We start from the raw sequence: 103,920 nt of genomic DNA, 5'->3' as shown, positions 1-103,920 counted from the left end.
GTTGGCATTCCTGGGAGTCAAGCATCTCTATGTCGGGCCCCAGTTGCAGTGCTGCCGTATCTGATCAAGAAAAGAACTGGTAACCAGGGAGCGAATCGTCATAACATATTCTAGTCTCTAGCTAATACGGAAATCCCTAGAGCAATTGAGGAATGGGGGGATGATTTTGGCGGTGGTTGAACTCAAATCAATCTTTTGGGTGTCGGAAGAGGAGGAGCTGTGGTTTTCATGGTCGGAAGAAGCGTTATGGGCTTCCATGGGTAACCCTGCCTCTTGAGTGACGACCAAGTATTGTAATGAGGAAAATGAAGTAGACATGTTAAAGGAATGGCTTTTTGGAAGGATGGATGAAGGTAAAGATACTGCTCTTGAATCCCACGACAGTAGTTTAAATAGGAAAAAAGCAATCATTCACCTTGATTAGCGAAATGGCGTGTGTTTAAGTAACGTCAGATATCTGCCTGTGAAGCGACGCCGCCGAATGAGCGAAGGCGTGCATTGAATGCAGCCCTGACAAAGTGTCCAATCATGGAGGGAGTCGCGACGTTTCGCTAATTTCCAGCGTGAAATTTGAAGAGGCCGGGCTCTTCCACTTCCCAGTCTCATGTTCATAGAGGGATCGGAAAGTGGGGGACTATCTGTATTGGGTAAAATCCGTACCCGGGCTAGTTTCTTCAACTGGGAGCTCGGAGAGACCGGGGGGATCTCCACAGCTAGCACCCACTTTCACTTACTCGGGTCATATTGACAAATCTCGAACAGTGCGCTGTGGCAAAAAAGCACATGGGGGGACAGTTAGGTCACATCAGCCAACCGTTAGGGTTGAAAAGTCTTGTTTTGGTTTCTATACAGATAGATTATCATGTAAGCTAAGGCACTTCCATCTTATCTCTTGTAACATATCCCTTACTTTTTCTGTCAAGAACAATAAATCCGGGCACATCGACTACTCTTGTGGACATATTTATCTTGTTTGACTTATTATTTTTTATGCTTGGTTCTTTCAATCTAACTCTTGTAATCACGAAAACCTACTCGAAAGGAGAGTTTTCGGGATTGGATATGACCCATTTGTCTTCAAACCCTTGAAATACAAATCACTAACTGATTATCCGTTTTCACGGGAAAACACATCCAACTATATATTAGTATTGCACGTCAAATTTAAGTAAATTGCATTAAACACCCTTGAACTATGACTCATCGATAAATACACTCCCTATATTTAAAAATTAGATACACACAACAACTCGGAGAAGACGGTAGCACAGGCTAAGCATACTATCCTTAGGATTGAAACTGGAAGTTGAGTTTCTCTTAGTGCGCAAGTCATTTTTCATTGAAGTACTCATATTAATTATATGAGTCTCTTTGAAATTTAGCCACTTCTTGATTTTCTGAATTGCACTTTCGTTATTGTTCATCTTGTAACTGTTGATGTATCTCTTTAATGATTTTTAAAAAAAATGTCAGCATAAAAAATGAAGAAAAAATATCAGAAAATTAGGAGGGAGGGAGAAACTTTGGAAGAGAGAAAAAAGAGCAGCAATAAAATTGCATTAATGGGAATAGATCCCTTAGTTAATGGAGAGGGTTACAAACAATTAAATGGTGGTGAGGGGGTGACGTTTGTTGTGAGGTACTATTAGGAGTCAAGCTTTTTTTGGCTACTTTTGAATATTAGGGGTGGGCGTTCGATTCTTCGGTTCGATTCTTCGGTTTTCGATTCTTCAATGATGCATACCAAACACCGAACCGAACTAATTCGGTTTGGTTCGGTTCGGTTTAATTTCTAATTCGGTTCGATTTTTCTAATTCGATTCTTCGGTATCTAATTAAAAAAAAAATATGTTCGTGCTTTAAAAATGCAAATACAGCAGCCTAGCAATTACAAACTTGATTCACTTGAACGACGAAACAAAACAAATCAAACTGAACAAAGACTCAAACTTGATTGTGATTAAAGACTATCTTAATTATCTAATATCACGATTAGAAAGTGACAACGTAGTTGGTAGTAATATTGTTCGAGTAATTTCCCTCGGCAAAGCAACATATATGTGTTATTCATCTTTAAATACTCTGTCATAGCAATTGAAAAATGTGCATATGTGATGCGCAATACAAACATACACAATGGGCACCAATACTTTAGTTTGATGATTAATTGATGAAAATTATTCTGAAATTATTAGTTCTTCTTGTGAATATTAATATATGATGTATCACAAACAATGATTCAATTAATATTTGAGACATAACATAGTGTTTTCGTGAAGTCTAAATTTTAAAATTTTGAACTTTGAGTTTTAATTTAAATGAAAAATTATTATCAGAATTCATATTCTAAAAATAAATGTCTTAACCTTGTACTCCCATCCCTTTTGAGAGGAGTAGAGTGGTAGATCACCTAAAATTCCCTAAATCAAATATCAATGAAATAACTCAGGAAATATTGTACACGGCGACAAACAAGGATAAAAGATAAAAAGTAAAAGGAAATTAAAAATGTAAAGATGGAAAATAGGAGGTGAGTTTTACTATAAAGAGCCCAAAATAGGGTATACGTGACATTCAACTAAGCATTACAAGTTTAGATCTGATTAGGGTACTCCATTTGCATTCAACTTAAGCACTACAACAATTATGTTTAAAGTTCGGTTCTTCGGTAATCCGAAATATTGGAACACAAAAATCGAAAACCGCACCGAATATCGAAATTTTAAAAATTTTAACACCGAAAACCCGAATTAATTCGGTTTCGTTCTGATTTTCAGTTTTTCGATATTTATGCTCACCCCTACTTTTGATATATTAATTGTGGTGCTAAAAATATGTAATGTTTTTAACATGGTATAGTTACGTAAAGTTCTCTTCTATTTACTTAGTACTCAAGTCCTACTAGGCTATTACACATTAGTTTATTGGTGAAGTTACATAAATACAAGTAAATAAGTAAAATATTTCGTAATCCACAACTATTAACTAAATTACATAATCTACAATATATACTCTATATTTAGGGTATATGTATGATTTTATACCATAAATAAAAAAGTGATGCTATGAATAAAAGGCTAATAATAATGAGTTTCCTATATTAGTGATAACCAAATTAAATGCATATCAGAACACATTAATTACTTTTCTAAACAACCCAATATACTCAGCTAGCATTTTAATCCATAAAATAGTATACTACTTACGTATATTTCACTATGATATACTATATATAATATTATTTTTTTATGAATATTAACTAGTATATAAAATAATTTCTTATGTATAGTAAACAAAAAGTAATATACATATACATACATACATATATATATATATGACCACATACATTATTGTATATATTAGGCATATATTTTTTATTAAATTAAATATACACAAATATAAATTTAATTGAGTTAATTTTTCTATTTCATGGAAGAGAGAGAGAAAAAATGAATAATTAATATGTGATGGCAAAAAGCAAGTTAAGTTTTATGGGATGGGGTGTCAATTATAAATTAATATCCTATTTTAGTGGTAATTCATAAGTAATTATATTATTTTTTCTATATATTGTATATTTTATATGTTATTGTAGAGTACAATTGGTTGGCACATAGAGTAATATATGTTATATCCCGTAATTTTGCACATTCGGATAAATTGAAATAAGCGTGACTAATAAGAGACAAGGCAACATTTTGGTCTTACTTAATATTTATGTTGTTATGAAAAATATTGATGCGGAAATATGGAGGAAGGCCAAGGGCAAAATTGAGAATTTGGAAATTGGGTTCATGAATTACAAATATTCACCATAAGTAATTGGGATAGCAAAAATAAAAAAAAATAAAAAAAAAAAAAAAAAAGAAGAAGAAGAAGAAGAAGAAAGAGGCCTAAGGTGTGTGTGTGGCCGGCCATAGAAGGGAAAAAGGGGCCCAAGCCCACGTGCTAAATTTAATTGATCAAATAAATATATAAAGAGGGCCACCATTTGTCTTCATCTAGAATCTTCAAGAGAAACAAGACTTGAGAGCACAAAGAGAAGGGCCATTCGGCCAACACAAGGAAAAAAAAAATTAGCTCATCAATCCTTGATCCAAAAACTATAATTTTCTAGTATTCCTACTAAGCTCAAGACCCTCTTCAACGTGGTATAATTTTTTAGGCAAGAAAGTACTTTTGTTGGCAAGTGGAAATTTTTGAAAAAGATAAAGATTCTACTCTTTTTGTCTTGGAAGAATTATATATATATATATATATATATATATATATATATATATATTGTAGTATATGGAAATGAATGTAAAGTATGAAATTTGTGTGTTGTGGGTGTGTGGGTGTGTGGCCGTGTGTGGGTATAGTGAAGGGGGGACGAATGAAATTTATTTAGTATGTTAAATTATGTTGTTGTGGCCTTCTGATGTAAATGGAAGAATAATAGTTCAAGTTGGCATGAAAATTGGTTGTTAAGTTGTTGTAGGAAATTATGTGATTTTATTATAGTTTTATGTAATTATGGGAATGGAGTTGTTAAGGTGCAAATTGTTGTTGTTGTTGATGAAATTGGAAGATAAAAATGTGTTGTGAATGTTTGTGTCGAAGATTGGAGGTTTCGGGTGAAGTATGATTTTTGGTGGGATTGTTGTATATTTTGTAGAATTGTATGAAATGCTTTTGAATTGTATTTGAATGATCTTGAATTAGTAGTGAATATGTAAGTGTCGATCTTGGCTTGAATGTACGAAGTTAAATTAAATAGTGATGAATTATGTTGAAAGGAAGGTTACTAATGTTAAGAATGTGTTTTGAAATGGTTATTGATGTTATTGGTATGGTTGTTGGTATGGTTGTTGATGAATTTGGCTGAGTTAAATTCTCGGGGATGTTGAATTTACAGGGGAGATGCTGCCGAACTTTCTGTAGGCAAGTACTAGTTAGAATTGAATTTCTAAGTACTTGTAGCTAATATTTGGTAATTGATAATATTATTGTAGATATTGGAGAGCCCGAGACTTGATTCGGGATTTGACTAGCGAGCGATCGAGGTATGTAAAGCTTACCTTTCCTTCTTTTGGCATGATCCCTTTGAAATGGACAAAAAGGTATATGTATGCTTATAAAGAAAATCCCATTCTTAGAGCCACTAGGTTGGCCAACATCTTCGACTTCCATAAGCCATTCTATAATTTTGAAGATCCTAGTCGTTATGTTTCCGAATGTTGTTCGAATGATAATCGGGATGACTAAAGTCTTTGATGAATGCTTCGATATGAAAATATGGTCTTAAAGTCCCCATTTGATTTGATCCATAATGTTATCCGCAAGTTTCCTAATATGAGAATGTGATCCATAATGATGTTTGAAAGTCTTCTAATATGAACGATACTCGAATTTCCAAGTATGACTTATGAAATATTGTCGGAAGGTTCCGTACTACGAAAGTTCGTAACTCTCTCATACTAATTCCGATTGACCCGAAACTGATTTCTGAGCCCTCGGATGTCGTGAATATATTTGTCCATCAAGTCTTGGAATTTATTTATTCAGTTACATGCATATAGTTTTAATACGTATCTATGACTTTTGAAGCTCTATTTGAGATATTTCCGAGTTGTCCACGATTTTTGTTCACATTTGATATGAGTACGCTCGACATAATGGAGCTTATTATATGAATGAATAACAAGATAAGCATAAAAAATTTTGTTCCTAAAGAGTTTCGTAAGTCTGGATATCCCTAACTTCCGTAAGTGATCTCGGATTTGCTTTGAATGTCCGTAAAAGTTCTGTGATAAAAAAAAAAGGAAAGGAATGTCCGTAACTTTCACATACTAACTCCGATGGGTTCAGAACGTGTTTATGATCTTCAAATGTCGGTAAGTGTATGTATCTGTCGAGTCTGGATATGTGTGCATATGGTTTCTCACTGCTCTGTTCGTACAAGCCTCAGTATGTTATTCACTGCGCCCGGGCCAGGTTCTGTTATGTTATCGTGCATCTTCCTCTGCATTGTTCACCGCGTCCCTCTCCCTTGCGGTCGGGTTCTGTTATATGTATGTCTGTATATGATGATATGGGGATGGCGGCCAGGATGGCACATGATGATTCTGTTCACCGCGTTCCGCAATAGAGGGTCGGGATCTGTTATCTGCATATACGGTACATGATTCTGACATGCATTGATTACTCTGTCCACCGCGTCCCTCACTAAAGGGCCGGGATCTGTTATATGCATATATGGTATCCGATTTTGGCATCTGATGACTCTGTCCACCGCGTCCCTTACCAGAGGGCCGGGATCTGTTACATGATTCTATCCACCGCGTTTCTTACCAAGAGGGTCGGGATCTGTTATATGTGTATATACGATATATGATTCTGATATGTTTGGTTTGTGTTCGGAAAGTAAGCATTTTGGCATTCTGTATCCTCTGTACTTCTCCTGACATACGATATCAGCATACATGATCTGTGTCTGGAAAGCAACTATTCTGACGCTCCGGATCCGTACTTTTTCTGACATAAGACCTCGGCATATACGATCCGCGTGTGGAAAACAATCATTCTGATATTCTGAGTCTGCACTTTTCTGACATATGATATCTACATATATGATTTGTGACTAGGTAAAACAGCGCTTTGGTAATCTGGGTAATGTATTCACTCTTGTACTGTTCGTTTCAATTATGCTTCTGTTTTCTGTACTTCATGCTTTACATACTCAGTACATATTCCGTACTGACCCCCTTTCGTCGGGGGTTGTGTTTCATGCCCGCAGGTACAGACACCTATTGTGGTGATCCGCCAGTCTAGGGTGTCGTTCTGCTACTTGGAGTGCTCCTTTGATCCGGAGCCCACACTTTTGGTACAGATCTTTCCGTTGTACATATTTATGTGTATGTGACTAGTCAGGGGTACGGCGGGGCCCTATCCCGTCATATGTTTCTGTTATAGTTTGTAGAGGCCTGTAGACATGTATGTGGGTCGTGGGTCGCATTAGATCTGTGATGTATGTATGGTTTGCGTCCGGTTTTCTTATATACTACAATAACCTGATTTATTTAGGTGTTATAATGTAATCGACGACCTAAGTGATATGTATATGGTTTTGTATGCAAGAAACCCTTAATATGTAAACGCAAGTAAAATCTGGTTATTAGGTATGTACGGGTGTCCATCTCGGGCACCAGTCGCGGCCCACGGGGTTGGGTCGTGACAATATATTCATATATTAGGTATATCTTAATATTATATACTATATACACAAATAATATTATTATATTATATACTATATATAATATACAAACTTAATTATACTAATTTCTACGATTATATTCACAAATATTTTGTTAGCATCTTTTCAGTTAAATATACCAATTTGAATATACCATATACTTTTTAAGGTATATTTTCATGTACATTTCTTATACCACATCTTTTCATGTACTTTTCTTAATATTAATATATTCGAATAATTTCTTTTAGTCACAAAAAATAATTGAATCATCATCAAGTGAAATTAAAAAAAAAAAAAAAAAAAAAAGGAGGAAACGAAAGAAAAAAAGTCTTTTTAAAACGATAGATGGAATATGGGATTTGAAGTTGATTTTGTTATGTTTATTTGGAAAATTACATTCTAATGATTTTGAAAGAAAGAGAAAGTAAAAAATGGACATGCATTAATGATAGTAACTCCTAAAATTGAGTATTATTAATATTTTAGGAATGTAAAAAAGTTGTATTTTTGTAATTAAGAAGTTAAAATTTTGAATAAGTTGTATTTATGTAAAAATTTTAAAGTAGTTATAATCTTTTTAATTACCATTTGAAAAAGTTGTATTTGTGTGACTTTTCCTAGTTTATTATCGGCCCATGAATGGACACATAAAGAAACTAAAACTTACTTGGCATAGCTTACATTATTACCTATTTATGGAACATAACTAAACTTTACAATAATTGTATTTAGTAGCTAAAATATAACATATTTACTTCGTATAGCCACCACTTTTTTACCACTCATCTGATAACTTCCCACACCCCCAAATTTACGCGAAAAAAAAAACGTTCCTCTCTCCTATCCTCCTAAATACACGCCATTATGCCCAATATCCCTTAATTTCCTCCAATTTCAACTCAGTTTTACAATAGTTCAACTTTCTTGTTTATCTCTAATTAACTACTCATTAATTTCACTCATAATTCAAATCTAATTCCCAAAAAAGGTAAGATTATATACTGATTTTTACGTTTCACCGTGTATTTAACCTATATTTTCGGGGGGTTTTTTGTTTTTTTCGTTTGAATCAGCAATGCAACTCTAAATAATTAATTATCACTGTTTGTTCTTGATTGTTGTTTGTTAGATTCAAGTGAAATGGCTAAGAAAGCTTCTACTCCAATGAGGACTAGAGGTATAGAACCCGAATTTTTAATTCCTAATTTTTCTTTGGGAATTTCTCAACATGAAACTGCCATTGCAGGCTCTTATGCTGAGAATCGTTCAAAAAAAATTAACGATCCTAGGCGTTCTGCTGATTATGTTGATTGGAAGAGTAAACAGCAAGAAAAAGTGAAAAAGGTTTCTCAAATGGAGAAACAAAAGAAGAGAAAGGCTGGTAACAATGTTGCTAATGTTAAGGGCAAACAAATTGCTAAAACCAAACATAATGTCGATGAGGATGATGATAGAGAGGTATATCTATGTTGTATTTTAAGTATATTTAGTTCGTTTGTATTTTTTAGTTCAGTTATTACAGATCTGTGACTTAACCAGATCTATATTTTATGCGCATTTTAAGTATATTTTGTATTGTTATTTTTTTCACATGTTTCTTCAGTTAATTCGTGTTTATTGTTCTTCACCATAACTGTAATTTTTCAAATTTTCAAGTATATTTGTGTATATTTTGTTGACAGTTATTACAGATCTGTAATTTACATATTTAGTCAATATATGTCATTATATTTTCAGTATATTCATATATATTTATTGTTGAATTACATTATATTTTTTCATTGTCAATCACTGTTTTGTTGTATATTTGTATATATTTTTTGCTGATCCCTTTTTTACCTGATTGTGTTCACTGTTTTTTGTCAATCATATGTGTTTTTTGGCATGTTGTTTCAGGTATCTAAATTTTTGGTTACCAAGCACCCTGCTGTAACACCATCTATGTGTAGATACACGAATGTTAATGTAATGCAAGATATTAGAGGCAAACTAATAGACGCACAGATGGATATGTTCATGAATACTTGTTTTGGTAAATATCTCAGAATGTAGCAATTGGATGTACAAGCACAAATTTTCCGGTGCTTTATGGTCAAAGAACTCAGGGGTAGCACATATAGGTGTTTTACAATTGAAATAAATGGTAAAGTTCTGCATTTCAGCCTTAGAGAATTTGCACTGATCACTGGGTTAGATTGTGTCTCTGATGAAAGAGATTTTGTATATGATAACTCACAACCGAATAGGCTTATAGTTGAATATTTTGGTAGAAAAAATGAGAATCAACTGGCAGTTAAAAGACACGAGCTTATTGAGTGTTTCAATAAGATAGTTTGGGATGATAAAAGGGAGGACGCAGTCAAGAACTCAAGATGGTACTATTGTATTTCATAAATACGTGGGTACATTGTGGTGAGCCAAACTCAACAAACATACCAAGGATCCATTTTGATGTTGTAGAGGACGGGAGATATAATGAGTATCCTTGGGGTAAAGAGTCGTTCAGAGAGTTGGTTGTAAGCATCGGGCAGAATATGCAGATTTTAAGAGATATTATAGGATTCATCGGTTGCCACTTGCTATGCAAGTCTGGTTGTATGAATGTTGCTCAAAAGTCTCGTCCACCATTGCAGTTAAGACGGGGAATTTAGTTCCTAGAATTTTGAACTGGCGGACTACGAAAGAAAAACCAGAATTCAAGAAATTGATGGATGGCATGTTCAGAGACGACAAAAACCCGGTAAACCAGATTTTTAATAAACTGAATAGTTATATTTGTTTGTGTCCTTTACTATTTAACTGTTTCCATAAGTTTGTTTTTCATAGTATATTTTGATTATATTTTGACTATATTTATTAAGTAATGCATTTGTGATCAATATATTTTGACTATATTTTCCTCATATTTTAGTATGTTCCCAATGTAGATATATATGGTAATGTAGTTTCTATATTTTGTTGTTCACAGTCTTGTAGATTTGAGGAAGTTGTGCCAACACCCGATGAGTTGGAGACTCTTAATCTGCCTCCTGTTGCACATGATATACCAGACGTCAAACATGGAGTTGATGGTGTACATGGTACTGATTTGGTGGACAACGATTACGATGATTTTAGTACCACACCACTGCATCTGTCCAGTGGCAAACAGCAACAAAGGAGTGCCAATTCTGATTCCCCGTGATGCAAGAAATGGACACAGTTTCCCGTTTTTGTTTCTCCTTCGAGGAAACAACCATCACGGAAGGAATCTCGGATAAAAGGGACAAGGAAACCAGATGCACCTACAGGACCCGAAAAAAATGAGTTTAAACTGATAAGGGAAGAGATTCAGATTTTCAAGAAAGATATAGGCGTTTTGTTTTCAATATGCTTTTGTCACTTCATATTGCTTGTGTCAACTAATTAACAATTCTAATTCTATTTTTGTGTTTCAAAACTGTAGGTGTTTGAGTACATGGATAACAACTTCAAAAAGTTGTTAGATGCAATAAAGGGCAATCAAACACAAGATGAGGTAAAAATCAAAACTAAAAGTTATGTTCAATAAATACATTATAGTCATTAACAAGTCGGTTTCCATTTTTATTAATAAGATATTTTTTTGGAAGGCCGCTGATTGTAAAGCCCTGTCACATCAACATGATGTTGGCATACAACACTCACATGAGAAAAGCCAACGTCATCGTTCTGATAAAGGGACACCAACTGTCAACAACGTAGTTGATGACAATATGGTAAAAATGGAAATTATTAACCTATTAAGTTATTTTGATATATGTATTAGAAGACTTTATATTTTTTTTGGAAAATTTTAAAGGTCGGAGACACAATGTTGCAAGCTGACTTACATACTCATGGTGGGATTTCTCGAGGCAATCAAAGTGACGGTGCAGTAAAGCTTTCAACAGAAGAGAATCAAGGTGGTGGTGCAACTTCCGCGCAGAGGAGTCATCCAGTGGTACTCATATTTTCTTTCACTTTGCTATATTTGCAGTATATTTTCAAAGTACAAATCTTGCAATTATTTGTATTTAGTATTACCTATAGTGTATTTACATATATATTTTCACCTAGTGATTTTTTAGTGTGTCCCATTTGTTGTATCTATTTGTGCTATATTTGTTATGATTGTGTTTATATATAATAGTAGTGCTATATATGTTTTGGATTGATATTTTAATAGTTATTTTTCATATTTATTTTGGCTATATTTTAATTGTATTTTGATTATTATGTTCAATATTACTTATTCTGGTTTCTGTTGACTATATTTCAGATATATTTTTCATATATTTTGACTATATTTAGATGAAACTTTTAACTTTTATAGCAGTGCTATATATGTGTATTTGTTTTACTAATGCCTGTAAATTTATTTGAACCATGTTTTTATTGGTTTAGGTTGAGACAGTTGGGTTGCCAATTAATGATCCGGTTTCTGTTGTTGATGTGGATAAAGAAACGGGAGTTAAAAGTGATGCACAAACAGATGGAGTGCCCATAACACCAATCCCTTAAAATTTTGATGTAAGTACTGAAATTTGGCTTCTAAGTGCCATTCACATATCGTTTTGATAAGCAATAATTGACAAACACCAGTCGTTTTTTGTTTGTTTTTTATTTCAGGAATCTCAGCAATCTGGTGATATGTAGAATGCTAATGCTGAATTTACCGCATCAGAGAAAATGATAGCAGAATTGCTAGTCAACTGTCCTTTAGCATCTGTTATTCCTCTCGGTGCTCCTCCAGTACCACGCGATGATCAAGCCGATTTGTCAAGTTTAAGGACCCCTCAGAATCCGGACGATAACCCGGCAACGATCTCTTAGTGGATGATTCGTGATTCTCAGATACCAACCCAACTTGGAGTACAACCAACAACTGGACAAAGTTCAATTAATGAAACTGAACAACAAGTTGGAGTACAACCGATCGTTGGCTACAGTTCAAGTGATGAAACTGGACAACAAGTTCCTGTACAACCAAATGCGGGTCAAAGCTCAAGTGATGAGACTGTACAACTTTCAAATCCTGAAACACAAATCATTGTCCATCCAGGGGCTGCCCGAGAAAGGAAACCAAGCAAATACAACCTGTCCCCTTACTGTCCCAATTTCAGCTCAGCGGGTTCTTCTGCCAAAAATATCAGTCCTTGCATTTATCAGAAAAATCACTCATTTGTTGAGCACCCTATTAATGCCCCGTTAGATACTTCGTTTCTTCAAGAATATCAAAAGTGGCTTGAGAAGGATATGTTGAAATCGCATGACAAAAGTAATTATTTTCACAACTTATTTTTTTAGTTTTCCAAAAATCAATTCTTTATAAACTTAACGTATGTTCTTTCCATTGTTGATATACAGGAAACCCAAGGAAAATCATTACAGAAAGAACAAGGAAGGATTGGATCCTACTGATGCCGAATTTCGGTTACATTTAGGCGTTACAGTCGTATCCGACAAAAACCGGTTCTACTTGTTATCTATGGATAGGAAAATTTGGACTGATGAGGTTTGATGTCTTTATGCTTGTTATCTAAGTTTTTTATGTTTTATAATAGCATTATAGTGTGATGTATCTAGAGCATATTTTTACTACATTTGATATGTATATAGATCACAATTCTGTACTTACATTATTACTGGATTGTATTTTAAATATATTAATCATTATATTTGCACTATATTTAATATAGAGACATTAATTCATTAGTTGAGTATAGTACTGATTAAGTACATAATTGTATTTTTGCTATATTTAACAGTATATTTCACTATATTTAATATATATATATATATATATATATATATATATATATATATATATATATATATATATATATATATATATATATATATATATATATATATATATATATATAGCAATATTTTTATTGAAGATAGTACAGATTATATTAACTGAATTGATATTTTTACAGCATATTGATGTTATTTTCTACTACCTACGCAAGAAGGGGAAGTATGAGAATAACAACAATTATAGATTTACCACTGTCAGCCGTATATTTCACACTTTAGTTGCTAAAATTTACACATCTTGGGAAAACCCCGATTCATCCAGAAGTGTCACCAGTAAGGAAGATGAACTGTGTGAGTACATTAATGGGCACAGGCTGATGGCAAATGTACCATGGTATACTGTTGACAACGTACTAATTCCTGTCAATGTAAAAGAGGAAAATCACTAGATTTTGGTTGTGATATCATTCACTGACAGGTGTGCTCTCATCCTTTGAAAAAATCATTCATTTTTCTACAAAATTTATATGTTTGTTGTTATCGTATTTTTTCTTTTTACAAACAGGTGCTTGTACGTATACAACTCATACCGAGCTGCAGGGCATGATGCTGTCATTAGAGCCGAAATAAAAAATTTGGCTACTCTTGTGACACTCAGTCTACAAATGACTGATTTCTATGAAAAGAAGGCGGATATAGCTTTTGACACACGTCCTTCTTACAGAAACAGAGAACAGGCTGACAACTTTGACATTGTGAATGTAGACAATCTTCCGCAACAAGCTCCCGCTAGCATGTAAGAATTTCTTCCAACAAAAAACACAATAAATACATCTATTTTTTCTTGGGTTTTGATCAGTAAATTTTTTGATCATTTTTTCAGGGATTGTGGTGTGTATGTGGCAGCCTTTGCTGAATACTTGAGCTCAAGTGAAGTCATCCCAACCGAATTCGATGCAAAGTTACTCCGTATGAGATACGGTGCCCTTTTATGTGACTATGCATGGGATAAGTCACACAAAAATGCATCAAGTGATAACGAGCAGCCTTTAAGACCAATTACACCGACAGTTGATTACGATGCAGTTGATAAAGTAGATCTTAATTAGGCCACCAAGTCTTTTGTGTTTTTGATTTTCATGTGGAACATTAGCATAGTTGGTTGCGACTTTTGTTGCTGTTTTTTCATTTTGGACATATCGTTTCATGTGCAATAATGTTTTTTAGGATCATTAATGTTGAACACCACCTTATGGTTTTTATATGGTTGTTTCTTTCAAGTATGTTATTTTTTCAATGTATAAATTCCATTTTCATTTTCTGTAAAATGTATTCCTTAAACAAAGTAGTATATTTAACCATTTAAATACAGTCGATATATACAGCAAATATAACTTAGATATATTCCATAAGTCCACTTTTAATGTACAGTGTGTTACAGAAGTTAAAATTTCATATAAGTACACTCCAAATATATGTAAATATATATATGAAATATAGTTAACAATAAATCAGAATAAGAAGTATCTAACAGATCAGTCAAAATGCAACTAAAATATAGCAAAAATATATACGAAATACAACTATTAAAACATAAATCCAAAACAAAAGGTCAAATCAGTTTATATAGAGTAGACTTTTCAAATCCCATTAAACCACCAATATAGCATAACATCGAAAAACATGAAATGTTCAACCATGTGAAATACAACCATACTAGAATAATATGAATTCAAGATGAATTCATTTTTTATTTTTAACAAAAAATGAAAGTAGAATTGTCTTAACAAGTAAAATCAAAATGGACTTATTTATCTTCTTATTGAGCGGCGGATTATCACACGAACGCCTGTTATGACCAAGACGTCCACATTTACCACAAGAATTCCTGCGTTTACCAATCATCAACTCCTGTAATGGCTTATCCCTCTTCTTTTTTGGCCTCCCAGGGGGTCTCTTATAGATCGGTGGCATAACAACTTCATCTGATATGCTTTTAGGAACATTCCACTCGGTCTCATCGGGAAGAGGATCAACCGGCACATCATATGTGCTCACAACTGTTTCTAGCTTGAATAATTCCGAACAATATGCATCAGCAGTCAAATTTTTATTTTTCAATACTGCCCATGCATGAGAACGCGGCATCTCGTCTAGTTGGAACATTCTACAGCTGCAAGTTTTCTTCTTCAAATCGATTATGAAACGCCTCAGTCCATCATTCAATGTGTAAACATATTCAGTTGACACTTCAACCTGAGAACCATTTAAACAATAAACAAGCATTAACCTGAGCAGTTTTACCATTTTGGGAAATGTAACATCCCGTAAATCCGAGTTAGGTGTCACTGTGAAATAATTGAGGTTTATATGTCATTTTAACTTTTTGGATCCCTTTGGGATGGATAATGGTGTTAAATAATCTTTTCGGGGTCAAATGAGATAAGGAAGTTCCTTAGAAATCTTTAAATTCGTCAAGTTTGAGACATTTTCCAGTTATGTCCAGTTTTCGGGTATTTTCGTTTGACATTTGGAAAACCTCAAGACATATAAGTTGTAGGGAATTAAAATACCTTTTCAAAAATATATTATGCAGCCCAAACAGACGTGTGAGTAAAAATGTATTACCGATTTACTGAAGCTGTGTAAAATGGAAATCCCAATTCTTGTAGGATTAGGTTTTAAAGCTCAATCCTTTATAATGACCTATATATACAACCCAAAAACGTCCAAGGAGAGGGTTTTTCCACCAGAGCTATATATCATCTCTCTAAGGTGAGTTTTTACTCAAATCCCTAAGTTAATTATCTTAGCTAATCACTAGGTTAACACTGAATCATTATATGAAATCGATAGATTGTGGAAACTTCATTCAAGGTCAAATATGGGATGAAGCTTTGGGATTTCTTCAAAAAGGTAACACCCTCACACTTTTATGGATATATGGAATTATTATTATGTTTTAGACATGGAATAGTTGGTAGAATCATGAAATAGGATTGGTTTAGATGCACTTTATTAAAAACAAAACCCTACTATTTTTGCTGTATAATTTCCTCTGACCAGCCATATTAAATTGACGTTTCATGCTTATCTAACCGTTGGATCGAGCCCAAATTATAACTAAGTGGTCCCAACATATAGGTCTTAAATGTGAACGGTGAAGATCGGATTTCAAGGTCTGTATCTGTGTTTCCAGCTATGAACAGTAGGTGCAAATTTGGTGAATATCTATAGTTTATTGGTCATACAAACCTCAATTAGATGTAGAATGATTCTTTGAAGCACGGAGCTTATGTTTGGGATATTTTAACGGGATTTAAGGTATGTCTCTTTAAAAATAAAATCTTTTTTTTATATAAAGGTAATTTATATGTCTCTTTTGCAAACTCTCTTGAAAGATTGATTCTTTATAAAAGCATGTTTTGAATGATATGATGAATTGGTTTTACACTCTTGAAATTTATTACATGTTTTGATTAATGGTTAACATGCGTGAGGGGACAAGCCCACATTAAACCTTGATTGTATTATCCTCTGTATACGTATATGAAATCATAATCATTTTCTTCTATAAGAGATGATCAGTGATGATGGTTAATTGTTGGTATTGATGATTTTACCAAGGAACTATGACAAAGGAATCTTGTTTAAAGAAGTGGAAACATTTTCAAGATTATCTATGAAATTATGGATTTTCGTAATGGCATAATGAACTTTAATGCTATTTGATGGTGTGACTACTTTGAGACAAATTGTGAATCGGCTTCTATGCTATGAACTTTGTTGTTATGTTTGGCCTAGCTACTCGGGAGGAAGGGTAGCCACTATGGATCCTAGTGTGGTAATTGCCTAGCCATTCCGGAGGAAGAGTGGCCACTACCGGGTTCGCTACCCGGAGTGTGTTCTATTCCTAGCTATTCAGGAGGAAGGATAGCCACCGAGAATTACATATTCTGGTGTGGTGCGCTGTGTTTAGGGAAACTCTACGGCCATCCCTTCGATGTGATTGATTCTTGGGCCTGCATTGGCATGTGTGATATTTTTATTCTCTCATGAGAACTGTTATTGACAATCGTGATCAATTTAAAAGGCATAATTGAAAGTTGTAACTTGACGAAAGGCTTTATAATTGGTTTTGATAATTCTTATTGAGATACACAAGCTGAATACCTGTTTTTATATTGATTAATGGCTTTGTAAATTGTTTAACAAATGATATTAAGAATCATAAAGTGGAATGATTGTTTTTATACTATTTTTTCAGAACTGATTTCTTTATGTATTATTATTTTTTATTTATATATTACTTGTTGTCCCCGAGGCACTCACTGAGTACGAAAGTACTCAGGCATACCATTGTTGTTTTTTATGGTATGTTAGGTAACGGAGAAATACAGGTTCGTGATACTCTCGACGCTTATGAGAACTTGCTGCTGCTGTTGATTTGGTAAGCCCACATCCTTGTTTGTGGGACACTTTCTGTTTCATTTATTATTCTAGATTTTCGGGCTGCATCCCGAAGTTAGATGATTGTTGTGTCTCTTAGAATCTCCATAGATAGTTGTCAGAATTGTGGGTAGATTGTCAAAGTCTCGTACGATTTAATGGGTGTTTTCCACGTTTATGACTATTTACTTATATTAGACTTCCGTTGATCTTATTTCATAATTGTGATCCTGATATATGCAGTTACTTATAACTTTGTTTAATTTAATAAGGAAAGATTATTAAAAAGGAACTTGATGTTACATTTATTTTATAAACTGTTGGAGGCGAATGTTGAACCTGGTGGGTTCAAGAGTTATTATTGTGTCATTTAGATTCTTCAAATGTTGTTCATGACTTCGGATGCCGGTCACGTCTTGAAACGCCCAGAACCATGGCCTGGGCGAAACACGGCACTCGGTGCCTTACTGCATGTGACCGAGCGAACCACATGGCTTGCTAAATCATCATGAGGCATAACATGAGCGGAATATAATGTGAATGCATGATGAGCCTTTACAAAATGCAATAAGTCATAATACTTAATCAAAATACTTGTTTAAACATGAGTGCGGAAATAACATGAATGAGCCAAAATGGCTATACGACTCCGAAAGTGTGACATGACATAACTGACTTGTCTAGTCTATGAAACCTCTAACATAAGTGTGAACATGGAAAACATACTCGCTGGGACAAGGCCCCCAGCATACCTTAGATGCATAGCTAATCACTAAATAAAGGGTTGACTAAACCCCGAATGAGATGGGGCTCACCAATAAGCTGATACGAATGTTGTCCTACTGAGCAGATGTGTCGGCCTGTAAATCAGTGCCTGCATCGTGAAATGCAGGCCCCCGAGCAAATAAAAGGGGACGTCAGCACATTAAATGTACTGGTATGTAAAGCAACTGAATGAAATAACATGGGACATAAAGTAATAAAGATAAGAACTGAACGTGAAACTGAAACCTAGTTATGAGCATGAACATGAATGCATATATCATATAAAGCATGAGTAAAACATGGTAGGTAGGGAGAGCATTTCATAACGATAATATAATATCACCACGTAGGTACGTGAAGTCTGGTACCTCACCGGACCAGCAGAGCCCCCATACTTTGCCAGGGTATAAGGTGGTAAGATGCCTGATGGATCCATTCAGTGTAAAATTAAGGAATCGCCTAACTGGGCGGAGCGATCCTTGTCCTACGGTGGCTACGTAGTTTCAGGCGATCTGAGCCTTCTCGGTAATTCGTGCAATTCCCAAAAACATGAACATGATATAATTGGCTAAGAAGCCCATGATTTTCGTGAATTAACTTGTAAACATGACTAGTAATCATGATTTCACGAAATAACTTGTAAACATGATTTCATGAAATAGCTTGTATTTAGCATGTGTGTATCTTGTATCATGGCATGAAAGTAATTATATAATATAGTTGCATGAAAACTTGTAGACATGTAGGATATTCATGAAATAATCATTCTTAGTTAAAAACATGCATGCAAGAACCCATGGAATACAAGATATTAGTTTTCATGGATTACGGACTGATTCTCAATAATCATAAGGAGTTATTAAGAACACAATGATAAAATAATAACAATTCATACAAAATGTATTCACGGACATGGACCTAGGGTTGTCATGAACATGGTGTAGAAACCCTAGTTTTAGTAGAGAATCATAATTTATGGATTATGAGGCGTGGGGAAGAACAATGATATTCCCACACATAGATAGTAAATATACATACCTGGTAATGCTCCAAACTTGAATTAAAGATTTTAACTTTGAAGAAAATTTTCAAAATCTTGAGTTCTTGAACCTTGAGATGGGTTTTCTTGAAAACACTAGTTTAGGAATGATGATTTCTTTTTTAGATTACAAGGATATGTATTGGAATTGACCTGGAATTATTAGAATAGGCTTACCTTGGTATTCTTGATGATGGGAGAGAATAGAAGGTCGTTCTAGGGCTTGGGGGTGTGAAGAATGAAGTGAAAAAAAGCCTTAAAACGAAGTTTTAAAATTGTTGTCGGACCCATTTTACGCCCTATTTTACGTCCCGTAAAAGTTTTATGAACCTTAGATCCACCGTAAATCAATTAGAGTAATTTGGGCTTTCTGGACCAGTTTTACGGCCCAAATCTGCGGCCCGTATAATTTTTACGGTCCGTAGATTCCACCATAAATCGACAGAACACCAATTTAGTAAAACGGGCATACCTTTTCGTACAGATGTCTGTTTGACCTCCATAATATACCGTTGGAAAGATATTTCAAAGATCTACAACTTGCAAGAAGGAAATTTTCCCAAATTCCTTACAGATATTTCCGTTTACTCATTTTAATTGAGATATGGTGCAAACTCACTTAAAAACACGCTCCGTAGGGTAGCTTCCGAATTTACCTTGCTCAAGGACTCTTCCCATGTCTTGATTGGGTTTCAAACACCATTTATACACTACTAAAATTGGGTTCATTATACCCCCGTCTTACGAGTCACATCGTAGCCTGAATGCACGAGGTGTTACAATATCTCCCCCTTGGGATCATTCGTCCTCGAATGATGGGTCATGGTCAAGAATATGGCTGGACATGGCTTGAATACATGAACATGAAAGAAACATGACATAAAACATAAGAGCTTGACATGGTTACATGGGAACATGGTCGTGGATCATGAGAACTGAATACGTGATTACATGGAAACATGTACATGGGGAACATGAAATTGAGTAGCACCTACATGAATGAGAATCATGAAACATTTGTCCTCGATTTATGACTAGTGGTTAAGAATCGCTATTAACTCTGGAATCTAAAAAATTTATGGCAGGACTTTCTTCATAATTCAAACCCTTACGACATTTCTCAAATGTCTGCCAACTAACTAAAGTACCAACACACAACTCACACGGTATCTTAATACGCATGATGTGACATAACGTGATTACTGAATCTTGAATGTAGCTAACATAAATACTGAGCTGGCTTGAACACACGGATATTAGCTGAATGATTACATGATTAGGATTTGGATACTTAGGGACTTAATTATAGACGTTCATATGTCACCATAGTAATATGAGATAGGAGTATGACTCAGGCTTTGAATGTAAGCGCAACTCAGTGTGAATGCAACAGACTTGAGTCATATAACAAGAATATGATCCTAACATAGGTATTCATAAATCTCTAGCATAGGCATGACATGAATAAGTCAACTCTGAGTAGAATACTCCAGAGATAAGTACCACAGGGTACATGAAAAGATATCTATTTGAATATAGGAATGCACCTTACTTCTGATTATCTTGTTAGCTGTTAATCATGATTATGAATACCTTAGCTCATCTTGCTCATTCTCGTGAGCGAATTACAGAGGACTGAGAGAAAAGGAATTATTGGTACTATCCACATGAGATACTTTGCTTTAGAGAACAGACGTGACGTGGAACATGCGTACATGGGAACATGATTCATATGACATGAAACGTGAATAGCATGACATGGGGCATGGGACCATGAGCAACCTGATACATTATAGATGCATATCGTGGCATCTGACATGATTTCATGAGTATTGAGCTAATAATAAGACATAAGTGTGATTTGCATGGGGTACAATTGTAGGCTCACTCTTAGGTCAGAGACATAAGGCATGGATAAAATATTACCTTTAGAATTTAGATATACCGAAAGAATAGGACATGGTTCAACATAGCATACTCTTATCACAGTGAGTAAACGCCCTTGTTATAAATAAGGCTCATGAAAGAATGGATTATAGGCATGTATAATTCGTTCCTCGAGCATCTAAGACATGGGTATAAAGTCACTTTGAACATAAAAATGGCATAGGTACTTCGGAAAAGATAAGGGCATCCTTTGTGCCAAGCTACAAGATGGTTTAAAACATTAGCCAAAGAAACATAAGCACGAATTACATAGAATCATAGGTAGGACATCCATCTTGGTTCACCTTCATTATTATCTAACAAAATCATTGTTACGATACCGCTATAAGTGGGATGCATAGCGAAATGGATTGGGGCACGAGTATGTGGTAACATGGAGAACATAATCATAGGAGTCAAGATCATCATCAGATTTGAAAAGCACTTAGATGCTAGAACATGAACATGAGTATAAAAGCATGATAGACACGTGAGACATTAATGCGGGGTTTTTTTTTCCAGACATGAGCACACCTGATGTGCGAAACATGAAAGGACATTCCTTTGCATAGCTTACTATCGTATGAAGTCTTAATTCTTGTATCTTAAATGTGGAGTGTAAATCTCTAACATGGGCATGATATGGGTACGAAAGGAACGAGTAGAGTACGTCTGGGCATTAGTACCACATAGTACATGAATTAGTCTGGAATTAAAACTGTTATACCCTTAAAACCTGCTATTCGATCTAAAACTTTATCTCATAACATAATTACCTAGTACTTGATCTCAACGGGCATGAAAAAAATCGCATTCTACATACCTTATCTTGGCTACATGAAATTGTGATCCTCTGACACAATCTCCTTAACACCTATCAACTTACAAAACACATAATCTATATCGGCACCTTATCGCACGATCTCCCCCTTAGTTCAAAAGCTGACGTTTAAAGCCTGTGGATCTCTCGAGTTAGCGATAAGTCATCATCTAATGGTTCTGCTAATTTCCTCTAAAATACTGACGACTCATTTCTTCTGCTTACTTCAAGCAAGTCTTACTTACTGCGAAAACTGGATTACTTACAAATGAACGGGTTTCTAATGTACATAACTAGCATACTAGCTTTGCCAGTCTTGGGGAAAACTCTTTTCTAATAACTCTTAAAGGCTCTTCTTCTGTAGCTTGCTCTCTTACTGCTTAGATGATTTTTTTCTTTCACCAATTTCTATACCTCAAATTTAACTTAAACCCTTTGGGTTTTAATACGCCTTCGGTGTATTCATATAGTTATCCACTTAGTAGTGCTAACTTGACTAAGTAACTCAAATCGTACTTCTACTAACTCTGCTGAAAATTTCTAATTCACTGTATCTATTCAAACTTACTCACTATGCTTCTGTTAACCACTTGCTAGCATCATATTCTCTAATTCTTCTCTGAGTACTAAAGTGAAGCATAAAGTTATTTCTACCTTTTCCTCCTTATCTGACTCTATTTTGGGGTTGTATACTATCTTTCTGAACTATAGACATGGATCGCACTTAGGGAAATTTTATCTGTCTCAAATTCTCAAATGAGAAATTGGAACAACTAATCCCAAACTCCCTATACAAGTTCAAAATTATATTACACTATACATATCGGGGATAAATACTTAATCACATAACCTAAGAGGGAATTGTCATATCTTTTATCTCATAGTAATATCTGCTTCTTGTACTAACTCACTAACATCATACTCTCTAGGGCTGATCTGAATAAGCTTAAATAATTTAAAACTATCCCTAAAAATTCAATATCGTCTACTCGTGGTTTTTCATATCGCACTCAGTCCCTTCTTAGTCATATACATAGTTCATATGGCAAATATATATATATATATATATATATCCTTGAAAAAGTCGAGACTTTCTAGTATTACTGGTGGTTGGCTCTTAGGCTATTTCCTGCTTAAAACTATCGTGGACAATTTATGCCTGCTGCAGTTAACTTCCTAACATGTTACCTTGTTGGGTCTTAAATCTGAACTATCAATTGCACAATAACCACATAAGACATAATAGATCTAGGGCATAATATCTCATATGTGACAAGGTGTTACACCCCGCACTTTCAGAAAATGAGAATGACATGTACATCACCGTAGCAACGAAGTATCGGAGATGTCCCATGATGTTTTGGAAGATACAGGCCATGAGAAGTATGTAACAACAAAATAAAAAGACAAATTACTATCTCGCAAGTCGTAATCGGGAAAGAGTATTTTGAAACACGAGAACATGGCCATTATTAGTATAATAAGTGATAAATATCATGTATGGAGAGTTTCGGAATATTTCGATATCGAGCGAATTGAAGAAAATAAGTTTGACAAAAATTTGAGAAATACTGGAAAGATTTTTAGTCAGATTTGGAGGGGTATATATCCATGTATATTTGGAGTTTTAAGGCGTTTCAAAAGCCTAAAATGAAGTTCATCGAGTCTAGTTTGTAATTCAACAAACCTCTTGTTGATAAGACCTCGGAGTAGAGAATTATAGACGTTACAAACTGAACTGTCGCGCAGAAACAGCACTGCTACAGTACCGCTACAGTAGCAGTACTGTAGCTACAGTACCGCCGACCCAATTATAAAAAGGGGTTAAAACCCCATTTTTCTTCATAAAAACCTTCCAAAATGCTCTGAAAATTTCCAGAAAATTCTACACAAAAAGGGGGCTTAAATCTCTCATAAAATTGAGGATTTTGAGTGAAATTTGAAGCTACAAAGTACTAATCGAAGTCCGGGCAACGCATAGTCACAAATATGATTTCATTTTGGAGTTGGAGTGGCTTGTAAACGAGTAAATTTTGAAGATTTGGCTACTTTCATGAAAAACAAGGTATGAATTGTTGAATCTCTATCTCTATCAATATGAATTAAGAAATAATGGCAAGAATAAGGTGATAGTTTGTTGTATTGATGTTGTTGATTTGTGGGTTGAGATTTGAAGAGAAATTGGATGAAAATACACATATATATATATCTTGTAGGATGTTAGTATTTATTTAAACTTCTTTATGGAATAATTTGATATGGGAAATGATTTTTATTGATGTTGGTATTGTTATTGTTATTCTTATGAAGTTGGAAAGATTTTGGGTGGAATGATATATTAGTGGGCTATTTTGAAAATTGTGTGGATCGTTTAAGGCATTCTTGAATTGATTATTGAAGTTATAGCATGGTTATTGGTTGGGTTGTTGTTGAATTGGGCCGAGCCATATTCTCGGGGGTGGCATATTTACAGGGGAAATGCTGCCGAAATTTCGGCAGACAAAGTGTTACCTTAAAGAATCAACTTCTAAAGGCTCTAATCAAGTTTTGGTAAACATGACCAATTTGTAGATTTTGGCGGATTTGCGACTTGAATTCGGGATAGCATACGGAGCGGCAAGAGGTATGTAAGGCTTCACCCTTCATTCTATGGCATGTCTTAGGCATACTAGGCTGGATACGAGCCTCAAGGACAACTCCATTCTCCGGAATCCGCACCTAAAGTTTCCCCTTTTTCTTTCAGTAGAATTGAACTAAAAAGTGTGCAAATGATGGAAAGACCTCTCAAACCCCTAGAACTTGCATAAGTGGGACCCGATTACCCTAGGACCCTCACAAGTAATGACATGACACGTAATATATGTAAATCATATACGTCACCCCATCCGGCCCGAGGTGGGCCCGCTACTCTCGAATGTTTCCTTACAGTCTTGCTTGACTTACTTGAAGTGAATCCAAAGGGAACCTTTGATCCCGATTTCGTTACCAAATGATAAATACTATGACTCCTCTAACGAGGGCACTTCCATGATGATAATGATAACAATGATGTTAGATAAGAGAATATGCCTATGATACGTACTACCGGAACGACTCTATGACTAAGATGACTAAGCTAAGTATCTTATATAAACATGAAAATGATAAACTAATTTTTGAATCTTATTTATATTTCCTAGCTATGACTTTATTTTCTAAAGGATTTCAAAGTCTATGAACTGTCATCTATGATGCCCCGATTTCATTCTACGTTTACTTTAATATTATTCCCCGTTGGTAGTCTCACCTTAAAATACTCGTTCCTTCAAGGTGAGACAAAGCGATCACGAGTATTCTATAATATAATCGGAGGTCACTGACCATTACGTCACTCCGATGACTACATGATTCTTCTTTGGGCTTTCCTGCGTGCCTATGAGACATATGTATATAGGATACGTAAATGCATATAAGACATGTAAATGTATGTAAGATATGTGTATATATTTTTAAAACATGCACATGACGAAAGAGCTAGAGCGCTATAGACGCTGATACATGCACATGACGAAAGAGCTAGAGCGCTATAGACGCTGATACATGCACATGATACACGTATATGTATATGATAAAAGCACCAGAGCGCTATAGACGCTGATGTACCTACACGACACACGTATATGTATATGATAAAAGAGCTAGAGCGCTATAGACGCTGATATATGTACATGATATATGCATGTGTATACGGGGAAAATGGAGGTAAGGGCAGAGCGTTATGAACGCATATCCACCTGCTCAGTTGGCATTACATGATATGATATCGTCCCGGACGCGGGATGTGTATATTTATGGTTAAATGGATCGGCTACCGACGCCTCGGCAATATGAGATGTCCTATTTTATATGTATATGTATATGAACAAGGAAAGATTTTTAAAGGAAAGCTAAGTACGCATAGCACCTGCCAAGGGTATATATATATACAGGTTATGTTTCTACCTCAGGACATGTGCTATTATTCTCTTATGTCGTTATTTCCGTTTTATACTTTCTATATGCTACTATTTATGCCTTACGTACTCGGTACACTATTCGTACTGACGTCCCTTCTTGTGGACGCTGCGTTTCATGCCGCGCAGGTCAGCAGACAGGCGGATTTGATCCTTAGGAGCCTTACCAGTAGTGTTGACAGCGCTCCAGTTATTTCGGAGTCTCACTTCTGCGGTACTATTTTGTGTATGTATATTCGGGCACGGCAGCACCCGACCCTTTCTATGTATAAGTGTACTATGTCTAGAGGCTCGTAGACAGATATGTACAGTCAGTTAAGTACAGTTAAGTATATGGTGTTTTGGCATGCTAATGTTGATGTATAAGTGATAACGAAGTTTATTAGTCTATGTTCAGAATGACGCCGCTAATGTTAATGTTCAAAAAAAAAAAAAAGGCTCTGTTTACATGGCTTGCTAAGAGGTAAAGGTAAAACGATAGACAAGGGGTGCTCGGTACAAGTATCGGGTACTCGTCACGGCCCCTAGTCGGGTCGTGACACAAGGAGGGAAAATTATTGGCATACCTATGACACATGTGACGGCACATCGGAGTCCGGGCGATCTACCATATCATGATAACGTGTTTGATCCCCACTTAATCCTAATACTTCATCCCTATCAGTGCCTTGGTCTGCTAGTGCCCGAGTACTACGGTCTGTGAACGGTGTTGTTGAATTGGCTATGCCTGGTCTGGGGGAACGAATTGCACCACCACCCTTAGTGTTACTATTGTACTTGACTGAAGGGCATTCTCTTTGCATGTGGCCTTGGAGACCACAATTATTACACACATCCGAACCCATCCTACACACTCCTGCATGTCTTTTTCCACACCTACTGCAAATGGGGTGCGAAAAACCTTTGTTATCCTATTTCACTTGTGGGCAATCTTTCAGATAGTGACCCTGCCGGCCACACCCAAAATATCTATGGGTGTCATAGCGGCACACCCCTTGATGTCTCTTATTACACTTACAGCAAATAGGATTATGAAAACCCCTCTTCCTCACATTGGTCTGAGCTGGGACATTAGTGGTACTTGAAGCAGGTTCTGATGACCTACAGTCGCAGAATTGAAAAATTAGAACTCTCGGAGTCTGAGAGTTCGTCTCTGGGGTCGCATCAATGGTAGCCCTCGGGCCTGAAGTTTCCTTTCTCTTAGTAGATATTTTCTGAAAGAATGCAATGTGCACGAGTCAGAATAACTCCTGATAACTCTATCTGAAAGAAACACATCGATAATGATTAGTTTCACATCTTCCTCATCCACTAAGATGAGGCGTATTTGGTAGAATAGGGAACAACACACGAGTCCGAGTGATTTCTAAGAACATAACTCTATTGCACAATCTAGAGTTGAAATAAGTGAGACAATCTTAGATGTCTTGGTGGTCAACTGTTTATATGTGTGGCGCGCACACACATATAAAAGTGATCCCATTGGACACGGTTTCATAGACTCCCTAAGACACTTGAACCTAGGGCTCTGATACCAAGCTTTGTCACGCCCCGAACCATGGCCTGGGCGAAACACGGCACTCGGTGCCTTACTGCATGTGACCGAGCGAACCACATGGCTTGCTAAATCATCATGAGGCATAACATGAGCGGAATATAATGTGAATGCATGATGAGCCTTTACAAAATGCAATAAGTCATAATACTTAATCAAAATACTTGTTTAAACATGAGTGCGGAAATAACATGAATGAGCCAAAATGGCTATACGACTCCGAAAGTGTGACATGACATAACTGACTTGTCTAGTCTATGAAACCTCTAACATAAGTGTGAACATGGAAAACATACTCGCTGGGACAAGGCCCCCAGCATACCTTAGATGCATAGCTAATCACTAAATAAAGGGTTGACTAAACCCCGAATGAGATGGGGCTCACCAATAAGCTGATACGAATGTTGTCCTACTGAGCAGATGTGTCGGCCTGTAAATCAGTACCTGCATCGTGAAATGCAGGCCCCCGAGCAAATAAAAGGGGACGTCAGCACATTAAATGTACTGGTATGTAAAGCAACTGAATGAAATAACATGGGACATAAAGTAATAAAGATAAGAACTGAACGTGAAACTGAAACCTAGTTATGAGCATGAACATGAATGCATATATCATATAAAGCATGAGTAAAACATGGTAGGTAGGGAGAGCATTTCATAACGATAATATAATATCACCACGTAGGTACGTGAAGTCTGGTACCTCACTGGACCAGCAGAGCCCCCATACTTTGCCAGGGTATAAGGTGGTAAGATGCCTGATGGATCCATTCAGTGTAAAATTAAGGAATCGCCTAACTGGGCGGAGCGATCCTTGTCCTACGGTGGCTACGTAGTTTCAGGCGATCTGAGCCTTCTCGGTAATTCGTGCAATTCCCAAAAACATGAACATGATATAATTGGCTAAGAAGCCCATGATTTTCGTGAATTAACTTGTAAACATGACTTGTAATCATGATTTCACGAAATAACTTGTAAACATGATTTCATGAAATAGCTTGTATTTAGCATGTGTGTATCTTGTATCATGGCATGAAAGTAATTATATAATATAGTTGCATGAAAACTTGTAGACATGTAGGATATTCATGAAATAATCATTCTTAGTTAAAACCATGCATGCAAGAACCCATGGAATACAAGATATTAGTTTTCATGGATTACGGACTGATTCTCAATAATCATATGGAGTTATTAAGAACACAATGATAGAATAATGGCAATTCATACAAAATGTATTCATGGACATGGACCTTGGGTTGTCATGAACATGGTGTAGAAACCCTAGTTTTAGTAGAGAATCATAATTTATGGATTATGAGGCGTGGGGAAGAACAATGATGTTCCTACACGTAGATAGTAAATCTACATACCTGGTAATGCTCCAAACTTGAATTAAAGATTTTAACTTTGAAGAAGATTTTCAAAATCTTGAGTTTTTGAACCTTGAGATGGGTTTTCTTGAAAACCCTAGTTTAGGAATGATGATTTCTTGTTTAGATTACAAGGATATGTATTAGAATTGACCTGGAATGATTAGAATAGGCTTACCTTGGTGTTCTGAATGATGGGAGAGAATAGAAGGTCGTTCTAGGGCTTGGGGGTGTGAAGAATGAAGTGAAAAAGCCTTAAAACGAAGTTTTAAAATTGTTGTCGGACCCATTTTACGCCCTATTTTACGTCCCGTAAAAGTTTTATGAACCTTAGATCCACCGTAAATCAATTACAGTGATTTGGGCTTTCTGGACCAGTTTTACGGCCCAAATCTACGGCCCGTATAATTTTTACGGTCCGTAGATTCCACCGTAAATCGACAGAATACTGTTTTAGTAAAACGGGCATAACTTTTTGTACAGATGTCTGTTTGACCTCCATAATATACCGTTGGAAAGTTATTTCAAAGATCTACAACTTTCAAGAAGGAAATTTTCCCAAATTCCTTACAGATATTTCTGTATACTCATTTTAATTGAGATATGGTGCAAACTCACTTGAAAACACGCTCCGTAGGGTAGCTTCCGACTTTACTTTTCTCAAGGACTCTTCCCATGTCTTGATTGGGTTTCAAACACCAATTTATACACTACTCAAATTGGGTTCATTATACCCCCGTCTTACGAGTCAAATCTTAGCCTGAATGCACGAGGTGTTACACGTCTAGGGTCGGTTTTGGGTCGTGACAATAAATATAGATTAGATATGGTAAAATATAGATTAAAATTTTGTGTTGCAAAACAAACATACCCTCATTCGTATTGATTTGTACTCGTTGATCGACAACATCTCTTGATATCGCCTCATTAGTATTGTGAATGTGTAGGTACCATTTTTTCTATTTGTGCAATTCCATCTACCAAATATCTTCCTCACTTCTTCAAGGAAATCAAAAATATGTAACTCTCTTGCAGGAACCAGTTTTCCATTAATACATTCGGCTATATTCGAAGTCATTGTCCATCCTCTATTAATAGGTGAATAAAGCCTAGACCATTTATCCCTTCCAGCATCTTCTAGGTATCGTTTTACCCGAATATCAACATTCTCAATCTTCTCCATCAATTTATCGAACTCATCTTGGGTGTATGCCTTCGCCAACGAATAAAAAATAGGACTCAACACCTCACTGTTCGATGTGTATTGCGTTGTCACATTTTTCCACTAATGTCATATACAAGCCAAATGAGGAACAGTAGGATACACGACACACATATTTTGCCTAACACCATAAGCTTGCTTGAATAGTTCAAAGAACCACGTCCAGGACTTATTATTCTCATAATTTATCACACCATACGCTAGTGGTAGGATATTACCTACAAAAATCAGTCTATATTTATAATATATTCAACATATATTTTAACTGAATTTGATCTCACACTGTGTTTTTAGAACCATTATTTATAAAACTATAGTATATATTTATAATATATCCACCACATATTTACAGTGTATTTCAGCATATATTATTCACAAGTTAACACCAGCAATATATCCAGAGTATGTTTTTAGCAGCTTTATTTGCAAATCAATAGCATATTGTTGTATTTATAAAAAAAAAACATTCATAGAATAGAATTACACATACCTTCTCCATCCAAAGTACTTACCGACACAAATGTACCATTATACGTTGATTTAAGGTGTGCACCATCCACTACAACTATTGGTCTACAACACCTGAATCCCTTTATGAATGCTTTGAGTGCTACAATCAAATACATAAACTCATTTTCTGGTGATTTATGCATTTTAACAAGAGATCCAGGATACGTTTTATCAAGGATGTATATATATGCCGGCAACTTCTTGTATGAATCAGTTGGATCACCTCTCAAATCTTTTATAGCCTTCTCTCTAGCTCTCCATGCCATCATATAAGAAACATCTACGCCAAATTCATTTTTGACATCGTCTATTATATCCCCAGGGGTGACCTTCCTTTTATGGTTAGTTATTTTCGCCTTGACAACCGCTTCTCCAATAAACCAACTTGTTGCTTGTCTTTGTGAATACACCTTGTCCTTCAACGGACATGTGTGTTCGTCATCGAAAGATCTAACCCTGAACATTTCAGAATCCCCAATTCTTGACGCTCTGAACTTCCATTTACATTCCGACGACCAACATACCAGAGTATAGCTACATAATACAATGCAAATAGTACATATTGAATCAATTAAATACAGTTGAAAATACAAAAAAAATATATCAGAAATATAGTGCATGAAACATTTTTTAATAAACAGTGTGCTAAAAAAGTTAAAAAATCATCTCAATATAGTACAAATTTAACAAAAATACATCTGCAATATAGTTACCAGAATACATTTAGTAAATCATACCTTATAGCATTCGATCTCTCTGTTTTGAAATTGAATCTTTCACGAATTGCGTATTTCGTCATCATAATTTTCAAAGTTTTCTTATCCTGGTAAATTTGATCGACAAAAACTCCTTTCTGTTCCGTGTTCGAAATTACCAAATTGTTATCATTCTCAAACAAAACAACAACCTTTTCTGTAGAATCACAAACATCCATACCATCTCGATTCTCGCTATATCCAAGTTGCAATACATCATCTCTAATAATACGATTACCAATTGCATCATCCTCAATATCAATATCATGAATACTAACGCACATTTGGATACATCCCAAAAACTCTATTTTCTCTCTTAAGCTCAACGTACACACGAACTCCCATATCGTTGTGTATTTCCATTGGTTGAAAATCGCCTTCAACAGTATATTTTATTGAATTAGTTTTTCTGACAGTATCCACGCCTAATTGACTTGTAATTGTAGAAACTAAATCATCATAATTGCAATTATCAGTGAATACAATAGCATCAATTTTGTAATTCACAAAACAGTTCTGATCGTTCCAAAAACTAGAATGTCGGATCAACGCAGTTACGCTTGTCATTATTCTGTTGTTTTCGAATACAACAATGTGTTATATTCAATTTAGTTGAAACAATAATATTTTGAATCTATGAATCTGAGTTTTCATATATTCAAAATTTCAGAAAATAAAAAAAATAAAAAAGTTGCAGTGAAAACGTTGTTATCTCAATTATGAACTCAACTTGAATTCGATATTTCAACAGATGAATTCAAATATATATTCGTCATTTAAAACGAGCTATGTTCACTGTTATTTTTCAAAGTTTTTTGATGAACTAGTTTTTGAACTTTTTTTTTTTGGTTAAAAATATGAATGTACTTTTTGAATTCAAATTTTTTTGAATTTGTTAGTTGTTTGAATGAGATATGAGATCAGATACGGAATGGGAGGATATTTGCGTGAATCAGGGAACATTAAAAACTGATTTTAATTTAAATTGGAATAGATTTTGTTTCCATAAATATAGCACTTTCAGTTTTCTCAGCGTGTGTATTTCCGTTATATTTTTTCTATATTTAAGTCGACGCGTCTACTAGCTAAATATAGGGTCCTCCAGCTACGAATTGTAAATGTAGAACATGTAGTTATAGGTTGTTAGAAGGAGCTAAAAGATAGTTGTTTGTGAAAATTTTACATAAAGAAAACCGAATACATCACCATAGGCCCATTATTGCAACTGGGCCTTTATACATCCGACCCAATCAAAGCCTTGACAACTCCAAGAAGATCATGCTTGTATCCATATTCTGCATGTAAATGCTTTGGTGGAATGATCTTTGTGTAGACATAGAAGGCTAGACAAGCAATAGTAGGCCCAACCCAAAAGATCCAATGTCCATCCCAAAGGTGACCTCCTCTAACAAGAGTTGCCCCAAAACACCTCGCCAGATTCATCCCCGCCCTGACATAGCCCTTTTTCGCGGTGACCTTGGTCGAGATAAACACGAGAAGACCTAACACTAGACCAACAATGGACAAGACAGTGACATGACCAAGAGCCTTAGCTTGTCTATGATCATAAGCCATCCAAATTGAAGCAAAGAGAAAAACGAATGTGCAAAAGATCTCTAACCACAAGGCTTGGGCCATCTCTAGGCCCACTGTAACGGGCCCAGTTGGGCCCGGTGCAATTACTGTGATGGTGCAACCACCAAGTGAGAAAGTTTGAGCAATAGTGGAGCTAACCACTGCTTTTAGAGCTAGTGCACCTAGAATTGCACCAAGACATTGTGCCACCATGTAAATGATGGCTCTTGACACGGATATAATTCCTACTAGCACGGCGGAGAAGGAGATGACGGGGTTGATGTGGCCTCCAGGCACCGGAACAACCGCGAGGAGTAGAATAGTGATCACAATTGCTATGAGAATTGACATGATCAAATTTGGCATTTTCGTGTCATTTTCAAAGGTGGAGATCATTATAGTATCCAACATGAAAACAAGAACGTTAAGATCAGAGGCGAATTCAGAATTTTAAGAGGATGGTAACCTTAGAAAGTTTTTTTTTTAAAAGACGCAAAAATGCATTTAGTAGGGTTCAATCCCACAACCTTAAGGGATTAAATCCAACACTTAACCAGTGCTCCACTCGGTCTAGTTTGACCATGTGTTCCTTCAGTTAATATTAGATATATTTTAAGAATTATATACATAATATACCGAGTTTAGTCGGGTGACCATGGGTTCACGTGACCCATATTTTGTACATAGTATTGTCCTTGGTTAAGGTTTATATTAGGCTACGTGGCATAAATATTTCCAAGAACCGTATATTTTTTAAAATATTCAAAAAAAAAAAAATAGAAGAGGAGATATTTTCCTTCTCCCATCTGCAATTGGCATCTATCAAACAAAATTGGTCTCTTTTGAGTATATCCCATAAAAATCTATCAAGCAAAAAATTGCAGAGGATAAAATAATTGTCAGACTCCAAAGCATATGAATTCCGTATCACACATACGAACTGAAATCCTATCATTGTGTTTTTCAAATCACTCTCAGCTTCTTTCCAAAATTAACTCATTCAATTTCTCTCCTCCACCGCCGCGTCGCCACTGAAAGCATAACTTTTGTCCGAATAGACATAGTTTTCTATGAAATCTTGCATTACAATTATTTATTTATTTTGCCTTTGCTGAGGTTCGAACCCGAATCTCTGGTTTAATAGACCAGCGAATAAAGATACTTTGACCCATAAATTTTCATTAAATGAGAAGTAGGGGCAAAAATTAAAGATCACCGATTTGAGGGACAAAAATTAAAGACCAGTCCATATGAAGGGAATCCGTGCAATTTTTTGAATGGTTATGACAACAACGAGCTCATAAATCAAATATTACTTAGAGAGCCCAAAATCCTATGGGGTAAGGTTGATTCACGCAAATGTCTCTTTTTTAGGTTGTCATTTGAATGTTGTCTCCCCTTTTAAAAAATGATTGTGCAAATATAACCTTTCATAAATTATCCTTTCAGACAACGTTAGAATGAAGTTAAATATTTGTTTATATTGTTCAACGTTACAGACGAAATATTAAAATTTTATACTGTGATTTAATATTTTCTCATAAGGTTTTCAGTTTTCTCAAAAGGGACCTTTAATTATGATCTAAAAGGTTCATAAGTTGAAAAAAAAAAATCGTTTACTAAACAATTGTTTCAAAGGGATCAACCAACGAAAATTTATGATGGGTGATTCCTTGCACTTCTATTCTTTTTTCTTTTGTTGCATTACATTGTTTCGACATCAAATAGAGTGTTGAGTCCATTTCCTTGTACACTACATACTTATGGCATGATCAATCTCGAGTAAAATTTGGATATATAGATTATAGAATCTTCAATTTTTTGACATAAAATTTACATAAAGAGTTATATAAAGTCACAATAATTAACAATTCAGAATATTTAAAAAAATCATGGTCACAAATATCCTTTAACTCAACTAATAATAATTATGATACATGAATTGAAACGGAGGATAATTATTTTACAATAAAAAACATAAACCCATCAAAAGTGTAAATCGTATTATAGGAAAAGGTATTGGCATAAAAGCCGGAGATCTAATGCAGTAGCTTATTGCACAGAAGAACCGCTTCTCCTTTTTTAGGCCACTTAAACACCCATAATTTAAGGCATCCAAATATTTTACTATAGGATTTAGAGGAAAGCGTGTCATAAAAATACAAATAACCTTAACTGCTGCGACAGAGCGCCACATTTTGAATTTCTAACCAGTAGATCCGATCCAAAACCATTAAGAATTTAACAAACAATAAAAATATAATTGGATTAATATTTGAACCCAAACCGATTTATTCTTAAATTGCAATAATCATGCTTGGAATGGTGATATATAGAAAACATTTGCTCTAATTTTATCTAAAAACTGCATCAACAGTGAGCCAAAATATATATTATTTGTAATTTTTCAAATATAATTATTATTTTCTACCACAAACAACTGCACAAATATATTATTATGACTACTATATATGAAATATATGAATTACTCTATCAATACTTATGTTATATCAAAAATATTAAGTAGAAAAAGTTGTGAATTGTATCTCAAAAGAAGGTGTTCCTTATTGATTAAGAAAAATAATTGAATTATCATTTATTAGGTTTGTAAAAGTTAGTAAAAGAGGTTGAACTAGCGCTTGTGAGGAATGAGTCTGGAGACAGAAATAATGGATTTCCCCGTCCAAAGTCCAAACGGCCCTAAACACCTTTATCCCAAGAACTACTAGTCAATTCATGTTGTTTTTTAAGGGGATATCCTTCTCTTTTTGCTTTTGTCCGGGCAAGAAATTTTTGTTTGCATAAGAATTTAATAAACCTTCTCATTTGGTGGAATAAAATAGTGAAAAATTAAAAAACTAAAAAAAATAATTAAGAATTACTATAAAAGATCACACTGATACCACTTGGGGCTCATTTGTTTGATGATAGTATAATTAATCTTAACATAAAATAATACAACATTTGATTGACAAATTAACCGCATGGCAACCTCTTCAGTTCTAATCTATATAGGGGTTAGTTTGGTACACGGGCTAAATTATCTCGGATTTTGAGATTATAATCCTGGGGCTAATTTATTTCATCTAAGAGATGGGATAAAATAATCTCAAGGTTAATGGGATAAGGGGAGATATCTCATCTTTAAGTTTGGACTTCATTTTATATCTTATACCTTCTACCAAATATGATACAAAATTAATCCTAAATTTAGTGCTGGAATATTCCACCTTATATCGGGTACCAAACGATCCCCAGTGGTTTTACGAGGAAATAGAATCTCTTGGCCTCCTATAATTTGAAAAGAAAAAAAATATCTTTTTCAAATCTCTTATGTGTTTTTTCAGATTTCTTATTTTTTTTTCATATTTCTTATATATAAAAAATAAAAATCTCTTATAAAAAGGTCATAGAACTAAATAAAGATTGTAAATGGTCAAAAATTCATTTCTCCCGTAATTTTACATCGAAATTTGACTGGATAATTTATTAAATTGAATTAGTTATCTTTTATTTTTTTTAATTACAAACCTACACGGATTTAAACACGAGCACACTACTTTTTCGAATCAGATCCATTTTCAGTGGTAGGACCCACTCCACTAAACCACAATAATAAATATCTTAAATTCGCGAAACCAATGGTCAAAAGTAACGGCATTATTTTATCAGCCAAAAAAAGCGTTAACTCCAATTAAAATGGATCATTTTGACCCATTTAATACTCTCTGCTATGCTAACATGTTCACTTTTATTGGTTTAGTTTGGCAAATTATGAGATAATTGATCATTTATATCTATTTTATCTTTATTAAATTAGAAACTTAAATAAATTGTTAGTGCAACACAATTTTAAAATATGTTTGATAGATCTCAAATATTTCATGATTTATGGTAATAATTAGGTGTACAGGATCCACTGTGAACCCCTTCGATAAAAAAATTATACTATATATATAAAAAAAACTTACTTTTTATATACATATACAGTTTTGAATACTTTGAATATAAGAGAACAAGTTGGTTAGTAATTTAGGGAGTTAAAATTTACATTAAAGTTTCAAATTCAAATTTCAAGCATTATATTTTATTTTTTAAAATTTTTCAATGAAAATACTAAATCTATCACTGAGAACAACATCCTAAAATTATTATTTTATTTATCGCGCCTCGAGAGTGTGCCAAAGTCAATCATGAACATGTAAAAATGAGGGAGGAATTTATCTCGAAAACGAAAATGAAAATATGTAGGAACTCGAACTTTTAACAGTGAAATTAACGGAGAACTCTTTATCTTATTTCAATCCAACATCCACTGGCAGTAGTAGCAAAACCCACCAATTACAACAGATACCCGACACAGGAAGCCAAAACCCGACCCTTAAGTAAACCTACCAAGAAAAAAGTAAAATAAAACTAGCGACATAATGCCAAACAGATCAGTACACTGGGATCACATAACTAACTAAATTAGAGTTGACCACAGTCAGCGATCACAACTGGCTTCGAGCACCTACCAGAGCTCGATCCAACGGCTTCAGCTTGCTTAATCACATCCAGTCCTTCAACAACTTGGCCAAACACCACGTGTTTTCCATCGAGCCACTCAGTTTTCGCCGTACAGATGAAGAACTGCGATCCGTTGGTTCCAGGTCCAGCATTAGCCATGGAGAGAATTCCAGGTCCGGTATGCTTTTTGATGAAATTCTCATCGGCGAATTTAGCGCCGTAGATTGATTCACCGCCGGTACCATTACCGGCTGTGAAATCACCTCCTTGACACATGAATCCTGGGATCACACGGTGGAAAGTTGATCCTGCAAGAAGAATTAATACAAATTGATTAGATTTTGGTATTTATTTAATTTACGTTTAGTTAGAATTTATAGTCTAATTCATATTTCTCGTAATATTATAGGAAAAGTTAAGCGAGATTTATGACACGTGACCCATATTTTGTATATAAATTACTGAATTTGTGTATAAACACTTTTTATGCACTATTATACCATTTTATATTTTTGAAAATATTTATTATACCATTTTATATTTTTGAAAATATTGCCACTTAGCTTATATTTTGTGTATAAATATCTGATTTTCAATATATTTGTATATAACCACCTTCCTTACATTATTATATCATTTATACAAGATTGATAATTTTCTAAAGCGTAATGTTATATAATATTGTATGTTGGATCACGTGATGTAAATATTTTCAAAAGTCACATATTTTTAAAAAAAAAACATATTATAAATAGAAATGCTGCTAGCAATTTTTATATTGTGAAGATTGCAGAGAACATTCAGAAATTTATGAGTTTATGAATAAAATACATACCTTTATAGTGTAAAGGCTTGCCGGACTTTCCGACACCTTTCTCTCCGGTACAGAGTGCTCGGAAATTTTCTGCCGTTTTAGGAGTTGTATCGGCGAATAATTCCATTACCACACGGCCGGCCGGTTGACCTCCGATGGTAAGATCAAAGAAAACCTTAGGATTTGCCATCTTAATATTCTAGAAACTTTTGTTGATTATTACAACTATGCTCTCACTTGTGTGATCAATCTATGATTTGGTATTAAGGTAGAAGGAGTATATATAGGAAATTGCAAAACGGATAATTTACATGTGTCAGCATCTTGGTGGTTGGAGTTTACCGTGGTTAGTTATACATTTTACCATAGTTAGTTTAAAATAAGGATCACGTTGTATATGCGTTTAAGAGGCTATCGGACCAATTAGAGGAGGGAATGTGGAATGAGTTCGGCCCATTTGTGGTCTACAAAGCCCACGTCCATGTGTTCCTGTCAGCCTTTTTCTTTGAAAAAGCAACATAAATACCCACTGTAAGCAAATTATTTACACTAAATTGCCCCTCCATAAAATATTTACACGAGATACCCATAAGGCACAACGTAATTACCCGAAGTGCTTGTGTAAACAAAGCAGTGTGTTCCAGTTCCATGATGGCCACTGCACTACATCTTTCCCAACGTGTTTGCGTGTGTAGTTTTTTTTTTTTTTTTTTTTTTGTGTTGTCTTTTTTTTTCTTTCAAAAATAATAATTGTTTACTTCGAATTTGGGTAATCAATTGAATTTATAAGTGAGATATAGGATATGTGGGTGAACTTTAATCTTATTTTTTAAGGAATGATCCAACATTCTATGATATCTTATTTGTATATAATATATACCATGTGGGTATCCTAGAGGACTAGTGTTTTTCTTGAAGGAATGATATATACCACGTGGGTATCATCGAATACTGCAATAGTAGACTTCAACTGCTACTGATTTGGTATACTATATGCTAAAATATGTTATTTTTTGAGATATAGAAAATTTAAAAAATAATATATCAATTATTCTTCTTATTGATATAAAAAATAAAAAGAGCCAAAAGATAGAATTAGATTATGAAAAAAAAAACTAAAGAAAAAATTTGAAAAAATAAAAATAAAGGAGCTAGAAGTAAATATGAAATCAAATTATGGTGGAAAAAAAAAAGAGTATGATTTGGGAAAGAAATAAATGAACAAAAATGAGTAAAAAGAAAAAAAAATGAAAAAAAAAAGTAAAGAAGATAAGAAGTAGAGAAATAAAAAAGAAAAGAAGAAAAAAGAGACAATTACATACAAAAGCTACAATGGGTAAGAAGGTTAAATAGTTTTAGGGGAATAAAAGTAAGGGGTCATAATTTAAATTCTTTTCTTTAAGTGATATTGACATATAATCGAGATACTTTGAATGATTCAAATTATCTATTGACCAGTTTTCACAGAATGACTCAATAACCAGACATATGGTTTTGGTCTCTACTAATACTGATTTAAATTGTGTTAATAACTAAAAACTCCTCATAAACTGTCCACGTTTTGTCGTTTAATACTTACCCTCTGAACTATAAACATTTACTATCTAAAAACTCTTCATGCATTGCCAAATGAAATGGAGAATGGTTTCAATCTCTTTGTAGTGTGTGGAGATAGAAAATTGGCAAAAAAAAAAAAATCCATCTATAACATTATGCCACAATCCACAGAAATGTTTTATTTTTTGGCCTACTTTCTATATCTCGCACACTATAAAGAGAGTGAGACCACTCTCCATATCATTCATTGTATGGGGGTTTTAAATAAAAATGTTATAGTTCATGGGGATGATAGCAATTCCCTGTAAGTATTAAACTGACAAAACGTGAATAGTTTAGGGGTTTTTTTAAGGTATAAACCAGTGTTGCTGTGGTGGCAATGAGATTTTTGGTTCATCAGGTCCATGATGTCCAACAAAATATGCTTGAAACCACTGATTGTTAAAAGCTTGTTTGGACAGTTGTTGCCTATTGTACTATGTTGTTATTTTGAGTAAATATAATATTTAGTTTGATTGTTAATTTGTTGTAAAAGAACAAAAGAAAAAAAAAGAAGTTATTAAAATAAAATAAAGAGGAACAAGAAAGAAAGAGTGGATCCCTTCATTGCCATATATACTAGCTTACGGATATACAACCATATTTTCCAACGGAGGCATAATTTACTTTAGGATGTTCAAATATCTGCATGAACATATAACTAGATAAACCAAACACATTTCTATTAATTCACCATTCCATTAACTATCTGGATCCCTTTTTTTGTTTTTGTTTTTCCATTTTGCCCTATCTCTCATCCTTGAATTATTATAACGTCAAACTTAAGTGAGAAATAGCAAGATTGCACGTGACACATTGATTTCAACACATATGCAATGGTACATGCACATTTTTTGTTTTGGAGTCGAACTATATATGTAAATAGAAGTTTTATTGAACGACTTTAAAGTACATTCATACATTAAGAGGCGAACCAACTACTTCGAAATCCTGAATCCCCCTATTTCAGAAGAATTCTTTTAAAGCCCTCCTATGGATGAGCAATAGAAGGTGGGAACAATGGGTGGTGAAAGTCAAATGGAGGAAGCTTGGGTTGCATAATAGGGACTTTAGGGAAAAGGGGTGGCCATGGTTTTTTCAAGAATGGTGGGATTGGCTTGTAGATTGGAATTGGAGGTAGAGGTGGCTTTGGTATTGGCTTGTAAATTGGAATTGGAGGTATCTTGAATACTGGTGGCTTTGGCTTGTAAATAGGAATTGGTGGAAGTGGCTTTTTGTCAATGGGAGGGAATAGTGGATGCTTGAAGTGGTGAAAGAAGAAGAACTTAGAGGTGCACAAGGCTGTTGAAAATTTTAGATTTCCAGCTGGTTTTAATGTGTGGTTTTCATCATTATTTCCAGATTTGGTGAACACAATCTTGGAGGCTTCTATGCCATTGTGTGCTGGACATGGTGCAGCAGATGCACTATGGAGTTGTGCATAGCAGTCTTCCTTCAATTTTCCATCTTTCACCATCTCTTTAGGAAGTGAGACCACGAACTTTCCGTCTTTGTCAAGTTGTCCTTCACCCCTTGTTTTGAATTTTCCATTTCCAGCCTTGCAATCAATAGTTACACGAAGCCCTGAAAGCAAGTATCGTTATGGTTAGAGGTAGATCCAGAATTTTAAATGATGAATTTGGAGTACTATACTCATCCTTTCCTCTTTGTGACAATGAGTGTGAATTTAGGATTAATGTACATTTGTCAACATTATTCAGGTTTTATATATAACACCAAGCCTCAGATGGTGCATCTACCCTTGGTTAAAACCGTTAAATAAAGGCAATCAGGTACACTAAGCTCCTGTTATTCACAAAGTTCAAAAAAGGTCAGGACCACTTTAGATTTATTGTACGCAACCTTATCATGCATTTCTGAAAGAGGTTGTCCGTGGTTATAACAATATGCTTCTTGAAAAATGTTTTATAAAAATAAAAAATGAAAGTACCTGAAAAGGCATGAATGGTCTTTATGTTACTCTCTTTGCAATCGGCACATTCTCCAATTCCAACAACCTGGATAGTCTTATCATCAGCATAGCAAAAGCTCACAGCAAACAGTAATATTAAAGAAACATAGAATCCAATAAGGACTCTGTCACAAAGGGACTGAAGCCCCATTGGATCACTATGCTAACAGGCAAACGAGTTCTTTGCCAAAATGGGAAAAAAAAAACTTTGGTGTTGCTGAGTATGTTGTTTCAGATGCTAAAGGGTATTTATAGTACAAAAAATGATAGATTTTTATGACTTATTTTGGAATGTTTGGAAGGGGTTTCAAGCACAAGTTAAGAAGAATTAACTAATGTGGGTGGTGGTTTAGCATATCTGTTTAATAAAAAGCCATTATCCTCATTCAATGAGCTATCATCCAACTGCAAACCTCGTCCGTTTACTATCACTAAACCTATTTAGCGGCTCTCATTTATGTCAATCTTGCTAAAATCCAGAGTTAGATGTGAACTTTTGACTAGTTTTAACAATGTCCAGTGATAACAAAATTGCCATTTGGGGTGTTCAACAAAGACCGTGGAATCAATTAACTGACATAGTTGGTTTGATCTTTTTTTTTTTTTTTTTTTTTTTTTTTTTTTGCAAATAAAAACGGATTCAAACCGAAACAGAAACACCCTTAATTAGCACTCCAGTTAATGTGCCTGATTTGCATTTTTGTGAGTGTGGCACTCTATTACCGAGCCAGATACCTCCTGACTTTGAATAGCAATTTTTCAGTCATAAAGTATATACTAGTACTTTACTAAACAGAACAGGAACCTATGTCATGATTTGCATTTTCATGAAATGAGAATTATTTGTCTTCTCACACTCTCATAAATCGATTTACATTTCTCAACTATTTTTTCTTGCTACTAACTTCAAAATTATGGACGGGCATGCTGATATCATCATGCATATTAATCTTGCATTTAAGACTCCTAAACTTTCAACCCACCTTCTTGTAGGGATTCCAATTTCAAAAGGTGCTCTTGACCAATTGATGAAAATGTTAGCTAACGTGTTCTAGCCAGGGGCATATGTAGCTTTAGGATATTGGGTTCATATGAACCCAACACTTTCGACGTACAGTATAAATTTGTATAAAAATTTATTAACATTATAATAAACAGTAGATATGAACCCATAACTTTAAAAATATATTCGGTTGCCAAAAAACTTGAAAAATTTAACCTATAAGTATTAAATCTTGAATCGTAGCATATTCCTCATCCTCCTACAGATAAATCACATCCAGTGCAGCTTTGCATGGCCCTGGCTTACCATTTCTATAATTTTGTACTAATGGATAGCATCAGAAGATTCCAAAATAACGATTAAAAAAGAGAAAATGTGTTGCCTGAAATCAAGTCTAAGGCTCTTTAAGTGGATAAAAATTGTCAGCGCTGAACCTAAGTAGTTCATACTATTATGAGTGTCTCCAAGTGAAGGAAATATATTTTCTTAAAGTAGCTTTTTTGCAGTCATTAAAATGTTTAGCGTATACACTTCTACAGTCTGTAGAAACTTGAATTATTGCTTATAACTATTACTTACTAAGTTACTACTGCTATAATATTTTTCAACTGAAATCATCAGCTTCTCAATTCTCTTCCAAACCAATGAACTGGTGCAGCGTAGCATTGTATGAGTTAGGTTAGGTCCGTAAACTTTACCTTGTGAGTACCTGCTTTTGTTCTTCATTTAGTTTCTCTACCACTACTAACACCGCTTACACTTCGACCCTGTTATTGAATGCTTAGGCATTTTGGCAGGCATGTAATGCCTATATGCTTCTAAAGATCCACAAATCTATTACATCCAGCAACAACAAAAATTTAAATCCTTTCTTTGGCCAAGCAGGTGCCATAATATTACTGAAGCAACTCCTGCTATCAAATGTAATAATGTGATTTTTATCCACCTAAAGTCGAGTAGGTTAACGTAACAATATTTGTGTCCCCTACTTTCAGAGTTGTACATTCTTGTTTGTTGACAAGTACGCACACTGAGTTCTCACTATTTCCTCTAAAGATTAGATCAAGGGGAAAGGAGTCTCCATACTCAAACAAGGCCACAAGAACCTTCAGCTGGCCAAATCTATCTACCGAGAAAAACAATAAATATTTTATAAAAAAAAAATGAGAATGTGTTAGACAAAATTGTCTTTGCCACCTCCAACTACAAGTCAGTTGGCACTAAAAAGACATGGCTGATACGTTTTCCCTCATGCTACAACAGTGGAGAAGGTCATCGATTCTAATTTTTAAAACCTATTTCATGTTTTGAACTATTCAAAAGCTAACTCGGGACTTTAGACTCATCATAATGCTTCGTACATCAGAAAGTTCAAGCCATTCACTTCTTCTTCTTCGACTTGTTGGACAGTGATTGAGTATATGCAGTTCCCTGCATAAAACACACAAAAAGAAGATCGACAACTCTTCATACCCAAGTCCAAATATAAAATAGAAATCATTTTAACATGATTTTAATTAACTAGACAACAAAACATTTCCAACAGTAAAAGAAACCACAAACCTCAAGCCATTCATCTGTGGATGCATCTGTTGTTGCTGTTCCAACTTCAACCTTTGCCTTTGGTGCTCTCTTAGATTTCTGTACATAGATCAACGAAAGAAAAGAAAGGGTTAGAAGGAAAAGGACCACCAGAAGTGCAATATACACTAATCACACTAAACAGATACATTTACAATAAGACTCTCTGGACCCTATAGATAAACCCTCATATATTTAATATACAGAATCTTTACATGGCTCTGCTGCTCGACCTAGCATGTCGTGCTCTTATAGTAATGCCCTTAAATGTACAAATATGTCCAACTGTCACCACCATATCAAGTCCCAGTCGGTACCAGATTCTAAATTATCCTACCATGTTAGGACGACGGTGGTGTAAGAGCTAAAAATGATAACCCTAATCATGAATGAGGCCATTCAATGATGCCCACCACATGTATTTAACGATCCACACAATTTCAGATGCACTAGCAATATTCTTCTGCCCTCGCAAGGTGCATATAAAGAGTATATTTAATCACCTTTGAGAGATTTTGTAGCTGACCACGAATCCAGAATCCAAGCAGGCCAAGAAGGGTAATTCCAAGACAAAACAAGAAAACAGACTCAACACTGAGAAGACCACCAGGCTCAGTCACTTCAATAGTGCCATTGTAGAATGTACTTTGATAGGGGTTCTGGTCTATCTCATAAACAATAGTGCCAACAAGATCAAAACTTCCAGGCTGTAACATTAAGAAAAAAGCTATTCAGCCTAAGAAACAACAGCAGCATTCAAGTGCAAGCAAAGTAAGTGTGAAAATAAGCAGATAGTAAAAGAGAGAAGCAGTACAAATGGTTGGCAAGCAACCAACCTGCATAAATTTGCTGACAGCAAATATATACGGGAAAGTGGCCTGAGCTGAAGTTGGAACTGTAGCATTGTTAAAAGCCTAGGAAATGGAACAAGATACCAAATTAGCAAAGTCTCTAACCCAAATCATAGTAAAATAGCATGAAATAGAAGACCTATTTGAACAGGAATTCTTAATTAACAATGAAATCACCAGAATATTCATCCTATAGAGCATACATACGCAATCGCTTCCCTTGTGAAAAGTAAATTTTTCACATCACTTTTAACGCAATTTGTTTTTTTGATAAGGATCACTTTGAACTCAATTAGGGTAGGTAGGGTAGGCTTTCTACATCACACCCCTCGAAGTGCAGCCCTTCCCTGGACCCTGCTAACACAGGATGCTTTCTGCACCGGTCAGCCCTTTTTTTTTCAAGGCAATCTTAAAATGATATATTCTCTTCTCAGATAATTTACCATTTGCATAACTTAAAAAACTTATAAATTCCAGTAATATATAGAAGACTAATGATAAACCTAAAATTATATCCTAAGACTAGTCATTTTGAAACTTTACAATATGTTTTTGAGCTCCATGCTATGTGGAAATTTAAAAATAAGACGGAAACAAAAATGGAAAAAAATTGTTTCAATCATGAGAAGATTGAGTTTTGTATGCCTTGTGCATACAATGGATTTCTCGATTCAACTGGCAACTAACCGGCTAACCTTATCCTTGCTTTTCCACCTGGGGGAGGGGGAGGCTTATTGGTCTCAACTTGCTCACCTTAAAATAACAGTCATATTGAATGATATGTACCAACAAAATTGATTTAGCCACAACTATCGCCAAAAGCACATCTCTAAGCTTCATAGGAGGAGCTCATTCTAGCAACTATTAACTCCAATTCTATATTGATTCAGGGATGGATTAGTGGCAACTGAACTTAGTGCAACTTGAAAAACAGGCAACACGCACTATACAATCAACAAAATGCAGTCCATGAAACACTAATCTCAACTTCTGAACCTTTAGCAAGTATATATCTTATATATCCATTTCTAACAGATAATATATAACTAAGTTTTCAGTTTCGGGTGTATTTCCCGTAATATTTCGTAAAACTTGAACTTCGCAGAAATAGCGGATTGTAAATTTCGGGTGAAGTTTGTAGTCATGGTGATCTGATTTTTTTATAAGTTAGTGGCTTAGAGCAATAAGTTACCGACTTTGTTGTACGGGGCGAAGTGTTGGCCAGTCAAGAACTCTCACGTCCAGAAGATGAAAGTCGCGGAAATGCGAATGCTGCGGTGGATGTGTGGGCACACTAGGAAGGATAGGATTAGGAATGAAGGAAGATATCCGGAGCAAGGTGGGAGTGGCATCGGTGGAGGACAAGATGCGGGAAGCGAGACTGAGATGGTTTGGACATGTCAAGAGGAGAGACACAGATGCCCCAGTGCGGAGGTGTGAAAGGTTGGCTATGGATGGTTTCAGGAGAGGTAGAGGTAGACCAAAGAAGTATTGGCGAGAGGTGATTAGACAGGACATGGCGCACTTTCAGCTTACCGAGGACATGACCTTAGATAGGAGGTTGTGGAGGACTCAGATTAGGATAGAAGGTAGTCTCGCTTACTTCTTTCGTCCTAGTAATTGTAGTTTGCTCATTCGTTTATTGCCATCTGATTTCTGCCTATATTGTTGGGTCTGGTACTTCGACATCTTATTTATTTATGGTAGCTACTGTTTATCATGACTCTCTCGCTTTTGTTGCTTCTAGTTTTCATATTGTTTTGTTATGCTTGTCTAACCTTTTGTCCTGTTCTCTCTTGAGCCGAGGGTCTTTCGGAAACAGCCTCTACCCTCCCCCCCTCCCGACCCCACATTGTGGGAATTTACTGGGTATATTGTTGTTGTTGTTTGTTGGTGTTGTCGTCATTCTTGAAATTTGGATATTTTCATATACATAATGTTAACTTATTTTTTCCATTTTTCACATTGTAAAACTGAAAATGATCTGCTCATTAACATAACCAAAATCCATTAACATTTTTCATATACATAAACCAAAGTCCATTAACATAGCACTAACTGTTCAAAGCTTCTAACCACCAATTTTGAAGACATAAACAAAGCAACCCATATGCTAAAACGAGAAAAGTTAAGAACCCTGACAACCACTTGCTTGACAATTAGATTGCTGCAAGCAAGTGCATGAAACTTTAAGTAAATAGGAAACTGCTAACCTTAAGTTTAAAAGTCAAAATGGAGAAACCTTAATAGATTGAATATGACCAGAAGAATTCAAAACTAAGTGAATATGAAAATATGTAATTTCCAGGTTAAAGAACCAAAATAACAAGTAAATAAATTTGAGATAAAAAGCTTTTCTTTTCAGCTTAAAGGGCATAATATACCACAAATCTTACGGAATAAACAGAGTGCAGCCTGATACCAAAAAAACCCAAACAATTACCTGTACAGACAGATTTTGAACCAAATAGCGGTGATCAAAAGGAAGGTGAATACTGGCTTGGATTGCAATGATATTCAAACTTGAATCCCCTGTTATAGGCACCCAAAATTGGGAAATGAATCACTAAAATTAAGCACTAGAAGGGGAGGAGAAATACACCGAAACACAAAGGATTACCATCATTTTTCATTCCAACTAACAGCTCACTTTCCTCGCCAGCTGCCACTACTGCAAAGACGAAGAAACGTGATTTGAGAGATGCAATTCTTTAACTATTAGTGCAATTTAAGCAAAACAAGGAACAAACAATAAAGATATAAAACAGAAACAGATATATTACCCTTAAAAGGGTTTTTGGGGAAAACACAAACTGTCTCAATCCCAGGTGCGGGACTAAAACTTTCACTGCCAAAATCTTGGACATCATCATTAACAATTCCAAGATCTCCTGCTTCTCCAGTGCCTTCTACCACTTCTGTTTCAGGATCGGATTGACATCTAGCAACTGTGGAGAATACCAACACCATAAGAAACAAAACCAAAACGAAATTAAAGAAATAATAGTTCAAACAGTTTAATTTTGATCCTGAATTCAAGCATGGAATCTTTGAGTTTTTTAATATAAAATTTACATATTTGGAAACTACATAAAAAGGTCTAATTGGATTGGCTTAGAAGTTGCTTATAAGCTATTTTCAACTTTTTTGAGTGTTTGGCTGGCCAGCTTAAAGTCATTTTATGCATAAAATAAGCCTAAAAAAATAATTGAGCCCATTTGGCTTAGCTTATCTAAAGCAGCTTATAAGTTGAAAACAGCTTATAAGGCAAAGAAAATAAGTTAGCCTACCCCAACTTATTTTTTTTCCAGCTTATAAGCTGCTTATTTTAAGCCCATCCAAACAGGCTCTAAGTCACAATTCTTGGTAATTCAAAATATTTAAGAGATAAAAAGTTACTGTCAAAGAAAGACTAGTTTGAATCTCAAAATACTTAAGTAAAAAGAAACCTCGATAGCATCGAATTGAATCTCGATTTCAAAGATCACACAAAAGATTATTGCATAACGCTAAAAAAGACACAAAGAATGAGTATATATGTACAACTTTGAAGAATAAAAAGAAACCTCGATAGCATCGATTGAATCTCAATTTCAAATATCACACATAAGATAATTGGATAAAGCTGAAAGACACAAAAACTGTAATGATGAAGAGGAATCCGACTTATGCGGATATCGAGAGTCAAACCTGTTTAATTTTGACTGTGTATCTCCAAGTTTTTCGAGATAAAATTTACATATTTGAAAACTTACTTAAAGTCACGATGATTGACAATTCAAAATATTTATGAAAAAATTACAGTCAAAGAAAAGTTGTTTGAATCTCGAAATCTGACAAAGTTTCACATAAATTGGAGTAGTAAAAAGAAACCTCGATTGCATCGAAGTGAATCTCAATTTCAAAGATCACACAAAAAATAATAGCACAAACCAAAAAATTAACAAAAAAAACCGCAATGTTCCTTTGCATGTAACAAGTATAGATATATGTATACATAGGAGAGATCTGGGACGAACCTTGAAGAAACGATGAAGAGAAGAGAAGGATAGTCAGGAAAACAGAGAAAACCCTAATTGACATTGTGGATCTCATTCAAACAAGAGTAACAGAAATGTAGAAGAGCTGAGCTAAGAGAAAATAATAAAAGCCCAACAGCTAAAACAGCAGTTTTGTCTTTATTGGGGACAGTAAAACAGAGGGATCGGAAATGATGAATATCCTCTTGTGTGTGTTGGGGAAAACTGGGATATCCAAATGAAACTCCCACCACCAATACGGGGGCCCAACTTAACCCATTCCAATTATCAATTGGGCTTTCATTGCATAAATCAAAACTTTGGCTGAGGTTCACGGTACTCAATCTTCTTTTTTTTTTGGTGCGGATTGGCCTTCAAACGCGCTGGTCTTTAATTTTTGTTCCTTAAGTTGCTGGTCTTTAATTTTTGTCTTTCACTTGAAAAAGTGATTGAAAATATTTTAAAATTTTGGGGTTAAATTCTCGCTCAGTAAAAGAAAAAAAATCGCGATTCAAACACAGAATCTCGAGATATTAGGCGAAGGGAAAAAATTAAAAACCAGCAATTTGAGGGGAAAAATTAAAGACCACCCCCGAATAAGGACAATTGTGCAAATTATCCCTCAATGTTGTGTCATTATTTAGCTTTCGATCACTTTTTTGTTACTTAAAGTGCCGAAGAAAAAAATTAAAGACCAGTGATTTTAGGGGCAAAAAATGAAAGATCACTCCCAAGATAGGGCATTCGTGCGAATTGGCCTTTGTAAAATGGTCACAAATTTGTGTAGAAAAATTCAAACGAACCGCTTGAACCTTTGGAATTTAGACTTCAAGTACTATAATTTACTTTAACCATCTAGTTTCTCCTTTATTTAGAACCGTACTCTTTCAAAGTTAAATATTATTTCACTTACTTGTTGTAATATCTAGTCCAAGCTTTGTGTTGTCTTCCAACTCTTCTTGTTCCTTCTAATTTAACTCCCAAACATGTATTTCAATATTCCAAACACATAAGCATTCCTCACTATCCATCACTTTTACTTGTCCACTATACTGAAAATAAATTTTCACTTTTACTTGTTCACTTTAGTATATTAAGGAAAGACAAACATTTTCTTCTTCTTTTACTCTTAACATTAATTACTTATTTTCAAATCATTCTCTTCAATGAGACTATCCACCAATTAATATGGGTATTATAGTAAAATACATACTTCATTTATTAATTCTTAAGGGACGTGTAAAATCAAAAATGGACAAGTAAAAGTGAATGGAGGGTGTAATTAAAATAGAACGTTGCTAAATGGCCACACAAATTTGGCTCAAATGTGGCTACACTTAGTGAAAAGACTACCATAACCCTTAATCTGATTTTGCAATATTTTCGTCCAAAACACACTAATAAATACAATGATTCATTCCTATTCCCAAAATACATTGAGCAACTAAATATGATCCATGTTTTCACACAAATGAAAATGAAAAGTCTTTACATGTCACCTATAAACTTTAGTATACGTCTATTCCAACATGAATTCAAACGAACACATTAACAACCGATCACATCAATAGCAAAAAAACATGAACCCAAACGAACAAAACCTGAATGCAACTGAAGAAACTTTGGCGGTGCATGAAAAAATTAACACAGACGAAGAAAGTGTACTCATTGTAGATGATGTTGTGATTTCGAGAGTCAAACGAGTTATTCTTTGACCGTAATATTATCATATGCCTTTTAAATATTTAACAATTATTATTTATTGTGACTTATAGTACGTTTTACGTAATTATCAAATATGTAAATTTATTTCAAAAAATTTAAAAATTCTATATTCAAACACACCGTCAAAATTAAAATTTTGAATTTCGAAATGCGAAAAATATCACATAAGAGAAAAAGTATAATCTATAAAACAGAAGCAAGAATGAAGGGAGAGCTCATAAGGAAAAAACAATTAGCAGCAAGTAAAGAAAAGAAAAGAAGAAACAAAATAGAAAACGAGAGAAGAAATAAGGAAAAGTACGAAAAGAAGACCAATATCCTGTAATTCTCAAAATAAATGTAGAAAACAAAGCAGTTATAAAAATGTGGCCCCCATGGGATTCAATTTCAGGCATCGCAAGCGGAACATTGAGGCTTGCGCCAATGGCACCAGATAAATACTTGTTCTACCGAGTGCCACTTTATATATATATATATATATATATATATATACTATTTTCCATGTATTCACTAACTAAATATTTAAGAAAGTTAATACAATTTCAGTAAATTCATAACTAAATGTATAAAATTTTAAGTTCTAAGGCACACATTTTAAAACTACTAGAAAATTATTCAATATTGATGGAAGAAATTTATAATTATAAATTGTTTCGTAGATTCCAATCTCTTCGTGGCGATACAACGCTTGAATTGATATTGGTAATCATAGATATTCTATTTTTATAAAGATAATTAATTATTATATTACCAAAAAGAAGATAGTTGTTATCGAGAGGGCGCGGGGGGGGGGGGGTGTAATTTTACAAATAGCATACTTTTAACAAGACGATTGTTATTGTTATAGATAAAATGTTGTTATAGATAAATAGAGTAAAATATAACATAAAAAATTGGTTCTTAAAAAACTTAACTATTATAGGGAAGTGTTGTTACATGATGATGTTGTTATAGAGAGGTACTATATTTTTCCCCTCCTATCCCTTGCAATGTGTATTTTACTCCTTTTCAATTCTCATCCATGTAATACATTTCTATATTATATATAATATTTTATTTATGTGTTTCACCTATAATTTAATAATTTTATATCATCTTTTTGTAGATTTTAATTTGAATTCATTAACATCAACTTTATTTCTTATGATTGTTATTTTACTAAAAGAATTATAAAAAATATTTTTTTTTAAAATGTGGGTTGGCCCGGCCAGGCCCGCAGCCCACGTACTGACGAGTCGGGCGTGTTGTTTTAAAGCCCATTAAAATAGTGGGCCAACCCGATGTGGCCCATCAAATTTCAAAGCCCGCACGGGCTGGGCCAGGCCGTTTTGACAACTTTAATTGTAAGAAGCTCAATTGAACTTAACTCATTTGGGCTCAGCTCGATCCTAGGCCGATGTGAAGGTAATGATACTCTAGCGGGCGACAGTTTCAATAGATATATTTTTAAGTTTTATAATTGTGTACACATAAATTATGTCATTTTGTTTTTAAAAAAATATACAGTCAAACCTCTTTATAAATGACATTACTTGTTCGGATACTTTTTGCCTGCTTTAGTGACCGAGGTAATTTTTCGAAAAAGTTTACCACAATAGTAAGTTATAAGTAAAATGCTATTATAAAAGGAAAATTTAATATGAAACATTGATTCCAAGAAAAATTCAATTATAATAGTAACAGATTTTTATAAAATATGATTTTTTTATGCATCAGTCTGACAGTAGATAACAACAAAATTAAGCACATGATTTTTTTTTATTTCATCATAATAGGTGTGTTGTGTTCAAAGTAATAATTTTGAGAATTAAAAGTTTGTTACATCTATCTAATATAGAAAATTTATCAATTTTATTGTTGGAAAAATACTTAATTTTCTCAACATGGTATTTGGTTTTTTGATGGAAAAAAAAAAAAGAATTTCAACAAAAAGGAGGGAAAATATCAACATTAATTATTTTTGAGAAATCTCCATGTATTGGGAAAAAGTAAAATTGAATGATGAGAGAGAAACTTTCGAATTCAGATGAAATTTGGAGAGAAGGGCAGCAATGTCATTAACATAGCATAAATGACCATGCTAACACAATTTGGGTCATTGTGGCCAACTTAGTGTGGTAGAAATACCTTATTGATTAAAATAATTAATTTGACCAACATAGAACATAAAATTAAGTTAAAACTTAGGCCTCATTTGTTTGCACTTAATTGAGGTCTGAATCTTAATGGTTCAAACCTTAGATCATTAAATGCATTTGTTTACATTAATATCTAAGCATTTATTTGATACGAATAGGTCTTAATCATTAAGATCGTCAACAAAATCTTAATACATATCATCAATGTTGTAAAATAAGAGCAATATAAAACAAAAAATGTAGACAATGATGTAGAGAGGAGGAGAAAACTTTTCTTCTTATTTCAAGTATGTTCAAGTCACTTCAAGTCTATCTTCCATAAAGTTGAAGAATACCCTTTTATAGGATATACAAATCATATGTTAGATACAAGCCTTAAGTTATACATTAATAAGGTACATGTATGCTAGTAGTTCATTGAATGGAATATTCTCACAATAAATGGATTCATAATGTTATACCCCATTTTAACTAGGTTAAATTAGAGTACAATATATTGGTGATTCCTAATTTAATTAACTAACTTAAGGAGTCGCCACCTAATTAATTTAGAGGTGATTTAGGACACCTATCAATTACTTAATACTAACTCCGTTTAAAGTCTACTAAACTTAAGATTCTAGATAAGGGTTCAATTAATCTAAAGGGAAGGTGTTAAGCACCCTTTAAGATCCGTATTAAAACAGTTAACCGACCAGACTTAGAGTAATTAAATAAGGGTAGGAAGGTCATGAAACTTTATTTGCTAAAACGCAAGTTATGTTTAGAAGGAAGAATTCAACCGTTGAATTTAAAGACATGACTTTTGAAAATACACTTGAAACAAAGTTGGTGATGGTTTTAAAAACATCATTTCCCGAATAAAGCTAGACTTTGTGCTTTTGACCAAAGAAAGCTTAACACTTGTTTAAAAATATTCTTGACTCAAAGTTGGTGAAAAGAATTACCACATCTAAATTATAAGAACTAGTTTCAAGGTCTTGAAATGACAAAATAAACTAATGTACTGCAAAAGCTATTTTTCATGGTTATTTCATGCATTACTAATCAATAAAACTCGTTATTGGTTATTAAAGATAAGATACTACTCAGAATTAATTAAAGGTTTAATTAGAACGTTTATTTTAAAGGTCTTTTAGTTAGAACTTAGTCATTGAAATAAGTTACTATTTTGGTCCTAAATGTGATGAACCGAAAGCAGTGAAGGTCTTAAGCACACAAGGATAAATAGTAATTAAATGGTAATGAAAATAAGTAAAGCATGATTAATAAATTTCTTCATCCGATAGCCAAAAATGAAGACTCTCTATTCCTTCACTGTTGGTACAGTGCAAGGGATCAAGGGAAAATTTTAATCGGGGATATGCGGCGGTAGTGATGACTCCATCGTCGGGTTGGGGAGAGTCTCGTATTAAGACTCCATGTTTGCTCCAAAGTGTTCATGCAAAGAAAGAGGAGAAAAGAAATTAGAAATCAAACCTTTCTTAATAGTAAACCTGGACATGATTTAAAGATTATTCAAAGTAAAAAAAAAAAAACATCCGCAAGGCATACATGCTCAGATGGTTTAAGAAGCATACAAGTTCAAATAATTAAAAATCTTAACACGTAATCATACATTGTCTCTCTTTTTGTCATGAACCAATTCTCAGAGCAAAATGAATAAGAAATTCTAACTGCGATTTCTACCCGGCTGAATTAGAACAATATTACTCAAGACTTCAAAATTAGATGTAAAGACATTACACATTTCTGGAAATCTTCAAACGAAGTAAAATTCCAAACATGATTTCTACAGCATACAATTACTATTACCTTCTGAATATTTTAAGTGACATGGTTTCTAAGAAAAGGACCAACTTCTTCTTCAGTCATGTTTTAATACAACAGAGGAATCAAACAAGTTTATTTTAAATAAACCAACAAACATAAGCCACATTCTTTTATGCAAAGATCCTAAAGCATGATTTTTAAAACATAGTAGTATTTTAACAACAAAAAATAAAGGATCGCAGTCAGATTTACGTAAGCAAATCTTAAGCATTTTATTTTGACATTCAAACATATATATTAACTGAACCAAAGTAGAATTGTAGTAATGCTCTGAACATTTATTATCAAAACAAACCAAAACAAAATTCTAAAACATGGATTTCTTAGCAAACAGAACCACTTGAAATGAAAGGAGGAGGTGAATGGACATGGAGTCGGATTTACCTTTCTACGGAGCAATGAACTGGGGCTTTGAGGTCTTAGATCCACTAATAATCCACCAACAAAATGAGAACTAAAATTTGTAAATAAACCAAAGTAGATAGACAAGAGTTGAGAGATTTTTTATGGTTTCAAAAACTTCCTCTCGGCTGGAGCATTAAGAGACTATTTATAGGTGGAACAAGAGGCTAGGGTTATGGTTTTTTTTGTGACCTTTTGGGCGGGATTTGAGATATGGCCGTTTGAATATCAAAATTTCCTCAAGAACAATCCAAAATATGACAGAAAAAGGCTGAAACAAATCGTCCTTTTCTTTTCAAAATTGTAGCGATTTGGGTCAATATATTACTGAAGTTTTTGGCTTTTAGGTGATAGAATTCGAAAATATGAGAAAGAGGGAACAAAGTTTGCATTGAAATGGTGAAACCGCTTCTGCATTAAAAAAATGAAGGTCACGTGTTTGCCAAAATGAGGAGGGAAGAGGATGGGAGGCTGCTGGTTAGAGATGAAAAGGGTTTAAAACCCTACTTCATTTTAAGTTAAAAAGTAAGTGGGCTGCTCATTATTGGCAGGCCAGGTGGTGGGAAGAAATGGGCTGCTGGAGAGTTTAATTGGGTCATTTAATAGGATGAATTTGTTGGGATTTTCCTCTTCTATTTGATTTCTTTTGGAGCTTCCTTCATATTATAAATATGATAATCATAATTATCATACACGCTATTTCACTATATAACCGAATATAAATATTATAAGCTAAAGATATCATATAAAATATTAATGAAGTGATAGTAAAGTCAATTATAATGGTATTAATTAGCATAATGACAATTTTAGTGGTAATAATACCAAAAAATAATACTAACATATAGTGATAACGATAATTAATGTAACTACACTAATAATAATACTATTATTTTATTATTAACAAGAGTAATGATAATAGTATTACCAATATAATAGTAGTAGTAAAATAGTAATAATCATAATAGCAGGTAAAAATACTTTATTAATGACTAGGAAGCGTAAAGAAATTAATTGGAGGAAAAGCGGGACAAAATTGGGTGTCAACACATAACATATTTGGGAAACTAAATGGGCAGCCACCATAAACGTAATGTAGATACATATCATAACGTAATGTATTCTTAACACTCCCCCTTAGATGTCCATTTGAGAGATAGTGTGTTTCGTTAAAACCTTACTAGAAAAAATCCGGTGGGAAAATTCTTAGTGAAGAAAAAAGAGTACACACATCTTGTAATACTCATTGAGTACTAGCTGCCTCCAGGAAAATCTGATTGGGACAAAACCTTGATTAAGGGAAAATGAGTGCAGTGCGTATTTTACTCTCCCTGACAAGAACATCATTTGATATCTCGGAGACGACACATTCCAATCTTGTATCTTAGCTTCTCAAAGGTGGATGTTGGTAATCCTTTTATGAACATATCTGCAAGATTATCATTCGACCGGATCCGTTGAACATCTATCTCACCATTCCGTTGAAGATCATGTGTGAAAAAGAATTTTGGTGAAATGTGATTTGTTCTATCTCCTTTGATGTATCCTCTCTTCAATTGAGATATGCAAGCAACATTATCTTCATACAATATTGTTGGAATCTTCGTTTGCAATGAAAGACCACATAACTGCAAAATATATGGAGTCATTGATCTCAATCATATACACTCTCGGTTTGCTTCATGAATGGCTACTATCTCAGCATGATTTGAAGATGCAACTGATAGAGTTTGTTTCGTTGAACGCCATGATATAGTTGTATCCCCATAAGTAAATAGATAGTCTGTTTGAGATCGAGTTTTATGTGGATCAAACAAATAACATGTATTTGCATAACCGATCATCTCTGGCTTGGATTCATTAGAATAATCCCATATCAGTTGTTCCTTGAAGATATATGAATATACGTTTAACACTATTCCAATGTCTTCTTGTCGGAGAAGGGCTGAATTTCGTCAATCAACTCACTGCAAAATATATATATTTGATCGGGTATTAACAGGACAAATTAGTGCCCCAATTGCATTGAGATATGGAGTTTCATCACTAATAAGCTCTTCATCTTGAGGTTGGAGTGATATTTATTTATCTCATGCGACATTACAACCATTGGGGTACTCAATGGAATCGCTTTAACCTTATAAAGATTTGTTGAAACTTTATTTTTATAAACCTTTATATGCTTCACAACAATTTAAATCCCTCATAGATTTCTTTCGTTGTCTATATAGCCATTGTGACAGCAATTTATTATACGTATATCAAAATTTTCATGTATTGCCATACTAAACAGAAACCTCATTGCATCCACCACATGAGAACCTATCTCCATACAATAGTGCCAAGAATTTTGCAAAAACCTTTTATTCCACAAGGCACAAACCGTACTTTATATCTTACGGATTTCATTTTTCATTTTACTTTTTCGCACAAGAACCCATTTATACCCTACTGGCATTATACCTTGAGGTCCTTGGACTATAGGTCCAAAACATCTCTTTTTCAAGTAAAACAAAATATACTTGATAAAACAAAATATACTTGATTGCGACTTTTATTTGGCCAATCATTTATTTGTCAAACTCTTTGACAGATTGGTTTCAAGATCCTCGTCACCATTTATAATGTTGAGCGCTACATTAATATATCAAAGATACCAGCGACGGCCATTTGATACCGGTTCCAATGCGACATAACTTACTGAGATCTCTTCATTTATTTCATCATTTTCTGGTACATGAACCTTCCTAAAGTTTTATAAAGTGTTGTCACCTCCCTCATTATTATGACCATCTTGATCATTTGCTTCTCTCTTTCTTCAAGGAGTTTACTTTTGGAACCGATTGGTCTATAGCCATAGACTCCGTCCTTCAAGGAATTTAATTCTAATATGAGCATTTGCAGCTAGAATATGATGTTCACTTTTGGGTCAGCAAATGCGTTTGGCAGTTGACTTGAATTATCCTTTCAACGAGGATCATACCAGTGATAAGTCATTACATATACATTATTTTCCAACCGCTTATCACCTCTCCCCCTCATGTTAGAAAATCTAACATTTAGCCCTAACCTTATTTGGGAAATCATCTTTGTGTTGTGGTGGAGCAATTGAATCATATACTGCACAATCAAATATCTAGATGAGAATTATTTGGTTCCTGACCTTGAACCACCCATATAGGGGAATCTTATTGGCTTGATGCGTGCAAGTGTTGCTACATATTAAACAACACATCTCATACCAAAATTTTATTTGGGAGCTTTGTTCTCATAAGCAATGGTTTAGCTATAATTGGAGGCATACAATTTCTACTAAACCAACTTGGATATAAACTAGCATTATCAACATAATTTCATAGTTTGGAACCGTGCTCTTAATTTAAAAATTTGGGCAAACAACCTTGCAAAAACCAATTGCAAGTTGATACTAAAACACATGTGACCATACCATAGATGCATTTATTAATACCATATAATAATAAGTGATCCACATGGCAGGTGAACTGGCCCATATTCACTTTTTATACGTTCCAAAAATCACGGGATACAATCCCAACCTTAGCTGGATGATCAATTTATCATGAGAACAAGCAGCAAAAGAGAATTCTTGAAGAATCTTTTATTTCTTCTATATATAACCACATGAATTCATAGTCAATTCATTAGGGTTTTCACCTTCTACCCGGAAAAGTATCCACTCTTTTATTTCTTCTCAATTATTTTAGCATCACATTTAAACCGGAATGGCCAACCGGTCATGCCAACTGATTTCTTTCAGTAAACTTTTAGTTTACTATAGCATGTGATTCCATCATTATGCTCATATTTGTGTAGTTCAAACAGGAGGAAAAGTCGGGTAACTTTTCACATAATTATTTACAACCCGCTTTGAGTGTAGTAATATGAAGATTAAATTTTCCCATAATTTATAGTCTCAATATAATTCATTGACTTTGAAACTTAATAAGTTTCTTTTAATACATACTACAACCCCAATATTATGAACAATTTCCTTCCTCTGGGTAGTAACAAATTAGCCCTTCTGTAACTCCCAATTAATTTTGTACTACCACATATTTTATAACACCATCCGTATGGTGAACATCTCCTTTTAGGAGAAAATTATTTTCATGGTAAAAAATTTAATAGGCAAGATTAATTTCTTACTTTTGCCCTTCGATAGTTTATGATAAGACATACCACAATAGTTGTGACCGATGATCGTTTATGCCAAAATATTTCTTTATTTCTCTCAAACCTCTCGTAGAGGTGAGTTGTGGTATTTATTCAACCATACATGAGCACGTCATTATCCATAATTTTTATCACCCTTTGACACAGTCACCTTCAAGAATGGTCGAGCATTCATGATGCTTATCACAAGTCACATTCTCTTCAAAGAATTGACTATATCCATTTGTACGTGCTTCATAAATTTTCCTTAGAAACTCATTGCCATGCCTTGGCATTTATCATATTTATATGAGCCACCTCAACATCACTTCGAAATCTCAAGTGTGTCTCCACTTTGTATTCCTTTCTTTTGATGGATGATTTATAAAACTTATCAAATTAGGCTGCATGACAACCTCGTGCCCAATGACCTTTTCATACGACGTTGAGGCAAAAATTACCTTCACCCTTTGAAGGACCATTTGAGAACCCATGGTGTTCTTTCTTTTGTAATTACCACAATGTTGACTCTTATTTTGTCCCTTGTCACGCCCACATTTATTTATACAACCACAATAATTATTTTGTCATCTTTCAGACTTTAAATCTATCGCTCTCACATTCTGTTCAACGAATGTAGCAGATCCAGTGGGGAGAAATTCAGAATTTTTCATCAAAAGTATATTATTTTGTCTTAGTCATCATTCCATCATCCCCATGGTTCATTGAGACTTAAACCCAATGCCTTACCCATATAAAGGTGTGTTAGGCCGTAATGTGCTGGGACTAGAACCCAAGGTCTTAAGCCGTGTTAGACTATAATGTGTTGGGACCCAACCCAATATCTTATCATCATGGTGTATCAGGACTTGAAACCGATGTCTTACCCTCATGGTGCGTTGGGACTTGAACCCACTGTCTTACCCTTATATAATGTTTATCACAATTTATCTTAGTCATCAAAGAATGTAACATAATTTTGTTTAGTTACAATTAGACATAAAATAATCTCATAATATATTTTAAAACTCTTTTTTCGTAAATGCTGCTTTAGGAGCACATTTAAGATCATAAATATTGAGAATATATTTTTATACATTTTCATAACTGATCTCAAATTTATTACATCAATATTCATGTATTTTCGATCTGTTGGAATAATTGAATGCCATAAAATATTGAAAACACAACTTGTCGCTTACCTAATAAGGGCTTTCAGAGCTTACCTTTCATTGTACAGCTATGAGCTACAACTTTTTCACATTATTAGAAAACTTACAAAGTATAATATTTTTACAAGCAATAGAGCAGTTCATGAATAATAAACATAGTAAGCATTTGAAAATATTTTCACTTTAAGTGATCATTCCATAATTAATAATATCTTGAAAGTATTATCACTTAATTTAACAGTTATAAAGTTAAATGGTTAGTCATAATATGCCTTTATGAAAATATTTATTATCACTCTAATGGTCATGTGTTTCTTGCAATTCCGTAAGTAACATTTAATAAGGGAACAGATATGTATCTTGTATTATAACCTTCAAAATTTATTGAAGATGCAACTAATATTGATAACCAAAAAAATATGATGATCATCACTTCCTTAGCATGAATAATGACCAAGATACAATTAATTGCTGACATTCGCATATTAATGAAAATTTTAGTCATACTTGTGTAAAGTCTTTTATCACAGAGAAAAGTTTTTTTATCCACACAAAAATTTCATGTGATAGTTAATTGATCATCTAATTCACATGCTATAGCTATCGAATAAAACAATACATATGCAATCTCATATGGTAAATTGTCATTGTTCACTTGTGTTAAATAACTTTGGCATTTTATTGATAATCAAATAATACCAAATATGAGTGATAATTTTCTTATATTGTGCCACATTTATTCAAAAACATAATAGCGAATCAAGATAAGATTATGTAATGACAAGAATGTGATTGTAATTATAAGACTAAAGACAATCAATCTTATCAAATTCATTTAAGCTACTAGAGCAATCAATGTCACTAATAATACTTCATGCTTATGTCTTGAGAATTCAAGATATAATTAGGTTCTATACTGACATGTAATATAGTGTAAGTATAATGATACTTCTATATTTCAAGAACCAAATAAAGTAGATCTTTTGGAAAACACACCTCACTTGATGTTCATAACACAAAAATGAAAATCATATCGGAACCTTCTCAGTTGATTAGAGTTTTGTGTTGATAATGTTTTGTAAAATAAGAGCAATATAAAACAAGAAAGGTAGACAATGATGCAAAGAGGGGGAGAAAACTTTTCTTCTTATTTCAAGTATGTTCAAGTCTATCTTCTATAAAGTTGAAGTATACCCTTTTATAGGATATACAAATCATCCGTTAGATAAAAACCTTAAGTTATACATTAATAAGGTACATGTATGCTAGTAGTTCACTGAATGGAACATTCACACAATAAATGGATTCATAACATATTTGGGAAACTAAATGGGCAGCCACCATAAACGTAGTAGGCGTTTGGCCATAAGAATTATTTACTTTATTCCGGATTTTTTTTTCTCACTTTTTTCACTTTTCAGCGTTTGACCATAAGAATTCCAAATACAACTTGAAGTTGTATTCAAGAATTCCAAAAACAAGAAAAACTTGTTTTTCAAAAAATTTCACTTTTTCCACCTTTTTACAACTACATTTAAACAAAAAATACAATTTCAAAAACTATGGCCAAACACAACTCCAACACAACTCCAAAATTCCAAAAAAAGTGATTTTTTTTTAGTTTCTATGGACAAACGGGCCCGTAATGTATCCATCTCATAACGTAATGTATTCATAACAATTAAGAGGTATTTTGTATGTATAATTTTTACCACCGCTCCACCCCCACTCCCACCAACCAACACCCACCACCACCCCCACAACCCTCCCGCCACCACTCACCCCTACCTACCAACCCCCACTCCACCCCCCAAAACCGCACCCACCACTACTACAAAGCATCTCCACCATTACTTGCGAACATAGATGTTTCGTTTTTTTATCAAAATAATATTTTTATTTTATTTTCTAATATTTAGTTACATGTTTATTTGAATTGTATATTTATTATGTTTAAATAAATACGTTACGGACATTCAGATGTTGAAAAACACAGAGTCTTAATCATCCAGTGTTTAGATCTAGAAACAACATCTCAATCATTCAGATGTGCATTCAGATTCAGACGTGTTAATCTTAATGAAAACAAATGAGACCTTAGTAACAGATTTATGGGACATAATATTTTTTTCCCGTTTAAAATATTTATCCTCGAATTTTAACAGGACATATCGGAGGGCGAAAAGGGTTGTAAGTTGTAACCTCAGCTTTGTGCACATTCCAACTACATTCGCCTTCCATAGACAAAATGTGAGCCAATTATCTTCGTGTGTTTTTTGATAACGGAGAATGACATGAGCATCTTCTGTGTAAGACTTTTATCTAATGTTAGCTAATAAACGACATAATACAAACCTCTTAAAGTCTACAAAAAATAATATTTTACATGCTCAAAAATTTAAATTCGCTTCTATTTATTGGGGTGTGTATGCCCAACCAAGAAAATGTTGGTGATGGATAAGACTTAAGAGGCATCTACAATTAGTGGTAGTTTACACCACAGATCCTCAAAAACCCATTACGATAACAGGTGTCGAGTAGAGGAGGAAGTTTAATGTTATCCTGTCCCTGCCAAAATATGTTCTTGTGAAAAAGAGGAGAAAATTAAAGCATATATCCCATCAACTTGTGGCCTCAACATAGAAAATGACATCCTCCCATTCTTTTAGAATCAATTTTAACCTTATCCTGATTGGCATCCAGATACCAAAACTGTGCACCAAGTGAACTTCCCCTCGTACGTGATTGGATTTCGCATCTCTTTTTTTTTTTTCCTTTTATCTCGTTAAAACCAGTAACTCGGTGTCTTGACTATAAAAATAAAAGACTCTATATAACAACCAACAAAATTAACGTCTAATAAGATCTCTATAGAGTTGTAGACGTCCTACTTTGAAATAAGATACACAGATGTGATTATAATCATTTGCAAAAATATGACATGCACGGTCGCACCTGCCTTTAAGTTGTTTTATAAATTTGAAATACGTCTTTGACATGCGATTTTCACACAGAAAAGAAGCCTGAATCAAATTGTTGCAACTATAATTGACTCATTTTTAAAGTTTATAGTTAACATGATAAAATCATATCAGATGGCATCTCATGATCTCATCTATCTCCCCACTAGCTAATCTAAAGCTCAGCACGGGCCCAATATGACTGAATACAAATTTTAAATTAATTTGATATAGAGAAAAGTTAAAATTACTGCTACTATTTTGCCTATTTAATAAAATTAAAATTAAAATATTAAAAATTATTTACAGAAAACTTATATAGTGTGTGGATCAACATTCTACCGGTCCTAACCAAAATTTTAGTATAATTTAATAAAGTAACTTAACCTATTATTTTTTAATTATGAGAACATTCATTTCTTAAGTTGTAAAGCACTAAAAATCTAACATTCTATCTGCTTTTTACTATCGCTTAATGCTATAAATTTATTAGGTTTGCAAAAATATATATTTTCTTCTTAGATTGAATTGTATTTTATACAACAACCATGAGTCATAATACGTTATTCTCTTGAAGATCAATCATTTCTTATTTATCACTCACAAATAAAAATTAAAAAATTTAGCGCATAATTCAAATGCATAATTCATCTCGACAGATAGCAGAAAAGTTGTTAGCACGATATAATATTTGCTTTTGTTCTTCTTTCATAATTACAATGATATATTGTTAATAAGTAATTTTATCATTTATATCAATTTAGTGAAAATATTATCGTGTAGTCTCACATCATAAGTGTATTTTCTTTAAAATTTAATTTAAATTCTACTAAATTTTATGATATATAGTTACACATCAAATTAATTTTTTGACCCATATATTTTTTTTCTCAAATTGCAATTATTTATTTATTATTTTGTCAGTTTTTAAATAAAAGTCCGCTTGAATCTTTTTACTTATATTACCAATAAGTTGTATGCTCAAAACACGACTAATATAATACTGTAGTTTGTGTTTCGTATCCAAAACTTTATTATATTAATGTTTGCTACGAATATAAAGTTTGTAAAAACTCAAATTCTTCGAGATGATATTTTTATGTGATTTATTAATACTTTTTAAAAGAGAAGACTTGCTTAAAAAGAAACTATTTTCCCCTCTTTGAGACAAAACAATAGCAATATTTAAGCATCAGTTGATAACTTGAATGTTAATTCGATTAATTTAAAGATGTAAAATATTCTATTGTTAGAGCCCGTTTGGATTGACTTATAAGTTGCTTATAAGCTGTTTTCAGTTTTTTTGAGTGTTTGACTGGCCAGCTTAAAGTCATTTTGTGCTTAAAATAAACTCAAAAAAATAATTGGGTCCATTTGACTTAGCTTATCTAAAACAGCTTATAAGCTGAAAACAACTTATAAGCCAAAAAAATAAGTTAGACTACCCCAACTTATTTCTTTTAGCTTATAAGCTGCAAACAGCTTATAGCCATAAGCCCATCCAAACAGGCTCTTAATGTATGTAGATTGGACCTAAGCAATACTTATTATTTTTTATCAAATTTTGATTTGGATAATTCTAAAATTAAACCAAACTTACATTAGTTCAAATTATTAAATTAATTTTACATGTTTAAAACGTAACAAAATAGAAATTTGATTTTCTGTTTAAACGAAGAAGTACTATTTTTTAATTTTTGGTAAATACTCTTGGTATACTCTAATTTCAAATACTCCATCCAGCTCATTTTACTTGTCGTGTTGTCTTTTTCACGTCTTTTTAAGGAAACGTCAATTAGAATTGTAATTTGACTAAATTAACCTTATTTATTATTTGATCTCCATTTAATATTATTTTTTCTTTTATGACATTAATATCTTTTCACATTTATTAGAGTAAGAATAAAAATGAAAAGATAATTAAATTCTATCTTATTAATAGATTTATCTTAGTAAACATAATAAATAAATGACACGGCGGAATAGCAAATAAAACAATTAAATATCTAGATTAGATCTCAGGCTAATATAAGAAAAGAAAAGAAATTGTATGCTTTGACTACTTAACCTTTTGAAGATAAGCAATAATATGAGTTCCACATTTTTTTGTTGTACAATGATTTCTTTTGCTCCCACCAATGAGTTGATAAGCACGTGACAATGAATCCACCATTATTGACTGAATGAGGATACTTTGAGAATTACATAGATATTGCCTGATTTTTTTTAAAAAAATTATTGCTTTTAGTGCATCATGTACAACTGTTCTGAGCTAGAATTTTGATAAAATTACGAAACTGCCCGTGGCCGTCTCAAGTATGGCTCTTCTATGTAGTAGAAAAATATATGAGCTAATTGCAACCTCCGTCAGACCATGGTTATTACTCTTCTTATTTCAAGTCAGGTAAACTCATTTGATTGAGTATAAAATTTAAAAAATAAGGACACAATTTATTATAGAATTGGTAAACGTTTAAATATGTCATAATATTTGTGTAGTTATAAAACTCTTGAAACTTGTGATCTTAACTTGACATAATATCCTAGTGACTATAAAAACTTCAAAGGGTAAACTAAGATGTTTAAATTGGGGACTTTTAAAATATTATTTTCAAATCGAATTAAAACATAAATTAATTTATATAAATTAAAATTGAGGAAGTGCGTATTTGATAGTAGTTGATACTCACCTACCTTGTACTTATATATTATACTCCATCTGTTTCAATTTATGTGAACCAATTTTCTTTTTAATTCGTGCCAAAATGAATGACCTCTTTCCTAATTTGAAAACAAATTCACTTTATGAAATGATTTACAACCACACAAATATTCTAAGACTTATTTTAAACCACAAATTTCAAAAGTTTTCACTCTTTCTTAAATATCGTGCCTAGTCAAATGAGTTCACATAAATTGAAACGGGGAGAGTACTTATTATAATAAGAAAAGAAAGACAAAAGTAAAAAAACTTCACCTACCTTTGAATTTGTTTTATAAAAACTTGAAAAATTGAAAGAGATTTGTCGGAAAGTGATCTTCACGCACCGCAAACAGTCGTGAACCAAACCCACCAAATAGATGTTCCGAATAGCAACAGCAATTTTCTTTAAGCAAGAGTTCACCCAATAAACAGTAAACACAAACCAGAACCAGATAAGCTCAAAGCTGCCATTTGAGAAACCCATCTTCAGTTTGAGAAATGGCGGTAGCATCAACTTCTTTAGTTTCTCAACTATCTGGTCCTAAGTCCGCCATTTCGTTTTCCAGCCCACACTTCTCTGGTCTTCGCCCATCTTGTTTCAAGCTTGAGAATACTACTACTCAGTCCCTTTTCCAAAATGTTGAGCCTCACTTACGCCTTTCTGACACTAAGAAAGCTTGTAGACCCGTTGTCTCCATGGCTGGCTCCGGCAAGGTAAAGCTTTAACCATATACTTTTTTTGTCCTAATTTATGTGACATTTTTCGTTTTCCAGATTTAAATTATGTAAAATTTGACCGATGCATTTCTTCATCATATTAATATGAGAACAAATTGCTACTTTGAAAACAGTCTCTCTGTGGTATGTTGTTGTTGTAAAGATTTTAAATATCTAAGTTTTGATTTTAAAATATTAAGTTGATCTAATCCAATTTAGTTTTAAAGTTTACTCAAATTAATTAACTTTTGGAGAATGAAAAGTGCCATATAAATTGGGATAATAAATAAAAAGGCACAATACATAAATAAGCCCTTTAACTTGGCGCGAGTTGGCAACTATGACCTTAAACTTTGCTAGTGCACAAGTAAGCACTTAAACTTGCCAAAAGTTGAACATATAAACACATATGCTGACGTGACGCTGATGTGGCAGTGACATAACACTGAACAAAATTATGTGCCACATCAGCGCCACATCAGCATTTGTGTTTACATGTTCGACTTTTGTTAAGTTTAAGTGCCTACTTGTGCACTAGCAAAATTTAAGGTCATAGTTGCCAGCTCGCGCCAAGTTAAAGGGCTTCTTTATGTGTTTTGCCTAAATAAAAATGTCTTCAACTTTTTTTTTTTTCATCAAAAGCCTGACCTTTTCATTCATTCGATAGCAAAGCAAAAGATTCACGAGTTTCATGTACAAGCCATATAGAAAATTAGTCATCTCAAGAAACTGCATCGACTAAAGTCTTTGAAAAACTAGCAAGACGGTGACTACACCTATTTTTGTTTCTTATAATAAAAGAAAATCGAACTACATCTAGGGTGTCCCTGAGCTGCATGATATCTTCATATATGTTTTGCACAGGCCAAGGTGCTGACTTCAGTCCTTGACTTATCATTACCAATTCCATTGCATCCGATAGAATATGCACTTTCCTCCATCCTTTGTGAACCGCAATCTGCAATGCCTCTCTAACTACAATTGCTTCAGCGATGATTGGCTTCCCAACTGAATGAATTGGAGAGCCAAAGGCTATGTTGCTCGGACCCTTCACTTTTGCTGCCATACCCGTGTCCGACACGACACGACACGGGTTTGGGTACGGAATTCGTGTCGGATCCGGTCAATAGAGATCGGATACTTTGACCGAAATTCATGACCAAATTAAAGAAATTTTTTGAGATTATGATTTCTCAAGATAACAAAAAGTAGAGATTTGAAGACATGAGATGGCATACCTTCAATATTATGTAGAAAATTTAACTAGTTTCTCGGAGCACGCAGTCTAGCACCTAGTAGAATGGAAGATTGAATCACATGTCTGGTACAAACTACATGTAGGTGCTTCCACAAAAAGCTCTCATAATCTAGGCATATTCTTGTAGCTATATTATTAGAATTTTGAATTATTTTTGCCGAATCCCCGCACCCGTATCCGTACCCGGATCCGTACCCACGAATCTTAAAATTTAGATCATGCCGAGTCCGACCTCTAGATCCATACCAGTATCCGACACCCGCACCCGAGTCCGAGTAACATAGGCCAAAGGCATGAAGCATCGAACCACGAGCATCAACTACCACAACACCAATATTGAAATCTCCTATGTCCTTATGCACACCTGCATCAGTAAAAAACAAAACCTCATCTTGACAAAAGATTAGTTGCTCATCAATTAAGGATGTATCATCTTGGCAAATGGGTGAGTTTGGTTGGATTTGGTTTGGTTGAAAATGGTTTGAAAAAAATGGGTTGGGTTTCAAACCGCCCATATTTTATGTGGGCAAATATGGGTTGGGTGATAAATGACTGGGTTGGTTATGGGTTAACCCATATTATACAAGTGTAATATTATTTCAAATGTATGTTTATAATTTTTTTCTTTTGTCAAGTTAAATTAATTTTTTCATATAAATTTCAGAGGTGAGGGGTGGGGGTCGTGGAGGGGGTGGAGTGGGGTGGGGGTAAGATTTTTTTTTTCAATTTTTATAATTTTTTTTATAAAAGTAAAATATATGAAATTGATTTTTTTTGGGGTGGGGGACTAAAAATTCTTTTCCATTATTTATAAATTTTTTATAGAAGTAATATATAGGAAAATTGAAATTTGGGGGGTGGGGGGGGGGTCGTGGAGGGGGTGGGGCAGGGGTAAATTTTTTTTTCCATTTTTTATAAAACTTTTATAAAAGTAAAATATTTGAAATTGATTTTTTTTTTGTTTGGGGGGGGGGTCGTGGGGGCGTGGGGTGGGGGTAAGAATTTTTTTTTTTCATTTTTTATAAAATTTTATAAAGGTAAAATATATGAAATTGAATTTTTTTTTGGGGGGGGTATGGTGGGGGTGGGGGTAGGGATCGGAGTGGGAGGTAAGAAAAAAAAATCTCCTTTTTTATAAAAGAAAAATAAAGTATATGAAATAAAAAAAAAAGTGTGGGGGGGTGGGGGGCATGGCGGCGTGGGTGGTGGGGTAAGGGTTGGGGTGGGAGGTAAGAAAAAAATTTCTCCTTTTTTATAAGCTTTTTATAAAATAAAAATAAACTATATGAAATAAAAAAAAGTGTGGGGTGCGGGGGCATGGCAGGGTGGGTGGTGGGGTAAGGGTTTGGGGTGGGAAGTAAGAAAGAAATTTCTCATTTTCAAAATGAGTTGTTATTGGGTCTAGTGTGTTCTTATATGGATACCCATATTTTACCCATATTTGCCCATATTTTTATGGGAAATCTACATGGTGTGGCAAACTAGTGTAGGTAATTATATTTTGTAGCTATAGTTTAAATTAATTACTCCTCATAGCTAAAAGTTGTATGTTAATGACACTTATTAGCTACTTCCTCCTTCTCCTCCTCTCTCTAACGTTCTCCTCCACTCTCTCTCTCTCTCTCTAACATTTTGAGCCGCCGCCGGTCATCTTTTCCGGCGGAGCTCTACCGGAGCCCAATCAAATGACCGCCTCTCTCTCTCTCTCTCTCTCTCTCTCTCTCTTCCTTCTCTCATTCTCGGATTTGTATGGATCTGTGTTGATTTTTGTGTCTTCAACAGATGGCCAATCTACGCTAACTTTGTTGTTGTTGAGTTCTATGTTGTTGCTGTTGGCCGTGGTTGTTGTTGTTGTTCGTCGTCTCTCTCTCTTCTGACGACGACGACTTACAACTCCGCAGCGGTCATATCTGGATGGAAACAACCAGATTTGGCCAAAATTTGGCCGGAATTTTATTTCTTGTATTCAGTTTTGAGTGTAGTCGTTAATTTTATTTCTTGTATACAAATGAATACAGTGAATTTTGAAGTGTATACAAATGAATAGAGTGAAATTTATTTCTTGTATTCAGTTTTTTAGTGTATTCATTAATTTTTTTAGTGCAAAATTTTGTGTTTTGGGGTGTATTTTGAAGGATATTTTTTTTGTATACAATCGGTTTTAAATACAATGTAAAAGTAGCTATAGATGAATACATTTGACATGAATACAGTTGAGTTGAATACACTTGAATACAGTGAAAAGAATTTTTGAATTTTTTTTATTCGCTGTATTCATGAATACAGTTAGGCCGTTTTATGAATACAACGAGCCATTTTTTGAATACAGCGGGAAAATTGTAGCTACGCAATGTAAATATTGAAACTGTAGCTATGGAAAATTTTAAACCCCCAAAGTGTAGTCATTTATGTAAAATTCCTTATTTTTATGGGTTAAAGAGAGACTTGAAGTCCATATTTACCCACCTAAAATATGAGTGACCTAACTCACTAACATGTGGGTCAAATGGGCTAATTTTCTAAATATGGGCTCAAATTGTCACCTCTAGTGTTACTGATAGAGCCAAGTTCTTTAAACTCATGGTAATCAAATAATGCTTGTGACACAATATTAGAAACATCCCCCACATTTCATTATTAAAGGTCCAACTATTCTTGGCTTTCCAAATAAACCACGTTAGATGCACAAATAAATTCAAAAGATTCTGGAAATTGCTTAACATTCAAAAAAAGATCATACCTCCAACTAGCAAAATTATTAACTCTATTGATATTAGGCCATAAAATAGGACTCATTTTCCAGACAGCTAGAGATCTAGGGCAGTGAAAGAACATATGTTCAACTGTTTCTTCTTCCATCCCACATACCCTACATGTCGCATCTTGTAGCCTTAGCCTCTTTGCTACCACACTTTTAACCGGTAAGGCATTCAACAAACACTTCCTCAAAAAATGCTTTAACTTGTTCTTAATTTTTATTTTCCACACACTCAACCAAAATGATTTCGGAAAAGACTGGTTACTCGATTCAATTCTATCATTTCTCCTTTCATGAGCCTCCAATAAGGATTTTGCTAGGTGATAGCCTGAACGCACCTCATAACTCCCAGATTGCTATTAGATGAGATGGTTTACACATTTCTAATACTTTGTGCCTGCTTAGTAGATTTATAAAATTTCTTCTTAATTTGTTTAGTCTTAGCAATTAGGGCATCTCCAACCCATTACACTCTTTTTTACACCAAAATGGTGTAAACATTAAAATGGTGAAAATTAACTCCAACCCATTACACTATTTTTTACACCAAAAAAGAATATTCCTTTTATATTCTTCTCTCTCTTCTATATTATATTATTTTCTTTTATTTAAATTTTATTTTTTTATTTCATAAAGGCTAAAGCACTTCCTTTCTTTTTTTCTTTTTTTTACATATTCATCCCATATAATTCATATTCCTTTCTTATATAACATTTAATATAAAATTATTTTATACCATAAGTTTTTAGATGATATAAATTGTAAGCCAATTATTATGTTATTTAATGTATTTTTAATTTTAATCTATTGAACATTATTATGTTATTGAACATTGTGTTATAATTTTAATGTATTTTCGATTCTAATTATTATTTTATTGAACATTGTGTTATTTATTAATAACATATTATATTTTATATTTGCACTTTTCATTTTTGTGATGGTTATATTTTTTTATACAAATATAACTTATAATAAAATTAACTTACAATTTTATATAAAAATAATATGTACGAAAATTAATTTATAAAAATTACACTCCAAAATTAAGATGTAAAATTAATATTTTAAAGATATTACATAAAAAATAATTAGGTATATTAGGGACCTAAATGAAAAAATTAAAATTTATAATATGTTAAATTGAAAGTGTTATATAATAAAAAATAATAATAAAATATTGATGAATAGTAATGGTGTTGATGAATATTGTTGGGTTGGAGATGGTCTTAGTGGAATTTGAGAAAGATAAAAGGCTGCTTTATGTGTGTGTGTGTCTTATGTGAATTGATGAGTTTTTGGATTGCTTCTGAATTCTGATGTAATTGTTGATATGTTCATTAAAAGTTACTGGAACATAGTAAAAGTTACCAGTTTCAAAAAAAGTTACTGGAACATAGTATGGTAAAAGCGTGTATTGAACCAGTCTTACTGAACAACACAGCAAATTATAAACAAGAAATAAATATTGAAAATAGTTGGAGTAACAAGTTTTTACCTTGTCAAATTCCAACTATGCGTTCACGCCTCAATCCCAAAGTAGTTGGGATCAACTATGTGAACCGTACATAGCCATTCTACTTAATTTGGGCCACCTTCATTCTAGTGATAAACTTGTTGTCTTTTTATATACTTATTGCTATATTGGCATACAAGTATCTAACCATACTAAAAAGGCTCCTAACAAACACTAAGCATTGGATGGATGCTATTTATCTTCCTTCTTTTCTTCCGTGGAAACAATAGAGATTGGAGACAAACTCAAATTATACTGCTGTAAACTGCTAAAATATTATTGGTCTACATTGTTTATGGTACTAGATTTTGTGACTTCAAGTTCCCACCTTAACTCGCTGGATTAGGCTGGTTGGTTTCTTCATTTATCAATAAGCATCCAATGCAACATGTGTTAGATCTGTCATGACTCTTGACACTAGGATTCACCCTTAAAATGCATTATCGTAAACTTTCACAACTTTTCTAGGCATCCTGTAATACATTTGAACTTTAAATTATTCCCTTTTCCATTTGGATGTCTGATTGTAGCTCTCCTCTTGTTTGCAGTTCTTTGTTGGTGGCAACTGGAAATGTGTAAGTATCAGATCTTACGTCCTCTTGTCTCGCTATGTAACTGAAACCCCTCTTTTTCATAATGGGTGGTGGCATTTTTTCCCATGTCTTTTTATCTTCATAACTTCATTGATGTTTCTTCCAGAATGGAACCAAGGACTCCATAAGCAAGCTTGTCTCTGATCTGAACAGTGCGAAGCTCGAGTCAGATGTTGGTGAGTTCTTCTATATTGTTCACTTTCCATGGCATCAAGGTGTATATGTATATCCACATTTCTGTGAAGCTGTCTTGATGACTTTATACTATATTCAGATTTTGATTGCAGAGTGACCTCTCTAAGCTTGTAATAATTTTCACTTTGTTTGACCCTAGTTTGCTGACTACTACTTCTCACCCTGCATTCAGTATAGTTGTTGTGCATATCCCTTTCATAGTTCTGTTCAAGGCTGATAGCTCATTTTTCGCCGAGGCCACACGGATAACAGCATGCTCTTCTTTCCTTTTTATTCTTGTATTTGCAATCTGAAATGATTCTTTCCTTGTCTTGTTGATTCTGTTATTCAAAAATTTTACTAGAATGGAGTTGATTATTCAAGCATAAATGGGAAAACAGAAATTTTGTAAAAACTGATGATTTGTAATCAAAGTGTTCGTGACACTGCCCTTATCCACGTGTCCTGTTGACACTTATCACTTTACAAACCTAGGCCTAGAGAAAAGTCTTGAAAAAGCAAGTCATCTTGGATGTTCTGGCCGTTGGATTTAGAAGCACACTCATGTTAATTAGCTTGCTCAAAGGATGTTGCAAAAGGCTTGACAAAGGCACACAAAAGATGATGCTTCTGTTAGGGGATTTCTTCTTCTGGTTCTTGTTTGCAGGTCTGCTGCATTTTAGATAACTCAGTTTTTCTTCCTGCTCTACTCTCATTCTCTTTTCTTGTTTTGCTTCCCAATTTTGTCTCTGTAGTACCAATAAAAAAGATGTAGTACCAGTATATGTAATTGATTTTCCATGCCCAAGGTTTCATGAATGTTTGGTGCAGATAGCCCAGTCAGCCCAGTCCTTTCAGGACATCCACCGTAATGGTTGCGGCTCTGTAATATCATACCCATCTATAGAGAAGACACTTTTTCCACCTCTGATATGAATTTTTTCATATCAACAATGCTGAAAATGTTATCAATTTCTGGCATTCAAATTGTGATTTATCTTTTACTGATAAAAAAAAAGAGAGTGATTTTATCTTCTGAATCAGTTGCTAACACAAAAAATATATTTTTCTTTGCAGATGTGGTTGTAGCACCTCCCTATCTGTACATTGATCAAGTAAAGAGTTCACTAACTGATAGGATTGAAATTTCAGCTCAAAATTGTTGGACTGGCAAAGGTGGAGCTTTCACGGGTGAAATCAGGTTAAGCTCACCTATAAAATTAGATCTAAATCAATTAATGCACCAGAATTGCGACGCTCTTTACTGTATGATGGTTTATGATAATTCAACAAATTCTGGTTTTGAATGTTAATTTGCAGGCTTTCGGGTCTTTCTGAAAAGCCAGATCAGAATTTACTTCTTTTTCTTTTATAACGATGGTGAACGGGTTAGCATGGCACACCTCGACTATTCTATACCTGCTACTTCCCACTGGCATATGTATTTGGTAACTTTACCTACCAAGGCTTAGGCAGACCAGAAGTAGTCACCTAGCATTTTTGACTCTTTGGGTAATAGGAGCTCAATACCCTTCTTACAACCAAACTATTTGGTAATATTGCCCCATTAAAGGAGCGACAAGATGGTTAACAAATCTATACAAGTCTATCTTCCTAGACCTGATTTTCAGCTTAGTTTTAATTGGTTTGGGTCCTTCCAAGGTGCATTGAACCAATGTTTTTCTTCTACTCCTTATAAGAGAGTGTTAACTATATTTTCACCAAGATAGAGCCTGCATGACTTGGCAGTTGAGACCAGAAGTTTCTCTTTGTGTATTCTCTGTGGTTATGGTTATCTTTCTTACTTTTTTCTTTTTGGTGAAGGATGCAAATATTATATATCAATAGCAAAAAAGCTGTGCTAAGAGCCACATCTACAATTCAAAAGGAGAAAGAGTATCTAACAATGAGTCTACTTATATTAATTCTCCACAAAATGAAACAGAAGCATAGAATTCTCCCTATCCTTCTGGACAAGCCTGACTACATCTTCAAAACATCTTCAATATCCTTCCTTCCATATAGTCCACCAGCCAGAATTGTACTCCAAGTAAAACATGCCATTTTGAGGGTATTTTCACCTTTGCGATGTGTTTCCAGTGCCAAATACCAGCCTTAGCCATGCCAGTCTATCTTGATTAATAGTACCATTAAAATGCTCCAGTTTTCTGAAGAAATCAGACAGCCTATTGATTTCCCAATCATTAAGAACTCTTCTGAAGCTACTTCGTTGACTCCAAGTTTCAGCTATTGTAGCATTTTGTTGTTGAACCAGGTTAAATATATAAGGGAATGCATCTTTGAGAGGCCCATGCACAATCCAATCGTCAGTAGGATTTGTGTTCTTAAGCGTGGGATCAAGCTTGATATAGCTTTATTGTTTTCAACGCAGTGTGATGTATAGTCAACAAACTATGCCCAATCCAATTGTCAGTTGCATTTTGTTGTTGACCCAGGTTAACTACATAAGGGAAGACATCTTTGAGAGGCCCATGTCCAATCCAATTGTCAGTAGGATTTTGTGTTCGTAAGTGTGGGATTTCAGGTTGATATAGCTTTATCGTTTTCAACAGTGTGATGTATAGTCATCAAACGATGACTTTTAGCTTAATCTCCCCACCCCAAAACTGCTGCCTAATCACCCAACATGCTCAACAAATGAGAGCTGTCCAGGGACTGCCGGAGGGAGCTTGCTTACAGAAAGAACCCCCCGGGCAAGGAAAAGAAGACCACAATGGTTAGTGAATTTAGTTGAATGAAATCCGCCGCATTGTAATATCATTTCTATAAAGCGAAGACATTGAAGAGAATAAAAGGGAATCATTTATCTGATTGCTCTATAAGTCCCCATCTCCATTAAAATATTAGCCCATGCTTCTTTCTGCCAATTAAATATGCCGAATCCAACCTTAAAGTTAAAGTCCACTTTATGAATCCTATTAGAAGTGTGGTTCTTTAGGTTATGGACGGCAGAGGCCATAATTTTTCTATGAGTCATTGTGTTTGACTTCAAGATATGTCATAGATCAAGTGTGGGGCCAATTACTCTCCTGTTAGTGTAACTCAACTTCACTTTGTAATGTATTTTGTTTAACGTCTGTAGTGTGGAACAGTTGAAAGATATTGGCTGCAAGTGGGTCATTCTTGGGCATTCTGAGCGGAGACATGTACTTGGAGAAAATGATGAAGTAAGGCTTCGCAAGAACTAATTTGATTTGAGAATTTTATGGAAAACTAAGAAATTTGTCACAAGTGAAACGAAGTAAAGCATTTGCCGGGTCTTGATGATACTCGTTGTGCGTTGAGCTGTTCACTAAGGACTTGACTGGGCCATTCTGTCGTGCAGTTTATTGGGAAGAAGGCTGCTTATGCTTTGAGCCAGAATGTTGGAGTTATAGCTTGTATCGGAGAGCTATTGGAGGAAAGAGAAGCTGGAAAAACTTTTGATGTATGTTTCCAGCAGCTGAAGGCTTTTGATGGTGAGATTTTGCTGATTATGTTGTATTATTCTCTCTCTCAAAAACGTTCATCTCATATTCGTGAGACCTATAGATTTATATGATGTTCAATGAAAAAGCAAAGATCACAACCTCGGGTTAGGGATGGGATAGTCATTTATATCCATGGGCCTGGCTTAACGAATTTTCTCCCTTATGCTAAAAGTATTACATGCGAAAGCTTTATCTTTCTTAGATCTGCTTGATTGACATTTTCTGTGATGTGCAGATGCTTTACCGAGTTGGGATGATGTTGTCATCGCATATGAGCCTGTATGGGCTATTGGGACTGGTAAAGTGGCGACACCTGAGCAGGCTCAGGAGGTGCATGCAGCTGTTCGTGATTGGCTTAGTAAGAATGTTTCTGCAGAAGTTTCGTCTAAAACACGCATCATATATGGAGGTAATGAATTTGAATTCATGTATAAATAACTTCTCCTCTTTCGCGTTTCGTGCATGAGAATTTAGGCTGTATGAGTTGTTAAAAGTTAAGATTTCAACCGTGTTGTGGTTTGATATCGACATGTCAACTAGATATTGTAAAAGTTCCCCACTTTGACGCATCGTTAACTGGGTATATCCATCCGGTCTGTCTCTTGAAAGGGCGGTCTTTTGTTCTCAAAATCCTGTTTGCACCTTCTTAGCTATTGATATGCCTATGGTGAAACTGAATTGTAATTAGCATGGTTCCTAAAACTGTAAAATTTTGACAGGCTCTGTGAATGGAGGCAACTCTTCTGACCTAGCGAAGAAAGAAGATATTGATGGCTTTCTAGTAGGAGGTGCTTCTTTGAAGGTAATCTTTCAATTTCTAAATACATGCATTTTGGATGGCGAACATTTTTAAATTTCCCCTTTGCCTGTTGCAAGTGGAAGGTATCCGTAAAATTTTTGGGATCAGCGGAAATGATTGTAACTTCCAAAATCTGCGTCCTGGACCAAAATTACAAGAATTAACACATGGATAAGTTATTGAATTTTAGGTGACCTAGAATTTATGGCATCCCCAGAAAAAAGAACATCATATCCGGAAAATGTTGTTCTCTGGCTTTTCTAGAAAAAAAATAAATGTTGCTCATCGTGACTATAAGTGGACCTACCTCTTTATCTTGGACACTAAAAATTCTTTGGTTTTGGGGCAACTACTGCAAACACTCTGGAGAGTCTAAGTTGGTTTGGAAAGAACTTAGTGATATGCGGAGTTTAGTGTGAAGATCATTGGTAGTTTGACGGAGTGTGACAAAACAATGTCCCCAAGGCTTCAGTTTAGTGGTAAGAGCGCAGCGCATGATGTGTGGGTTAGACGCATGTCATGAGTTCAACTCTGCCACGGACTAAAGCCTGGTATTTAAGTGGAGACAGATAAAGGGACGATCCGTTATCCATCAAGTTACGAACTATGCGCCAACTGGCCCTCGAGTTTTTTTGGTTATCAAAAAAAGGTAACAGAAGCAGTCAGCCATAGGTGGTGGTTGTACCTTAGGAATTTACTTGAATATAGATAAAGTAAGAACATACATATTGCAATTAGTTTCACTAACTGTGTACTAAACCAACTCCTTTGGAGATATTTCTAACTTATTGTCACTGCATTAGTTATCAAAGCAGAGCTCCTCTACTGGAATTTTTTTTTAAAAAAAAAATTAAAGGTGAGCTTTTGGAAATTCTCAGTAACCTTAATATTCTTTGTTTCAGGGTCCTGAGTTTGCCACCATTATTAATTCTGTAACTTCCAAGAAGGTAGCTGCTTGATCATTTGTCACGAGTTGTAGTCGTGGAAATAAATGGCCTACAGAAATACCAGTTCCGGAAGCATAACACGGCCAATCTATGAGTGAGTTGTCTAGCGGAATTTTGATAACTTTCCAACTCTTCCTGTGTAACTTGTTTTTCATACATCACTTTTAATACTGTGATAGCAAAATTGTGAGCTTCACAGTATAGATGTTTCTTATACCAGGCTGCTTGACAATTATACCAAAGTTGAAGTTACTTAACCCCTCCCCCCACCCAACTCGGGAAAATACCTATGCTTCATATGATGAGCGAGAATTGTGAAAAGTATCATCGAGGAGTACTACATGTTCTGCATTTTTCTTTAATTCCAATCTAGTTCTTGAGGGCACCTTAGTTCAATGCTCAAAGTACATATTCTGATGCCCGCCTTGTAAAACAAGTGTATTTCTTTTGGAGACCGAATTTCTGGACTCCGTATCAGGGTATCAGCTTTATGAAAACAACTTTGTTTATAAACAAAGTGACAGAAAATGTCCGTGGGATATTGCAATCTTGGTCTTGGTGCTTATATTTATCTTGGCCATTGTGTTTACTCTTGTTTTCTTATATCCTGAGTCCTGGCTTTCTGTCCTTCAAATGAGTCCAAGCATAGAAGAACGAAAAAGACATTATAATTGAAAGTGGAAAGAAGAAAAGAGTGAACTATCTCTACCATAACTTGGGCCAACCTATTATTATTTATCTGATAGAGACTATGGTGTATCCCAGTGCGCTGCATTGCATGGTTTGATCTCAAGAGTACCACCACCAGAGTGGTAAACTTATAATGCATGGCCGCACAAAAATAATAGGGACGTGGCCAGAGCTTTGTTTCAAGGATGATTTTGACAAATCGTCATTCTTACATTCTGCTGATTGAAAAAATCAGCTTTCGTTTGGAAACTAATTGAAATCAAAACATTTTTTAATAAGTAAATAAGATTTGGGACAATAGTACTCCATATATGAGCGACGTGTAATTGCTTATTCTCCGAACAAAGGCGCTTCTTTTACTTTTCCCTTCCCATCACTTTTTTATTTTTATTTTTAACTTTAGAACACTATTTAAAATTTCACTTGTAGAAGTTTGAATTCCAAGACATTATTCTGGAGTTCAGCTTTTGCTAATATAATTCAAATAACTATATTTTATAAATAATGATAAAAAGATGTGTAATAAATCAATTATTTTAACTCAACTGCCATTTTCTCTTTAGAAACAATTCTGCTATTCCCACATGATAACGCGACACAAAATACAGTACTGGTATACTATAGTGCTGGAAGCTAAAAAAATATGTTGGAATGAACTATAATTAACAATCCCATGCAAGTTCATCTATAGAATTTACGTTGGCGTAAATTTCCACAAGTCATCAATGACGAATCCACGAACTCAAAATCAAAGTTGTGAAACTCCAAGATAATGTTTCGGAGTTTGAACTTTAATAAATGAAACTCCATGATAGTCCTGGAATTGGAGTTCGAACTTTTTTATTATAAGCATGAGTTTGGAGGTGGTTTCGTCGTCCACCTCCAACTCATGTAAAAAAAAAAAAACGTGGACCCCATATTAAAATATCAAGTAATATCCATATAATTCTCAAAGTATCCCCCATTAAGTCAATAATGGTGATTAATTTTTCAAAAGTAGTTCTAAATATATTATTATCAAGCTTCATTTTTTAAAAGTTACTATTATAACTGATTACATTTTGTAGTTCCATGTCTGATATCTTACCTCACCAACTGTAATTCTATAATCAACTTAATTGAATATTGTTACAACTGATAAAATAAATTACTCAGATGGTTATTGCAGTACTGTTTAATATCCTAAAAAGAAACTAAGATGGGTATTACATTCTCAAAAGGCATTTTCCAATGTTTAAGTTTCTAATTATATACGGAGCACCATAATAACCAAAATAATTTATTAGTACATACTTATGATAGGTTAAGTAAAAAAAAAAGGATAGAAATCTTATACCGCATCTATGCCCATGTTATATGACACAATTTACATCATCACCATATGTATAAAAAGTTTCACGTTTTAGCCTACGGGAATGGTAGTTCAAATGACGTTTTCGTATTTAGAAGTAGTTAAAAATTTAATAAGTTTTGAAATTCTGGTTCAAATTTGATTAACGCGTAGTTTAAAAAGTGCCTATTAGCCTTTTTCTTAAATAAAGTCATATAAACTAAAATAAAGAAATAACATCATGGCATAAATTATTGAACCCGTGCTCTCAAAATTTCTATCTTTACATACGTGACTTTCAAGAAATGTTGTAGAATATATCAATTCTTTTTATAATTGCATAAAAATAAAATTATAAATATATGTTGAATAAAATTATAAATATATGTTGAGCCCGTGCTGGCACGGGCTCTGGTATCTAGTTTATAAATGAAACTCCATGATAGTCCTGGAATTTGAGCTTATACAGGCGAAACTCCAAAACACTGTCCTGGAGTTTGAGAAGGAGAAGGAGAGCAAAGGGTGAAAAAGTCCTTTTGTGCTTATTTTAATGGAAACTAACTTCTTTTTTTTCCAACTACTTTGCAAACACCGGTTATATTTCAACAGGCTGTCCTTAAGGTGGCTACCTAGTATAAGTATCACTTGGTTCAATGGCAAGGATGTAGCGCATGAAGTGTGGCTTAGGCGCACTCAACAAGTTAAAACTTTACCATTGATCTGTGGAATTTAGGTGAAAGCAGGGTAGATGGGAAGGTCCATTATCCCTCACACCTGTGACTATAATTGCGCTTGATTCAGTTAATTGACAGGGATTTCTCGGTTATCAGAAAAAGTAGAAACCTATCCATTAGCAAGGGATAGAAGATCGAGATTGCTTAATTGCTTTATTTATGTTATCCTAGCCAGTTGGGCACATAAAATATCTTTACAATGCAATGTTTGATTTACATATGCAAGTGATTGCAAATTGACTACAGATACAGCATCCACTTTACCCATTGCTTTGCTCTTATATAATTAATGAGGATTATCTAATGATGTTATATGCATAGTGCATTTGATGACAACAATGACAACGAAAATAGGTCAGCAGAAAGCTCAGTTTTTTTGTTTGATTTCGACCTAAAATTTTACTGTTCTATTACAAATCTTTTTTCTTCCAAACCCATTTTTAAAATTTTATGGGCAATAACGACCTAAAGTTTTACTGTTCTATTACAAATCTTTTTTCTTCCAAACCCATTTTTAAAATTTTATGGGCAATAACAATCAGCAGTTACATATGTACGCTTACATTGTGAACTATTACTATTAGTCTATTACCATATACTGGTGCTTGGAAGACTACAAACCTGGAACCACCTATCAACGAAAGTAGACTGGTACCGATAGTAACAATGGGATTGCAAGTAACAACGAGAATGCTACGGCCCGGCGTAACGAACCAAAGTTTTTGTTGGTGGCTTTCCACCAGACTCGGGATATATACCATTGGATAACAAGAAAGATAAAAATGAAAGCTAGGAATAACAGCACCTGAAAAAACGTTTGATCAAAACTCATTTTCCTTACCACGTAGCAACAGCTTTCTGGTTTTGACATGTAATTGAATTATTCTAGAACTCAAAAGTGACCGCAAAGACAAGTATTGTACCCTTGAATCGTCACATAATTGAGAAGAGATGTAATACTTCTACTCGTACCGGTATACAGGAACACTCAAGGCTCGAGCTCAGCAAAATTTCTTTTGTACAAAATGAGTCTCAGCTTTTGATGAAGGCATGTATACTGTTTGTTACAACATTAGCAGTGGAGCACAAGCATGTCCCTAAGGAACCAACGTCAAATCCTCACACTCTTTGATTATCCTTCACCATTGGTCTTGAAGAATGGATCAACAGAGGCATTTCTGATTGCTCTTGAGCAGGCTGCAAATGAACACCATAGTGCAAGCCTTTAAACCTGCGAGCAGTGCTGCAATGTCGAGGTTGCTTCACTGGCAATATCACTCTGCAAGTCTTAGCCTTTTCCTCCACAACAAAGACTTGTCCGCAAAAGCAGTAGTCATACAGATCTCCACAAGGAGACTTTGCCAACAAAAGTAGTTAATAATGATCAATCACACTTTTCCTCCATATTGGAAATGGATCTTGTAATCATGTTGCAAAGTAGCAAGGGTGTTTCTGCAGGGCCCCTCTGTAAAAATAAAAAGATTAAACTAGTGAGTCGACTAATAGCTCAATATTCTTTCAAACTTCAGAGCAAGTTGAGATTGCTAACCTCCAAAAACTGTGTGAAGACGTTGAAGATCATCTGCTGAACAAGCATCTATTAACGCATAGACACCAGGTCTTAAAGCTTCATCGATTTCCCTTTGGAGTTTAAAAAATTCATTAAAATTGGAGAACAGAAATCAAAAATGCAAATCACAGTGTGCTTGAAATCAAAAGTCAATACAATGAAAAAGTACCGGATGATTCCATTTCTAAGCCGACCATATCCACAGTAAACCCATATGTAGCAAGATAGGAATTGAAAACAATTGTCACCATAGACATCTTTGTGCTGCCTAATCTGCAACATGGGAAGGGAACAGTCATTGTATGAAAGACATAAGAAAGAAATCTAAAGGATTTATGTGAATGGACAAACAGTGAACGCAACTAATGCATTGGTGACCCAAAATTGAAACTTGCACTAGTTCCCTTCTAACAAAGCAATTGCAACAAGAAACCAACTTTGTCAAATTATCGTTGAATCAAGTTCCATTATTGAGGGTGGGTATAATGTACAAGTAACTCTTACCTCTTCATACACCCTTCGAAGAAAACTGGCGCATTTTACTCCTCCTTGCACTTCCCATCCAAAATAATCCCCTCCAACTGAACTGGTGCACACCATCTCCAAACAATTAAGAAGCATGCCAACTGAATCTTCCAGAAGCGCGATGCAGCGCCGTGTCTCACTATATATTAGAGCAAAAACCAAGATAAGAAATCAGAACTTGAAAGGAAAATTTGCTCAACATCCACATGTCTATAATGTGTCTTTATCTCTTTTAAAGTTCCCCAGGAATCATCATAAATTGCCAATGTGAAAAACATAAGGAAAAAGGCCAGAAAATTTTCTGAGTTGAAGGAAACAAGAACAAAGGAGGTAACAAACCTTCTGTGATGCTTAAGAACAGTACACAGCATTCGGCAGCATGCAGCATATAGCTTTATGCAAAATTGTCTATCCACAGCACTTCTTTCGCTTCCAGGAACCTCAGTTTCTCCAGAAGTCCAGCCTCCAGTATAATTAGAACAAAGCGGAACTTTGGATGTCCAAAGCTGGAAAACAGTCTGAAATATTGCAGCAGGCATATGCAATAACTGCCCAATATGGCACGCTTCCAATTGGAAGAAAGCGTGTTTGGCAGAAATTTTTGTCAGCACTGAAATGCACATAAGACAGACAGCGCCAGGGTCGGGTTCAGTAAAATCTTTTCTGAACTTGAGATTTCTGAAAAATATCTTGGGCCCTTGCAAATGCAGGACTACATTGAGTAGAGATGATACTAAGTTCTGGATATGCCTTTTGACCAGAGCCAACTTCTTACGCCCTATAAAAAAGATAAAAAGGACATACAAATCCCCAAGTTATGCACAAATCTGACAAACTTGAGTATAGGGCATCAGTATCAGGATTTTTGCAACTTAATATGAAGAACAGTCAGCTTCCTAGACCATTCAACAGACAAATGAATAACATCACAGCTTCCAGAGAGAGCTCACACATAAATAGAGATCTTCGCAAGCACTACTTTGCCTCTGAAGTCTGAACATACATTCTTTACATGCCATGAGCAAATCCAAGGCAATTATTGTTTCCAGTCAAAAAATTCTTGAAGAAAAAGGGAGAAATCATGGATAAAATAATCAAAAGTCCCCCTTTTTCAGGAGACGATGCTATTTTCTCCCCTCCACTCAACATGCTCCTCTTGTGATTTATGACTTAAGTTACTCATCTGTCCAAACCAGAGCTTTCCTATTTCATGTTAATGCAGCATCTGGAGGAATGAGAAACTATTAAACAGCCCTGATCCTACTCAAACATATCCATTCAAACCATAAGGATTTTGTTTTTTCCCACATCCAAACCATTAGTAATAGCATAATGAGCATCTGATTGATAGAGCTATTCAGTAAATTTCATGTCGAGAAGACAGACAACAACCAGTGTTTTCTTATCCTTCACAAGGTTAAAAAACAAAAAAATAAATATATCATCCCTGATATTTCTTGCAATCCAAAGAGCTTAATTGCTCTCTCTTCTTCTTTTAGAAATCCAGACAAAATTATGTAATACATGTGAGAAAAAGATGCTAATCATTTGTGGAGTTCAAAAGAAAGCAAAGTTCTTTGATGTAAAAGATGTGGTACCTATCTTGCATTTTGTCTTAGTATTTGAAAGTAAACCTAGGATATAAAATAGTACCTGAAACATATTCAAGAATCAAATCCAAGCAATCAATGCCTGCAGCAACATTAGCAGAGACTTTTCCTCCATGTGAACTTCCAGCAGTTACTTCATAGTTAATACTGCAGTGTTCCTGCACACCCACTAATGCTCTTTCAATAGCCTGAACAGCAGACAATAAATGCAATTCAGAAGCTCTGCTGACATAATTCGCGAATGACATCCTCAATCTGGATTTTAACTCATCCAAGTGGTTTAGCCAATGGGAGTTGAATAGGTCATGTTCTGGCAGACCACTTAGCATCTTGGTACTTGATTCTATCTCTCGTGATGCTAGAGTAGCTTCCTTCCCCTGTAAAGATATGCACTTCCCCATGGCCCTCAAATGCAATTCTATTTGCTTGACAAATAAATCTCTAGAAGACAAGGGATTAAGCAGAGGAAATATTTTTCCAAGCTCCCCAGTGAATTTCGCAACACCATCTAACCAAATAAAAGAAAACTGTTCTAGTGACCCATTATGGTTGGCAAACTCAGAAAGCAAGACTTGAGAGACACGGATTAGCATGGGAAGAAGATTCGGGGGCAAGGAAGTAGACTTGGTATGCGACGAAAATTTTAGAATAGCTGAAGAAGCACCGAAAATCTGTTTCAGACAAAATGCTGCTTCAAGATTTTCTTCTTTGAAAAGTCCTTGCAATAAAGATTTTCTCAAGTATTGTTGCTCAAAGTCCACATTGGCCAAAAGAGACTCAATACCTCCGAACTTCTGCAGGTCATTCTTAATGTCATTGGCCTGTAAGGAGCCAGCGGAACCAGAACAGTGTTCTTCCTTGTTCACATTATCAACCTCAGTAGCAGAGTCCCTAGATTGACGAGTTCCCGTTGTCAATAGTTCATTGCAACATTCGGTCTCAACTGAAGTGTGGGCACTAGACAAACCTTGAGGGCACTGATCCCCCTCAAGAAATAACAAATGCAAAACAGAGTTTAACAAGTCTGCACATCTCTCTATACATGGTTTTAGTTTGAGGTTGCAGCTTGTTGATTTTATAAGAGTACTGCCACTTTTAATGTCCAAACTGTCCATTGCAGAAGCCAGACCACATAAGAAGCCCTGAAAGCAGGAGACTACAGGTGAGACTTTATCCATTTCCTGAACCCCAGCTAGATTATTCACTTTTCTGTTAACAACCGCCACATTTAGGGAGTCCAGCAAGTCCTGTGCATGTTCCGTTAAGGTGCCAGCTACAGATGAAACACTTCTCCATGCATCACCATTATCAGAGAAATCTGAACATGGACCATTTTCTTTCAGAACAGTCTCTTCATGGAAATCAGCAGAGCTGAGAGCTCCTCCATAAGACTTCCCAGCAGTCAAAGTAAGAATAGCTTTAAATTGATCTTTGAACAGAGTCAAAAGGATGAAAGATGTGTGATCCATCAATGAGAAAATCATATGTTTCAATTGAGGAGAAGTCTCTTGAGAAAATGCACTCTGAAAACCAGTTATTCCAGACAATGACTTCAGAAGCCAAAAAACAGGAGAGTTCTCCGACCACAAGCAAGCTAGCAAGGATTGATGACCTTTCTTCTCTTCGCATGATGCCATTATTAGATTTTTAAAAGTTCTCCGACAGGTCACAAGCAACCCCAAGAGCTCATAATGGTTGCATAAAGCTACTGACCCGTGCTGATCAAACAGGCAGCTGACTACAAGCCTGAAATATTCAGATCTTTTTTAGCAAACCAGCATTACAGTTTGAATTACAAGCTTGAAGTTGTCGAGTCAATATCTAAAAGCTTTCCAACAGCTAATATTAAAGGCATTTAATGTCTGACAAGACTGACAAGAACAACAAAAAGGGGAAAGGAGTGATATTACCTGTCGATATTGAGAATGCTAGTCGCATAAAGTGAGAACGATTTTGAACTAAGATGTCCTTTCGGTATCCAGCTCAAAAGGTTGAGAAATGCCCGGCATCTGGTGATTTCTGTGTTAAAAGTAGGACTTAGCTCCTTTTCACAAGGTTCGGCAGGTATGTCATTTAGTAATGAGTCATTCTCCTGCGGATGATTATGTCTGAAATTTGTCGATGACTTTTCAAGGACATGTACGGCATTGTCCCAATCAGGTGAACTATCTAGATCAACATCTCCAACATATGAAAATATTGACGAAACAGACTTCTTCAAGATTTGGCAAAATCTGGATGCCATGTGCCTGCAAATGGGCTATGATAACATATAGTTAGAAGTTAGAACACCACAAGAAATTACCATTTCCAATAGAACTCAATAAGGCAACCAGACAGCACAATAAACCAAATGATAAGCTAGCAAGGGGTAAGTGGGATAGGATTATCCAATCTAATACACCGGGACTTGAGAAGTGTCCAAAGTCACAACAACACTGGGATGCTAATGAGATCCCATATACAACTGACAGTCTGACATAGAGACCTAAGCAATCCAATCTACCTGCAACCCATACCGGTCTTTGAAATCGATAGATCATTCTTAACAGAATATGAAACCTGCCTCCAGGAGGACCCAAACTTGAGTCTGAAATTGTAGCAGGCATTAGCAAACTGCTACATCAGGATAGATTTCACATATGAATATGGTTCCATGGGTCTTTCTATAACTAGATGATATTTTACTTCAGTTTATATATCAAAATGTGCAAGTTCAACTCATGAAACCTGCAGTTGAACCAAAGAGCATAAACCTGTGTCCTTGTCGTGTCTTTCTTTGGCTGAGATTTTCTTAATTAAGGGATTAATAAGTAACTTTTAGAAGGATTCATCGTAAGGTTCTTTCACAAAGTTGTGACATGTGATGCATGAAGATATGATGGTCATTAGTAAGCTAAAATAGTGGTAAATGTATGTGCTGTAGAAGCTACCCAAGAACTTACTCTTTGTTCATAAAGAATGGTGTTCCTCAGAAGTTCCACCGAGATCAAATGTCGGTTGACTCCTGTCACGTAGCCAGATTTCTCTATATGATTCCTGAGCTCCCTCATATCCGTGCTTAAACAAGGAAGGGAGTTCTGAATTAAAGCTAAAAGAAACTTCTTCAAGTCTTTTTTAGAAGCATGAGGACACCAGATATCAACATTTTGGCAAATAATCCACCAGAAAGCAGATGGAAACAGCTTCTCATCTATAGAGCCAGCACCAAGATCCCATACCTCGGTTTCATATAGATGATTGAGATATGTATCCTTACTACTGACTTGGTCAACTGAGGACTTAGATATCCTATCTTCAGTCACTAGTGAGAGATATCTCATCATGAATTCTGCGAGGCCTGCTGCCTCTTTCCTCAGAGTTGAGACATGCTTTTTCCACTTTTTATTATCCTTGGAGTATGATAACAGACCAGCATCATTATCTAACCTTGCCTGGACTAGATTATCATTCCTCGGAAGCAAGTAATCAATGGACTTCATTTGCCTATTCAAATCAACAAGTCTTTGAAGAGCCATGCCACTCAATACATAAATAAGTGGATAGCAACCTATAACAGTTTGCTGATGACAAAACTCAGCAATAATATGTATAACAGCAGGAAGAGGAGCTGAAGGTTGGACAATCCAAGAAAAGTAACTTTCGTCTTCCCAACCAGTCCTCTCCAGCCAGTCCTTCGCAGAATAAGCGGCAAAAGAATCACCAAGTGCTCTTGACATCTTACTTGATGCATCTGGGGACATCAGGCTGATGGCTTGTCTTTGCAAGCTTCTGCAAGACATATATAAACGAAAGAAAAAGACCACAATCCAGCATACTGAGCGAATATCATTCTCAAGTGCAGCTGCCTTGCTGAATGCTCTGCCCGTTACTAAAGGGAAGAACACGTTAAGAACGTCAAGATCTTGCGAGACCAGAGCAATCAAACCAGGGCGGATAACAGCTATCAGATCTTTCACGGAAAGAGCAACGAGGTTGCTATTACCGGTAGTAATAGTCATTGAGTCGAGAATAAGGGTATATAATTCAGTCAAACTTTTCCCCAAAAGCTCAGCTTTTAGATCAAAGCAAGGCGTGCCACAACTACTGAAACGTGGTTCTGCAGAATCGCTCTCAGCAGGCACCTGATATTCGGATTTTATCCATTCCAGAGATTCCGCAGCATCTACGATCAACTCTCGGATGCATCCACTTGCTTGGCCCTCGGGAATGGACTTAACAGCATTTCTGATGGAAAGTCTGAATTCTGGAGAGCACAATAGCATGCTCAGAGAATTAGCAAATGAGTGACAGAGAAATGAAGATCTGAATGCTTTGTTGCTTCTGAATGATGATACTACTTCTCTAACAGCTTTGCTTAGTGTGAATATCGCAAGGTTAACCTATAAAGTTCAGGATAAAAAAGGACCACAAAATGGTTCAATACCCAAAAAAATAACAATAGTAATACACAAAATGGTTCAATACACAAAAGTTAGCTCACCCATTATCACTCGCACAAAGGGTGCAGAAAAAGAAGATGGATAGCGGTTCATGAAGCTAAGTGTTTGTAAAGATGTCTTACCTTTCTAAAAAAAATAAGTTATCCCTCCATATTTCAAAGTAACTGTATGCAAACTAATCAAAGAAACTACACAAACCTGTCGAAGCTCACTGTAGAGGTGAACCAGCCTGCATCCCAGCTTAAGTACCTCTGAAGTCAACAAATGCTGCTCTGAGGCGTTCATCAGAGAGTGACTACTGGCTGTAAGAGCAAGTATCATACCCCATAGTTTCTCTAGATCATCCCTAACAACCTCATATTCAATATCCACTAAATAATGAATAGCGTGAAAAATTTCCTTGGCTGCTTGAATCAACAATTGCCCGGGTATTTGTTCTTCTGGAGCGCCAAATGATTGTAGTAACCGATTCATTTGGGCAGTAAGCGACATGATTGCATCATAAATTAACTTCAAAAAATTAAAGCAAGCCCCTTCTGAGGTATCTTCAGTTCGTATGTATACCTTTTCCTGTACACAAGTTGCAAGCAACTTATTGATAGATCTTAATGTGCTAACATCCGAATACAGAGATCCAGCTTCCAGTTCGGCTTGTGAGTGAGTATTAATCTCTGATAAGAAAAGTTCCATAATCTCTACGAAAAAATCAAAAACCGATTTTCGGGCTTCCGCATCCAGACCATAATAAGGACTTTTTGAAATCGCAGAACTGTTGGAAGAGCTCTTGAAAAAGGCAGTAGAATTGCCGTCCTGCTGCCTAGATGCTTCCGCACCGACTATACCCCCATTTTTCATATAAATACAATTAGTGAACACGCGAAGCAGCTCTCCAGCACCACTGAGCGCTGATGCATTCTTCCCGGTTATAATCTTCCCCAACTTATCAAATAAGTGTCTATGGTAACTTTTTATGAAAGTTTTCTCCTCTTTTGATTTTTTATCATCAGAATGCCTGTACTTAGATGTACTTTGGAGGCTTAAAAATCCATCAATATGAGTTGGATGGAACAAAGCCTGTGACAAAACTTCTTCTATCAACACCAATAGATTTCTTTTCCATTCTGGATTGCTTTCACATTCATTAACATCTAATGTATCCCACAAAATCACCAAATCTGCAAAAAGCTTATCTATAAACTCACGGAAACCATTTTTACGAGTTGGATGGACCTTTAGAAACTTAACAAATGGCTCAAGCAAATAGCAAGACAACTGCTTGGCAAAAGTACCTGCCTTCGTGCCATCAAGATTATCATTGAGAACCTTTTGGACAAATTCAAGCACTACACTAATCAATGAAATCCATAAGTCTAGATTTTCGTTAGATATACCCCCATGAGATGAGAAGACCAAGGATATGCAATCAAGCACAATGGTATGTAACTCCAATTCTTCACTAACCATAGGCTCATCACCCAAACGTATCAATGCATCCCTTGAAATGTATTGGATGACCCGTAACAAGTCCCTTAGGAAGTGCAATGAAACACCAAGCTTTTTTGATTCCTCCAAACCGAACCTGAAAATCACCCAACATCTATAATCTAAATATGATCCTGCAATTTCCATCCCATGCTTGTCTCCTTCCACCCTAATTTTCTTTTCAGAAGAAACCAGTATCCTCTGAACCCAATTATTAAAGAAAACTATCACTCTCGAAAAGCTTATAGTCTGAAGTTCCTCCCTGCTTTCACCAGACCCTTCTGTTCTTGATTTCACATAATTATATGCCAGCTCCAATTTTCTGCACTAGAATTAGTTTGTTAGAAGAAACTCATCAATTCACAATAATCAAATGAGAGAACACTTATGTTTCGACATGAAAATAATAGATTGTGTTTGGTTCAAAAGATTGAAGAAGAATCTTTGCACAAAAAAAAAAAAAATCGCAAAAACTGCTTTTCAACCAAAACTTAGAAAAGAAAAAAAAAATCAGTTAGCTTTGGTTGAAAAGCTGACTTTGTGAACTTCACAATAGATGAGTCCTAAAAATAAGCAACATGGATAGTGATTATTCATATAGCCGACCCCAACAAGCTTGGATTGAGGTTAGTTGTTTAGAAGACCAAATAAAGAGTTAATGGTCAAAAACACACCTAAACTATCACTTTTTCGCGAGTTTATCAATTGTTCCTTTTCCTTTTACTACCTAAACTATCACTCCCTTTGTATTAAAACACACCTCGATGCTAGTTAAGGTAGGTAAAGGAAACAATAGATAGTTGGCTAACTCTGCATCGAGGTGTGTTTTAATACAAAGAGAGTAATAATTTAGGTAGTATGAAACTTGCGAAAAAAGTGATAGTTTAGGTGTGTTTTCGACCATTAACTCATAAAACTATCAAAAACACAAAAGCAAGTTTCTCTTCAAACTAATATCAAAATCAATTCTCCCAAAACTTGCCAAAAAAAAAAGCAAAACATTTCCAAAAAAAAAAAAGAAACTAAACCGTTTTCTAGTCCAATCGGCAAAATATAGCAGAAGCGAAGTATTAGTAACTGATTCTCGGAGAGGAATAGAGTTATTCTGAAGGTACAAAATCAATTATAGATTTCTCCATGGAGAATACTCCTGTAGCTTAATTTGCAAATCCGTAAACGGGCTCCAAGCTGTTTTCTACTGCCTCAGTCCCAATTTATGTGATACTTTTCGCTTTTCGAGATTTAATCTGCATGAACTTTGATTGATATGATAAAAATTGCAACTTTTCATGTAGTTTTCAAATATATATAAATTTTAATCTTTTAATATTGAGTTAATCTATTAGCTTCAAAGTTTAGTCAAAAACGAAAAGTATCAGATAACTTAAGAGAGAGGGAGCAGTATAATTGCAAAATATAGCAGAAGAGAGTGAAGTACTGACTCTTGGAGAGGGATAGAGTTATTCTGAAGGGACAAAATCAATTGTAGATTTCTCCATGGGGAATTATCATCCTGTAACTTAATTGTTTCTTCACTACTTTCCGGCACAATACTAGGTTGTTCTGTGCGATGGGATTTTGAAGGTTTGTTATTACAGACTTCTTCTTTATCGGTGATACGTTGTTGCTGCTTTCGTTTCTTCTTTTGCATCTTTTTTGTCTTTCTGTTTTCTGATGATTTTGACTCGTAATCCGCCATGGTTAGGGTTTTGGTTTTATCACTAGACGTTCTGTTTTAGAGGGTCACTTGCACTTTTGTCACCTTTAATTCATTCTCCCTTTTTTTTTTTTTTGCTAGCTTCTAAATTTTGTCCTTTAACCCAAACACTATTTTTGAGTTTATATTTTGAAAGTAATTGTACGGGTTTCCCTTCAAATGGACTGGTTTGATTTTGAAGCATAAAAATTAAAGACCAGCAGAAAACCGGCATAAAAGTGCGAACGAGCCTTATATTTTTGCATCATAATATCTTCGATAGATATCATTTTTTTTGCATCATAATATCTTCGATAGATATCATAGATTGTCCTTTATTTGAGTGGTCTTTAATTTTTATCCTTTAAATCGGTGGTTTTTAATTTTTACTTTTTTCTAATATTCTGACATTCTAGGTTTAAACTTCAGTCTAGTTAAAAAATAAAGAAATTTTCACAAGATAGATATTTAAATTCGCAAAGCAGATCAAAACTCTGCCTTTAAAGATAAAACTCTACCTTAAGGCAGAATTTTACAAAATCCTCTAGCAACTTCTTGTGTGCCATTGAAGGAAATATTTACAAAGGATGCGCAGTGCCTTTGCTCTGTGTTTGGTAACGCTGATGTGATGAAGAGTTTAAATGTTACACAAGATCAAGCTTTAGATTTTGCAAAAGCTTGTGGTGCTAAACCAGACCTTACCCTTTGCAAACATGCGACTGCATCACCTGGTTCAACTATTGCACCATCTGTTCCCACTGCTCCTTCTGAGTCTAACAGTTCGACTTCCAGTAGCAAAACTGCAAGTCCACCAGAAGCAAACACAGCAAGTATGACATCCAAATTTGGTTGCATCATTTATGAGTTTAGTAATGATGTTGTTAGCATTTTAAGCACGTAGCAGGATTAATATGCTTATTGGGAAAAACAAGGCAGAATTTTATCTTCGGATCAAAATTCTGTCTTAAGGTAGAATTTTTTAAGGTAACATTCTATCTTGCGAATCCAAACTTTACTTTACAAATTTATTTAAATTTTTGATTGAGCGAAAATTTAAACTCGAAACTAAAAAAATTTCAGCAAAGGATAAAAATTAAAAACCATTAATTTGAAGGACAAAAATTAAAGACCACCCTCAGCGAAGGTCAATCCTGCAAATTGCCCGTATAAATTCGATTTTAAAGTGCAGAAACAAAAGACTGGCCCATTTGAAGGCCACACCATACAATTTCTTCGAAACTAGTAGTGGTCACCACTACGACGTCGCTAGCGCGCGCTTGGGGCCTTAATAGAGTTGAGGCTACAAATGTAAGGTAATTTAGTAGTAGAAATTTTATTAGTACCTCAGTAGTTAATCTTCGCGCAATCGAAATCTTTTTCACTATATTTATAACTAGTTTAGTTGTCGTGCGGTCATAAAAAAAAAATTCTCTTACAGATACAAAATTATAGATTTAATGGAAGAGAAAAAAAGAAAATGAACGTGGATAAGTAAAGTAGAGGTATAGATATTAATCCGCACATTAGTCCAAAATAGTCTTCCGTCTCACTTTATGTGATTGTACTATTGTTTTGGAAGTCAAATAAATTTTTCTTTGATTGCAATTTTCTCCAAATTTTTTTACGTATTTTGAATCATCAGCTTTGTTGACCTGTAAAATTTTTTGTGTAGCTTTTAAATATGTAAATTGTAATTTAAAAAATTTAAAAATCTATACCTAAATTCATAGTCAAAATTAAGTGTTTTGACGCCGAATTCCTTCCTATAAATTGAGACAAAATAAAGGGAATAATTATTTCTACTAAGAAAATACAATTTTACCATATAGAACTGACACGCTGAAATGCATAAAAATTGCTGAAAAGTAAGAGGAGAATATGAAAAAAAAAAAAAAAAAAAAAAGGTGGAATAAGAACACAATAGGCATTTTGTTGGCCTGGAACCTCTCTCCGAGAACATCAGTTTATACAAAAACAAATATAATCAAAGTCCCATAAAAATTACAACCCCAAAATGAAAATAATCGGTATCAATAGAAAAGATATATGTTTCTCCAAAAATGTATAGATTGATATTCAAAGAAGAGCTCATATTGGAAAAAGAAATATGTTCGATCCTAAAAATTGGAAAGCTTAAAATTAATACTTCAATTGAACAACAGAAAAAGCTCGCATCTTTCTCTCATATAACAAGAGTTAGTATGAACATTTAACTTTCGTATAGTAAAATAGATACAAGAAAATATAGATGAGAGATAAATAAAGAATAAGTGGAACTTTAAAAAACAAATGAATAAGTGGAGAACTAAACTATAATCTACGTAGATTTATTGAAATACATAATGAATTATTGAAATCCATAATGGATTCAATTAAGTTAAATGAGATAAGCAAACTTGACTTTTATTTTTTTTTAGTAGAGTTTCAATAAAAAACGGAAAACATATGCACATATATAATCAAATCAGAAGAAAGTGAATGCACTCAATCTACAACATGTGAATATTGGATTGTCGTTCTGAATAAACTTTCCTCACTTGCAACACAATAACATTCCTACAAATGCTAAAAATTCCAGTCAAGTTCAGCAAAATCTCATTACAAAATTAATAAATTGAAATTCTCAATCAGACGCTTCAAATCTTAAAGACATCGCAGAGAACATAAAAAATTCTCAAAATCTCTACGTACAAATTTCTTGTCATTTGCCACCCAATAACAGAAAGTGATTCCCTTAATTCATACTTACCAAAAGCTCAAGAAAATTATCAAAAATATATAAATAAATAGTAACAATAATAATAACAACCAAAACTATAACAAAATAACCATAAAAACACGAAACACATCCCAACTAATTAAGTATTGCAACATGAATCATGGTTCGATATGAAATTCAATTGAGTAAAAAATATTTAAAAAAGAAATTATATTAAAAGAGAGCGAGTAGATGAAAAGAGAACATGAGACTACAAAATATCCCAAATTATGTGACACAGTTCGAATTTTGAGACTGAAACCTATTAAAATTGACCAAGTATCCGGACAATGAAATCCTTAAGTTTATTTTGACATAAAATTTACATATTTAGAAATTACGTAAAAAGTACTACAAGTCACAATAGTTGACTATTCAAAATATTTACAAGACATATGAAACAATTATGGTCAAAGAAAAACTATTTGAATCGAAATCTGAAAGGTGCCACATAAATTGGGATGGAGAAAATAGACAAATATAGAAGATAGTCTCCCTGTTAACAAAATAAAATGTATTGCGAAGAATGAAATTTTAATACTTGAGAAACTATGTAGTCTGAAGTCCCAAATATCAACACCGTCAACAAAGACCCAAAATCCATTGCTGCGAAAATGAATAGACTTCATGTCCCTGCTTTATATTTACTATAGATTAGCTATAGATTTTAATACCTGAGGAACTATGTGGTCAATCAGAAGGTCACCGTTTAACGCATGTAAATATGTAATTGTCTTTACGGGTCTTTCATTAGAAGGTGTGACTTTTGAGATTCTTTTTCAGCCTAGTATATAAGATTTAATAAAGGTTTAAAGATTATAATAAAGATAGAAAACTCAAGAGACTCAAGACATTATTGTGTAGATTTTAGTGTTATTTAAAGCTTATAATGAAGGATTTAATTGAAAATTCATGGGAAATTTATATTGAGACATTTTTTAGGAAGAAAAATGTCAAAAAAAAGGAGAAAAAAGATAAATGGTTTTCTAGGCCATACAAAAGTGTCACGTCACCTTGTCTATGCCTAGTTTATATTATATATAGATATAGATATAGATTTTTTGTTCCCTTCTAATACCCAAATACTAAAAATTACGAAAAAATATTTTAATTTTTTCTAAAAAAGATAATCCAAACAGAAGTTTAAAACTTCAATCAATTGGCAATACTAAATTTTCAAAACTAAACCATAAGTTAAGTTAAAACATAACTTTAACGGGTCATTTAGTTTGTGAGACAAAGAATAACAATTACCGAATAAAAATACAAGATTGTACTCATATTTGGTTGACCTTTTGATTTGAGAGTTAACACTAAACAATAACCGGATAGTTATACCACAATTGTCGTATTATTTTTAAAAGGCCAATTCGCAGGATTGCCCTTCCTTTTAGTTTTTGCCCCTCAAAATGTTGGTCCTTAATTTTTGTCTTTCGCGTTGCAATCCTGAGCTTCGCGTAGAAATTATGAGGTTCTGGGTTCGAACCCCCACTCAGGCATAAATTAAAAAAAAAATCGCAAAGTAAGGCTTGGGTCGCGTGCATGCCGGATCTGACATACACTTCTTAAGGAATAACTAAAGTTATGCCGGACTCGACATAACTATAAGTTCCGCCTTATAAGACAAAGTTTATGCTTAAGGAAAAGTTCCGCCTTAGGGACATATTTTTAGTTATGTCTTAACTAACCCATAAGGCATAACTAAAAGTATGCGCCATAAGACGGAACTTTTCCTTAATGCATAACTAAAAGTTTGTCTTATAAAGCAAAATCTATATCTTAAGGAAAAGTTATGCCTTATGAGGCATACTTTTAGTTATGCCTTAATTAAAAGTAAAAGTCTGCCCCATAAGACATAACTAAACTATATCTTAAGGAAGACTTCTGCCTTATGGGTAGGGGTGGTCATTCGGTATTCGGTTCGGTATTTTTAAAGTTCGGGTTCGGTAATTTAAAATTCGGTAATTGACAGTAGATACCAAATACTGAACCGAAAAAGTTTGGTTCGGTTCGGTAAATCAAACTTCGGTTCGGTAAATTTCGATACGGTATTCGGGATTTACCATTTAAGGAAACAAAGTATACAAAAGTTGAGGTACAATATAATTGAAACAGATTTGTATACTTCTAAACAATTCTTTACATTCCAACATATTTGAAGTTCAACGACGAAGCATATTCTACCACAGAAACGTGCTTTTATATTCAAACTGAAGAAGCACAGTTTCGGGACAAGCAGAACGGAGGGGAAAACAAAGTGAAAAAGAAGGGCAAGGGACGGGAGGAAAAAGATAAAGATCACAGCAACTGGATATGAAAATCATTCAAATGGAGGACAACACAAGGTCACAACCAGGAGTACATAAATATAGTAAACACATTACAGTGAATAATTCGGTATTCGGGAAATTACCGAATACCGAACGGTACTAATGTCTCTTACCGATCCCGAACCCGAATACCATAATTTTGAAATTTTATTCCCGAATACCGTACCGAATACCGAATTACCGAATACCAAATTACCGAAATTCTCGGTTCTGTTTGGTAATTCGGTTTTCGGTAATTTATGCCCAGCCCTACTTATGGGCAGACTTTTAATTAAGGCTTAACTAAAAGTTTGCCCATAAGGCATAAGTATGTCGGGTCCGACATAACTTTGGTTATTCCTTAACAAGTGTATGTCGGTTCCGGCATACACGCGACCCAAGCCTTGCTTTGTGATTTTTTTTTAATTTATGCCTGAGCGGGGGTTCGAACCCAGAACCTCAGGTATAAGACCATTTTTCAAGCGAAGGGCAATACTTAAAGACTACAAATATGAGGGGCAATATTTAAAGACCACCCCAAAAGAAGGGAAATTTGCGCAATTTTTTGTTTTTAAAACATCATTTTTTTTTTTTTAAAAAATGGCGTTCTCCAAAGCTCTTCTCACGAAATCTTCTAAAAAATCTAAGGTTAAAATTTAGAGATAAAATAAAAATTTACCTATACTTGTCTAGTATAAGCCAACCACATGTTTTGTACCTGTATATCCCATTTTTAGTAATGAACCAAGCATCTACCAACAAAAATATATTCACTAAATAATTTCATATTTTAATTTATGAAGAGAAAGTTTGCACAGTATTCAGATTACAAGAAAAATTAAATAAAAGTAGACCATAAAATCTTACACTAAATTTGTACCCATTTTAAAATGTGTATATCAACGTTATAACTTCCTTTCAATCACAGATTGATGTTAATACTTGTAAGCTTAACATTTGCTCTGAGTATTTAAGTTGCAAGTACTTCTTTTGAATAACTTGACAAAATTAATGGATCAGTCCTCGATTTTGATACTCCTTCCGGTTCAAAATAAGTATTCACTTAGACTGTGTTTGGTATGGAGTTTTCCATTTTCCCATGTTTGGTTGGTCAAAACGTCTTAGAAAATATTTTCTCTAGGAAAACAAGTTCTTGAAAATGAGGAAATTGACTTCCTTAATGAAAGTAGGGTTCCACAAGTAACATTGCAAGTTCATTATCTCCTCCCCACCCACTCAACACCCCCAACCCCTACCCCTCGACCGATTGTTTGGCCGGTTACTTGGTCTTCTCTTGCAATATTATCGATACTTCTAATACCATAAGTCTCTCGTTTGTTAGAGACTAGTTAATTTGTCCGCCCTTCGCGCGCTCGCGAAATATTATCACATCATTCACACAATACTTGTTATCGTATCATTCACGAAATACATTTTAATATCTGAATATTAAAAACAACCAAAATAACTTTCGCGGGAACTAAAATTATTTTTAATCTTTCTTCAAAAGATATTCCAAACATACAAGTTTAACACTCTAATGCTAAGGTATTTTGCGATAAATATTTTTAAAAAGGGAAAAGGGTCAAATATACCCCTCTACTTTAGTTTATTAGTCAACTTCGCCCACCGTTAGCGAAAGTAGCCAAATATACCCCTCACGTTAATAAAGTGTGCATTTATATCCCTAAGTGGATGGAAATCCCCAAATCAGCTGAAATTAATCATTTAACTAAAAAACAAAAGCATGCCCAACAATTGACCCGACCCGACCCATGATTTCAACAGACTTGAGGCAGAAAATTGTCTACTCCAAACTTTATACTTATCAACAGACTGTGATTTTTATATAGGAAGTCTTCAGTAATTCCAAATTATATGGGGTCTCAGGATTTGACCTTCTTTTTTTGTGTGTGTTGCTTTGTTTTTGTGTGGCATTTTTGCTTCACATTTTAGTCTTGAGTTTAGTATGTACATGCTGATTTTATAGATCTTGAAGGCTCATTTTAGTCACCACAATAAGCATCTACAAATTTACTTATGATTTCTTCCGCGAAATGAAAATACACCTCCATTCAACTACATCAAAATGTAATTGTGAAGATCAAATTAACAAAATCAGTATCAGTTAATCTATTGATTTAACTGAAATGGCTAATTTCATCGGCATGTTGTTTGCATATGTAGGGGAACCACAGTAGAAATCATGGGTCGAGGCGGGTCAATCGTTGGGGCATGGTTTTTTTTAAGTTAAATGGTTAATTTCAATTGATTTGGAGATTTCCATCCACTTAGGGGTATAAATGCACACTTTACTAATGGGAGGGGTATATTTGACTACTTTCGCTAACGGAGGGCAAAATTGACTAATAAACTAAAGTAGAGGGGTATATTTGATCATTTTCCCTTTTAAAAACAAAACTTATGAGTAGTAAAAATAAAAAAGGAAGTAATCACGACAGTGCTATATCAAAAAGGGTAAAGTGAAAGTAAAATTATTCATGCCTTAGGAAAAAAAAAATTGCACAATATTGAATCACAATAAAAATTAAATTAAAATCAGACCATAAATATCCTACGGTACAAAATTTTGCAATTTTAAGAGGTGGATATCAACACCATTCTTCTCTTCAACCAAATATAAAATCTTGTGTGTCTAACATTTGTCGAGTTTTGACTGATATCAACCTTATTATTTCATATAAACTTTGGATTACGTGATTATAGTAAATATATAAAATCATTATTACAAATTTTAGTTTCATTACATTTTTATACTCCTAATAAATATTTTTATATTTACCTTGGATAAGTATATCTCTGAGAAAGAAGGATATGTATAATGAATGAGAACACAAAAGAAGAGGTCAGCCTCTAATTATCTTCATAGAAGGATCAGAGTATAACTCAATACCTTCTGTATTCTCTTCCATTCTCAAAAATAAAATTGCAATGTCCAAAAGGAGTGTTGTGTGCTTCCATTATGTTTGAGCATGCTATTTCTCTTATTTTTGTTTCGTCATCTTTTAAGTAAATGAGCTCTTTAAGGTAAAATTTGATTATGTTCATTCACATAAATACAAAAATCGCAAGTGGGGAAAAGAGGAAAAAAATGCTTACCAGAAAAAGAAGACAGGTTCTTTCCTTTGGCTTCATTTTTCTTTATTATTCCATCTGCCATGAATAATGATGAATTTGTTTTCGAAGTAGTAATGCTACTAACAGATAAAAGATTGCATTAATTAATAAGCACTAACTCTCTCAGGGAAAACAAAAGAAATAAAAGAAAGGTAAGACAAAACAATCATCCTACTAATGAAGAGTTTATATATAATACAACTACCTTATATACAAGAACTTTATGAGCAACATAAGATAATTAAGAAATAAACGCCAAAAAAAGGAGGCAAAAGATTCAACAATTGATTATTCAAACAGATCAGAGTACTTGGCGTCTTCTTCTTCTTCAAGGACTCTCATAATCATCCCAAGCCATGTTCATAGAGATTGAATCCTTCACCATAACCACCACTAATACAGGAGATCGGAAGCAGCGGCATCACTCGAACGGCGTCCGTCTTGAACTTGTCCTCCTATCTTTAAAGGCATGAATTTAGCTGGTCTATTTGTTTGCAAATATTATATTGTTTGTTCTCAAAAACAAAACAGATCAGAGTTTCTGAAAAATGGAATTATAATCAAGTTGGTAAGAAAAATCAATTCTAATCTAAAAGGACAAACTGATAAAAATGGTTAGGATAAAAATACAAAGAAAATCCTCACCTGAAATTAGTTTGAAGAAGATTATGCTATGGGACACCTTTGGGAATGTAACATAAAGCTAAACTCTTTAGTAACAAATTTAAAGAAGAAATATTTAAGCGTTACTAATCCTAGACGTGGGGAGATGTAAAATTCTTTGCTTTTACTAATACATTTAACAGAAATTAATCACATTGATTGTGAGGATAGAAATTATCACATTAATAATAAGGAAAGGAGAATAGACTAATTAAGATGAATATTTAGAGAATAAAAAATCAAAAAAAGGAGATAAAAGATAAATAGAAATGGTGGTCATAGAAATGTGCCACATCACCTTGTTTATGCCTAGCTTTATATTATATAGAGATTTCCATGTTTCGTTGCTTGAGTGATTGGATCTCCTTACCGACTTTGTAGAATTTGGTCTCCTTCCTACATATGCAAGCACCAGCCTTGAGACAACTAGCAAATCCATCGTCACCACCATTATCAGCCTCGAAGTTGTAAGTCTCCAGTGTAGCGACAGCGTCATTAGCAACAGAGTTGATTTCAAATACCCATTGTTGAACTCTTTGATATTCGCTTTGCTTTTCTTCTGCATCTTTGAGGAAAGACTGCATGAAGAGCAGCTCATTTCGCAGCCACTGCACATCCTCTCTCAGACTTAAACGCAGGGAAACTTCCTGTATGAGGAAATCCCCCAGTTTTTGAATTGCAAATGACACAAAGGCATCAACCATCTTCAGGAGTTCGGGTTTTTACTGTTAAAGCAATACATGCAGTAGGCTTATAAGGTCGTTGTCCTGTTTGCTGTTTCCTCTTATTAAAAGTAATAAATGGGAGAAAGTTAAATCAAGTTGGCTGTCAAGTTGTCCTGTTTGCTGCCAGAAAAAGTTTGATGCAGAGTAAGTATATTCTAATATGTTTCTAGCTGTCATTTAACTGCTCTTGTATTTTAATTTTTTCAAGTTTGACCAGCCACTTGCATCCACACTCTAGCTGTCATTTAACTACTATATACAATCAATTGACTTTGCATTATTCCATCAGAATAATGATCAGACATTTTACATTGTGTCTCACATAACAAACACATTTTGTTCTCCTAATTTTTTATCCATTTGCTCTTGTCAATGTCATTTGCCTTTTATCTTTTCTGTCACTTTTATTCATCCTCTGCCTTTAGGAACACCCATATGTTCTTTCCTTCTTTAGCCCCCATTGTTCCTTTCTTCTCACCTTTATCTCTTTCTTCGTCCTTAACTTTTCTCTTTTGGTGTTTGCCCTATCTGAAGCTTGGTTTTTGGTTCTTGCCTTCGCTCTGCAACTCTTTTTATTTTATTTTATTAAAGGCATCAAGAAGATGCAAGTCAAAAGTGAATACAGAATGAAAGAATGTCACTGCTCATGTACAGCAAAAACCTATGAAAGAACTTCTTGGCCTATTCATCGATCCATGGATATGCAAGGTGTTATGGCTGACCCTCCCCCCCTCCCCCCTCTTTTTTTTTTTTTTTTTTTTAATCGTTATACAAAGTGGCCGGTGTTTGGAAAAATATCACTGTTAGAAATTCAGACCTTTAAGTTCTTCTGATTTTCACTTTAAGTTAATTAATTAATTTAGTTGTTTGTTTGAGGAAATTCATGTCACGCCTCAATTTTATTTCATTAGCCAGTTGATAACTAAATAACAGCAGAAGTTTAATAAGTTTCAACATAATAATGGATAACAACATCTAAATCATCTCCCAATACTGAGTCATAATCCTCAAATACATAACCCGTCATGGAAACATCTAGGAATCTTTACTGGACAGACATCACATGATAAGTTCAGTCTAAGAACTAAAAAAGCATAAAGTAGCCATCACGGTAGTAATGGGGCCAGCTCACCGCTGAAAGCGGCCCTCAAATTTGTTTGCTTGGCTGGCCTCCGGAACTAGATGGAGGATCAGCATTTAAGGAGTAAAAGAGAGTAAAGGAAAACAGGAGTACGAAAGTACTCAGTATGCTTCGTTGACTGTCCCCTTAATGGTGAGATGAGACTATACATGCTAAACTGAAAATAGAGCTGCAATATGAAGAGCTAAATCATAAGCATAAAGCAATAAATAGCATGTTCGTGAACAATCTAGCACGTAGCATAAACGAGAATATGCATATCTGGTGTGCAAACAAATACAATATCTCAAGAAAGTTAATGCAAGTAAAATTCATTATCTATTCTGGCTCTTGCGCATCTGGCACAATGGAATCCTAGACGAAACACGAATTAGTGATTCATGAGGGGTGATCGAGTCACACGCTATATATAGGAGTCATA

General features: G+C 34.5%; 8 protein-coding genes and 1 long non-coding RNA gene across 11 annotated transcripts; 3 read left to right on the top strand and 6 right to left on the bottom strand.

Annotated features, from left to right (window-relative positions):
* Positions 1-11,063: 11,063 nt before the first annotated feature.
* Positions 11,064-12,746, top strand: LOC132605253 (uncharacterized). The gene is made up of 4 exons (XR_009569120.1): positions 11,064-11,198; positions 11,642-11,767; positions 11,867-12,515; positions 12,605-12,746. It is a non-coding gene; the product is annotated as an uncharacterized LOC132605253 (long non-coding RNA).
* An 842-nt stretch (positions 12,747-13,588) lies between these two features.
* LOC132605252 (uncharacterized) lies at positions 13,589-14,203 on the top strand. The gene is made up of 2 exons (XM_060318456.1): positions 13,589-13,796; positions 13,884-14,203. The coding sequence occupies exons 1-2, from the start codon at positions 13,666-13,668 to the stop codon at positions 14,107-14,109; spliced, it is 357 nt and encodes a 118-aa protein (XP_060174439.1). The 5' UTR covers positions 13,589-13,665; the 3' UTR covers positions 14,110-14,203.
* An 18,436-nt stretch (positions 14,204-32,639) lies between these two features.
* On the bottom strand, positions 32,640-33,431 carry LOC132608105 (probable aquaporin PIP2-8; the record flags this gene model as incomplete). Its single annotated transcript, XM_060322178.1, has 1 exon — positions 32,640-33,431. A coding segment is annotated over one exon (792 nt), but the record flags the coding sequence as incomplete, so codon positions are not given.
* Positions 33,432-37,256: 3,825 nt separating this feature from the next.
* LOC132606619 (peptidyl-prolyl cis-trans isomerase) lies at positions 37,257-38,574 on the bottom strand. The gene is made up of 2 exons (XM_060320198.1): positions 38,326-38,574; positions 37,257-37,798 (listed from the first exon to the last, which is right to left on the bottom strand). The coding sequence occupies exons 1-2, from the start codon at positions 38,492-38,494 to the stop codon at positions 37,452-37,454; spliced, it is 516 nt and encodes a 171-aa protein (XP_060176181.1). The 5' UTR covers positions 38,495-38,574; the 3' UTR covers positions 37,257-37,451.
* A 2,201-nt stretch (positions 38,575-40,775) lies between these two features.
* LOC132606618 (proline-rich protein 4) lies at positions 40,776-42,101 on the bottom strand. Its single transcript, XM_060320197.1, has 2 exons — positions 41,852-42,101; positions 40,776-41,484 (listed from the first exon to the last, which is right to left on the bottom strand). The coding sequence occupies exons 1-2, from the start codon at positions 42,021-42,023 to the stop codon at positions 40,892-40,894; spliced, it is 765 nt and encodes a 254-aa protein (XP_060176180.1). The 5' UTR covers positions 42,024-42,101; the 3' UTR covers positions 40,776-40,891.
* A 1,901-nt stretch (positions 42,102-44,002) lies between these two features.
* Positions 44,003-49,527, bottom strand: LOC132606617 (translocon-associated protein subunit alpha-like). 2 transcript variants are annotated; one of them, XM_060320195.1, is made up of 8 exons: positions 49,327-49,524; positions 48,091-48,255; positions 47,928-47,978; positions 47,751-47,839; positions 45,293-45,370; positions 44,960-45,163; positions 44,439-44,516; positions 44,003-44,306 (listed from the first exon to the last, which is right to left on the bottom strand). In XM_060320195.1, the coding sequence occupies exons 1-8, from the start codon at positions 49,400-49,402 to the stop codon at positions 44,256-44,258; spliced, it is 792 nt and encodes a 263-aa protein (XP_060176178.1). In that variant the 5' UTR covers positions 49,403-49,524; the 3' UTR covers positions 44,003-44,255. The 2 variants fall into 2 exon arrangements, with proteins under 2 accessions (XP_060176178.1, XP_060176179.1); XM_060320196.1 differs by lacking the exon at positions 45,293-45,370 and having other exon boundaries at positions 49,327-49,527.
* A 17,241-nt stretch (positions 49,528-66,768) lies between these two features.
* LOC132606616 (triosephosphate isomerase, chloroplastic-like) lies at positions 66,769-78,943 on the top strand. Its single transcript, XM_060320194.1, has 9 exons — positions 66,769-67,147; positions 73,231-73,257; positions 73,382-73,451; positions 74,527-74,650; positions 76,553-76,637; positions 76,796-76,928; positions 77,176-77,349; positions 77,660-77,742; positions 78,642-78,943. The coding sequence occupies exons 1-9, from the start codon at positions 66,932-66,934 to the stop codon at positions 78,696-78,698; spliced, it is 969 nt and encodes a 322-aa protein (XP_060176177.1). The 5' UTR covers positions 66,769-66,931; the 3' UTR covers positions 78,699-78,943.
* Positions 78,944-82,256: 3,313 nt separating this feature from the next.
* LOC132606615 (uncharacterized) lies at positions 82,257-92,875 on the bottom strand. 2 transcript variants are annotated; one of them, XM_060320191.1, is made up of 10 exons: positions 92,512-92,875; positions 89,786-91,391; positions 88,091-89,527; positions 87,056-87,405; positions 85,189-86,891; positions 83,875-84,313; positions 83,515-83,674; positions 83,180-83,283; positions 82,990-83,081; positions 82,257-82,905 (listed from the first exon to the last, which is right to left on the bottom strand). In XM_060320191.1, exons 1-10 carry the CDS (start codon positions 92,766-92,768, stop codon positions 82,829-82,831), a joined length of 6,225 nt encoding a protein of 2,074 aa, XP_060176174.1. In that variant the 5' UTR covers positions 92,769-92,875; the 3' UTR covers positions 82,257-82,828. The 2 variants fall into 2 exon arrangements, with proteins under 2 accessions (XP_060176174.1, XP_060176175.1); XM_060320192.1 differs by having other exon boundaries at positions 89,786-91,396; positions 92,512-92,642.
* Positions 92,876-93,419: 544 nt separating this feature from the next.
* On the bottom strand, positions 93,420-102,337 carry LOC132608103 (putative disease resistance protein At1g50180). Its single transcript, XM_060322177.1, has 2 exons — positions 102,004-102,337; positions 93,420-93,565 (listed from the first exon to the last, which is right to left on the bottom strand). The coding sequence occupies exons 1-2, from the start codon at positions 102,335-102,337 to the stop codon at positions 93,420-93,422; spliced, it is 480 nt and encodes a 159-aa protein (XP_060178160.1).
* Between the last annotated feature and the right edge of the window lie 1,583 nt (positions 102,338-103,920).

This window comes from Lycium barbarum, chromosome 8, assembly GCF_019175385.1.
Source record: "Lycium barbarum isolate Lr01 chromosome 8, ASM1917538v2, whole genome shotgun sequence".
Classification (NCBI taxonomy): domain Eukaryota; kingdom Viridiplantae; phylum Streptophyta; class Magnoliopsida; order Solanales; family Solanaceae; genus Lycium; species Lycium barbarum.
This window is presented reverse-complemented; position numbering and strand designations above follow the sequence as displayed.

Bases quoted from the DNA above. Each gene is read 5' to 3' on its own strand.
- LOC132606619 (XM_060320198.1), bottom strand. From the start codon at position 38,494: ATGGCAAATCCTAAGGTTTTCTTTGATCTTACCATCGGAGGTCAACCG. The intron at 37,799-38,325 runs GTATGTATTTTA...TTCTTCTTGCAG, and splicing joins CAAGCCTTTACACTATAAAG to GATCAACTTTCCACCGTGTG.
- LOC132608103 (XM_060322177.1), bottom strand. From the start codon at position 102,337: ATGGTTGATGCCTTTGTGTCATTTGCAATTCAAAAACTGGGGGATTTC. The intron at 93,566-102,003 runs GTAAGGAGATCC...GTGGACTTGCAG, and splicing joins GACCAAATTCTACAAAGTCG to TTTTGCTACTGGAAGTCGAA.
- LOC132606618 (XM_060320197.1), bottom strand. From the start codon at position 42,023: ATGGGGCTTCAGTCCCTTTGTGACAGAGTCCTTATTGGATTCTATGTT. The intron at 41,485-41,851 runs GTACTTTCATTT...ACTTGCTTTCAG, and splicing joins GACCATTCATGCCTTTTCAG to GGCTTCGTGTAACTATTGAT.
- LOC132606617 (XM_060320195.1), bottom strand. From the start codon at position 49,402: ATGAGATCCACAATGTCAATTAGGGTTTTCTCTGTTTTCCTGACTATC. The intron at 47,840-47,927 runs GTAATCCTTTGT...TGCCTATAACAG, and splicing joins AGTTGGAATGAAAAATGATG to GGGATTCAAGTTTGAATATC. The intron at 45,371-47,750 runs GTAATTGTTTGG...TCCATTTCCTAG, and splicing joins TTCAAAATCTGTCTGTACAG to GCTTTTAACAATGCTACAGT.
- LOC132606615 (XM_060320191.1), bottom strand. From the start codon at position 92,768: ATGGCGGATTACGAGTCAAAATCATCAGAAAACAGAAAGACAAAAAAG. The intron at 83,284-83,514 runs GTAAGAGTTACT...CCCATGTTGCAG, and splicing joins TTCGAAGGGTGTATGAAGAG to ATTAGGCAGCACAAAGATGT. The intron at 83,082-83,179 runs GTACTTTTTCAT...TAAACTCCAAAG, and splicing joins CTTAGAAATGGAATCATCCG to GGAAATCGATGAAGCTTTAA.
- LOC132605252 (XM_060318456.1), top strand. From the start codon at position 13,666: ATGACTGATTTCTATGAAAAGAAGGCGGATATAGCTTTTGACACACGT. The intron at 13,797-13,883 runs GTAAGAATTTCT...TCATTTTTTCAG, and splicing joins CAACAAGCTCCCGCTAGCAT to GGATTGTGGTGTGTATGTGG.
- LOC132606616 (XM_060320194.1), top strand. From the start codon at position 66,932: ATGGCGGTAGCATCAACTTCTTTAGTTTCTCAACTATCTGGTCCTAAG. The intron at 73,452-74,526 runs GTGAGTTCTTCT...TTTTCTTTGCAG, and splicing joins GAAGCTCGAGTCAGATGTTG to ATGTGGTTGTAGCACCTCCC. The intron at 77,350-77,659 runs GTAATGAATTTG...AAATTTTGACAG, and splicing joins AACACGCATCATATATGGAG to GCTCTGTGAATGGAGGCAAC.